Raw genomic sequence first — 144,179 nt, forward strand, 5'->3', positions numbered from 1 at the left:
TGCACAGCATAGTTCTGGCAGCTTCAACAAACGTTCTGTTGTCCCTTTCTACCTTGCCATTTTGCTCAGGTGTATATGGGACAGTTTTCTGGTGCTGAATACCATTCTCAAACAACAGTTTTTCTATCTGCTTATTGACAAACTATTTACCATATTCTGTCCGTAGAGTATTTACACTTTCACCTGTTTCTTTTTTAATTCTGATCAAGAAATTATTAAGACAGGTTGTTACGTCACTCTTCTGTTTCAAGAAGTAGACGTATCGGTAATTTGAAAAATCATCTTTGAATAATAGAAAATACTCAGACCCATTAAGTGATGGTGCTGGCATCTTACCACATACATCTGCATGTACCAGTTGACCAACTCGAGTTGTTGTTGAGCAACTTGGTGGATGTGGTATTCTAGTCATCTTTCCAAGGACACATGGTAGACATTCTTCCCTTTTTCCAACCACTTCAATTCCCTTATTGGCTAACAATTGCTTAACGTGGTCATAATTTTGATGAGCCAATCGCTCATGCCACTGTCTTAAGCTGCAATTATCATTTTCAGCAACTAAAGCATGCTTTCTGTGCTTGGATTGCACACTTTAAACTTCATGGTGTAGAAGTTTCTCTATCTCCCACTGCTGCTGTCCACCCATTTTTCGTGATGATACACTTGCTGTTTGTCATCGTTGCTGCATAACCTTTATCTGCAGCACTGCTCATGGAAAATAAATTATATTTTAATTCAGGAATAAATAGTACATTATTGAGACTCATTTTTACCCAAGATTCACCATTAAAAACACTTATATTTATGGTGCCATACAAATTTGTTTCAAGTACTTTACCATCTCCCACTCGAATGAGACTCTTCTCCTTCTTTACCATGTTCGTGAACCACTCCTTTCTGCCAGACATGTGATAACTGGCACCAGAATCAAACAGCCATTTGTCACTCAAGCCCTTTGGCAGTGACGAGGCCATGAGTAGTTCGTGGATGAAGGTCCCTTCTTCATGAGTACTGTCAGCTACTTCACCCTTGGGTTGTTTTGCTTTATCAGCCTCATCATTTTTTCTTTTATAGCAGCTTTTCCACAGATGACCTGTCTTCTTGCAATAAGTACAGGTTTTGTCTTTTTTTGTTCCACCTTTTTTGTTGAACTTTTTAGCTACTAAAGCCTCACTTGTTTCCTTCTCTTCTCTTATACATTTTCTCTCTTCTTCCATTAGTAATCTGGAGGTGAGATTTTCAATTGTACGTGAAGAGGGCTCTGTACTTTCCCATGAAGTGTGAAAATGATCTAGAGATGGAGGCAAAGTTAAAAGTATTTTTCTAATTATCATTACATCAGATACAGGCTCACCCAATTCTTTCATTTTATGAGCAAGCTCTTGGATATTTGATATATATGACGCCATGCTCTCACTGTCATCCTTCTTTATGGAGTACCACTTTTGGGCCAACATGTGAGCTGATGTCTCACTCTTGCTTTCATAAACTGAGTGAAGACGGTCCCACATTTCTTTAGCTGTTGAACAATTTCTGAGATGCTGCTGCACTTGGTGTGTTACACTACACACAATTACGCTCTGTGCTTTTCCTTCACTGAGCTCCCACTTAACAAGTGAGTTTCTATACTCCTGCATACCAGTTTCTTCTGCAGGTTGGACCGGCATTGGAATTGTCCCGGTGACTATGCTAATGGCCCCAATGGCCATCAGCTTCACTTTTGTCTCAAATTTCCAAGACATCCAATTCTCGACTCCCTTTAATTTACTCGTTTTAGATACCTCGAGTATATTGTCTTCCATGTTATTGTTTAATTTAATAAACTTAATTAACCTTTTGCTTAGTTATTAAATTTAATTTACTCTGTAGCACTTGCACTTTTGCACGTGGCTGGCGGGCCTTGACGAAATTAAACTTTTAACACCACGTAATTTTAACTCAAAATAACTCGCGTGATTTTAACTATTTTAATAAAATAACAATATTTAATCGCTTAGTGATTCACCTGGGCCCATAACCTGTTGAATATAGCAAGGTGAATATAAGGATTTATAATCAATAAATAGATAATACTTTTACGGAGGTTATGATACTTTATTAAACGTGGGCTGGTTAGAGAAGAACCAGACCTCAAGGTCGTTACAAGAGAGAATACAATTTTAGGGGAGAGGAATATCTAGGAGTTTAGGAGCAGAGAGAGACGCAGCTCTCTATTATTTGTCCTACAGGTCACAATTTAAAACCTTAATACATAGGTAATGGGGACATTAACCTTTTCAACAATATCGATGCTCTTTTATGCAACCACATAGGAGCATTGGAAAGGAGTTTATCATTTCCTATTTTTAACCGCATTTTACAAATCTTTCAGTATCTTTATCTGGGTATTTTTCCTACCAAACCAACCTACCATTCTTTTCCCTCCTCGACATTCCGGAACAGAACATTTTTAGCACTTCGTATTTGTTTTATTCATTATGAGCTATTAATTTTTTTAAACTTTTTATTAATTAATTATTCGCGTATTGATAAGGTATTGGGAGCTGTACACACGGTAAGCAGCTATCCAGAAAACCAGAAGAAAACTGAAAAATAATTTTTGAAACTTGAAAAATCTAAATTGCAACCTCGATTCAAGGTCCTTGAAGTGTTCTGGAATTTTTGCTATGAGGGGATGTGTTTGTGTGTATCTGTATGTACAAATACATTCCCTCAGAGCAGAAATTCATGGTTGCAATTTATATTTGTTAAACTTCAAAAATTATTTTCCAGGTTTCTTTGGTTTTCTTGGTAGTCGCTTGCTGTGTAACAAACTCGATGTATATATGTATATATATACATACAGAGACATCCTATAATGAAAAAATACAAGGATAAAGAAAAAGGTTGTTGGGGACTTGGGGTTTAAGCGCTGCTGCATGTTATTTTTTCTTTGTCTATTATTTCCTACTTTAAACATTTTCAATTTTAATTTCTTTTTTACTGAATTCAGTAAAGACTTGTATATAAGTGTAAATAAGTGCTTCAGTAAATTAAAAAATGGAATTAAATATGGCATAAAGTGATATGGATAAAAAAGTTAATATGGCAAAAATGCATATTAAAGAAGCCATCACAATATTGGACACATTAACAGCAAGTAAGTAATGTTTTTTACGATAACTCAAATTTTTTTATTTTTCCTTTTTTACTTTTGCAATTTTTTTAATCCATTGACAGGAAAAAAAGCTATATTTTTCACTATAAAGGGAATTTTTTTTATTCAGATTTATTATTCATTAGCTGGGGATGTAAATTAAAAATATGTCTATCAAATTTAAAATAATATGAAAACACTTTTCATACACAAAGCTTTGTCGATTTTTACCAGGCCATATGATCTGGTGAAGGAAAATATAGGACATCATGGGTGGTAGTATTTGGTTTATTAGAATACAGGGTTGTCTATGTATATTATATTCAATTTTAATAAATACACATGCATTTATATATATATACCCTGCACTCCATTTATAAAAAAAAGAGAGAATTTATTTATTTGAAAAAAAAAGTGAAATCATGGAAAGAAAATGTAGGTTCTCGGGCATCCGAAAAAGTCAGCGGGGATGTTTGTTTATTTTGGCATAGTTTCCAGGATTAACGTGAAATTTGTCGGCACTCATACCAATGCATGCTTATACTTGCCCATTGTTATCCAGAACAGTTATTTCTTAGAATGAAATTGTGCGCTAGGCAGTTGGAAATACAAAATTTTTCGTTTTTTTTTTTTTTTTTTGATTAAATAAATAATTACTTTGTTTAAAAAAATAAAAAATTTCATAATTTCGTTTCATATTATAGCTATAATTTTTTCTATTTTCTAAATTTTAATATATGAAATTAGATAATATAATCTATATTTTAGTTATTATTATTTGCTGCGGGGTGCCAAGTATGGCTTGCAGAGAATAAGAAGTAGTGAAATTACGAATGACTCTCAACGTTCCTATGACATAATAAATCCTTTTGTCATATAAAAGACATGAATTATATATGTATATGAAATTTTGATTTATATGATAAAAAACATTCAGAGTTAAAAATTTTTAGTTTATTTTATTTCATATTTTAGTTATTATTATTTATGTTGCAACCATATATATATTTTGATAATAATAATGGACACTGCTGAAAAGTGTAATAGTGAAAAATATAGTAATTGAAGAAAATTAATTCGATAAATAACGATTATTTTTATACTTCAATAATTGTAATTGCTAGTTTCAACTTATGAATAATAATATTAGTCAATATATGAACCCAATGAGTACGAATTAGATTTTGATTGACCGCTACAGACTTCCGCACACAAGTAAAGATTTCACACTTAAAGCTCAGCACCATCCATGGGCCCAAAAAAAAAAAAAAAGAAGGGATGCTTGGCTTGACGCCACAAAGAAATTGTAGGGCTGCTGAGGTCTGGCTCTTTTGTATGACCCATAGTTGCCTATCGTCAACTGCTGTGAACTGCTGTAGTTACTTGTCAGCCATAAAATTTGATTTTTGATTACTTCATTTACCACGTTTTTTTATTAAAATTTTCTTAACAAATTACTGATAAAATTACATAATAATTTTAATATCACATTTATATACTAAAAATTTTTCATATTATTTTCAACTGTGCTGTGAAAGTTTTTTTTTTTTGTTAAATTAACCAAGTTTTTTTATAAATGTTTGTTTTATTATAGAAGTTTTAACTTTCTATTTAAAAAAAAAAAAAATATTTATTACGTTTTGAAGTTGCAAAAAATATGTCATTGAGTAAGTATACTTTTTCCATACTTTTTTTTTTTTAAATAGTATAAATGCCTTTATTATTTTTACATTATAATATTATTTAAGAAACTATTATTACTGATTATACCGATTTATTTTTTATTTTGTTGAACTGCACGGAAAAAAATTTTTAGCTGCAGTCACGAGGCGTTGGATAGTTAAAAAAGGATAGTTGATTTAATAATCAAGCCCGATATATTAAAAAGACAATCGGTTAGTTATTCCAGCCGACTGGATAGCTAGCGTGGCTAACCAGCTCGTCAGGTTCGACATAATCTCAATGTCAACAGCTGTTGTGTTCATAACCTCTCTTTATTGACAGATGCACCAAATTATTATTAACAATGACTAAAATAATCCATATAGTTATTAAAAATTTAGCATAAGATTTTGTATTCAAGTTGGCGTTTATTTGGTGCATCAAATTTAGTTTAAAATTAATTAGATAATAATTTTAAAAATTAGTAAATGTACATTAATATATTGTTTGTACTTCGTATGTCTATATACTTATAGTTATGCATATACGCAATCCTAAATAACTACTACAGCGATACCAGCTTGTCAGGTTTTGGATAGCTACCACAGCTATCCAAAGTATAGCTAATGTAACGAGTAGGCACGCTGTTTTCACAAGAATAGTAACCTGTCAAATGTGGATTGCCAAAATAACAATCCTCTGCTAACTATCGAAAGGTTAGTTAGCTGTGGATAGGAAAGACAGCTATCCAGCTCGTTGCTGCAGCTAAAAATTTTTTACAGTGTGTTTTGTAAAAGTGATAGTAATTATGAATTTTTCTATTATAAATTTTATTTATTAGTTATTTTTCATTTATATATAAATCGTGATATTAAAAAAAAAATATATATTTATCGTATATTTGTCAATGAAAAATTTTTCTCACTTTTCAATTTTTTGATCTTACAAATAATGTTAATTTGTTGATTTCATGCAGATCAAGAAAATATTTCGCCGAGTGCGAACTGTAATAGATTGGGCAAAAGAATGGTTCCCCGCCCTCCAAGATATCTTCGCCACCTGAATTACCAAAAAAACTAAAAGTTTTATCAAATAAAATTGTAAGTAAATTTCATTTTTTTTCTTATATTTTAAAAAATGATATCGCGTTTAAATTAAAAAATATAATAACATATATCTAAAAAAAAAGTGTCATATAAGGATATCCATAGTATATATTATTATATCTTTATATTTTTTAAAATAATTTTAAGAAAAAAAAAAAGGTTGATACTTGTTTTTTTTTGCATTTAAAAAAAATTCAATATTCTTATAAATATAGCAAGTGTAGGGTATTCATCATGCCAATTCATCAGTTGTTTATATATAAGTTTTACAGTGTGTTTTCACTTGCATTAGTGTTATCTATCAATTAAAGATACATAATATTATAAAAATTCGCATTTTTGTGTTTTCCTTTTCTTTTTTTAATAAAAAGCTTATGAATTTTATTTTTTTAAAATTATTATTATTACTTGTTTTCGGAATTTTTTTTTTTTCTTGGCAAGATGTATTTTATGCTTGCATTAGCAAAATAATAATTGCGTTTTTTTTTTTTTTCTAAACTGACCTAACGGTTAAATCTTTCAAGTTCAGGAAAATAAAAAAAAATAAAATAAAACACAAAAACCTTTACACTATTTAACAAAAAAAAAAAAAAATATATGTATATATATTAGACCGTTTCAAAAAAAAAAAAAATTCTTTTTTTTTTTCTCCCACCCCCTAAAATCTTGGTATTTAACAAGACAAACCATCTACTATTTTCAATTTTTTTTTTTTTTTTTTTTTCAATGTCGCTCATCGACTTTGAATATTTTCCATTTAAAATACATGTAAGCAGAATGTTCATTTTATACTTTTGTCTATAACTTTATCAATTTTTGAGCTAGAGACTTGGTAATACGACCATTCGAAAGCTCAAAAAAAAAGCTTTGAAATACATATTGAAAAAAAAATTTTTAATCATCTGTTTCGCGGCTAGAAAACTACGTAAACGTTTATTTCTAAACAAACGATAATTTATTTATTCGAAGACCTCTGGGCATTCATATAAAATTAAAAATTCGTATAAGATTATAGTGTCTAAAGCTTTTTCATTAAGCTTTTCAAATAATCATCTTGAATTGAAATATATTGATTATTATAAAAGTTATGATTTTTTGAAACACTGAAAAAAAACAATGTTATTTGTGCAATTTTTTTATAAACGAATGAATGCTGTTTTCAGTTAGGTGTTTCAAAAAATCATAACTTTCGAAATAATCAATATATTTCAATTCAAGATGATTATTTAAAAAAATTGAAAAGTTTTTTGACGCTATATCTATATGCCAGGCCCTGAGCTATGAAATTTTGAAATCTTTTAGGCCTAAATTTTGTTAAGGCATACTAAAAATTATCAAATAATGCAAAACGGTCGGACAATATAGAATTTCCAAGATATAATAATTTTCAATATTTACAAATATACGTATTGTTACGTTTTTGGGTTAAAATAAAAGATATCTCTTTTCTATTTAAATTAATAGGTCTTTATTCATTTGCTATTCTATTGCAACAACAACTTAACTCTTTCTCTCATCTCTTTCCCGTTACTAAGGTCGTCATTTGTTATTAACTAATTCTATATTGTCTGTCTCTGTCTTTCATATAGGAGGAGGGAATGATTAACTTCATATTCGTAACACTACCCTCCGCTCAATGAAGATTGTCGTCCCGACAATCCGTAACCTACAGCTCAAGAATGTTCAACAATCCGATTATATTAATCAGATCCTTGACCACTGGGGATTCTCGAGTTATCCTAAGATGTTGTTCAGTATTTACTCAAGGTTTAGGGGAAAACCCAATGTAAAAACCCTGAACGAACAACATTTACAATTATATTTAATATCTACAGTCAATTTTGTTCAGTCAATAGAATATCTTCATTCAATCTATCTTTTTTTATTGACTTATTCTTCTCCTAAATATTTGTCTTCTCCTAGATGATTAATTGTATTTATGATTGCAATTTAATTATTCTTCCATGTAGTATAATATCAACCTAAATAAGTAAGTTAAGAAAACCTAAAAAAAAAAATATAATTTGCATAATTATGGTTATTATTTATTCGTTTTCAAAGCGTCCTTTGAAAACAAACAACATCAATTATCATTTTTACTAGTATTTTAATCTGTGGTGTACACCCATAAATAACTTTATGTTACAAGGGCAGTGGGAATAATGTGTGAATTTCCAAAGCGTAAGAGGGGTAGTGCGCTTTTTGGAAATTCACACATTATTACCACTGTCCCTAGTAACATAAAATATGGTTCGTTACATGTGCCCAATCAGAGAGCCCGCTCACAACTCATTTGGAGGGGAAACACTCGCCAAAGCTCGGGCTTGCCCCTCCAAATTCGTTGAGAGCACACTCTCTGAGTGGGCACTTGTAACGAAATATACTAAAGTCACATCCTTGCCCTTACTCGAGCCGATGATGAGTATTTCTCATCAAAGAGACAACACGTCCACTATGATTCCAAGGAATCATGCCCAGGCAGTGACCAAAATTTTTACCTAGGATTTATTTATTTATTTCTCAAACTTATTTCCTACCTGAAATAAGGAACCTCAGTCCCTCGAGGCCATTTTTTTTTTTTTTTTTTTTTACCTTAAACCTTGTTTCCTACCTGAAACAAGGAACCTCAGTCCATCGAGGGCCATTTTTTTTTTAACATTCTGATCTTACTTTTACTTCAAGTAAGAATATATTTTTTATTAAAATCATTCATTTATTTATTTATTATTAAATTTGATTACAAACATACTTTTATTCTACGTATGGATAAATTCTGTTTACGTGTACGACTTTAAGTCGTCCATTTGGTATTTTTTTTATTCGATAGACTACTTCGTTAATTTTATTTTTGATTAAATAAGGTCCATCCCAATTTGATTGTAGTTTTTCACATTTACCAATGGTTCTATGGGGGATATAGAACCAAACCTTCTCACCTGGATTAAATGACACCATTTGAGATTTTAAATCGAATTTTGATTTTAATTTATCATTTTTAAATTTTAATATTTTTCTGACATCTTCATGAATATTTAATATTTCTTCTTTTAACCCTTCTACAAATTCAGGGATTGGATTTATTTCAGTTTCAGGAAGTTGTCCTCGGATTAAATCCAAAGGTAATCTTAATTCTCGACCCAACATTAATTTTGCTGGCGTATATTGTGTGGTTTCATGTTTTGCTGATCTATAAGCCAAAAGAAATAAAGGGACCCATTTATCCCAATCTTTCTGGTGTTGAGCTACATATTTTGCCAGATATTCTTTTAGAGTTCGATTCAATCTTTCTACCATACCATTAGATTCTGGATGCAAAGGAGTTGTTCGAGTTTTATGAATATTTAATAACTTCATTGTTCCTTTGAAAACTTCAGATTCAAAGTTTCTTCCTTGATCTGAATGAAGTTCTAATGGAATTCCAAATCTTTAAATAACATTTACAATCAAAGCTTCTGCTACTGTTGTAGCTTTAAAATTCGGTAATGGTATTTCTTCTGGCCAACGAGAAAAATAGTCTGTTATTACTAATATATAACGATTTCCTGTTTTAGATTTAGGTAAAGGTCCTAGAATATCTATTGCTAATCGTTCAAATGGAAAGCTTGGATTAACAATTTGAAATTTTCCTTTGACTCTTTTATGAGGGCCTTTTTTAGCGAAACAAATTTTACATCTTTTACACCATTCTTGTTTACATTTTGCCCAGTAGAAATTTTTTCTAATTTTTGCTAGTGTTTTATTTATTCCAAAATGTCCACCTGCTGAATTATCATGTGCTTCTTCTAAAATTTGTTTTGTATTTTTCTCTGGTACTATTATTTGTAATATGACTTTTGTTTTATCTGGTGATTCCCAATTACGAAATAAACATTCATCTTTAAGGATTAATGAATCCCAAATTAATAAATAAATTTTCATAATTTCTCCTAACTGTGAAATCTCTTGCCAATCAGGTATTTTATTTACTTTTTTAAATTCAATAAGTGTTTTAATAATTGAATCTTCATTTTGTAATTTTTTCCAATTTAATGCATCATCTACATTACAGACAATTTGAAAAATTGAATTTTTATCTTCTTTCTGTTCGTTATCAAAATTTTTATTACATTTTTTACAAATGCATGGTCTTCTTGATAGTGCATCTGCATTTGAGTGTATTTTGTCTGGTCTATATTGTATTTCAAAATCAAAGTTACTTAAAAGTTCCATCCACCTTGCCATTTGACCTTCTAAATTTTTAAACGACATGAGCCATCTCAATGAAGCATGATCAGTACGAATTGTAAATTTTTTTCCAATCAAATAATGACGAAAATGCCCAACTGATTTAATTATAGCTAATAATTCTCTTCTGGTTACACAGTAATTTTTTTCTGTTTTATTAAGGCATTTGCTAAAATATGCTATTACTCTTTCCTCATTATCTTGAATTTGTGAAAGAGTGGATCCTAATGCAAAATTTGATGCATCAGTATCTAATATAAATTTACCATCCAACTTTGGGGTTGTTAGGATTGGGAATGAAGTTAGAATATCTTTCAATTTTTTGAAAGCTATTTCAGCATCTTTATTCCATAAAAATTGTTTATTTGTCAATTTATGTAATGGTTTTGCAATATTTGCAAAATTTTTCACAAATTTTCTATAATAAGAGCATAAGCCCAAGAAACTTTGTAGTTCAGTAATATTACTCGGAGTTGGCCATTCTAAAACTGTTTTAATTTTATCTTGTTGAAATTCTGTACCATTAATCACATAACCAAGAGTACTTCTTTTTGAAAAAAATAGCATTTTTTATGATTAACTTTAAGGTTTGCTTCTACTAATCTTGAAAAAACCAATTGTAAATTTGTCACATGTTCATCGAAATTTTTTCCTAGAATAATTATATCATCTAAATATACTAAACATGCTTTTTCTAATAATCCTTCTAGAACTTTGTACATAATCCTCATAAAATTTGCGGGAGCATTACACAAGCCAAAAGGTAGTACTTTATATTGCCATAGTTCATTACCAATTGCAAATGCTGTTTTTTCTTTATCCTCTGGTTCTGAAGGAATTTGCCAATATCCACTCTTAAGATCAATTGTAGAAAACCAACATGAACTTCTTGTAAGATTAAGTAAATCTTTAATATTAGGTACTGGAATTGAATCTTTAATTGTAACGTCATTTAGTTGACGATAGTCTTGACAAAATCTTATATCACCATCTTTTTTTTTAACTAGTACAACTGGTGAAGACCAAGCACTGTGACTTGGTTCGATTATATCATTTTTTATCATTTCTTGTAATTTATCATAAGCTAGTTCTCTATAATAAAAAGGGATACGACGTGGATTTTGTTTAATCGGTTTTGTATTTGTTACATTTATTTTATGGTTAATTTTTTGATTGCAACCTAGTCCATTCCATTTAAAACAATCTTGAAATTTACTAAAGAATTTTTTACATTTTATGATTTGATCATCTGTTAATAATTTTGAAGAATTTTTTACTTGATCTGATAAAATTTCTGGTATTTCAATTTCTTCTAATTCTATTTGATTGATTGATATTATTTTAATTTTGTTATTCATATTAAATTTTTTCGATATTAATTCCTGAAATTTTGTGAAAATTTCATTTTTTTTTAGAAAATCTATCCCTAAAATTGCATCATCTTTAATATCTGCTGTGATAATATCGAGGTTAGTGATGATATGTTGATTTTTATATCGAGATTTTTAATACTTTTAAATGGAAATTTTTCTTTTGATGCTGTATAAATTTTAAAATTTTTTTTGATAGTGATAAGAGGTTTTTTTATTTTATTAATTATTTTATTGTTAACTACAGTTATGTCAGAGCCAGTATCTATAATCATTATACATTTAATTTCTTCAATAGACCCAAATATTTTTAATTTTTTATCATTTTCGTTTCTATGTTCAATTTTATAAAGCTTTAAATTAGTTTGAACCAATCTGTCCCCCAACAAATTGGTTCCCTCTAGTTTAACGGATTATTTTTATTTTTATTTTGCTGATTTTTTTTATTTTTATCACAATCATTTGCATAGTGGCCCAATTTTTTGCATTTGAAACAAACAATTTCGGATTTATTTTTATTAATTTTTTTTCCATTTGTTTTGTTTTTATCATAATTATTATTATAATTATTATTATAATTGTAATTCCTTTTTCCGAAATTATTATCAATAGTTTTTTCATTTTTATTTTTATAATTGTATTCATAAGGTTTAAATCTTGAGTGGAATTTTGAATTTCTCATATCTTTTTCTTTTTTATTTTTATAAACCAAATTGGTAACAGATAACAACTCACTTGCTCTCTCAACTGCTTCGTATAAAGACTCTATTCTTTCTGAACGTAGAGTAAATTCGATTCTTGAGTTGTGAATTCCATTAATGAATTGGAGACATGCTATACGGTCACGTGCTTCACTTGGTAGGTTGTAATGAGCTAAATTAGTTAATTTTTTAATTTCTTCTGCGAAATTCGAAAAATCTTGGTCGTATCTTTGTTTTAAACCTAATAATTGATTATAATACATACGAGAAAATTGTCTTTCATTGAATTTTTTGTCCAGTAATTCTGTTATTTTATCAATTTGTTTTAATTCATTAGTTGACAGGTTTTCTAATACTATTTGAGCTTTACCCCTTAATGATGATACTAATTGAGCTGCTTTTTCACTTTCATTCCAATTATTATTTTCCGCGACAATATTAAAATGAATTTGATAGCGGTTCCACGAGGTTAATCCGTCATAATCATTGAGTTTAATTATTGAATTGTTACGTGTAATGTTTGTTGTAGAGTCATAGTTTTTATTACTGTTATACGTATTAGAATTAGAAGTTGAAGCCCCAATGTTTATTTCCGGTAAGGATTTAAATTGACTTATCTGGATATGAGGTGAATTTTTCGGGAAAATATGTCCCGATCTTATTGTTGGTTTATTTCTACGTTCTGAGTTACAATTTGTTTGAGGTCTTATTCGAGGTTCACTGGTATTTGTAGAGCTATTAATTTCTCAAAATAATTTAATTGTCTCTTCTCTTGCTATTTTCCGTGATTCTTCTAATTCTCTTCGTAAAGATTCTCTGAACACTGATATTTTTTCATCGAACTCTTTTTTTAAAGCTTCTAAATCTGATTTAGACATTTTTTTTATTTATTTTTTTTATTTTTTGTTTTTATTTTTAGATATTTTTATTCTGTAAGCGTTTCACTATTCCCAATAAAATAGAATTCGATTTGATTAATTTAATGAATTTATATTTATTTTTTATATTTTCATTCTATTATGTAATATTTTCCTTCCATTTTATTTTTACTTTTTTACTTCTGACACCAATGTTACGTTTCCCTAGCGAAAATGGCGACACCGATCCGACACCAATCCGACAGTCGGTTTGTGCACTGATCTCATACAAAAACGACACAAAACCGACACACGACTATAAGAATTTCTAAGTCACAATAATAAATAGTAAAAAGCATTTAAAAAATAAAATATCATGTCTAAAAATTTCTAAATAATATTCTTATAATTTAAGACACATTAGAATTTTTTTTAAATAATTTTTTTATTGAAAAAACTTAATTCTGTTTATGTATTATAAGCGAGGTTAGCTGTCAGAATCATCTGTACACGACTGTGAGATTTTACAATTCTCACACAATTCCGACACAATTCCGACACAAATCCGACAGACGTACAACAGTATATTTTTATTTTGTATTTGATATAAAAAAAGAGCATTTTATTATTAAAAATTTTTGTTCAATATTAAAGTTATAATATTTTAATAATTTTAGGCATATTAGATTTTTTTTTTTTGAATAAATTTTGACAAAATAAATCATTGGAATCGTCTGTGAGAATTTGCAATTCTCACACAATTCCGACACACGACTGTGAGAATTGTAAATCAGACACAATTCCGACAGACGTACGACAGTATATTTTTATATTTTGTATTTAATATGAAAAAAAGCATTTTATTAATAAAAATTATTGTTCAATATCAAAGTTATAATATTTTAATAATTTTAGGCATATTAGTTTTTTTTTTTTTTGAATAAATTTTGACAAAAAAAATAATTGGAAACATGGGAAACCAAATACATGGTTTCATTACAAATTACATTCGAGTTACAAAAATACCAAATACGTGGGAAACTGATTAAATGTATTAGTTTTGAAAAAAAAAACAAAAAATGATAATTTTCTAATAAAATAATTTTAAAAAAATCTAATTCCCTATAATTATTAAAAGATTATAATTTTATTATTGAACAAAAATTTTTGCAAATCGCAAATTACCACAGATGATTCCAATTATTTTTTTTATCAAAATTTATTCAAAAAAAAAAAATCTAATATGCCTAAAATTATTAAAATATTATAACTTTAATATTGAACAAAAATTTTTATTAATAAAATGCTCTTTTTCTATATTAAATACAAAATGAAAATGAACTCTCGTACGTCTGTCGGATTTGTGTCGGAATTGTGTCGGATTTACAATTCTCACAGTCGTGTGTCGAAATTGTAAAATCTCACAGTCGTGTACAGATGATTCTGACAGCTAACCTCACTTTTAATACATAAACAGAATTGAGTTTTTTCAATAAGAAATTATTTTAAAAAAATTCTAATGTGTCTCAAATTATAAAAATATTATTAAGAAATTTTTAGACATAATATTTTATTTTTTAAATGCTTCTTACTATTGATTTTTGTGACTTAGAAATTCTTATAGTCGTGTGTCGGTTTTGTGTCGTTTTTGTATGAGATCAGTGCACAATCCGACTATCGGCATTTTCGCTAGGGTTTTGGGTTAAAATAAAAGATATCTCTTTTCTATTTAAATTAATAGGTCTTTATTCATTTGCTATTCTATTGCAACAACAACTTAACTCTTTCTCTCATCTCTTTCCCGTTACTAAGGTCGTCATTTGTTATTAACTAATTCTATATTGTCTGTCTCTGTCTATCATATAGGAGGAGGGAATAATTAACTTCATATTCGTAACAGTGTATATATTTATTTGATTTTGTTTTTTTTTTATAGTATTTTAGAACAGTTTTAATAACTTAAGATTTATATTTTTTCTGAAAATATGGTTGTTATTTTTTTTTTTTTTTTATTATTGTATAACCACATGTGTGAGGATCATTTTACTCTAACATCTACACGGAAAAAAATTTATAGTTTTTATTACTATACGTATAATAAATTCGGACCGCGACAAAAGTATAGTTCAATTTACCATTCAGTATAGGAAATTAAACTATAAATATAATTTTGTAAATATTATAATTTTGTAATATAATACTGTATCGAAATATCATTATACTGGCCCTACAGTTCGTTATTTATATATTTCGAAATAAATATGAAATATCATTAATGAAATGATCATTAAATATACAAAGTAATATTTCCATACAATTGAGAAAAACATGTGCTCAAACAAATATTAGAAATAATAACGGACCCTTAACAATTGTCACAACAAAAAGAACTTTATGAATTATAATTTTAAAAGATATTGTTAACCATGGTAAGTAATTACAAAGGAGGAAAATGTAAAATTAAAAAAGATGAAACACCGCAAAAGCTGACAGCACTCGACACACGCATTGTTGATGCAATTAAGTGTGAGGAAAATATAATAATATTTTAATTGATAGAGAAAATATTCTATTATATATATATATACATTAGGGTGTTTTTTTTTTTTTTGATATTTTTTTTTCTCTTCACCCATCTTTATACAAGTTCATACAACTCTAAATCATGCCCAGAAAAAATTTGAACTCAATTAAAAAATATTTAGAGGTGGTTCAGGAGTCATTTGTTTTTTCCATTTGATTAACATGGGGTTAATACACTTCATTCACTATTTTGATCATGGAGGCTTTAATTTTCGACCGTTCAAGTTCACGTTGGTCTCATTTGATAGAGTATTAAATTCTATAGCATATAATATTCATAGTTTTGATCATTTACAATTAAAAAAAATAGTGAAATAATGCTTCAAAAAGGTAGTATTTACAATTTTTCTGAAAAACAAAATTGTAAATGATCAAAACTATGAATATTATATGCTATAAAATTCAATACTCTATAAAATAAGACCAACGCGAACTTGAACGGTCGAAAATTAAAGCCTCCATGATCAAAATGGTGAATGAAGTGTATTAAACCCATGTTAATCAAATGGAAAGAACAAATGACCCCTGAACCACCTTTAAATATTTTTCAATTGAGTTCAAATTTTTTCTGGGCATGATTTAGAGCTGTATAAACTTGTATGAAGATGGGTGAAGAGAAAAAAAAATATCAAAAAAAAAAAAACACCCTAATATACATGCATTAAGTTTTTAATAAGGCTAATTTTTTTTTTCAGATTCAGTTCAGCGGAAATTTAAAAATACATTCACTTTGGTGGGATTTGGTCATGCAATTAATAGCAAGCTCCATAAATTGCGTTCAACTCAAAATCAATCGAAAGAACCTTCCGACGAGGACGATATCTGAATGTATTTTTTATTTTAAAGTTTTTCATTTTCACAATGTTACTGAGCGAAATTCATTTTGTCTTGAAGGTTATAATTTTTATTCGTGTGTCCTCAGTTTTTAATAAATAAATCAAATAAAATATTAAATAATTATATATATGTATGTAGTTAATTGTTCATTTAATTATTTTATTTTTGATTTTTTTTTTAAAAACACAAAATCCATGTATATATATAATCTTCATACACAGATTGGAAATATTAAATATATACACATCAGAAATATTCAATATATACATTATATATATTTAAAATATATACTGGAAATATTTTTTTTATAGCAAATAAAGATATGAGCTCATACGTTAAATATATCCTAGGATATATTTAACGTATACACAGTTCGGCGAATTTCAAATATCTTTTATATATCTACAGATATTTTAGGGTATTTTTAAGATATTTAAAAATTATATTCAAGAAATATTCTGGCTTGTATTTTAGATACATATTTTTCCACGCGGGCAGTATGATAATATTATTCTCAAAAATATAAAAGTTGTTTGATTTCGCCTAAAAAAATTGGATATATGTATAATAATTTTTTATTTATCAAGGAAATATTTAAAAAATACATGATAGCTTAACCATTATTAATTTATCTATTTTTTAAAATTATTTTGAAAAGTATCTTATCCTATTATATTTTAATTATTTTTTTAAAGATTGAACAAAAAAATAAATATGGTTTTTGAATCAGTGTTAATCAATTGTTAATTTTACAATAACAAATTTTCCATTAATAAATTGATCAATTTTTTTATTAAAATTGTATACTTTCGGGCAGAAGATTACAAGAATTAAATTAATTCGTTCATCTAGCTATTTTTTAAAGAATCATTACAAGAATTTAATCCTCAATCCTAATTTAATCCTCCAATTTCTATCGGTTTATATCTATTCGCTTGTTGATGGTTAGTCAAAAAGATGACTATGCTATCATCACGTGAATATATTCTATAGTACTTTGAATCCTCATCTTCATTATCTAATAAATTAATCTGCACCATAAACTTGGATGGCGTAATTTTTTAATTTGTGATACAATGAGTCTTTGTCTTGTAATACAAAAAAGAAAAAAAGGTTTGATTTAACGTAATGAACACGTGACACCATACGTATCTATTGAGCCAAGAAGAAAAGATAAATTTCATAAATAAGAAAATTAATTAATCAATTTAAAAAAATGTTATTCGTCACCTTGAGTATCATGTATTACTAAAAGTAACAAACAATTATTTTACGGATAAATCAACCAATCACTAGGATTTGTAAATTTTTTTTGAAGTGAAACTTCTTTACGGAGGGTAGCAAAAAAATTCGAGGCCCTGCTAGCGTTACGCGCTCGCGTTTACTCTGGCGTTTACTCTGGCGTTTACTCTGGCGTTTACTCTCGCGTTTACTCTCTCGTATACTCTCTTGTAGACATTCTCCCGTATACTCCCTTGTAGACGTTCTCTCGTATACTTTCTGCTATACGCTCGGTCGCAAGCGGATAAAGAGAGGAGAATTACATAGAGAGAAGGGAAGCCGGCAAGCATTATACATGCACTATATATAGCGTATAAACTCGGAGCGTCAGCTGCTATGTGTGTATGCGTGTGCGACTTTTTGTTTGTTTATTTATTTAAATATTATTAAACAGTTCAACTGAGTTTAATACTTAAATAATTGATTTTTAAAAAAAATTCATTTGAACGTATCAAGCAATAGTTATCTCGCGGGTTTAAAGAATCATTATTATAATAACAATAAAATTATTATAAATATATATAAATGATAATTATAACAACAATAATTTTGATAATATTACCAATTATTCACAATAGTATTGATATTAATAATAATATCTATAATAATAATATTTTGAATATCAATACTAATAATTATCAATATTTATATATGAATGTTATTGTCAATATTATTATTCATATTATCAATATCACTGATATTAATATAAATCGATAATATTATTGTTATTATTACTAATATTATATTGATATTATTATTATCGATGATATTTTTGAAATTATTATTTTATTTATACTATGGTTATACAGACTGTCCCATTTTAATATAATATTAGTAATAATATCGATGGCATCAATTATATCGTCGCATTAAAGAATGAAGGGCGTAAGTGCCAAAAACGTCAAATTTAAAGGAAAAAGGGCGTAAGTGCAAATTTATAAATTTTCGGGTTTTTCATCTAATTTTAATACTTAAAAAAAAGGGAAAATGGGCGTAACAACCTTTGATAAAGGATAAAGAGCGTATGTCCAAGGATTTACGCCTTTTTTCCCGTTATCAAAATAATTTTTGATAAAAGATGAAGGGCATATTTTCAATTTTATTTGAAATTTATTTAATGGCAGGATTTTTTAAATTATTGATTGTTTACTGATAATTATACATAATTTATTATCAATAAGAAAAACATAAAAATAATTACAAATCTTCATCTTTTATTAAAAATGATTTTGAGAATGGAAAAAAGGCGTAAGTCTCTGAACATACGCACTTTTTTTTTTTCTTTAAGCCTTAAAATTGGATGCAAAGCCTGAAAATTTATAAATTCGTACTCACGCCTTTTTTCTTTTAGAAAAAAAAAAATTCCTAAAAATGGCACTTACGCCCTTCTTCCATTAATGTGACGATATAAATAATAAAATTTATAATAATAATATTCGAAATATAAATACTAATAATTATTATTAACTAATAATATTTGTATTTGAATATTATTGTCAGTATTAATATTATTATTATTATTATTATTATTATTAATATTCAGCGTGACATTACTCTGAAAGAAGTTTCACTTCCCCCGCGCGTACTCGCAACACGCTAATTTTTTTTTTTTTGACGATATCCTTAGTTTTATTTATCAATTATTCAAATTTGTTATTCAGATACGAAAAAAATTATGAAGCTAACTTAGAATTGTTTAATTTATATAATTAATGTCATAACAATTATTAATAATAAAAAACAAGTCATTTCATGTAGTCGTGCGTAGTCAATCATAGTCTGTTGTCATCAGTCGTAGCCATTTTTCATGCTCTGTGATTGTTGATTGCAACCTTTACGACACTTTATCTTCAATTATAACTTAACAATACATTTTTGTAATAAATGACAAACATTTAAAACACTTTGAAACATCGATGTCAGTGTAAAAGCATAAATTTACTATACTGTATGGTAAAAATTACTAGGAGTACAGGTAAATGTGAATGTATAGTAATCTGTATAAAATTTTTTTTTAGTTTTACTATACCGAGATAGCTTCAATTACCATACCAGTATCTTAACTATATTGTATTTTTATTATTACAAATAATTAAATAACTCTTAAACAATACTTTTTATTATTTTTTAATTTGTTTTTTATGTTTACAATTAACTGAAAATTCAAATATTCCGAAAAAAACTTTTTTTTGTTTTGTATTTTATATTAATTTTAAATATAAATTGTGAATTAATTAATACAGCAACAAATTGACTCTGAAACAAAATTAGATTATTTGATATTAATCGACTAATTTGTAACAAATAATAACACTTAATTTAACCATATCATTCCCTATAACGTTTTTTTTTTTTTCATAAAATTTTCTAAGACGTTATTTTTTTTTTGTACGGTAATTTTTTTTTTTTTAATTAATCTTTTATTGATTATTACAGAATAATAATTTTAGACGGAAAGATCAAAAAGCTAAAACAGATCTAGACACTTTTTGTAATAGTGGCAGAACTCAAAATCAAGACATTGAAATACTAAAAGTATTATCAATGCCACCACCTATCGTTCCAGTTGTTGACTGCCAGGTTGATGTAACTAATATGAAACTCATTGAAAGTCAAGCTGCTTGTAGAGGTGATATTGAATATCTCAAAGAAAACAGACAGTTGACAGATTCGAGTGGCTGCTCAACAATTGGTTATTATCATACTGCCATTACTAATTGTAGCCAGACTGTTGCTCCAAATCAACAAACAACAGAGAAAAAACAAGAAAACGAAATAACACAACAACGACCACCAATGTTGTTAACATCACCAGAACCAATATCAACATGAATAAAGAAACTGCAAGCACCAACGATGGCATCAGAGCTAATATCAACACTATCAATAGCACTGCCAACAAAAGCAGCGCCAAAACCACTGGCAGCACTAACATCACCACCAAAGCCACTGCAAGCACCAACACTACAACCAGAAAAACAAGCATGCGCATCCAGAACTTATAATACAACAAGAACCTGCACAACAGCTACAACATACAAAGCCAGAGCCACAACAAAAAATACCACAACAGCCTCTGGTACTTGGGATACAACAAGAACTACAAAAACAGCAAGAACAACTAACACCAACACCAACACATCAAGAAGAAATACCACAATATCCTCCGGCACTTGAGATTCAAGAAGTAATACCACAAGAGCAAGAACAACCAATACCAGCACCACAACAAGAAATACCACAATATCCTTTGACACTTGGGATACAAGAAGAACTACCACAAGAGCAAGAACAACCAATACCAGCGCCACAACAAGAAATACCACAAAATCTTTTGGCACTTGAGATACAAGAACAACTACCACAACAGCACGAACAACCAATACCAGAACCACAACGTGAAATACCACAGCATCCTTTGGCACTTGGGATACAAGAAGAACTACCACAACAGCATGAACAACCAATACCAGAACCACAACGTGAAATAAAACAACATAACGAGGTCGAGATAGTAGTTGAAAATGTACATTTTCCTGCAGAGCCTCAACATGAATCCCAATTGTATGGGCAAAATTATGACAGAGATACGGTAAATATACTTTTGCAATATAATCTGAAAAAATAAATGTATTTTTTTTTCAATTAATTCCATTGTTTTTCTATTTTTTTTTTAGATGGTCCATATTGGTAATCAGATTTATTGCCGACAAACTATCATTTTTGAAGTTCAAGGCAACAGACGATCCGCAACATCAATAGCACGTCGAATGATTGACGGCGTATTTCGACCTAAGAAAATAACTCGACTGAACTGCACATTAACTGGACAACGAATTGAAATAGAATTTATTTGGAATGATCTTTTTAATAAAAAATTATTTATTTAACATTAAAGTAATTCATTATCATAAAAAAAATACCAAAGGAAAACAGTAGCTAAGAAAAAGATGAAGCTGAAGAATTGATGTGACTATAAAGAAATTATATGATAAGCAACATTAATTCCTTAGCTTTATCTTTTTCTTAGACACTGCTTGTCCTTGGTGTTTATTTTATTAAAATAAATTGCTCTATTTTAATAAATATATTTGTTAAATAAATAATGTATTTGGTAGTTGTATTATTTTTTTACATAATGAAGGAATACTGTAACTAAGCTACACAAAAAAAAGAAATATATATAAACAAAAACAACATGTGACTTTGGGCACTCGTCCCAATCACCGGCAGAAAAACGTACTGACTTGCTCCATTCCGTGAGCTTCAACAGCTCCCTATGCCAATACACAGTGTGACGTCACAGATTACCCTCCTTGTTAAACTCCATGATAACCACATATAATTGTATACAAGATAAATAAAGTGAGCTACCAAGTTGTATAGTTGTATATGATTTTATAAATTCATATATTTAAACATAAATAAATATATACAGTTGTATATGTCCATATATGTTTGTATATAACCATATATGATTGTATACAAGATTAATAAACTAAGCTACCAAGTTGTATGGTTGTATATGATTGTATATAGTTGTATATAGTTGTATATAGTTGTATATGGTTGTATATGGTTGTATATAGTTGTATATGGTTGTATATGGTTGTATATAGTTGTATATGGTTGTATACAAACCGTTTTTCCCGGGATATGCATTGAAAAAATTTAGAATATATAAGTTCAATAAACAATTCAAAATAGTTACTGACCATCAAGCATTAACTTTTTCGAAAAACAGTACATTTCACACAAATCGTATTGCCAGGTGGGATTTATTAATTCAAGAATATCAATTCGACGTCATTCATTGTAAAGGCGTTGATAATAAAATAGCTGATTTCTTTAGTCGAAATCCAACATCTGAATTCAGTCAATCAATCCAACAAAATTTAAATATAGCAACTTTAACAAATAAAACAGATGATGATGTTAATCAAATTATGAATGATCAAACAAAACAAATCAACATGATTAAAATTAATAAACGGTTCTATCAATTATTAAAAAATATTTCAAATGCACAAAAAACAGATGTACAACTACAATCATACATTGATAATAAGATCAAACAATCAAGTATTTATTCAACATAAAGGTATTCGGTTTCATAAACAAAATCATGATAACAATTATGAAATATTTGTACCAACTTAACTCCAAAATGAATTAATTATACAAGAACATAAATGTATTTGTCATGCAGGTGTATATAAAACACTAAATTTCATAAAACCCTAGCGGATGCGTCGACACCTATTCGATCGGGAATTGACTCTCCAATGTAGCATTCAGTCGACAGCGATTTGACAGCCATTCGACAGCATATATAAAACGTAATTCACGAGCACCGGATACTCAAAACGAGTTCGAAAAATATGAAATAAATATAAGATTATAATGACAATAACTTAAACTGAATGAAACCTTGAGTAGTACATGTATTTAATATTAAATAAGAGTTTGAATTATACAAAGTAGAGAGGTTAGATTGACATGATTCGCATATCTACTGGAGTCGGAAAGCTGTCGAGCCTCAGACCATTCATCGGTAGATGACTCAGTCATTATTACCGAGATATTTTGTCACTAAATCGACACCGTTTTGATCGCGTTTCGACAGCATTTCGACCGCCTTTCGACAGGCTTTCGACACCGAATTGAGAGGTGTCTAATTTATTCATTTTTTATTGTTTTTAATTGTTTAAACATTATGAAGGACTGTATTGATAATAAATTCGCATCTTTTTTATAAAAAATTAATAGATTATATAAAAAAACTTGTAAAAATTTAAACAAAAAAATTTTTTTTTTGTTTATAATTTTTAAATCAATTGTTAATAACAATTGCATGTAAAAAACAAGAAAAAAACAGTATAATTAAGCGTTTAAACATTAAACAATCGCAAAAATAACATTTTTTCAATTTTATAACGCTATATACCTATTGACTCTGTCTCGACACCGTTTTGATCGCGTTTCGACAGCATTTCGACCGCTTTTCGACAGGCTTTCGACACCGAATTGAGAAGTGTCTAATTTATTCATTTTTTATTGTTTTTAATTGTTTAAACATTATGATGGACTTTATTAATGATAGATTTTGTATTTTTTTGTTTAAATTTTTACAAGTTTTTTTATATATTCTATTAATTTTTTTATAAAAAAAATGCAAATTTATTATTAATACAGTCCTTCATAATGTTTAAACAATTAAAAACAATAAAAAATGAATAAATTAGACACCTCTCAATTCGGTGTCGAAAGCCTGTCGATTTAGTGACAAAATATCTCGGCAATAATGACCGAGTCAATTACCGATGAATGGTCTGAGGCTCGACAGCTTTCCGACTCCAGGAGATATGCATATGCAAATCATGTCAATCTAACCTCTCTACCTTGTATAATTCAAACTCTTATTCAATATTAAATACATGTCAAGGTTTCATTCAGTTTAAGTTATTGTCATTATAATCTTATATTTATCTCATATTTTTCCAACTCGTTTTGAGTGTCCGGTGCTCGTGAATTACGTTTTATATATGCTGTCGAATGGCTGTCAAATCGTTGTCGACTGAATGCTACATTGGAGAGTCGAGCCATCCGCTAGGGAACGCAATTATTGGTTTAGGCATATGAATAAAAAGGTCAATCACATCATAAAATATTGTGATCTATGTCAACGAGTTAAACCACTGAATAAAATATTGAAGGTGATTATGAATTTATCACAGCTGATAAGTCAGGTCAATTGGTAACAGTTGACTATTACGGTCTACTTCCAGCATCAACCAGTAGAGTGAAATATATATTTGTTGTTATTGATGTATTCTCAAAATACGTCAAATTATATCCAATTGTGAATGCTAAAACAAAACCGACTCTAGACAAAATTATAAATAATTATGTCAATGATGTAGGTAAACCAGCTTGTGTATTCGCAGATAATGGTACTCAATTTACCTCACTAGAATGGCGATGCAATCTTGAGTCAGAGAATATAAAAGTAAAGTTCTGTTCAGTTAGACACCCACAATTTAATCCAACAGAACGCGTTATGAGAGAACTTGGTAAGATGTCTAAAATGTTATGTAGTCACTCACATATATCATGGGCAAAACATATACCATATACAGAGAACTTGTTTGAATACATCTATTTATTTCAGCATCGGTAAAATACCATATGAAATACAATTTAGTAAACCAATTAATGATGATGTTAAACAAATATTGCCATATCCAGATAACGGTGGGCATGATGTTACACATTTAATCGAACAGGTTAAAATTAATTTAAAAAATAATTTTGACAAACGTAAAAAACAACAAAAATAGTATATTTCGTTACAAGTGCCCACAGCCCCGGCAGAAAGTGTGCTCTCAACGAATTTGGAGGGGCAAGCACGAGCCTTGGCGAGGCGTTCCCGGGGCATGTTTTGTTTCTGAGACTTCAGACGACATGTGAGTACAGTTTAGACTATGTTCACTTCTAATATCGAAAATAACTTTCTTTCAAAAATACTTTTCAACATAAATTTATTTTTATATTATCGGATAGTCTTAAGGATTCAGCTTCTCCAATCATTATCGTTTACACTTGCAATGAAAAAGTTATACATACAATGATGACATTTTTTGAGTCATACTCAAAGATAGTGATGCCGCGATATGACGATACGATACGATATGGAGGTGATGATATCCGATACGATATGGGGTTTCATATCGTATCGTCAAACTTAGAGATGCACACGAGACGAGACGAGACGAGATTTGATCGAGTCTCGTCTCAGTCTCGAAAAATGACCAAAACAACAGTCTCGTCTCGGTATCGTCTCGCCTGAAAAAATCAGAGTCTCGTCTCGGTCTCGTCTCGAGTAAAAAAAATCAGAGTCTAGTCTAGTCTCGGCTGTATAAATATAAAGTGAACAAAAGTAAACTTTTTTTTTTTATTATCAATACAACATTTTTAAATATATACATTCTTGTAATAGGTATATGCATATAAAATATTTTTTTTTATTTTTTACTTTTTTATAACGTATGAGTACTTTATTAGTTTTTTTTTCAATTATTAATTAACAACGAATATTGCATTTATTTTAACTCAAAAAGTATGTATCGATTGTACTGAACAACAAACAAAAAAATATATAAAATGAATATAAATTAATAAAAAGACCTGGTAACGTTTGTTGGGGCGTGTGGCCCGCGTTACCCGTTGAAAATTAAAAATTTTCAATACTCCGGCTAGGGCCATGATTATTTCAAATTATTGCTGAAATATAATTTAATGGTTTATCAACAATAACATTACTCGAATCAAGGCTTTTTTTGGAGCCTTATAAACATTTTATTTCAACTCTATGATGACATTTTTTGGTCCGTTTTTTTGATTTTTTTTTCAGCGAGCCATAACTTTTGTTATAATCAAGATAGGAAGTTCGTATTAAGCTCAAATTATGCGCCTTAAAAAAAATCTAGTGACGGCATTAAGGGTTTTTTTCTCTCTCAATAACAGTTTTCGAGCAAAAAAATTAAATATCCGAATTTTTTGTCAAATTTTGAAGTTTTTTTTTTTTTTTCTCAAAAACTATTATAGATAGGGGAAAAACCCATTATGCGGGCGATAGAGTTTTTTGAGACGCATAATATAAGCCTTATACGAAGTCTCTCTTTTGATTTCGCGTTGAGTTATTCATTGCGCCGTTTTTCATTTTTTTTTCAGCGAGGCATAACTTTTGTTATAATCAAGATAGGGAGTTCGTATTAGGCTCAAATTATGCGCCTCAAAAAAATCTAGTGACGGCATTAGGGGTTTTTTTCTCTCTCATCAACGGTTTTCGAGAAAAAAAAATTAAATATCGGAATTTTTTTTTTCAATTTTATAGTTTTTTTTTTTTTTCTCAAAAAACTATTATAAATGGAAAGGGATTTTGCAAAGCGGGCGATAGAGTTTTCTGAGACACATAAATTGAGCCTAATACGAAGTCTCTACTATTTTTTATTTTTTATTTTTTTTTTATTTTATTTGAACTACGCCTCTCAGCCAGAGTATAGCTGTTTATGAGGCCAGAATTATGATTTTGCGTCGAGTTATTTATTGCGCCGTTTTTATAACTTGTAAAATTTTCACATAAAAACGTATGTACTATTTTAAGTTACATAAATAATAATTTAAGAATAATAAAATATAAAACAGAAAAGATTTACGAACAAAAAACCTCTGGTGATAAATACTCTCTGATGGATAGTTTAGACACCACAAATTTTTAAGTAAGAAAAAAAATTTTTTCAAAATTTACATGTTAATTTTTTGATTAAAAACTATTATCAATAGAGCAAAAAACCTATTACGCGGGCGATAGAGTTTTTTAATGCGTTTCTTTTGAGCCTAGTACAAAGTCTCTCGGTTACTTAGTTCGTAAGTTATGAGCGTTTTTTTTTTTTTCGCCGATGAATTCAAGACTGCGGCTGAGCCTATGGCTCCTAGCCTCCGTAATAAATAAATTAAGTTTAAATTAAAAAAAAATGCTTATTTATACTTTGATTTAACATCTATAATGAAGATGTTCTTTATTTATTTCGTACGTCTAAACCAGAATATAATTTACCATTATTTTTTTAAATCAAGCTGGATTTCAATTTAATTTTTATTCATTCTATATATTTTTTTGTTTGTTTATGGTTATTATAAAGATGTATAAGAACTTGAAACTAAAAAAGGCACAACAAAAAAAAAAAAAAAAATTAAGAAAACCAAATTTGATATTATTGACGACACGACGAGACTCTCGCGAGAGTCTCGCGAGAAGTCTCGGACTAATGCTAGTATCGTCTCGGTCTCGTCTCGCCTGAAAAATTGTCAGTCTCGTCTCGAGTTCGCGAGACGAGACGAGAAAGTGCCGAGACTGGTCTCGTCTCGTGTGCATCTCTAGTCAAACTCGATACGATACGATATGGTCAAGACGATATATCCGATATATCGTCCATATCGACGATATGACATTAGTTTTTTCATAATATTTAACAAATTTTATTAAAAATTGTAAATTTAAATTATAAAATAAATCAAACTCGAAAAACTAAATGGAGAGTTCTTTTTTCACTTTTTTTTCAAGAAAAAAGAACCATTTTATTGAAAAAAAACACTTCGCTTATTTAAAAAAATTATATAAATCTAGAATGGTTCAAAAATTATCACCAAGAGGTCTTGAATGTAAACAACCCAATAACTCATGTCGAAAAGTTGAAGAAAAAAAAAAAAAATGAGACATTGAATTAATTTAAAAATTTACCAAGGAAAAATCAAGTTTTATTTAATTTTTTTTTAATTGAATACTTATATTTTGGAAAATTATATTAATTTTGAGAAAAAAAATTAATTTTTTCTGGAAACAAAAACTTTTTTTGCTGAAAAAAAAAATTTGAAAAATCAAAAAAAATAATTGATATTTCTGAGCCCAAATTTTTGCTATGCTCAAAATGTGTGTATTGTGTACTATATTCTGTGAAAAAAAATTCAGAAAAAAAAGGGTCCCTTTTGAGAAATTCCAAAATTAGTGGTATTGAAAATGATGGAGTCTAGAAAAATGGATGAAAAAATCTAAAAAAATTAGAGGCTTAATTTCAGCTTAAAATCAACCGAACATCGCTCATTTTATTAAAATCGAAAGAGGTCAGGCAGATGACCCCGTGATTTGACTAAGAATGCCCCCTATACATATACATGAATTTCTGTACTGAGAAAAAAAATATATAAAATTTCGAAAAAATACCCCAGAAACTGAATTTTTTTTACAATATCGTCGATATGACAATACGATACGATATGGAGACAATACGATACGATACCATATGATGAGTTTTCGATACGATATGGAGGCAATATGACCACATGACGATACGATACGATACGATATAAGGCCTCATATCGTATCGTATCGTATCGCAGCATCACTACTCAAAGATTGTATGAATTTCAGTTAGGGCTTTATGTTCCTTAAAGCACTAACAGAAAAAGTTTATGGTTTAGTAGTTTTAACAAATTTTGAATACTACGTCGAAAAAGTAGAATTCAACGTTTTTATTGAGTAAATGGAGATAGTTGTAGAAATTACTCCGGTGGAAATAATTTCTCCGATTTTCTCCGATTTTTGAAAATCGAAATAATTCGGAAAGAATTAGAGAAAATCGGAGAAAATGCGGACAAAAATCGAAACAAGTCGAAGAAATTCGTAGGAAATTGGAGCAATACAGAGAAAGTCGAAGCAATGCAGAGGAAATGGGAGTAATATCGGAGAAGAACGGAAGAATAGCAGAGAGAAACGGAAAAATATCTGAGAAAATCATAGAAATTATTTTTACCAGGGTATGTGACGTTGCTTTCTATTTCTAGTATTTATTATACCATGGATTTTGCCATGATGTGGCTGTGATTCCATATGTTTCAAACTTTTCAAATAATATCAGATATAGTCATAAAAGTCGAGATATTCCTACTACCTTGTTCAAGAATATATATCAGGTTTTTTTTCTCGATTGGATATTACGTACCCCTGTTTAAGATTACTAAGATTAAGTATAAAATATCAAAGATAATTAATATTATATATTATTTGGCATTGAAATCAACGATAAGGAAACGTTTGTGAAACACATTGTTGGCCACATTGTCCAACACACATGAATTAACGCTCATCTAGATCATCAGCATCGATAAAATATATATTGTCGGTATTTTTGTATAAATCATTATTAAATTGTTTAAAATTAGATAAATTTTTGTAAAATAAATATATAATAAATATATACTATATACAAGCGTAACCTTCAAATTAATAATTTGAACAATTCAAAAAAACATATGGTTATATTCAAACTCGCTGAATAAATGCGCAGCTGCAAACTCACACACAGCACTTACACTAATTTTGGTTATGTTTATTTTTAATTTAAAATCACATTTAAATTTTTGGTAACCTTATGTGATTTATTTATTGATCATATTTTTAAGATTGATATTTAATTAACAAAAGTTTGATCAATAAATAAATCACATAATGTGACCGATAAAAATAATTAAATTAAATTGAATATGTAATCAATTTAAATGTGATCAATAAATAAATCACATAATATAATTAATATCACTTTTTTATTAATTACATATTTAATTTATTTTTAATTTTAAATCACGTACATTTAACTTTTTTTGGTCACATTATGTAAGATTACCGAAAATTCAAATGTGATTTCAAACTAAAATTAAATATGACCAAAAAATGTTATTAATAAAGTAATTTAAAATGAGAGCACGTGATTGGTTGTCGTGAATGATCAAAAATGGAAGCCTAAATGAATGCATGTTTCAATTATTGTTGTTGTATACCAGCGTTGTTTTATTATATTATGGTTATAATTATTGTATTTTTTTTCTCAGTGTTAAAACAATTAAAAAAAAAAAACTGTGAAAATTAAAAATAAAAAATATATTCGCTTTAATAATATTAAAGAAATATTTTTAGCGAAATTCCAGATAAACTCTTGGTGAAATCTACGATAAAATCGTAGTAAAATTCCCAATTATTTATGGAAAATTTACGATGGATTTCTGCGGCATTCACGCGAAACGTTATTATTTAACAACTTATTCATCATGAAAAATTTATAATTATTTTATTACATGAATATTCTTAGTATAATGGATTCACGGTGAACTTTACGATGGATTCCAGTGGTATTCTTCGAGAATGATATTTCTTCACATACCCCGCAAAAAAAAAAGATTATCGAATATCTTCCATGGAATATAGATGAAGATGTCGATCTTTTGTAATGTAATTGCATTTTTGCACGTAATTTGATATCAATTTTATTATACAGTGTACTACTTTTGGTACGGAAAAGATGTAATGTTAACAAAAATAACTTAAAAAATATAATCACAATATGTTTTTATCATTGAGTGGAACACTTTCTTCAAGGACATTGGCAACAGCGACATCTGATACTTCTTGTTGATCAAGTGGGTTATTCCATTTTTGTAATTCCCCAGTTCCAAATACTGCAAAAGTGAGAGCACCAACTGTGTAAGTACCAGCAAGTACCCAAAAAACAATACTCCATTGATGAAATATTTGGTTTTTATACGTAAGATTGCCGACCATGAAACTACTGACACCACCACCAAGTGATGAAAGTGTATTGGCTAGACCAAATATTGTCCCTGAAAAATTTGGCGCAATGTCAAGACCATTGCCAAGATAGCCAGCAGTTACAGCCCCATTTATTGTCAATGCCAAAGTGAATATTGTCACTGACAAATAACGATCACAGCCAAGATTTGCCAATAAAATCATCAGCATTCCAGGGAGCAAAACAGCTTCAATAAAAACGTCAATATATCATCAACTTAAAATAATATTATTAAATATAATCATAGAAGATAGATCTAATTCTTTAACTATCATTTGAGACCTTCAAGATATCAAATCAATATTGAGTCATTTTCTAAATATAATTTAAGATACACTCTTACCAAAAGTTGTAAATATCTTCCGGATTGCTGTGACAGACAAGTGGTTATTTTGGCGTAAATAATCGGCAAGAGTTGACGTTGCTACGGCAAAAAAATACTTGCCTATGTAAGGAAGAGATGAGAGAAGACCATTCTGTAATTAAATAAAATCTATAAATAAGTGATTAATTGATAGACTTCGTGAAATTCTATTATTTTACCTCTTTTATGTTAAAGTCTAATATATATTTCATATAAGTAGGTAGTTGATTGACCACTGTGAAGTAACCAAAGACACTGCAACCATGAGTTATTATTATTGCCCAGACTGGCAGTGATGTGAAAATTGATTTCCATGGTACAGCTAAGACCTTGAAATGCAATTCACTATCATTAATATTTATTACAACTAAAACTCATTTATTTATACCATTTTTGATGATGTTGTTCCAATCGCTGTTTCAATGTATTGTCGTTCATCGTCACTTATTCGTGGATGTTGAGCTGGTGAATCAAACACGAGTGCAAACCAAGTCAAACTCCAAAGAAGTCCAATACCACCAGTAATATAAAATACTGATTCCCATCCAATTGATGCAATGAGATACCCACAAAGTGGCATGGTTATTGCAGCACCAAGTGATGATGCTATTTATAAAACTAGATCAATGAATACACTGAGAAAATTTTTTGATGAAAAAAAGAAGAATTATTCTCGATAATAGAAATCAACTTCTTGGCAAAAACATTTTTAAAGAAAGAAATAATTTTTTTTTTATAAACTATAATTGTTTTATAAAGAGAAAGAAAAAAGTCTTGATCAATTCGAATTAAACGAAATTTGTTTATTTCATATAGATGGCGTTTTGTGTCGAACGATAGTAGAGTGGGTATAAGCAGAGTGAAGCCATAGATGATTTTTATCTCGGAAGTGACGGAACCCTCTTATACCCACTCAATACGGTGAACTCGGAATTGACGAAAACCTCTTATACTCGCTCCATACGGCGAGCACAAAATGTCGGACTAATGGGACCTCGGTGGCTTCACTCTGCTTATACCCACTCTAAACGATAGTAGAGTGGGTATAAGCAGAGTGAAGCCATAGATGATTTTTATCTCGGAAGTGACGGAACCCTCTTATACCCACTCCATACGGTGAGCTCGGAAGTGACGAAAACCTCTTATACTCGCTCCATACGGCGAGCACAAAATGTCGGACTAATGGGACCTCGGTGGGTTCACTCTGCTTATACCCACTCTAAACGATAGTAGAGTGGGTATAAAAAGAGTGAAGCCATGGCCCATGGATGATTTTTACCTCAGAAGTGACGGAACATTCTTATATACCCACTCCATACGGTGAGCACCGGAAGTGACTCTGGAAATTTACGATGTGCCATAGTAAAAATTGATAATTCTCTTAGAAATCCTATAGGTGTCACTGATAAATACAATGCAACATGGTTAAAATTACTGTCACGCCGTATGGGTATACAGAACGCCGGTAGGAACAAATCCGAATCGGTGTCTTATTTTTTTCAATAATATAAACAAGATTTATTATTGTAAAATCTTAAGCAATTATGATCCAGGCAAGTTCTGTTTTAAATGGGCATTTTAAAAAATTTTACCCGATTTTGACGAAAAAATTATTCTACGGGTATTTTGACCTCCCGATTTCAATAAAAATATCAAAAAAATTCTATCCCCCCGGGAAAGGGTTAAAAAAAATTAATTAAAATTAAAATAATCAATTTCGCGATTCCTGTTAGAATTAGAAAAAAAAGTTTCAAGTAAAAGTTGTAGAGAATAATTTTTTAGGGGGGGTAAGTCAAATAAGTTTTTTTTTTTTAACCATCCGTTTTCGAGTAATTAATTTTTAAAGTTTTATATTTTTTGATTAACGCGTTTCCCCTCACGAGCCCCCACTCAAAACTCTCCTGTGCGACCGCGATAGATATATAAAAAAGTGAGATAGTTTTATTTCGACCCGACGCTATCCGACGCTTCTCGACTGTACCCGACTTGACGCACACACACACTCACAGCTGTTGTATTTACACGCACCGTGAAAGTATTAGTGACATAAACTTTTCAATTCGAATTCTCTCAATTCTCGCGTCGCCGACTCGGAATAACAACAAAAGCAATTGTTAATAAAAAAAGAATCTTAACAAATAGCCCCACCATTCAAAAATGCATCGATTTTGAAAATTTTTTTTTCGTCATATTATAAATTAAATAAACTATCGTATGCGCGTAATAAAATTGCTATTTCTATTTTCTCGCGGACCGTAATTATTTTTGGCGGAAAAGGGGTGCTTTTTTCGTGAAAATGCCCTACAACGAAATTAAAGTACTACAATTAAAGGAAATTTTCCCGTTTTTATTTTATTTTTCGGTCAACTATTTAAAGAGTTATTCGATATTTCACGGACAAAAATATTTTTTTTTTTATTCTTTTCGCGACGCGTAATTATTTTTGGGGGAAAAGGGGTGGTTTTTTCGTGAAAATGCCCTACAACGAAATTAATGTACTACAAATAAAGAAAATTTTCCCGTTTTTATTTTTTTTTTCCGTCCATTATTAAAAAAGTTATTCGTGATTTCTCCGGCGAAAATATTTTTTTTTCTATTCTTTTCGCGACGCGTAATTACTTTTGGTGGAAAAAGGGGGGTTATTTCGCGAAAATGCTATATATCGAAATTGAAGTACTACAATTAAAGAAAATTTTCCCGTTTTTATTTTATTTTTCGGTCAATTATTTAAAGAGTTATTCGATATTTCTCCGACAAAAATATTTTATTTTCAATTCTTTTCGCGACGCGTAATTATTTTTTGGGGAAAAGGGGTGGTTTTTTCGTGAAAATGCCCTACAACGAAATCAATGTACTACAAATAAAGAAAATTTTCCCGTTTTTATTTTTTTTTTTCGGTCAATTATTTAAAGAGTTATTCGATATTTCTCCGATAAAAATATTTTATTTTCAATTCTTTTCGCGACGCGTAATTAATAATAGTAAGTAATAAATAATTAATATTTGCATAAATAAATAAAATTCTTTAAATGATTGAATTTTTTTCTTTTATTTGTTTTTGTAAATATATATTGTTAATAAGGAAAGACAAAAATTCATTTATTCTATAAGAATCTACACATTTTCTACTTTATATCACAATTTTTTTATTGTTAATATCCCAAGATTGAATTGTTTAAATAATTTAACAACAAAAAAAAAGTGTATAAATTTGATAATTTTTAGTTGTTGAATTGTTTAAACAACTGAATCTTGGAATATTAACAATAAAAAAAATTGTAATATATATAAGTAATAAAATTTATTTATTTAATAAAAAAAACTTATTTATTTATATAAAATAAAATAAAAACAGGAAAATTTTCTTCGGTTTATGTACATTAATTTCGATATATAGCATTTTCGCAAAATAACCACCCCTTTTCCCCAAAAAATAATTACGCGTCGCGAAAAGAATTGAAAATAAAATATTTTTGTCGGAGAAATATCGAATAACTCTTTAAATAATTGACCGAAAAATAAAATAAAAACGGGAAAATTTTCAATTAAGTACTTCAATTTCGATATTTTCGCGAAATTCCCCACAAAATAATTACGCGTCGCTGGAATCGCCGGAGAAATCACGAATAACAATAATGGACGGAAATTAACGGAAAACTTTACGTTGAAGACATTTTCACCACCCCTTTTCCCCAATAATACGCGTCGCGAAAAGAATAAAAAAATATTTTTGTCCGTGAAATATCGAATAACTCTTTAAATAGTTAGAAAGCAAAACGGCAATTTCTGTACCAATTTCGGTAGCATTTAGAAAGCACCCCCCGCCAATAATTACGGTCCGCAATAAAATAAAAGCGCGCGCATACGGATAATTGACATCGATGCATGGCTATTTGAATTCTTGCGTGGTTGATTCCGAGTAACATTGACGGTGAAAGTTCACTTACTTCGGTGCGTGTGCAACGGTATTGTGTGCGATCAAGCGTCGGTCGTAAACTATCTCAATATATCTTTAGAGCTCAATTAAAAATATAAAACTTTAAAATTAATTACTCGAAAACGGATGGTTAAAATTGACTTACACAACTACTTGACTCTAACAGGAATATTGATTATTTTAATTTTAATTTTTTAACGATAGTTTTTATATTATTGAAATCGAGGTCAAAATACCCGTAGAATGTCAAAACTTTAAAATGGATCATTACTAGAAAATAGAATTCGTTTGAATAATATCAAAAAGTTGTAAACATGATAAAATTGTACACGATAAAATGATCTGAATTCGTTTATATGCCAGGGTTAAGTAAACACTAACTCCGGCCATTACGAACGGACGGGGTTATAGATCGGTGTTAACTTATCCCTACTAACCCTAACCCTGCCGAATTGCCATTACGAACGGACCCAAGTTAGATTATAAAATAATATTTAATTAAGGTGGTGTTATTAAATGCACCTCTCTATATTTTCTTATCACTCACTGTTGATACTAAGAGAACAGAGTTTATAGACAAATATTATATTGTTGAAGTTAATTATTTAGATTAATAATTTTTAGGTTCGTTTCCACTGTACATTTGCTGACCTGAAGAAAGATCTTCTTCTCACTTCATAGGTGTGTTCGTTCACTATTCACACCGAGCGTATGCACGGAGCGTATGCAAGGAAGCGCTAGAATTTTGCGGTCATTTGAAGAAACTTTAGTAACTAAAATTTACTAAAACATTCGTTATTTTCAGTCATTGGGTTTATTTTGTTAATTTAATAATTTTTTCTCAGACGCAAGAACAAATTACCAATTAATAATAATGAAAGAGAGCGAAAGAACTGGGAAAAACGAATAGCAATAAATAAATAGTAAATTTTAGTTGCTAAAGTTTCTTCAAATGACCGCAAAACGCTAGCGCTTCCTTGCATAGGCTCCGTGCATACGCTCGGTGTGAAAAGTGAACGAACACACCTCATGACTGTCACTTCATTTTGTAAGCGCCTTCTGCGACAGAAGTTTACCATTTGGTATTCTTCCAATCAAAGTAACCAATTGAAACACTAGTTATTTTGATAGTGCCATGTTTTGTTAAACCTTAAAGATGTTTGTATTTTTTTACTATGTATTTTACCTTTTTATACTGGTAACCTTAGTATCTAGTTATTTTTATCTTATCATGTTTGTATCTCTTGTAACTATGTTGACGAACCATAGGGCTTTGTCCCTAGTGTTCATTAAATAAAAAAAATTGTTTGTGTTACTAGTACGTGCGAGGAAAGTGAAACTTCTGTCGCAGTTTGTCGAGTTATTTTATCATGTAGATAGACTCACAAGTGTATAAGTCAAAAAGAAAGGAATATAAATACAGAGTTTTTCTCCATGGTCCAGTAAAAAACAAAAATCAAGTATAATTTCGTTTGGTTTTTTTAATTTTATTTTTTTTTTTAATCAAGAATCGGAATCTTTTAGAACATCAATTTTCTTCATTGATTCTGCCATTTTTTTTCTCACGGATTTATTAATCTTTAAAATTGTAATAATTTCAATAATAATAATAATCTAATTAATAATGAAAACAATAATATTGATAATGATCATAATAATATGTTACTAATACACAGAATGATATCAATAATAATAATTAATTAATTAATAATAATAATTCCGATAACATTATCTATTAATAATAACAAGATCAATAGAGGCTCATTTTGTGTATTTTGTTTCATGTTTATTATTAATAATGTTCATTTATAGATTTATGCAATCATAAATGAATAAAAAAAAAAAATTTCTCATAATTTCTTTATCTTATGAATTTCATTTTTAAATTATATTTATCAATATCATTTAAATAATATCTACAAACAAACAATTATTATCGAAGGAATCAAATCTGCAGATGGTACTGAACAATATTCAAATTTGTTATTACAGGTGAACGTATGAGACATTTTTACTAATCACTGAATATTAATAAATATTTTAAACAATAGTTATTTATTAATGCACTCTTTTATATATTCATTGACTTTATTAATTTTTTTTTTTTTAATCCCCCAGAAAAGAAAAAATGTCAATTAGTAACAGGTAATTATTCTCGATTCTCGTTGCCTTAAAGGCTAAGCCACACAGACAATGGTTCGACTCTTCAACTAGCAACATCATCAGCATCAAGTCATATTAGAGTAGGGCAAATCCCCCCGCTTTTCCATATGTAAAATTAAGTAAAATAATTAGGAGTGTAAACTCTCTCTCTTGTCTTTGAGACGTCAGACTGACTGGACCTTTGTTTTAACCAGTCGTCTGGCGACGATGAGTTTGAGGTTATTTTTCTGTATGTTGGACATGGTGGATCAACCGCCATGTGCTACCTTTTGTTTAACTTTGATTTTGATGATCAACTCAAGGCGGATCCTCGAGTTGATTATGATACTTTTGATACATTCGCTTATTAGATTTAGTTTATTAATTATTAATTAATTAATATTTTGTTGGACGCGGTCCCCTTTAGATTGGGATTTTTGAGATATTATATTTGGATTAGTTATTTTGTATTTTGAGTTACGTTGATGATTGATAAATAAATATAAAGTAAATGAATTGATTGTGTCTTTTGTTATTATTTTGGGGTATTTATTAATTATTATTTTCAGGATTTAATTATTATAACAGCTTTATCCGCCCCTTCTACCAAAACCCACGCACTGAGCGACCCTGCAGCTTCCCTCTAGATTGCTTGTTTCGGTTGTTTTATTCATTGTTTAATTGTATTTTGTCCAGGTATGAATGTGTTCCCTAGCGAAAATGCCGATAGTCCGTTTGTGCACTGATCTCATACAAAAACGACACAAAACCGACACACGACTATAAGAATTTCTAAATCACAAAAATAAATAGTAAGAAGCATTTAAAAAATAAAATATTATGTCTAAAAATTTCTAAATAATATTCTCACAATTTAAGACATATTAGAATTTTTTTTAAATAATTTTTTTATTGAAAAAACTCAATTCTGTCTATGTATTAAAAGTGAGGTTAGCTGTCAGAATCATCTGTACACGACTGTGAGATTTTACAATTCTCACACAATTCCGACACACGACTGTGAGAATTGTAAATCCGACACAATTCCGACACAAATCCGACAGACGTACGACAGTATATTTTTATTTTATATTTAATATAAAAAAAAGCATTTTATTAATAAAAATTTCGTTCAATATTGAAGTTATAATATTTTAATAATTTCAGGCATATTAGATTTTTTTTTTTTGAATAAATTTTGACAAAAAAAATAATTGGAATCGTCTGTGAGAATTTGCGATCTGCAAAAATTTTTGTTTAATAATATTCCAATTATTTTTTTTGTCAAAATTTATATGTCAAAAAAGAAAGATTACGTCATATTCAAATTAAAGTTTATTTTGTTAACAAGTCAAAAGGAAAATATTTTGCTCATATTTTTTTTTTACATATATCATAAGAGAACTTGTCAGACATGTGTGAGGTGTGGTTCGCCTTACTTTACTATTTTACATTTAATTTAATTTCAAACAATAATTTAAAAGAGAGACACGAAATTTATATTTAAATATTAAAATGATGAAACATTAATAATAATGCCCCCAATAGAGCATTTTCGCGAAAAAACCACCTCTTTTATCTCAAAAATAATTACGTGTCATGAGAAAATAGAAATAATAGTATTTTTATTAGCATACGATAGTGCATGTAATCATTAACACGATGAAAAAAAAAATTTCAAAATTGATGCATTTTTGAATATTAGAGCCATTTGTTAAGTTTTTTTTTTTATTAACAATTCCTGTTTGTTGTTATTCCGGGCCGACAACGCGAGAAATAAGAAAATTGCCTGAAATCGAATTTTAAAGTGTATATCACTAATACTATCACAGTGCGCGTAAATGCAATAGTTGCGTGTGTGTATGTGCGTCGAGTCGGGTACAGTCGGGTAGCGTCGGGTCTAAATAACACTATCTCTTTTTTTTATATATCTATCGCTCTCGCGTATGGGAGTTTTGAGTGGGGACACGTGAGGGGTAACGATTTAATAGAAAATCACAAACTTTAAAAATTAATTACGCGTAAACGGTCGGTTAAAACAAAAAAACTTGACGCTCGCTACACATGATAAAATATTCTTTTTCGATGTTTGTATTACTGTATAATAATATGATAATAATATAAAAAATAAATACCGACTAAAGATAAGTTTTCTATTAAATTTTTTTTATATTAGATTTTTGTATATCAATTAGTTTTATATTTTTCGTAAGTATTTATTATCAAACTTGATTTTTTTTAATTGGAATATGATTTATTTTTTCTTCTTAAATGTCTTGCTTCATGAGAACAGAAATTTTCGTCCCGTCATGTACATGCGCTCGTGGCTCGGTGGGAAAGTCGTTACGTTTAAGATATCGTGGTTTGCGTCGGTCAAGGGTTCGGTTCCCCTCATAGGTAATGAGTTTAGGAAAAAAAGATATGGTTTACAATGTGAAGTTGCACTGTACTTCTGGTAATTAACGAAAGTAATGTTAAATAAATAATTTTTTTATTTATTTAAATCAGTAGTAATTTACTTCTTGAATTAAATCTAATTTTGACTTGATAGAAATCTTTTTGTTCTCAATTCAAGACACAACTTGATTATTTCCAAGAAGCCTTGTTCTAAAATTTAGAACTGTTGTTTTTAAAGTGAGAACAAAAAGATTTTTTTCAAGAAGAATGCGTCTTAATTCAAGGCCGTTTTGGATTATTTCCAAGAAGCCTTGTTCTAAAATGTAGAACTGTTGTTCATGAAACGAGAACAAAAAGATTTTTTTTAAGAAGATTTTTTTTATGCGTCTCAATTCAAGACCTTTTTAGCATTTATTTCAAGAAGTTTTATTATCATTACAAGGATAATTTTTCTTTTTTCAAATCTATTTTAGGTTTATTTCAAATCTAAATCTGTCATGTTTCAAGAATTATTTTGTCTTTCAACAAGAAGTTTTCTATTCATAACAAGAACTTTTTTTCTTTTTTCAAACCTCAAAATTTCCTAGAACAAAAGTTTTATCTGGTAGAACTTTTTTTTTTCAGTGTAGTTTTTTAATCCTCGTATTTTACATTCACTCACAAGAGGCAAAAAGAAAATAATAGATTCAGAGAAAAATTAATAATTGGAGAAAAAATGATTGTGCAATATAATAATTATTTCTAAATCTATATAATAAAAAGACGTGGCCATTCTATATATAAGAATGGGGTCATAAAAAATATTTTTGTGCGGGAATGGATGCATTAATGGTGGTTTAACGGAATGTTGGGGAAATCTCAGAAACAGCTACCTCGGTAACTTATGATAGAATTGTCGTAGTGTTTTCGTATGACTCAAAAAATGCGTCTTCCGAATACCATATATTTTTCTACAAAAAAATTTTTTTTTTAAACATAGTTTTCGAGAAAAAAAAAAAAAACTGTTTTTTTCGATTTTCGATTTTCAGTTTTTTTTTTTTTTTTTTTTTTTTACTAAAAAGTATAACTAATTAAGAAGTAAATTTTCGAAGGCCTAACATAACCTTGCTAGGATTATGTTAATGAGAGATATCGTGTAAAAGTCGAGAGACTTTATCTTTATAGACTTAAAGAAAGCGTTTTCAAAAACTCTAGAGCCGTGTTGAAAACTTATCACTCTTAGCAGAATAGTTTTTAGGAAAAAAGAAAGAAGAAAAATTTCTTTTCAAATGGCTTGAAAGATGCGTCCATTAAATACTCCTCACCTGTATATAAAGTTATTTTTCTATGAGTCTATTCATAGTTTTCGAGGGAAAAAAAAAGAAACTTTATTTTTTTTAACTTTTTGATTTCGATGAATTTTATTTAAAAAAAAAAAGTTAATAACGAGCTCGTTCCATCAAAGCGCGATAGAGTTTTTCATGACGGTGAAATTGAGCCTAATGCGAAGACTCCACGATCATTTTATCAGAAGTTATTGAAAGCGCCGTATTTAAAAAAAAAGACCGCCCATTTTCACGAGCCATTCTTAATCGCTTTCTTCAGAAACTTTATTACCAGAAAAATAAAAAACTTATAAACATAATTTTATTTACAAAATCGCGTAACACGGCCACCATGGCCCTAGTCGAAGTATTGAAAATTTTCAATGGGTAACGCGAGCTACCAGCCCCAACAAACGTTACCAGGTCTTTTTTTTTTTAATTCTAATTAATATTTTATAGTCAGTTATAGACCAAGCATAATTCTTAACTATATACAGTTATCCTTTTTATAGTTAAACAAAGTGGTCAAGTACCCTAACCACTGGCCAGGCTCGAATCTCAAATAAATACTCTATTGTAAAGGCAATCATCTCTTTATCAGAGTCACGCAGATAATATTTTAGAATTTGTCAGAGACTATTGTCTCTTATCGAGAGGCTTTCAGCAGCTTCTGAACTACCTCTAATTTGGTCATAATAGAGACAGTTTTTAGAGGCAATAGAGTTTTCTGTTTACAGATCTGTTTCCAAATCTAGAGATGCCGCGATACGATAAATGGCAGATTGTCGTATCGTATCGAGAAAACTAATTACCGTTATCGTATCGTATCATCTCAAAATTCGATAAAAAATCAGATTGTCGTATCCTTGTAGACATTATATCGTATCGTATCGTGTATTATCAATCAAGAGGCACGGTAGTGCCTCGCGTCAAGTATGAGAAGAAAAAAAAGAAAGTGGGGAAACGAGATAACTACCATGCCTATTATACACGGCAAAAATTTTATCATGGAAAAAAAATTAAAGAAGTTTGGAGCTTAGTTTTTTTATAATTAATAATTAAAGTATGAAAAAATTCATCTAATCGAGCAGTATATATGAGGTCTACTATAGGTGTGTTCGTTCACTATCCACACCGAGCGTATGCAGTGTATGCAAGGAAGCGCTAGAGTCGTGCGGTCATTTGAAGAAACTTTAGTAACTGAAATTCACCAAGGCATTCGTTTTTTTCAGTCATTGTGTTTATTTTGTTAATTTAATAATTTTTTCCAAGGCGCAAGAACAAATTACCAATTAATGATGATAAAAGAGATCGAAAGAACGGGAAAAAAACAAATAACAATAAATAGATGGTAAATTTTAGTTACTAAAGTTTCTTCAAATAACCACACGACTCTTGCGCTTCCTTGCATACGCTCCGTGTGTACGCTCGGTAAGAAATGTGAACGAACACACCTTATATTCTAATGTACGCTTGGCAACACCGAATAGTGATCCGCCATGTTGTGGCGTGTAGGTTTAAAAACGCCAGTTATAAATCCCACATTGATACACACATAAAATACGATTTACCAAAGTTAGTATTTAGCCAAGGAAATAAGCTTTCCCCCACTCTTCCTTAAAAACATTTGATGCCGTGTCCCCTTCTCTAAAACTAACTTTGGTAAATTTTACTCTACTGCCACAGCAGCTATATCATACACTAACACGACCGCACTCTCAGTACAACCAACTGTTTTTTTTTTGCGGTGTTTCACGATTTACACATTTTTTTCAACTATTGAATAAATGTTTAAAAAAATAAAAAGTTGATAAAATATATTTCAGGGATTAATAATATTAGGTTATTATACAATAATTATTTCAAAAAACTATTGTTTTATCAAAAAAAAAAAATAAAAACTTCATCTTTTTGAGGTTGATAATGGCTCTCGGACCAATGACTGAAACATAGGCTTTATCCCCTCTCCTATACCCCAAAATTTGGCCGAGGTAATCCCTTAATTAAAATATGATAGAGTTGAATGAGGATGCTGAAATTTGGTAATGATCCCATAAATCGATGTCGAGCCTTTTTTTTAAAAAAAAAATCAGATTTTTTCGTTGCGGTAATCCTTACATGAAAAGGAGAATGAAGCCTCTCTTCGAGCTATTTGATTGGCTGTTTATAATGATTCATTTGTTTTTGTTTAATTAATTTATCTTTTATTTTGTTTATCCGTTGCTATGTGTACCCGTTGTTATTTTATTTTTTGCTTATATGTGATGTTTTGCCAATGATGTAAGAAGGTGTAGTAAATAGTAAGAAGTATGCATGTAATAAATAAATTAAAAATTTTCATTCATTCTTCAGCAATATTTGCCATAATAAATTGATATAATTATGGAAAATATTGCTGAAAAAATAATTTAGATAACGAATTTGGCTATCAACGTTTGCCATATTTAATTAGTTAAATAGCTATTGGCAAATGTTGCTAAAGAAAGAAGGTAACTAAAAAAAATTAACTTATAGTCTAGATTAATTTCACAGCAATATTTTTATATTGAATTAGAATTATTGTGTCAAATAATTATGGCAAATGTTGCTGAGAAAAGAATGTGACTAAATAAATTAATCCGTAGTCTAAATAAATTCCTCAGCAATACTTTCTATATTAAATAAAAATTATTGTGTCAAATAGCTGAGGAATTGATCTAGACTAATAATTAGTTTATTTGGTATTCTTTTTTTTTCTACTATATACTCAAAAAGAAAGAGTAAATTATAAATTGGGAGATATCGTGAATTTTTACGTAATGATCGAGATCAAAAATTTCTTGCTACAACCTTCTCACATCATTAACGAAACATCACATTGATAGCGCGCGAAGCGCGCCAATTGGTCTAGTATATATTTAAAGCATAATCGATATTTACGGTCTTTTTTGTTTTTCTCAAATCGACTACATTTCGTTCGTTCAGTTGGTAAAACTTAACAATTATTTTTCTTCTCTCTCCGAGACGTCTCTTTTTTTTAGTGTTTATATATTGGCTGTACTGCAGTATGTTATTATTTGTTTGTATGCATGACATGGATAACCTCCAAACTACTTTGACAGCATAAATAAATGTTTGTTTACTTTACTAAAAGATGTGATATCTCAACAAAAAAAAAAAACAATTGTTTTTTTTACAAAAAAAGTGTCAAGTATTCGAAATTGTCACTAATTGTGAGTATATTAATTAAAATGTGATACCAGAAAGACAAGAAGGAAATATATTTTTGACGTATGTAATTAAGTCTGAACTATTGAAAAAAAAAAATTTTAAACTTGACCCCACCTGGTTTTTCCCAAATAAAATTTCAGTATCGAAGACATATATTTTACATCAGGTGGGGTCAAGTATAAAATTTTTTTTTTCAATAGTTCAATAGTTTCAGTTTGTAAAAAAAACTTGTTTTTTTTTTTATTGAGATATTATCTACGATAGTTTTTTTTAAAAAAGATTTTATTATGTTCATGTGATTTAAAAGTTTCTTGATAATATATAAATGATATTAAAGAAGAACTTGAAAAAATTTTTTTGAAGAGATATCATTTTTTGTGCAAAAATTTTATATAAATTATTTTTAAATGAGATAAAATTTATAATTTAAAATAACAACTGACTATTCCGTTGATTTACAATTTATTTAGTTTTTATGAACTTAAAGCCCATAGAATTAGATCTACTTTTAAATACTCCTCGAAATCCACAAACCTTTACCTGGCTTACCTAGCTTAAATTCATCAGGTATTTTTAGATCTATATGTTATTTACAATTTTCAGGTATTTTTCCAAGGCCTCAGTCGGTTTTTTCTCTTTTACCCAATATCAGGTCATTTCGTAATTATAACCAGTCTCGTGATTACTAGATCTTATTTTTTCGAATTCAAATCACAAATATTTTAAGCAAAATTTGCTATTGTATACAACTTCTGTTCTCAGTGTATACTTGATAAAAATGTTAATAACTAACAAAAACATATTTTACCCATCATGTTTGAGACAAATTTGCTTCGTTCCATTGGTGGGATCCAGTGTGATGTCATTGGTTGTATGGCTGGCCAAGTTGCACCCTTGTATCAAATAAAAAAAAAACAACTAAAAAATAAGTGTATTTATTATGATGAAAAAAGTTCATTGTTTATAAAATACCAGCATGAACCCGAGAACAACTCGCAAAGCAGCAACAACACGATACCCAAATGTTGCGGATATTGGTGTCAACAATGTCACTGCACTTGATATCATCATACTGTAGCCGAAAATTTTTCTTGCTCCGAACACCTCAGCCATCCTTCCACCAGGTAATTCTGTGCAAATGTAACCCCAAAAAAATGCCCCAAGTATAAAATTGACTTGATACTCGTCCCAGCTATATCTAGTTCGCTGTCGCTCATAATTTTCCTTCTAAAAATATAAATTATTATTAATTATTTATATATCTTTTTGTAAGGAAAATGTATTTACCGGATATACTCAATTAAGAAACCTTGAATTTTGTATAAAACTCGATTTATAATTTTTCACCTTGAATATTAAACTTACTTTATCATTTTCAATCATAAGTGTTGTTTCATTGTTGCTTATCATTGAGTCACTTGCACATTCATATCTTGTTTTTTGTATAACTGACATTGTTGTACTATTAGAATGTGTAGTTAAATTATTGTTGCTTGGTGCGACCATTGCAACGATTGCAATAGTCAAGTTGACTCGTAGCATGTAATTTAACATAAATCCAAGAATCACCATAATATTTAATACTTGACGACATGTCAAACGATCTAGAAAACATTTATTATTCAACATTTTGCTCTAAACTGATTCAGCTCGATCATCACTATTTGTGGGAGTATGGAATTAACAGTTAGTGATTAGGGCTTCATGCGGTACCGAGACTAGTCTCGGTCTCGCATGCGTCGTCTCGCGAGACCGAGACCGAGACCGAGACCGAGACCGCCTTGAATCAATAAAACGATACCGAGACCGAGACCGAGAGTATCGTTTGAAAGTCTCGCTAGTCTCGCGAGACTCTGAAAATTTTAAATAATATTTTTTTTTTTTTTTTTTTCCCTCTTACCGTATCGAATCATATTGAAAAAAAAGAACTGTTATATTCCTGCACAGTAAGACACTGCACAGTAGGGCACTGACGCCAAAGTCACAAGATATTCACAAGCCTTATTATGTATCAATGAAAATTGTAAAGACTTAAGTTACGCCAATTATATTTTCCTCAACTGATATTTTTTGTATTTGATGTTTCAAAAGCAATGATTTACTTCTTGGAAAAAAAATACATATCGATGTAAAAAAAAAAAAAAGAAAATAAACTATTTGTTTATGGCATTTCTAAAGACTTTTCTCAGACTAATTTAACGATTTTTAAATTTTCAAGATTCACTTTGAACATTCGTTTGTCTTTCATTTTTATTTTTTTTCTGGAAACAGAAAGATTATGTCTACTGTATTTGTTTACACAATTAGGACGTTCTGATGCTTTATCCTTGAAGTTGTTCAGTTCCTCTGTGGTCACGTTGAAGAAAACATCAAATTTTTTTTTAAAATGTCCAATAGCAAAAAAAGAAATTTCAGTGATAGAAATATAAACATAATTTTTTATTTCAAAAAATATGTAAAAAGTTTTAAATAAATCAATGTAAATATATATGTATATATATTTTTGATATAAATATAATTTTTTTTTATGAATTTAATAAATGAAAATAAAAAACAAACGTCTTATATAAAAATAATTCTCGTCATAATTTTGTATGATTAATCAATTTTATTAATATTAAAATTAATAATCAATTTATTAATTAATATAATTCAATATTTATTGCATTATTTTATATTTTATAATTTTAAAAAAATTAGGTAATACAATATTAATTGTTTTTATTTTACACGAATTTGATATACATGGTATTATTCAATCACTTTTTTTACTTTACTTGGACGAATAAATATTAGTATAAAAGCGAGACCCGGCGAGACTTGCGAGACGAGACCGAGACCGAGACCGAGACCGAGACCTAAAATCTTAAAATTGCGAGACCGAGACCGAGACCGAGACCTGGTGCGAACGAGCGAGACCGATACCGAGACTCGTCGAATCTCGTCTCGTCTCGTACCGCATGAAGCCCTATTAGTGATGCCGCGATACGATACGATACGATATGAGGCCTCATATCGTATCGTAATTTTCAAGGGCCATATCGTCTCGTATCGTATCGTCAGGTAGTCATATCGCCTCCATATCGTATCAAAAATTCATCAAATCGTATCGTATCGTATCGTATTGCCTTCATATCGTATCGTCATATCGACGATATTGTAAAAAAAAAAATTCAGTTTCTGGGGTATTTTTTCGAAATTTTATGAATTTTTCTTTTTAGTGCAGAAATTCATGTATATGTATTTTATTTTTATTATTTCTACCATGTGTACTTCAGCATCTGGATTTTCTAAAATTTTTTCAATGATCACCAATATATTTTCGAGCAAATACAAAGTTCTCAAAGAGATAGAATTGAGAAACTTTAATAGAATCTCAGGGTCAAGCGTTGCAAATTGGTTTTCCGGTAGGAAGGCCCATTAAAATATTTCCAAACAATGCTGTCTTATCTTATTTTCATATATTTTTGTGTACTGTGGTTGTGAATACCCTGCTGGTTTCTGTTTTTTTTTTTTTTTTTCCTTGAAAAATTATTTTGTCAACAAATAAAACTCTGAAATGTTGCAGATACAGATGACTTTTATTTTTTTTCTAACGGTTTTTTAGAGGTCATTTTCTTGAATAAACTCTTCTGTCAATGTCTCATTTTTTTTTTTTTTCTTCAACTTTTCGACATGAGTTATTGGGTTGTTTTACATTCAAGACCTCTTGGTAATAATTTTTAAACGATTCTAGATTTATATATTTTTTTTAAATAGGCGAAGTGTTTTTTTTTTCAATAAAATGCTTCTTTTTTCTTGAAAAAAAAGTGAAAAAAGAATTCTCCATTTAGTTCTTTGAATTTATTTTATTTTATAATTTAAATTTATAATTTTTAATAAAATTTGTTAAATATTATGAAAAAATGTCATATCGTCGATATGGACGATATATCGGATATATCGTCTTGACCATATCGTATCGGATATCGTCACCTCCATATCGTATCGTATCGTCATATCGCGGCATCACTATTAACAGTAAATTTTGCGTTCACCAATCGTTGCCAACAATGACTTGGATAGTCACTTACTTTATTTACTTTTTTATTTCAAATTAATGGTGAGTTGAAAAAGCAGTATCTTCTGCAATTTTCGAAATAAGATCACGTTATTTTTTCATGTTGCAAATGATTATTCAATTTTATTAATAGCCGACTTGGCGAGTCAAGTGGTTTCTAAGGCCAAGGCTAATCCCATTTTGTTATTTATTATTAATAAATTACAATGTGATCTGTATTGTAAATAAATACAAAAAAAAGTCTTAATTATCTAAAATAAATGACTGTACACTTGAGTTTTAATTTACTAAACTGAATAAGCACAAAAAGCTAGTTAAAAAAAAAGTCACAAACCAAAATAGCTCGAAAAAACCGCATTTGGTAATTGACATTATAATATTGCACAATTGTTAAAAAAGATACAAAATTAGTGATTGCAGATGGACCCACAAGGTTAATGTAGTCAATTTGCTTTTATGAATTGTTCCGGAAATGATCTCGTATTTCGTTTATTAAGGTCAGTCGATCATAATAATACTTATAAAGTTTAAAAGTGAATAAAAGAATGTCATCTTTCTCTCCGATCTTATTTTTGATCGTGCTCTTTAACAATTCAACAAATATATCTCACGACAATTATGATGTTAATTAAGAAAGAAAAAAAGCTTTTCACCAGTTAACGTTTCTAAATTACTCGTTACCTGCAATATTGCGATAAAGTGCCATTTTTATTTAGTCTTAATTCGAAGACACTTGATAAAAAAATTAAGCCAATAAATCACACCGTTCAGCAGTGTTTGAAATCCAATAATGAATATATATGATTGACGGTCAAATCATTTACAATCAACACCCCTACCAGTAAGAATAGATTAATAAACTAATAAGTAAGGAAAGAAAAGAAATAAAATGCTCGTCGTTTTCGTTGACTGGTGGATGATGTGTTACTGAGCGCATTCAATATCACACAGAGCAAAATATGAAAATGAGTGGTAGAGTAGTGGTAGGTCGTTATGGTGGGGCAACAATAACAGCAAGGAAAAATAAAAAGACGTGAATGTATAAATCCATTGACTGTATAATTTTTTTAAATAATTGAGATTTATTTACAATATATAAAATCGTTTTTAACATATAATTTATTCCAAGATGTTTAGTTTACTGTTGGTTTTTCGCAATTGTGCACGCCAAGGTATAATCAGTGCATCATTATTATTATCATTATTATCACCGTCTGAATGATGTTTTTTATTAGCATCTCTATTTTTTTTATTTTCAGACTCAGTTGGGTTTCCTTCGTGCTTTTCTTTTTGGATTGTCAAAATTTTCTCAATTTTAACAGACGGCACGTCAATCAAAGGTGCCCTGTAATTTTAATAAATTGAAAAAATACTCATTTGTTTTTAATACTATTATAGTTATTTCAAAATACTTATTATAAATAAACTCACTTTTTATCAAGATCTGCACTGTCTTTTTTAGCCAGCAGTTGACGTTTCCATGGTGGTATTGCTTTTTGTCGCTTTTCTTCATTATCACGGGCAATTTGCTCTTCAAGTTCTTTTTTAGCACGACCCGCTGCTTTTCGCGCCAACATCTGGCGTTTCCATATTGGTATAACATTACCAGAACTGTCTTTTTCTGGTATCTAGAAAATTTAAAAAAACATTACACATTTATGCTGATTGTTTTTTGAAATTTTTTTTCGACTTACTTGATCAACGAAGTTTGATACACTGAATGCCTTGTTCAATTCACTTTTAATACTTTTTACTTGATATTTTTCAACTTCAGCCTTTTCAACTTTTAATTTTTTAATACCAGGTATGTCCTTGGTCATTTTGAGTTCAGCAATCAGATCAGTTTTTTCCACGAAAAATGGTTCAGACACTGCAATTAGAAGAAAAAATTAAGGTTCAATAAAATATATGAAAATATACGACTGGTCACTAAAGTCGCTGGTTAATAATAATATTAATAACCGTTAGTCATAGAAACACTGCGTGGTGGTGGAGTTGAAAACGTCTTAGCTGCATACATTTTAATATTTGTACGTCGCAGTTGAACACTTGTCAAATCTTGTATACTTATTGTTGCCAATGGTTGTGGTGTTTTTTTCTTTTGTGTTTTACTTGTTGCGACATTTGCTGTTATTTCTTGACGTGGTGCTGACGAGTTTTGCGGTGGCAATGGTGGTGGTGGTGGGCCTGATGACGTCATAGTTTGCACTTCACATTCATTAACTTCTTCACTGACTTCAGATATACCTCGGAAATCCAAATTGTCCACTGATCTATTCATTAAGTTTATTGTAATTAATGAAAATTTGTTTTAAAAAATATTAAACTGACCTTGCTTTTGAAAGAGTATTCTTGTTAGTTGCTTTACAGATACTCCTCAAGTATTCAGAAGGTTTAAGCAACGTATTCGAATCAGCAACATTTTTGAATTTCGGTGGAATAAATGGCAGGACCATGTGCTTATTTATCAGGTGGCCCACCTGACTTGATTTATTATCAGATTCAATTTTTACACCTTTGTCAACTTCTATTTGAAAATTTTGCTGCTGCTGTTGATGTTGATTCAGCTGGTGATCAAAAGAGGATGATACGTCCTCGTGCTTGTTAGTCACTGTTCCGCAACATGTGAAAAAAAAAAAAATGATCATGGTTTTAAATATAAAAAAAGAGGTGGTAAAATAACAAAGACAAAGCAACAAACTCATCAGTTTATTATTATAATCATTTAATGGGTAGTTTATGATAGGAGGAGTGAAATCTAGGTAAGTGTACTATATGCCTAGATGATCAACGTGGTCTAGTTGCGTGCTACACACATTCATTAGTATTGGCTAACTCATTGAAAATTCTAATTTTGAAATTCTGTGATAAATGTAAGAGAATAAGAAAAATATACTTGAAGCGTCACATTTTTTTATTTTTTTTTTTTGAATGGAGATAGATAAAGAACATATATATTTATACGTATATATATTCGTTTTTCATACACTGGAAAAAAAATTCTATCTGGTAATTTTTCCTATAGGAAATTTTTATCATTGAATGATGAAAAAATATCTTGATAAAAAAAATTCGTAATGAAAAACGTAAAAATTCTTGAAACATTAAATATTTTATTAAAATCAAAACTTAAGTATTTCCTATTATAAAAAGGCACTTGACCGCTTTTTATTCGTGATGTGATTGGTCGAAATTTTTTAGCATTTGTTTACAACTAATATTTTATTATTTTCTCTCTCATACTAATACGTTGCTACGGGTTGTTATATGATTGCTGTGTTTGTTCATTTTCGGCAATTAATTTATTTGAGTTATCAAAAGTCATACTACAGCTCTTTATTAAGCTCTATATATTCGAACTGAATAAAAAAAGTAGTGTTATATTTATTTATATTTATGAATACATCTAATATATATTACTAAATTAATATTTGAATAAAAAAAAGTTAGGGTAGTTACTATACGTTATGGTTACTACGCTTATCAAAAACCTCATCATATTTATTAATTTTACTTAGTTAAAATAATATATAGATTTAAATATTGTATAAAGTATAAATATTTATATAAATAAGTAAACAAGTAGAAAAAGTTAGTGTGTGGTACGTACACTGAGAGAAATTTTAACTAAAAATTAAAATCATGGTTGAATAGAAATTACTATAGTACTTTGTAATTTTTGTTTCATTTCTGGGACTGGCCGCGAGAGTCGGAATTCTACAATAAAATTATGTAAAATGTGTAAAATGTCAAAAAATTGCTAGGTTACTTCAAGCCTCTATACATCGTTATCCATTGCAGATAGACATGGGGTTGAGTGAAGTTTATTATTGAAAATTCAATTCTAAACAATTTATGAAGAATTACTTTTTTTGATTAATCTCTTAGATTATGAGTTATGAGTTAATTAAATAAGGAACATACATGTTTAAGGAAAACAATAAAAATTATTATATGTTTGAATGAAAAATACTGCACAATTTAATAAATATTCTTATACATATAATAAAAATTATCATGTACACATATAAAAGTTAGCATAGACTTAAATATTTTTTACTATATAGCTTTGTAAAAATTCTGTTTGTGGGAAATTTTTACCAAATAAATCATTTGAATAAGTTGCGTAAAGAAAACAAAAAATAAATTAAAGGCAAGATATTCAAAAATATTTAATAAAATTTAAATTTATTTATAATGAAACATAAAAAAAAGCTATAACGAATAATTACTCGAATTTGTAGTTTTTTTTTTTTTTTCTTCAATTTTCTTAGTTTTATTTATAATTTATCTCAAATTATTATTTGATTACGTAAAAAATTACAAGTAAATTTAGAATTCCGTGTCTCAAAAATTCAACAATATTATTTCATATAAAAACACTTTGTAAATAGGAGAAATTGTTCAAGTGGGCTGAATTAAATTGCAATAAAATATATTGGTCACATCGTAGTTTTGAAAGACATCGACTGAGTGATCATGACACTGATCAACAAATTGAAAATATAAATAGCCATATATAAAATCTGTTTCAATAAAAAATTCATCAATATAGATTCTGATAAATTAGAAGAGGATAGCTCTGATGAAAGATGTGCTGGATCATTAAAAAATTTTCTATTTAGATTTAGATAAACAAGCAACCTTATTCGTTTCTAAATTATATAATCTTTATGAATTACCACGAGTCAAAATTACTGACATTATTATTGAAGTGAAAAAATTATTAAAACTGGAAGCTACTAATATTTGAAATCAGTTAACTAATGAAATATCAAAAACTAATTCTCTATGGAAAAAAAAATTTAAAATATATTTTTTGACGTATATCTGACTTACTCAATTACAAAAAAAATGAAAAAATCATTTCCGTGCTGGGGGCAATAACTTCTTAATTTATTAACAATATTCATGACAATTGGTTTATTCACCACTGGACAAATTTGAAACTAAACAACGTGCATTTGAATTTCGTAAACAAAATAATATATATTTTCCTCGTAATGATTCCGTTTAAATTATTCTATCAGAAAAAGGACCATGTTTTTATTTGGTATACATATCATATCATATTAGAAATTGAAAATAAAATTTGTATTGTAGTAAAAAAAATCAATTGATATTGAATGAGATGAAATTAAATGAGATTTTGTCAGGTAATGCAGTTATTACGCACGTAATAACTTTAAACAATCAGAAAAATTTTATACCTAAGCTGTAGTTATACATGTATAAAATGTATAGTTTTTTAATGAATATTTTTTATTTTAAAAAGTAAATAAAAAATATATATTTTTTATATTTGATTTGAAAATTTATCGAATCCCATATATTATTAACATTGTTTTTTCTGAATATTAACATTTATTGAATTTTATCTTCATTATTATTTAACTAATAGAAAACATTTCAAATATATTGAATATAAATTATTTTTTTTCAATAAACTATAATGTTTTACTTTGTTAAAATATTTTTTTATTTTTTAATTAATTTTTTTTTAAAAAAAGCAAAAATTTACTATACTGTATGGTAAAAGATACTATAAGTACAGTTAAATTTACTATACCAGTATAGTAAATCTGTATAAAATTTTTTTTTTGTTTTACTATACCGGTATAGTTTTAATTACCATACCAGTATAGTAACCTTAACTGTACTTTCTAGTAAATCTAATTATACTTTTGCCGCTGTCCAACTTTACTATAAATATAGTGAATTTAATCATAAAACATAGTAATAAAGACTATAAATTTTTTTCCGTGTACTTCACGTGGTTAATAAAAATTATGATTATGATGAAGAAAATATAGTATTAATAAACACAACTTCAGATAAATAATACGAAAAAATATTATTTATACAAAAAAAAAAAAAACATGTGCAAACACGCGCCGAAGGTGCGTAATCGGTCTCGTATTTAATAAAAGTATAGTTTATTGAGTACGTATTTCTTTACATAAAAAAGCAATTTCATATAAGAAACTGGAAAGAAAATGAGTAGTGACCCTGGTGCGAGTCATACGCTTGGATCATTCCTGGGAAACTATCTTGATCACTAAATTGCAGGGGCTCCTTACTTTTTTCTAGCTCTATCGACTTCTAGCACTGACGTCAACAGAGCCATTTTATGTACAAAACTTAGAGGTATACACTGATAAAATTTTAGAGGAATTTCCACAGGGTCGCTTCGACTCACTGAAACATAGAGTGGGTATAAGCAGAGTGGTGCCAATAGCAAAAAGGTGCCCAGAAGTGACGTCACTGTGCCTATACCAACTCTATACAAAAAGCACGATATGGCGGACCTGAACCCGCTGTTGGCACCACTCTGCTTATACCCACTCTACTGAAACATGTTGGCTACAGCCCCCACGGAAATAATAAATGTATGTCTTATATTATATGAAAATAGTGATGCCGCGATACGATACTATACGATATGAGGCCTCAGTAGGTCTTGGATTATAACAAAATGAACCCGATTTTAGAAGTAAGCTTCTTGGTTTATGAAGTATTTGTTATAATCCAAGAAAAATATTGAACAAATCAAGAAAAAAAATTCTTTTACATAAATAAATATAAGAGAAAAAACAAATTATGTTAACAATCATTTTTTTAATTGTTTTTTTTTACTATTCAAACTTTGTTGGTCGAATTTTTTTTTTTTTTTTTGCATCATAAAATTTTGTCTGAGGAGTGACTTGAACTCCTGACAATAACAACGCTAAATCTACCTATTCTTATTCCGACGCATTACCAACTTAACCACGACGTGATTATATACCCAGGTAGAATTTAGTGTCGATTTTCGACACGCAGTGTCCATTCGACGTCGAAATTCGAGCTCGAAACGACATCGAAAGGTGACGTTTTTCAACGTCGAACCGATGTCGATCCGACTGTGGCGCGTCATACGGTGATAATATTAACATATTTATGATAGGGCTCAGTAGATGGCAGAGTGAGTGATTTCCATCAGATTTATTTACGTATCATTAATTTGAGCAGGGATGGGTGGGATGGATAAAATACATGTAAATTTATTTTTTAAAAATACAAATGTCCAAGGAAAAGCAGTAGCTAAGGAAAAGATGTAGCTAAGGAATTGAGGTTGCCAAAGAATTATGTTTCAAGGAAATAATTCCTTAGTCACATTAAAATACATGTAAATTTATTTTTTAAAAATACAAATGTCCAAGGAAAAGCAGTAGCTAAGGAAAAGATGTAGCTAACGAATTAATGTGACTAAGGAATTATTTCCTTGAAACATAATTTTTTGGCAACATTAATTCTTTAGCCACATTACTTCCTTAGGTACTGCTTTTCCTTGGACATTTTTTATTTATTTTATAAATAAAATACATGTAAATTTATTTTTTAAAAATACAAATGTCCAAGGAAAAGCAGTAGCTAAAGAAAAGATGTAGCTAAGGAATTGAGGTTGCCAAAGAATTATGTTTCAAGGAAATAATTCCTTAGTCACATTAATTCCTTAGCTACATCTTTTCCTTAGCTACTGCTTTTTCTTGGACATTCGTATTTTTAAAAAATAAATTTACATGTATTTTATCTATAAAATAAATAAAAAATGTCCAAGGAAAAGCAGTAGCTAAGGAAAAGATGTTGACTGCATGTTAATTTCTTTGGCAAAATTAATTTCGCAGAAATTAACATGTAACTACATCCTTTCTTTAGCTACCATTTTTCCTACAGCTTTTTATTTATTTAAATTAATAAAAAGCTATTAAAAAATTTTAGCTAAGGAAAGGAAGTTGTCTACATTTTAATTTCCATGGCTAAATTAATTCTGTATAAATTAACATGTGGCAACCTCCTTTCCTTAGCTATCCCTTTTCCTATAGCTTTTTATTTATTTAAATTAATAAAAAGCTATGGAAAGGAGGTTGTCTACATGTTAATTTCCATGGCTAAATTAATTCTGTATAAATTAACATGTGACAACTTCCTTTCCATAGCCACCATTTTTCCTATAGCTTTTTATTTATTTAAATCAATAAAAAGCTATGGAAAGGAGGTTGTCTACATGTTAATTTCCATGGCTGAAATAATTCTGTATAAATTAACATGTGACAACTGAAAAATTTGAGCTACTGAGAGATCACGTGGGTTTTATCCGTTTTATCCTGTTTCAAACGTTTCATTCGTGGATAATTGTAAGCAACTCAAAAACTCACAGATGCCCATCCCTGCGTATGAGGCATTTTTTTTTTAATTTATTGCTTTTAATGATATTGCTAATAAAAAAAATTGCCTTCTTTACCTATATATAGAACTTGACTCTACTGCCATCTATCAAAATTCAATGCAAGCGATTATTTTATGAACAAGTCCGAAACGACGTCGATCCGACATCGAATAGCGTCACCCTCCGACATTGTTTCGAGCTCAAATTTCGACGTCAAATGGAGCGTGGGCCTCGGAAATCGAGCGCTATTCGACGTCGAATAGACATTAGATTTCTACCTGGGTATACGACTACGATTTTATTCTCCTTATAATACCAAATTTTTTTATTTAAAAATTAATGACTTGATCTAATAAAATTTATGTACTGAAATATAAATAAACACGAATGTGTTTAAATTATTACAAACGAATATAATGAAAATAAAAAGATTAGTTTATTCATTTATTAAAATATTTATATCAAAGAAAATTAAGAGACATTTACTTTAATCTTTTATTGTATGAATAATATTAATGCATATGATACACAATATTTTTTTTTTTCAAATTTTATATACTCTTATTTTAAATACTGAAATACGAATCAATTGTTAATTGAGGGTCTGGATGCAATAACACGTTGAGCGGTCGAAGACATGGAAACGCGACGTTGTTTCGGTGAAAAATTGAAATTGAAAAATTAAAAAAAAAAAAATTACAGTGATCTATAAAATTAAAAAATATATATTTTCATCCAAATAAATTTTTTTTTATAATAATTAGTTAATGCAATAAAGAATAAAAACAAATTTTTTTCTTTGAAAAAAATACTTTTTTTTTAACATATAACTCGTGATAACTCCTTTAAAAATTTATAAATTGACTTGAAAATTTGACTGTCAGCTTGGCAGCTTTATCATAGGCTAGCGATGGCAATAGTAATATTAAAAAATTCTATTTATTTATATTGTTTAACTTTTTTTATTTATTGTATTGTGCTGATGGAAAATTCAATTTGTCTAACTTCGAATGAAAAAAGAGTCGGAGAAATTTCAAATTCAAGTAACTTGTCAGTGGCAATATTGTTGAGCAGTATATCAAGAAGTTTCATGCAAATTTTCGGATATTTTTATTAATTATTTATTGAGTTATTAATTTAACAACAAATAGCGCGTATATCGTTGGTATTTATATGGAAAATGCGAACGCGCGAACATAGGCGTTCACGAGAGAGAGGGCTGATAATCACGCATATATACACGGAGAAAAATTTTCAGCAAATTTTGCTATGGCGCCATATCATTGAGGGTCTATCTTCTGACTATTGAAATATTTACTATCATGTTAACAAAAGAAAACAATTTTTGCTTTGAAAAATTGAAATGTACCATAGCAATTTATATAATGTTTTTTTTTTTGCTATGTTCAGAAAAAAAATTACAACGCATTAAGAAATTTTTACCGAGGCCAAATTTATAAGTTAAAATAATCTAGCCTAAAAATTACATTGTACCATAGCAAAATATATTAATTTTTTTTTTTGCTTTGTTATTCATAAAATGTTACGTTGTTGCTGTGGACAAAATTAAAATGATCCTCTGAAAATTTACAATGTGCCATAGTAAAAATTTAATTCTCTCAGAAATCCTATAGGTGTCACTGATAAATACAAAGCAACATGGTTAAAATTACAATGGGCCATAGCAAAAGCAATGACAGACTCAGAAATGTCAACCACCCCCACTTTTTAGCTGACTGCGCAGGCGTGTCTTTGCTAATGTTTAAGTTATTTATGAAAAACAAACAAATGTTAGCTTTTGTAAATGTTGTTGTGGCGCAGCGGATAACGCGTAGGAATTCTGTTCGGAAGGTTTGGGGTTTAAACCCTGGTTTAGGTTAATAAATTAAAAAAATAAAATAAAAAAAAAACAAATAAATAAATTATAGATATTGACAATAAAAAAAAAAATTTTTATAATATTTTCAATAAATGGAATAAATTTTGCGTTTGACCATAACAAAAATTACTATGGTACACAAAAAAAAAAATAGCCACGCCCACACGATATTTTGCTATGGCCCATATGAAAATATCATGAAACCGATAGATGGCGCAGCTCAGCTATGGGCCATTGTAAAATTTGCTGTTTTTTTCGTGAAAAAAAATAAAAAATTCTCTCCGTGTAGCCTCAACGTCGGCTCCCAATTTGAGATTACTATAGGGATCTGACCTATGGGCGGAGTTTAGTTGCTCACGCACACATTTATTGTGTAAAAGCTTATCTGTGAGGCAACATGGCGCATTCCGGACCATTTTACTATAGTATGCTATCGTCAACAAACTATACCATATAAAATTTTTCAATGCAGTTTCAATGGTCTGGAAATAGTTCACTGTGCGCCACCAGATGCCATGGCGAATAGGTCAGATCCCTATTGCCATCGCTAGACTATGATAAAGCTACAGTCAAATTTTCAAGTCAATTTATAAATTTTTAAAAGAGTTATCACGAGTTATATGTTAAAAAAAAAGTATTTTTTTCAAAAAAAAAAATTTTGTTTTTATTTTTTATTGCATTAACTAATTATTATTAAAAAAAAGTTATTTAAATGAAAATGTTGTATGATGACTAAATTTATCTTTTGGATATTAATAAATTTTGTCTTTTACGTTTAAATTATTTGAAACATTTATACACAATTTTATTTTTTAATATTATTTAATAACAATTTATTTATAAAAAACGAAATATATCAATATGATGCAAATTATTTAAATACGAGACAACAAACTATATATTATTATTTGTGAGTGTGTGAGGTGGCAAATACACATCACCAATACAGTCTTACAAGTATAGTTCAGACGCACCGTTTAGCTTGGCGACCGGGCTCGAAGAGAAGAGAGCGGAGTCGCAATCGACAAGAAGAGGAAAGATTTCCCTCTGACATACATATATATACACAGGTAACACCTCATTGACGATGTCACATAACAGGTCAATATGGTAGGAGACATCAAATATGCGCAGAATAATTTTATTTCGCTACAATGTATATTTTTTAAATTTATAGATCACTGTATTTTTTTTTTTTTTAATTTTTCAATTTTAATTTTCCACCGAAACAACGTCGCGTTTCCATGTCTTCGAGCGCTCAACGTGTTATTGCATCCAGACCCTCAATTGACAATTCATTCGTAATTGAGACGGCGTTCAGTAACTTTGAACTCCTGAATCTGAGAAAATGAATATACTATAGTTCCGTCGTCAGCCAACAGGTGGCGTAAGTTTTTTTCAAACGCTTTGTACGCTTGAGACAATAACTAGCTGGCAAAACGAAAAGTACGATCTGGCTCGCCTAGCCCGCCTAGCTTTGACTACGACAAGACCATTTTTAGACTTTTAAGTTGCATGGATACACCAAGTAAACTAAGACCTGGTTGCGTAAATACACCAACCAACCCAAGATCCAAGATCCAGACCTAGTTGCGTGGTTACACCAACATATCCAAGATCCAGATCCAGTCAACGAGTGATTCCGTCGCGAGAGTGTACCAGAGGGTTCCAATCGTGGTTTTCACTAACTGTCTACATGTACTTGATAAATTGATAATTCGTGTATACCGATAATTATAATTGCTAATAAACATCAACTCTTTCATTTAAAAACTTGTACTCATCATTGATTTAACCAGTAAAGACCTTGGACCACCTACTTATAGTAAGCCAGGCTATAATATAATAACTTTTTGTACGAACCTATCCATGATCCACGACTTCGCGAGAATATATTATTAAATAATTTATAGGTTCGTTACATAATTCAGTATTTAAAATAAGAGTATATAAAATTTGAAAAAAAAAAATATTGTGTATCATATGCATTAATATTATTCATTCAATAAAAGATTAAAATAAATGTCTCCTAAATTTTCTTTGATATAAATATTTTAATAAATGAATAAACTAATCTTTTTATTTTGATTATATTTGTTTGTAATAATTTAAACACATTCGTGTTTATTAATATTTCAGTACATAAATTTTATTAGATCAAGTCATTAATTTTTAAATGAAAAAATTTGGTATTATAAGGAGAATAAAATTGTAGTCGTATATATAATCGCGTCGTGGTTAAGTCGGTGAAGCGTCGGAATAAGAATAGGTAGATTTAGCGTTGCTAGTGTCAGGAGTTCAAGTCACTCCTCAGGCAAAATTTTCTGATACAAAAAAAAAAAAAAAATTCGACCAACAAAGGTCGAATAGTAAAAAAAAACAATTAAAAAAATGATTGTTAACATAATTTGTTTTTTCTCTTATATTTATTTATGTGAAAGAATTTTTTTTCTTGATTTGTTCAACATTTTTTTTGGATTATAACAAATACTTCATAAACCAAGAAGCTTACTTCTAAAATCGGGTACATTTTGTTATAATCCAAGACCTACTTGGTTATAATCCGAGAACCTTACTTTTAAAAATTAGAACATTTTGCCATGATTCAAGAAAGTTTTGTTATTATTTGAGAATTTTTTTTTATAATTCAAGAAGTATTTGTTATAATCCAAGACCTACTTGGTTATAATCTAAGAACCTTACTTCTGTAAATTAGAACATTTTGCCATGATTCAAGAAATTTTTGTTATTATTTGAGAATTTTTTTTTATAGTTCGAGAAGTATTTGTTATAATCCAAGACCTTTTTGGCCATAAACCAAGAACCTTACTTCTATAAATTAGAACATTTTGCCATGATTCAAGAAATTTTTGTTATTATTAAGAATTTTTTTTTATAATTCAAGACGTATTTGTTATAATTCAAGACAATTTTTCCATAATCCAAGAACTTTTTTTGCAAGAACAAAAGTTCTATTATTAAGAAGTTTTTGTATTAGTTTTAGAATTTTTTTTTCTCAGTGTGTTAAAACACGGTTTCTGTTATTTTTTTTATTTCCTTGAAAAATAATTTGACAACAAATAAAATTCTAAAATGTTGCAGATACAGATGATTTTTATTTTTTTTTCTAACAGTTTTTTGGAGGTCATTTTCATGCATAAACTCTTCTGTCAATGACTATATTTTTTTTTCTTCAATTTTTCAACATAAGTCATTGGGTTGTTGTACAGTTAAAACATCTTGGTATTAATTTTCAAATTATTCTAGATTTATATATTTATATATAAATTTAGAATAGTTTGAAAATATATATTTATATATATTTATATACTAGAGTTGTGGGCGGCCGCAAGTGGCCGCTTCCGTTGATCAAGAAAAAATTAAAGAAATTTTTTATACAGAAAAAAAAAAAAAGGATTCAAAACAATTTGTATTACCAGTATTAGACTATGTAACTCGAGCATAACAAAAATTTTGTGAGCCATCTAGACTCGCGGGTTTATTATGTGTAAACATCTTCGGCGTGTTTCTACGAAAAATTCCTACGAATATCTCGAATAGTTTTCAAGTTATAATATTTTTTTAAAATTTCGATATATCGATTTTTTTTTATTTATTCATTTAATAATGGAAGTCGATTAAACTCATCAAGGAGAAAAAAAAATCAAATACAATTTTTTGATCGCGCGAATAGTTTTCGAATTATCGATATCTTTCTAATGTTAATGATAATTTTTTTCATAATTGATAATATAATAGAGCTAAGTAAAAAAATAAGGCTAAGTAAAAAATATAGCTAAGTAAAAAATATAGCTAGGTAAAAAATATATAGCTAAGTAAAAAATATAGCTAAGGAAAAATATAGCTAAGTAAAGTTATGTAGATATTGTGTGTTTGGCTATAAATATAGCTAAGTAAAAAAAATAGCTAAGTAAAAAATATAGTTAAGTAAAAAACCTAGCGACCATGTAAAAAAAACTTGGATATATTCATTATTTTCGAAAAAAAAATATATATTCGTGCTTAACTATACGCGACAATCAATAATTAGCAGTTTTTTTGAAAAAAAAAACAAAAATTTCGACTTTTTTTTTTGAGAAAAAAAAATTGTACACATTTTAAAAAAAATATCGATAATTTGATAACTATTCGAGATATAAAAATTTTTATTGGGCTTTTTTTTTAGCTTGGCGAGTTCTATCGATTGCCTTTATTAATATTAAAAAAAAAAACTTAATATATCGAAATATATAAGTTATTATAACTCGAAAACTATTCGCGATATCGAATTTTTTTATGTTGACTTTTTTTTTTACTTGACGAGATTCATTGATGGCCATTATTAAATTCGAGAATTAATCGTTATTTCAATAACTACACGATTTATAACCGATAAATAGCCGTTTTTTCCATATTTCAACTCCATTTTTAACCACTGCGCATTCGTAGGAATTTTTTCCGTATTTTTCCCGTAATCGTGAGAAAATTTTCTATAAAAACCGAATAAAATAACATGTTGTCTCGGTTATGATAATATCTTCTGAAATTCTTCTGTACAATTACAATAATAATTTTCTCTTTCAAACTAACACATCAGTCATCAATGTCTATTTCTCTTTTTTTAAAACATAAAATTAGTCAATATTATAAATAAATTATTATTGTATAATAATTCAATATTATGTTTTGTATTTAGGAAATATTATTTTATATAAACAATAATAATAGGTATATTAATCTTGTAAATGAAAAATACTTGCATATGCATGTATATATATGTACAATATGAACTTTTCTTCGCCTAACAAATGCAAGTATAACTAATAAATACAAATAAAATACTTGTATATTAATATATACAACAGCGCATATATATATATAATAATGAATAAATTAAATATATAAATACGCGCATTTAAATTCATCTATACTACAGAACGGCTGATGGTAACGGTTACCGACCGATTACCATGGCGCTGCAAGGCGCAATGTAGGCTGAGGGTGCGAACTCACGACACGCAAAAGTTTGCGTTTTTACATGGCTGCCATAATTCTAAACATGGCGCCTCCGTGATTTAATCCACCCGCTCGACAATGTTTAATTCACACGCGCGTTTAAATCACTCGAAATTACTATATATTGCCAAAATATCACTGAAAAATGTAGTTGTGTGTAATGTATCTAGTGTTCAAAGCTTGGATCATGGAGGCGCCATGTTTAAAATTACGGCAGCCATGTTTAGAATTATGGCAGCCATGTAAAAACGCAAACAGAAAATGGATTCCTGCCCAGATCCGTTACCGGATCTGACGTCTAAACTCTATGTTTTTTCCTTTTACTCTTACCCAACCCGCGCCTAAAGATGTTTACACATCAAAAAAATTTACTCCAAAATGATTATATACAGATGCATGGTGCCTTTGATAATGAAAATTTTTTTGATTGTTTTCCTATTTATTTGAAAAAAGGGCAAAGGCTAATTTGTACCACTTAAATCGGAATTTGTACCTGAATGACAATAACAAAGTATTGTCAATTTAAATACTGTAGTCAACTATTTTTTTTTTTGAATATTCTTAAAGTACGAATCTATTGCTTTCATAGATTCAAATAAGCTCAATTCTTTTCGAGAATAAAAATAAAAAATATCCATCTTTATTCATTATCTGAGGTGCCATGCAATTGTTAATGAACAATTTTCGTGATCAAACAATTTTTTTGTTCATATCTAATTAGCCTGGAGTTGATGGAATTTAATTAATATTAATTAACTAAGTTTTACTGGCTCAGGCAGCCTGAACTTTTTGAGTTTTCAACTTTTTTTAAGTTTTTGTTTTAAAAATTGTTAGATATTTCTTTGAAGAATGAAATCTGCAAAAAAATCCCATTGGGAGTTCTTCAACTCATTATTCAAAAATATTATATTTTTTCAATTGTTGGTTGCGATGAATGATCATTTTGGTCTATTGCGCATCCCTACTCCCGAATCCTCCTCCCGTATTTTATGTTCTCTATGATATTCCTAGTTCTTAAAGATTAAATTATAAAGTAATAAATTGATGTTCAAGAATTTTTTTTATTTTAAATAAACATTTTGGAACAATTTGGAGTAATTATAAAAATAATCCTGTCACTTTATCAATGTACACTACACCACACATTTATGTTGGGATTTTGAGAGTGGGAATACGCAATGGACCGAAATGATTAATCAGCGCCTAGCAACAATTAAAAAGTTATAATATTTTTTAATAATAAATTGAAGAACTTTCAATGCGATTTTTTCGCAAATTATAATTCTGCAAAGAAATATCTTCCATGTAAAAAAAAAAAAAGTCAAACATTCAAAAAATTCAGGCTGCCTGCCCTCCTAAATCTTAATTAATTGATATTAATTAAACTATTAACATCCAAAGAAAATTACTTTTACTCCAATATTCTCCAAAAAAAACTCCAAAAGAATCCATATGATAGTTTATTCTGATTCCATCAACCCCAGGCTAATTAGAAGTGAACAATTTTTTGTTATTTTATTCCATTGAAAGACAAATTCTGTTATCAATGGAAATTAACCCATTACTTTTCCTTTAAAAATAAAGAAAAAGTAATTAAATAATATTTATTTTTCGAGGTGTCTTGCAATTGTTTATTAACAATTCCAAAAAAAAATCCTTTTAAATAATTCTTTTTTCATCTTTGAAGAGGAAAACGTGGGCTGATGATAGCAGAATCTGTATTTTAGTGAAAAAAAATATAAAAAATGGTTTATTAACGATTGCATGTCACCTCGAACAATTTTTAACATTTATTAATAAATATTGTTGAACAATTTTCTTTTTTATTCTTAAAGAGAGAGCTTATTTAAACTAATAAATGCAAGATTCGTACTTCAATAATGGTTAAAAAAAAAATTGTTTACTCTAAAATTTCAATTAACAATACTTTGTTATTGTTAATTATGTACAAATCTTGATTATATCATATTGACAAGTTCACGTGCCCTATTTAAAAATGAATCTATACAATTTTTTTTTTTGTGATTGAATTTTTGTTTATTTATAACACATTAACTTTTATTTATAACAATCCAATTAAATTATAGTGACCCATTTGAACGTTATGGGCATTAATATAATTTTATATATGGGCATTAATATAATTACTTTTTTGACAGATAAAATGTTGTATAATCACATATGTCAACACACACATACATATGTATATGCAATTAGCGCCACTTATATCAATTTATACGACATGCACGTGATCAATCTAAACTCCAATAAAAATGTGCACAAATTATTGCGGCAATCAAATTTCAAATGAGAGCCAATCAAATTAAAATTTCAGGCGGCAAGTTTGAAATTCATCAAGCGCCGCCATGACACCAATGCTTTTTTTTATATAGGATATTTATATATATTTATATATATATATATAAATCTAGAATGACGCGCGTTGGCTTCGGGGTAATGCACTCGCTTTCAGAAACTAAGTTCAGGTAGGTAGGCTAGGTAGATAGGTTCGATCCCGGTCAGTTGTACAAAAAAAAAAAAATAAGAAAATACAGCGTTATCATAATAATTATTTTTTTTTTTCAGTAACTAGCGAACTATCCATAGACTAGCCAATTAAGGGTCCGGATGCAATAACCAGTCGAGCGCTCGAAGACAAGAAAACGCTATGTTTCGGTGGGTGGAAAATAAGAAAAATTAAAATTGATAAACCAGAAAAATAAAAAATACAGTCGTTAATAGAATTGAAAAATACATATTTTTCGTCGAATAAATTTTTTTAAATAATAATTAGTTAACGTGATAAAAAATAAAAACAAAAATTTTTTTTTGAAAAAAATACTTTTTTTTAATCATATAACTCGTGACAACTTCTTTAAAAATTAATAAATCGACTCGAATTTTTGACTGTAGCTTCATTATAAGCTGCCGATTACAACAGTATGAGCAAAAAACTCATTTATTTATATTGTTTAATTTTTATTATATGATTGTTTAACGTCGAGGAAAAATTCAATCTGTCTAACTTTGAATGAAAAAAGAGTCGAAGAAATTTAAAAACTGAGTAACTTGTCAGTGGCAGTATTGTTGAGCAGTATATTAAGAAGTTTTATACGAATTTTTAGATATTTTTATTAATTATTTACCGAGTTATTAATTTAACAACAACAAGGAGAATATTAGAGTGAAGTTAATTTTCTTTGGGAGTTAATGGTTTAATTAATATTAATTAATTAAGATTTAGGAGTTGTGAGGTGTAGTTTCCCTCACTTCACTATTTTACATTTAATTTAATTTCAAATAATAATTTATAAACAAAGACACGAAATTTATATTTAATATTAAAAAGAATAAGACAATTTATTTAATAATGAGACTATTTAATATAATAATTTAACAAGACACAATATATATATATATATATATATATTACTGGTTGTGAGGTGGCATAGCCACATCACCAATACAAATTTACAAGTATAGTTCAGACGCACCGTTTGGCTTGGTGGCCGGACTAGAAGCAAAGAGAGCGGAGTCTCAAGCAACAAAAAGAAGTAGTGAGTTCTCTCGTACCCACACATATATACATGGCTAAAACACCTCACTGACTACGTCACATGACATGTCAGTGTGGTGGGAGACATCAAATATTTCTATCTCGCTACAGGGTGCAGGCAGCCTGAACTTTTTTATTTTTCATTTTATTTAGGTTTTTTTTCTTGCAATCGATAGATAATTTTTTGGAGAATCATCATATGCAAAAAAATCCCATTGAAAGTTCTTCAATTTATTATTAAAAAATATTATACCTTTTAAATTATTGCTATGGGCTGATTAATCATTTTAGTCCATTGCGCATCTCTACCCACAAATCCCATACATTGGGGACGTTCCAAAAATCACTCGGAAACCCGGACCGGCGCAGTAGATGAAAAAATATAGTGATAAAATGAACTTAAACGTGACTAGAGGTTACTGTAGATATTGTAAACAACAAAAACAGCCATATTGCATATGCCATTTGCTTTTGTTACTTATTACGGTTGTAAAAAGTATTTCTATAATTATTATTAATAATTAAACAATAATAATTTATTAATTTGTGCCTAACTGCCTATAAAAATACATGAACAAAAAATCATGTCTACCACAACAAAATATCAAAAATTTTCTATGATCACAATCTTGAACTTCCGGGTTTCCGAGTGATTTTTGGAACGTCCCCAAAATACCACGGAAAAGCAGTAGCTAAGGAAAAAATGAAGCTAAGGAATTAATGTTGCTAACAAAATTATGTTTTAAGCAACATTAATTCTTTAGCTACATCTTTTCCTTAACTACTGCTTTTTCTTGGTATTTTATTTATTTAACAAATAAAATTAATGCAATTTATTTTAATAAATTAAAATACCAAGGTAAATAATTAATATAAATGAATTAATAAATAATAAAATTAATAATAAAAAATTAGTTTATTAAATAATAAATTTAATAATAAATTAATAAATAAATTAATTATCAATTTATTAATATATCCACATTAAAGATGAAGTAAACTACATATTTGGCTCTGGTAAGCTCCGCCTTTTTGAGTTAAAAATGATTCTTTACCGGTAAAAAAATCCTTATGCTCGTTAATTTTTTTTTTACTTTCTACTGCTTACTACAATAAATTTATTAATTTATTTTGCGATTAATTGATAAAAATTATTTCAGTTTATTGCTAAGGAAAAAAAAGGAAGATAAAGATTACTAATTACTTGATTTGGCTATACATCTTTTTCTTAGCAACATTTGCCATAATTAATTAAAAAGATATTGTGTCTAGTCTTCTTGAAAATGACTTTTTACTGGTAAAAAATCGGGTTAAAAATGCTAAAAAAATAAAACACCTATTAGGTGCTTTCTTTTGGGTGTTTATTTCTTTTCCTGTTAATTTTCACGCATGCGCATTTAAATGCGCAGTCGGCAAAAAGTCAGATTGCAACAGCGTAGGACATAAGGAGCTGGATCAGCCATGTTTTAATCTTATTTTTTAAGAATTATTTGTTTCGACGCCACTGCTCTCTCCTCAATTTTGCATGACATACGCATGTGCATGATCATGCACATGCGCCTGTCATGCAAACTTGATGAAAGAACAGTGGCGTCAAACAAATAATTCTTGAAAAATAGAAAATTGAAACATGGCTGATCCAGCCCTCACGCTGTTGTTTGACTTTACATTCGATTGCGCATGCGTGAAAATAAACAGGAAAAAAAATAAATACACAAAAGAAAGCACCTATTGTCTGCACCGTTTGAGGTGACAACGTTCCACTTATGGGAAAGCATAGGCGATGCGCAATATAGAAGTATTAAATATATGGCTGAACGGAACCCTCTAGGAAACTTTCTAGGGTCCGTTCAGAAACTCTCATTTTTTCGGATCTTCAAGATGGCGGTGATTCAGACCAGCAATTTAGATGGGCACTGATGTCCGCCATCTTGAAGATCCGAAAAAAATGAGAGTTTCTGAACGGACCCCTAGGAAAGCATCTAAAGGCTGCGTTCTTTGGCCAGTTTTTTTTCACGCATTCTGACCGCGCAGTTGCGCAGAAGTAAAGGAATCAAGGGTACGTTCCAAAAATCATTCGGAAGCCCGGAAGTTCAAGATTGTGATCATAGAAAATTTTTGATATTTTGTTGCGGTAGACATGATTTTTTTTCCATGAATTTTAATAGGTGCAAATCAGAAAAATATTATGGTTTAATTATTATTAATTATTATAAAAATACTTTTCACAACTGTTACACACACTTACAAACATTTGAAAACTCACGTGCTTTTTCACCTTTGCGCAAATGCGTGGTCATGATGCGCTAAAAAAAAATTGACGAAAGAACGCTGCCAAAGCGCCTGCCGCGCCTGTGCTCCGTCTACAATAGGTGCTTACTTTTGTGTATTTATTTTTTTTCCTATTTATTGTCGCGCAGGCGCAGTTGAATGCGCAATCAGCAAAAAGTCACTTTGCAACAGCGTAGGACATGAAGGGCTGGATTAGCCATATTTTAATTCTTATTTTTTAAGAATTAGTTGTTCGACGCCACTGTTCTCTCCTCAAATTTGCATAATATGAGCATGTGCATGATCATGCGCATTGAAGTGAAAAAAAATAAATACACAAAAAAAGCACCTAGGGTACGTTCCAAAAATCACTCGGAAGCTCGGAAGTTCAAGATTGTGATCATAGAAAATTTTTGATATTTTGTTGTGGTAGACATGATTTTTTTTCCATGAATTTTAATAGGTGCAAATCAGAAAAATATTATTGTTTAATTATTATTAATTATTATAAAAATACTTTTCACAACTGTAATAAATAACGAAAGCAAGTGGCATGTATGCAATATGGCTAATTTTGTTGTTTACAATCAACAGTAAACTCCAGTAACTTTAAAGTTTATTTTATTCCTAAATTTTTCTGTCTACTGCGCGGTTTCCGGGCTTCCGAGTTATTTTTGGAACGTACCCCTGCTAGGTGCTTTCTTTTGGGTGTTTATTTTTTTTCTCCTGTTTATTTTTACGCATGCGTAGTTGAATGCGCAGTCAGCAAAAAGTCAGTTTGCAACAGCGTAGGACATGAGGGGCTGGATCAGCCATGTTTCAATTTTTATTTTTTAAGAATTATTTGTTCGACGCCACTGTTCTTTTCTCATGTTTGTATAATATACGCATGTGCATGATCATGCGCATTGAAGTGAAAAAATATGAATACACAAAAGAAAGCACCTAGGGGACGTTCCAAAAATCACTCGGAAACCCAGAAGCGGTGCAGTAGACGAAAAATATAGTGATAAAATAAACTTAAAAGTAACTAGAGGTTACTGTAGATATTGTAAATAACAAAAACAGCCATATTGCATATGCCATTTGCTTTTGTTACTTAATACGGTTGTGAAAAGTATTTTTATAATTATTATTAATAATTAAACAATAATAATTTATTGATTTGTGCCTATAAAAATACATGAACAAACAATCATGTCTACCACAACAAAGTATCAAAAATTTTCTATGATCACAATCTTGAACTTCCGGGTTTCCGAATGCTTTTTGGAACGTCCCCATTGACAAAGTGACAGCATTATTTTTATGATTACTTCAAGTTACTCCGAAATGTTTATTTATGATAAAAAAGTTCTTAAACTTAAATTTATTGTTTTCTAATTTAACCTTTAAAAACCAGGAGTATGATAAAGATTAGAGTGCATGGAGGGAAAATTTGGAGTAGGGATGCGCAATGGACTAAAATGATTAATCAGCACATAGCAATAATTTAAAAGTTATAATATTTTTTAATAATAAATTAAAGAACTTTCAATGGGATTTTTTCGCATATTATGATTCTCCAAAGAATTATTTATCGATTGCAAAAAAAAACCTAAATAAATTGATAAATAAAAAAGTTCAGGCTGCTTGCCTGCCTAAATCTTAATTAATTAATATTAATTAAACTATTAACTCCCAAAGAAAATTAACTTCACTCCGATATTCTCCAAAAAAACTCCAATAGAATGAGTATAACAGATTATTCTAATTCCATCAAACTTAGGCTAATTAGATGGGATCATATTTACACACATACATTGAGTAAAATCGAGCCAAAATAATGGTCACATTACATTGACTAATTTGATAATCGCATTGAATAACACCATCAGCACTGATAATACAATTTGGAACAAAAAAAGCTTGGCATTCACATAATAGTTTTTTTTAAAAAACGATTAATAGAAAGTCAAGGGTTGAGTGCCTGAAGGGTGCGATCTACACGTCATTTTCTGATTTTCCTTTAACATCACATGTCAATCAACATTACAATTATTAAGATCATCTATTGAAATAGAACTTTATAATTATTAATGATTTAAGTGAAAGATAAAAAACTGTCACTCATTAAGAATTAATATTAATGAAATTGATATAAAATATTTGCACTGAATATCGGAATATCCATTATATTTCTTTTTGTTTATTTATTTTTATATATATGTACAGATAAATGAAAAAGGCCATCGATACAATAACGGACTTAAAGTATATAAATACATATCTAATTATTATATTAAAAAACATACGAGAAAACGTAACTATGCATTCCCAAACATATGACATCGACATTCAGGTTAAATAAAAGTCTCGTAATTATAATTGCATAAGTAATTATAATTAACTAATTAATCAATCAACGATTGAATAATTTAGTTGTTCTTCGAAAAAAAAAATTATTATTTTCGGCAAATCCAAAGTTCTTTATTTGTCATAATTAAATTTTGGTTTCTACAATCTATCTCACGGTTAACTAAGTCATTTAGCTTGGGACAAAAAAAAAAAAAAATTTAGTCTTGTAATTTGATTGAATTTATAATCAAATAATGAAATAACTACATGAAAAATAATAATTTTATAATTTTTTTTTTCATTCACATTTTTAACATATCATTAGTTTGATTATAGACAAAAAACTAGTTTGTATCAAACAAAAAATTGATTCCTCAAAAATATTTTTTGTTTATACTAAAATCCAATTTATTTAATTCATTACTTTTATTGTTTTTATTGAGTCATCTGTTATCTGAAACAAACATTTTATCGTTTTAAATTAATGACAATTTACTTTTTAAGGTATAACTTATCAAAATTTTTGGGGGCGTGTCCTAAATATACTGCTTATTTTTTTACATGAATAGTTTTTGCGTTGCCAACCCCAAATAACTAAAAAAATGGATCTTTCTCGGTCGTTTGTGGCTTATTAATAATACTTTTCACTAGAGAATCCTATCATTTCGTCTGTTATTGCATAATAAATCATATTCTTGTAATTTAAACAATTTTAATTAGTTTTTATTTTCTCGTAATGACCCCAGCGATAGTGCTTTTTTTGTAAGTTTGCAACACTGATCTAGACGCCATATTAATATCTATGCTAAGAATGTATGTGTGTGTATACTGTATGTCAGCTGTGTAAAAGCTAAACATGGATGGTTAATTTGCTTTTTAAATTTTCCCGCTCCAATGCGCTGTTTCCAGAGCCTCAATACTCGTTCTCATAAAATTGCTAAAAATCGTGTTTTTAGCTTATCATAACAAAAAAAAAACCTAGGTTTTTTTACAAAAAAAAGCGTCAAGTATTCGAAATCTTTTAGCTGTTTATTTTTTTAATACAAAAAGATATGGTACCAAAAAAGTCAAGAATTTAATATATTTTAAATGCATATAATTCAGTCTTGACTGTTGACAAAATTTTAAACTTGACCCCACCTGCAGGTTCAACATATACCTATATAAATATGATATTTAAATTGTGAAAGAAAGGTGGGGTCAAGTTTGAAATTTTGTCAACAGTCAAGACTGAATTATATGCATTTGAAATATATTAAATTCTTAACTTTTTTGGTAACATATCTTATTGTATTAAAAAAATTAACAGCTAAAAGATTTCGAATACTTGACGCTTCTTTTTGTGAAAAAAACTAGGTTTTTTTTTTGTTTTGTGATATCACATCTTTTTGTAAGGTTATAATTATAATAGATTTTTTTTTTATCCGTTGACGAATTAATTTATTATTTATTTTATATAATAATAAAACATAAATTGAATTTTTGTATTTAAATATCTCAGATTTTTCTTTTGAAACAAATATGAAAATACTTGCAAGTAGAAACATAGGTTGAAGCATCATTATTAACCCAACAACATATGGCGTGCGCACCATCGGTGCGATTGTAAATACAGGTTTCTTCACACCATCTACTACCTTGCTGAATTCCCTGGTGAAAATAATTTGGCGGATTAGGTCATAATATGGCATAATATGACATAATCTGACGTAATATGACAAAATATGCCATATTCTGACATATTCCGAAAAAATTTGTTTGCCAGAAAATGGCATATTATGGCATCCAAAAAGTAGGTCGGAATATGTCAGAATATGACAAAATTCATTTGCCAGAAAATCGCATATAATTCCGGGCAAACGCCATAATATGCCATAATTTTCCTGTCATTTTATGGCATATTATGACATAATCCGCCATATTATTTTCACTGGGGTTTTATTTTATAATGTTGTCAATACTGATCTGGACTTTGAAAACCTAAATTTTAATTTTTGTAAAGTTTGCTCTGGAGTTTTGAAGAAATTTCAACAACAACGCAATCTTCTTAATTTGATGTTATTGTTTAAAGAAAAAGTATACATCTTAAAATTTCAAATTTTGTTTTATTAAAAATAGCTTGATATCGATTCATGGGATCAATCCAGAACATAATTTTTTTATCTTACCGAATTTTTTTATCTTATAATTACTAAAAGCGTGAAAATTTTGGAGGGTGAGGGGTTTGCTCTATGTCACTTATATATAGGTACGGAAGTTATTCGCGTTTCCCCACTTTTTTTATCTCATACTTGACATAAGGCACTACCGTGCCTCTTGATATTTTTATTAAGGAGGTTATGCACAAATTCATTGCGGGTGTTGCGGGGCGCTTCTGACGCCACAGACAAAAATGAAATCGGCTACACTGTAAAAAAATAAAGTGAAAAGCGCCTGCGCCCCGTATACAATATATGGGATTGTGGGTATGTGTGTATTTGAACATGCCATACGTTGCCACATCTAATTTTTGTAAAGTTTATAATTAATTTCTCATTAATTGACCGATCAACATATGAAAATTTTTTGCGCAATTAATAAAATTCGGTTTCTAGTATATGTGTGATTTTTTTCAAGACTTTTTCATCATTTTTTCTATGTTAAAAAAAATGGTTGAAATCTCCAGAAGAGCCAATGTTGAATATTATTTTCAATAATTAATTACAAAAAATTCAACCGATCAACATAAGAAAATAATTATACCGTTGTATTCAGAATGAAAAGATCTCCTTGTGTACAAAATTTCAGAACATTCTCATTATATTTAAAAAAAAAAGAGTGATAGCTGCATAACCTCCTTAATTACGTGAGATTTAGTCTTATAAGCCCATTTCATCCTGATATCAAAAAATTCCTTATTTTTTCTTTCATTATCTATCAGTTTTTGGGAAAGGTGTCGTTAATACAAGTATTATTTTGTTAAGTAGATATTTTACGTGCTTGTGTCAAGAAGTAGTGGGGTTCACGTTTACAAATTTTGTTTTTGACGCCAACCATCTATCGTTTTTAACACGACTCATATTTCAAATACAAAACAAGAATTTTTTTTTCTTTAAACAAACCATGAATAGTTTTTTTTTTATCATAAACCACTTTTTGCCAAGAAGTTTTCTTCTAAAGTTAAAAAGAAATTTTTCACAGTGTAAAGATATATCTAACAACTAACTATAGTTGGCATGATTTATATTTAATTTCCCCATTTACTCGTGATACAATATTTCTTTTAATATAAGGAGTATTTTCATTCTGAATTTTTTTTGGTACCTACCTGAGAAAACTTGACTCTCGATTTTATTTTTATTTTTTTCGGCTTCGACCATTTTTACGATTGTTGACGAATCGGCATCTCGTAGTGGAAGTGGCAGTGGCGGCGGCGGGGGTGGTAGAGCAGGTTTCACCTCACTTTTTGTCAACAAACAAATATAAAATTCCACACTTTTATCTCAAAATAATATTGTATATTCGACTTCATTTTTTGATGTGCAAACATCTTTAGGTGCGGGTAGCAGTTGGAGTTAAATGTAAAAAGCGAAAAAAGAGCGTCATATCCTTTGACGGATGTTAGCCTGACACTATTACTATAATATGCGCAATGGTAGTATTATTTATAGTATGATAGGTTAGCTAGCGGTCGGTAACTGTTACCCCATGAGCCAATGAATTAGAAGATGTCATTTACATGGTATTTTAATTTATTTAACAATAAAATCTAATATAATTTATTTTTTATAAAATAAAAATACCAAGGAAAGTCTCGAGCTAAGGAATTGATGTTGCCAAAAAAATTAAACGGTAAGCAACATCAATTCCTTAGTTTCATCTTTTTCTTAGCTACTGCTTTCCCTTGGTATTTTAATTTATCAAAATAAATTATATTAAGGTTGATTCCCAGTCGCATCACCGAACCAATATTTATGCCACGAAGGGCCCGTATATCAATAACGCTATTTTTTATTCCCGTGTCCTAAAATTTTTTGTGGCGCCACTGATGAAAAAAACAAATTCTTTAGTAGTATGTGTGTCGTGGCTACACACTAGCGAGCAAAGATTACATCGTACACTGAAGCCATGCTTGTGTTCATGTCTGTGTGCTGCGCTTCTCGCAAAATTTTTGAATTTCAAAGTTATTTATTTTTTAAACGCAGAAGACGAAATACTAAAAATTTATATCAAAAAATTTGTCTTTTCTAGCACTACAAACTGATAGAAATTTAACTTTTTCTGTTGCGTTTTGAAAAAGTTATTAATAAAAATATGAGATACCGCCTATACCTTGCGTGTTAAAGTTGTCAACTTTGACAGTAAATATCTCAAAAAAACCGAACAAAAAAAAATTGAAAAAAATTGACAATGTAGATAATTATTTCATTTAAACATAAGATAAAAAAAAAAAAAATCTGTTGCGATTTCAGATTTCCAGAATCAACCTTAATATCATTTGTCAAATAAATAAATTAAAATACCAAGGAAAAGCAGCAGCTAAGAAGAAAATGGAGCTAGCGAATTGATGCAGCTTGCCATTTAATTTTTTTGGCTGCATTTATTCCTCAGCTCCATTCCCCCACGAAAAAATATATATCCTGGATATATCCAAATGGCGTATATCCAGGATATATCCTAAAAATTTCTGGAGAAAAAAATAGTAACGCACTCTTGTAGCAACACCTGTGACTATTGTGTGCACAAAATTCAAAGGCGGACCATATTAAGCTTTCAGTAAATTATACACCAAGCAAACTGTCACAGATATAGGTTAATCATAAATTATAAATTTACGTTTTATAATGTAACATTAAATAAAGAAAAAATCAATAAATAAATTCAAGTATATAATAATAAAGTATTATGTTTTAATATTTGAGTTGTTGATGATATTACTACTGTAGACATTACTTGGTGTGAAGAAGCATTAATATTGTCGTCCATTTAATATTTGACATATAATATTTAGAAAACTGCTACAAGAGCGCGTTACTCTTTTATTCTTTTCGGCATTTTTAGGATATATCCTGGATATACGCCATTTGGATATATCCAGGATATATATTTTTTCGTGGGGGTTTCTTCTTGGCCACTGGTTGTCTTTGGTTATTTTATTTTTTCAAATAAGAAACATGTATTTCATTTGTTAAATCAATTAATAAAAACCAAGCAAAAGATGAAGCTAAGGAATTGATGTTGCTTACCACTCAATTTTTTGGCTGCATCAACTTTTTAGCTTCATCTTTTTCATAGCTACTGCTTTTCCTTGGTTTTCATTCATTTATTTAACAAATAAAATACATGTAATTTATGTTGGAAAATGAAATGAGTATAAATTTATTATTTTATAATTAATAATTGTATTCTATACAAAATATATATCAGAAGGAAAAGCAGTAGCTAAGGAAAAAATGAAGCTAGTAAATTGATATTGCTGACCATTTAATTTCTTTTTCAATCCAATTTATTTAACAAATAAAATTAATGCAATTTATTTAAATAATTTAAAATACCAAGTCGCCAAAGAAATTAAATGGCAAGCATTATCAATTCCAATTATTATTATTTTCTTAAATTACAGCAACACGCCGAAGGTGTTTACACATATCAAACCCGCGAGTCTAGATGGCTCACATAATTTTTTTTCGGTAGGTTTTTTTTGCATAATGTCGTTAATTATGCTCTCAATAGTTATTCATTTTTATTTTTCGGAGTTTCTGATTTACTTGGCCTACTTACCATGAAATTTTCGCGTTTTTATCGAGCTCTACTGATGTTTTAATGTTTCTTTCTGTAACAGTGTCAATAAAGTAATTCAAATAAGAAATAGTAAAAACACGATACATTTATTAAGATAATGAATAAATGATAAACACCTGATAAGTCTGGTGGTTTTGGAATTTCGTTGGTAATAACCTCGTTACTACCGAATTGAGCTGAAGCTGGTATTGATGTCGACAAATATTGTAGCTCGTTGTTTATCTGAGACGATGTCGACTCGCTTCCGCTGCTTGACCTGCTAAATCTTCTACTTGTCCTCGATCGGCTTTATCATACATCAATAAACCGTGTATGTAGCAATTTTTATTATTTGTAGCAATGATAAATATATTAAAAGACTCACCAACACTTTGATGAGTCATCACAAGCTTTTTTATTATTGCTGCTAATTGATTTCAGGCTTAATGTTTCACTTGGTCTCATGTGAATTTGCTCATAAACATGTTGAGTTGTGTCTTTCATTGATTCATTTCCAACTAAACTTTCATTACTAAGTGATCTGTAGTTATTACTTGTATCATTGGAATGCACGTCAACTTTTACTACAATAAAAAATAAAGTGTTATCCTTATTATAAATTTGATAAATTTGCGCCGATTCTTTTTTTTTTTTTTATATATATAAAAAATAAAGCAAAGACATGTAAGGAACAATTCTTCACGACAGGGGACCAGTATTGACAGAAATAAATGAAAATTATATCATTCATCCAATAGACTTTTTTGAGGATTCCGCGGTAGCTAAGGGGTAGTTAGGATAGAAGTTGTAGGGAAAAAAATTATCTTTGCTCGTTAGTCGAGATTTTTTTACATATTTGGAAGGGTTAACCGGGAAATAGCGTTTAGACATATAGATAAAAATGCCTCTGGTCGATTGGGAAATATCCAAATTCAGTCCCGTGGCACCCTACGGTGTCCCTATATCGACTTGTTGTGGATTATGGCCTTTCTACTATTCGTAGTTCTCATTGCGTTTTATCTAGTTTTGGCTAGTTTTGCCAAGTTCAAAATAAAGGACTTAGTTTTTTTTCGAATTTTGTTTTTTCAAGTTTGATTCTTATTTTTTTTTTTTTTTTTTTTTTACAAATGTTGCCCTTCACATTTAACTCACTCAAGAGAACTGTTTTCTCGGGAAAAGGTGAATTCAGTTCCAGGCACTCCGGGGGTGCTGGACGTGACTTATCGTTCATTCTGGCTTCCATGACCGTCCGTAGTCATTTTTATTTTTCGACTAGTTTCGTTTAGTTTTGCCAAGTTCAAAATAATGGACTCAGAAAAAAAAATTAAATTTTGCAAAAAAAAACTAAGTACTTTAAAAAAAAACAAAAAACTAAGATATCTACATCATTTTACTTAGCTGTGATTGTAACCACACAATCAATATCTACATTATTTTACCAGCAAAATATTTTATTTATCTAGATTTTGACTCAGCTGTAATTGTAGCCAAACAATCGATATCTACATTATTTAACTTAGCTAGATTGTTTCCTCAGCTTTAATTATAGCCAAACAATCAATATCTACATTATTTTACTTAGCTAGATTTTTTACTTAGCTGTAATTGTAGCCTCACAATCAATATCTGCATTATTTTACTTTCTTGAAAAAAAAAAAATTACAAAGAAAAAACTTGGAGAAAAAAAAAAATTTACGAAAAAAACTAAGTCCTTTATTTTGAACTTGGCAAAACTAGACGAAACGAGTCAAAAAAAAAATGACTACGGAAGGTCATGATGGCCATAATCCGCAATAAGCCGTCACGGGGGGCACCATGGGGTACCACGGAACTGAATTCACCTACGTCCGTTTTTTCAAATAGTAAAAACTGCGTCACTAACAGTTCCTCCTGAACTTATTCGTATATTGATAAATAGTTTTTACAATGAAGTTGAGTAAAAAATTTGGCCATTGACTATATACTGTACTAAGCCGTAAAATTTACATAATTTTATTGTAATTTTTCTTTTAAAAACATGACTAAATTTCCTATATACACTAGTAAATTCTAGTAGACTGAGAATATACCAACTACCGGTACTAGAATTTACTATATTTTATTGTAAACCTATTTAAAAGTTTGAAATTTTTTGTACTAAGTTCGGCAGTTTGTGCTAGATTTTTCACTTTAAGTTTTTCGCAAGCACCTATAGTTTTTCCATATCCAAGAATTGATACACTTGAATTTCGTAAAAAAATTTTTTTTTTCATTCCGTTTTGATGTGTGCTACTTTGATTCAGTAAATATTTTCTTGATCTACTAAGACTTTTTTCTCAGTATACGGTTTATACCATCCATAGTGATTTATACCGCATACGGTTTAATGTCGATATTGTCTGTCTCGCCGAAAATCCACTGAACACTGCGGCTTTGCCTATATCTATCTTCAATAGGATGAGCTATAGAGAGGTTTGAAATTTCATTACAATATAATCATTAGTTCCGTCAGTCGTCCATCTTGTCTGTCATACCATAAGCGAATGATATTTTTTAATTTTTACCAATGCACTTTGGTGAAAATTCTACACACGCGGACAGTCATGAAACTGCTGCGTTAATTTACTGGAAGAATTCGGTACTTCTTAACTAACTCGGATTATAAATTTTACTTGTAGCGTGTAAGAATATCAGACGGCAAATAATTAAAATATATGTATATACAAACAAAACATAAATTTACAATTGATGTCCCTGGAAGCCTCAATTTTAGATGAGCTGTTTATTTTTTTATCAGAGCTTTAATAATCGTTAGTGAATAATTTAAAGTTTTAATAATTTGCTGGAAAAAATTAGGCGCTTTTTATTATAATATTATTAACATGTATCGCATGCGTTATCGTGAAAAAGCGCCTAATTTTTTTTTTTTTTTTTTTTTTTTATCCAGCAAATTATTCAACTTTATACTTTAAAATTTTGCTATTCTTTTTTATATTTCACTTCTTTTGATTATTAAAGCTATGATAAAAAAATAAACAGCTGATCTAAAATTGAGGCTTCCAGGGACATCAATTGTAAATTTATGTTTTGTTTGTATTTCACTCATTTTGTTTAACTAATAATAATTTATGAAAATTCGTGAGAGAGAATATAAAGAATTATAGTCGTACAATTCAGGTGCGTGAACCTGGCCTGCATAAGTCCTAGAAAAATTATCTAGAATACTCATCAGAAGCGTCTTGATTTGTACCACTTTGTAATAATTTGTACTAATTTGTACCACTAAGCAAGGAATTAGTATCTTAAAAATAACAAAAAAAAATTATTTACTCAAAAATGTTAATTAACAATTGAATATCTGCTTTAATTATTGAAGTACAAACTCTGCTCTCCCTGGTGGAAATATTACTCCGGCATTTCTCTGTTTTTGGCCTATTTCCGGAGAAATTACTCCAGCATGAGGTTGATGGCGGAGAAATTATTCCGGCAAAAAAATCGTGGCAGATTAATTTTTCCGACATTAATCTCATGCCGGAGTAATTTCTCCGGAAATGGGCCAAAAACGGAGTAATGCCGAAGAAAGCCGGAGTAATGGTGGAGAAATATTTCTTTCAGGGCTTGACGGTACAAGTTAGCTCACGTTTGCTCTTTAAAATAAAAAATAAATTTTTTTAAAATATTGAATTTTGGAGGCACCATGCAATTGTTAATAAAAATGTTTGATTAACAATTGCATGGCGCCTTTAAAAATCAATATTTTTGAATAATTTTTACTTTATTTTAAAGAGCAGAACGTGGGCTAAATTTTGTACCCTCAATAATAATAACCAAGTATTGTAAAATGAAATTTTGGAGTAACATGTATTTTTATTATTATTATTGAGGTACAAATTAGCTTAACGTCTGCTCTTTAAAACAAAAAAAAAATTATTTGAAAATATTGATTTTTAAAGGCACCATGCAATTGAGGGTCCGGATGCAATAACGACCTGCACGCTCGAAAAACGGTAGAAGTATTGTCCAATGGCTTGGACAATTCTTAATTTTCAAAATCATCAAAAAAAAAATTAAAAAATATAGGCATGTAGAAAACGTTAAAAGAAAAATATATTGTTTATATAGTTTTTTTTTTTTTTTTAATTATTTTAATTGAAAAAAATTAATTAAAAATATTATTCCATCTCCGATTTTTTTCATTTTTTAATAATAATACGAGTATATCTCTTTTGTTTATCAATAAAAACTCTTGAAATTTCACCTATATATACATTTATTAACAAAAAATAAGGTTGAAGAAAACTTTTTAGAAAATAATGATATCATTTATTTATATTATTTATTTAATTTGTGTCAATAGAAAATTAAATCTTCTTATCTTTGACTCAACCGAGCTTTGTATTTGAAAAATTTTTCCAGCGTAAAAAATGTTTATTTATATATGTAGAATATATGTATGAAATTTCAGAAATATATTCTACATATATAAATAAACATTTTTTACGCTGGAAGTTATCAAAATTTTCAAATTTCTTCGCTAAACGGTTGAGTCAAAGATAAGAAGATTTAATTTTAGTGATGCCGCGATACGATACGATACGATATGAGGCCTCATATCGTATCGTATCGTAATTTTCAAGGGCCATATCGTCTCGTATCGTATCGTCAGGTGGTCATATCGCCTCCATATCGTATCGAAAATTCATCATATCGTATCGTATCGTATTGCCTTCATATCGTATCGTATCGTCATATCGACGATATTGTAAAAAAAAAAATTCAGTTTCTGGGGTATTTTTTCGAAATTTTATGAATTTTTCTTTTTAGTGCAGAAATTCATGTATATGTATTTTATTTTTATTATTTCTACCATGTGTATTTCAGCATCTGGATTTTCTAAAATTTTTTCAATGATCACCAATATATTTTCGAGCAAATACAAAGTTCTCAAAGAGATAGAATTGAGAAACTTTAACAGAATCTCAGGGTCAAGCGTTGCAAATTGGTTTTCCGGCAGGAAGGCCCATTAAAATATTTCCAAACAATGCTGTCTTATCTTTTTTTCATATATTTTTGTATACTGTGGTTGTGAATACCCTGCTGGTTTCTGTTTTTTTTTTTTTTTTTTTCCTTGAAAAATTATTTTGTCAACAAATAAAACTCTGAAATGTTGCAGATACAGATGATTTTTATTTTTTTTCTAACGGTTTTTTGGAGGTCATTTTCTTGAATAAACTCTTCTGTCAATGTCTCATTTTTTTTTTTTTTCTTTAACTTTTCGACATGAGTTATTGGGTTGTTTTACATTCAAGACCTCTTGGTAATAATTTTTAAACCATTCTAGATTTATATATTTTTTTTAAATAGGCGAAGTGTTTTTTTTTTTCAATAAAATGGTTCTTTTTTCTTGAAAAAAAGTGAAAAAAGAACTCTCCATTTAGTTCTTCGAATTTATTTTATTTTATAATTTAAAGTTATAATTTTTAATAAAATTTGTTAAATATTATGAAAAAATTAATGTCATATCGTCGATATGGACGATATATCGGATATATCGTCTTGACCATATCGTATCGTATCGAGTTTGACGATACGATATGAAACCCCATATCGTATCGGATATCGTCACCTCCATATCGTATCGTATCGTCATATCGTCATATCGCGGCATCACTATTTAATTTTCTATTGACACAAATTAAATAAATAATATAAATAAATGATATCATTATTTTCTAAAAAGTTTTTTTCAACCTTATTCTTTGTTAATAAATGTATATATAGGTGAAATTTCAAGAGTTTTTATTGATAAACAAAAGAGATATACTCGTATTATTATTAAAAAATGAAAAAAATCGGAGATGGAATAATATTTTTAATTAATTTTTTTCAATTAAAATAATAAAAAAAAAAAAAAACTATATAAACAATATATTTTTCTTTTAACGTTTTCTACATGCCTATATTTTTTAATTTTTTTTTTGATGATTTTGAAAATTAAGAATATTCCAAGCCATTGGACAATACTTCTACCGTTTTTCGAGCGTGCAGGTCGTTATTGCATCCGGACCCTCAATTGTTGATTAAAAATTTTTATTAACGATTGCATGGTGCCTCAAAAATATTTTTAAATAATTTATTTTTTATTTTAAAGAGTAGAACGTGAGCTAGAATGGAATGTGTACCTCAATAATTAAAGCAGATATTCAATTGTTAATTAACGTTTTGGAGTAAATAATTTTTTTTTTTGTTGTTATTTTTGAGGTACAAATTCAGGGCTTTAGTACAAATTATTCTGCGTCTGTAGCAATTTTTTTTCCCCCTGAGTCATCTAGAAAAAAAATCGGTTTTAACCCTTTCTCCACTCTTTAATTTTAAGGTACAAATCAAAACAATTGCGGTGCAAAATGGTACAAATTAAGACGCTTCTAATGAGTATATTCTAGATAATTTTTCTAGGACTTATGCAGGCCAGGTTCACGCACCTGTATAATTCTTCTACATATTTTCAGATAACCGTGAATGATGAAATAATAACGATATTAATTATATATAAGAAATAACAAATCTTCTTGCATATAAATAAATCGAAAATTGAAACATGCATATATATATATATACTTATATTTAGCTAAGGGAGAATTAAAAAAAAAAAGAACAAGCACACACACGGACAAGAAAAAAATCGATAACTATGCATACATGCACATATCCGTATGTACGACATGAAACGTCTCGAGAGTGGGGGCAACGAGGACATTTAGCTGAGAAATTTATTTTTTAATAAGTTTTTGTTTTCGGCTTTTACTGATGTTGATATCTTTTTTTGAAGTGAAACTTCTTTACGGAGGGTAGCAAAAAAATTCGAGGCCCTGCTAGCGTTACGCGCTCGCGTATACTCTGGCGTTTATTCTGGCGTTTACTCTGGCGTTTATTCTCGCGTTTACTCTCCCGTATACTTTCTACTATACTCTCTGCTATACCGGCAAGCATTATACATGCACTATATATAGCGTATAAACTTAGAGCGTCAGTGAGCGTCAGCTTCTATGTGTGTATGCATGTGCGACTTTTTGTTTGTTTATTTATTTAAATATTATTAAACAGTTCAACTGAGTTTAATACTTAAATAATTGATTTTAAAAAAAAATTCATTTAAACGTATTAAGCAATAGTTATCTCGCGGGTTTAAAGAATCATTATTATAATAACAATAAAATTATTATAAATATATATAAATGATGATAATTATAACAACAATAATTTTGATAATATTACCAATTATTCACAATAGTATTGATATTAATAATAATATCTATAATAATAATATTTTGAATATCAATACTAATAATTATCAATATTTATATATGAATGTTATTGTCAATATTATTATTCATATTATTAATATCACCGATATTATTATAAATCGATAATATTATTGTTATTATTACTAATATTATATTGATATTATTATCATCGATGATATTTTTGAAATTATTATTTTATTTATACTATGGTTATATATGAATAATATTATTATAAATAATAATAACTCCAATAATATTATGATTAACAATAATATCAATATAATATTAGTAATAATATCGATGGTATCAATTATATTGTCGCATTAAAGAATGAAGTGCCAAAAACGTCAATTTTAAAGGAAAAAGGGCGTAAGTGCAAATTTATAAATTTTCGGGTTTTTCATCTAATTTTAATACTTAAAAAAAAGGGAAAATGGGCGTAACAACCTTTGATAAAGGATAAAGGGCGTATGTCCAAGGATTTACGCCTTTTTTCCCGTTATCAAAATAATTTTTGATAAAAGATGAAAGGCATATTTTCAATTTTATTTGAAATTTATTTAATGGCAGGATTTTTTAAATTATTGATTGTTTACTGATAATTATACATAATTTATTATCAATACGAAAAACATAAAAATAATTACAAATCTTCATCTTTTATTAAAAATGATTTTGAGAATGGAAAAAAGGCGTAAGTCCCTGAACATACGCACTTTTTTTTTTCTTTAAGCCTTAAAATTAGATGCAAAGCCCGAACTCACGCCCTTTTCTTTTTAGAAAAAAAAAATTCCTAAAAATGGCACTTACGCCCTTCTTCCATTAATGTGTCGATATAAATAATAAAATTTATAATAATAATATTCGAAATATAAATACTAATAATTATTATTAACTAATAATATTTATATTCGAATATTATTGTCAGGATTAATATTATTATTATTATTATTATTATTATTATTATTATTATTATTATTAATATTCAGCGTGACATGAAACTACTCTGAAAGAAGTTTCACTTCCCCCGCGCGTACTCGCAACACGCTAATTTTTTATTAGTTATTGGAAAAAATCGAAAGTAGGCTTATTAGAAAGAGGGTCATCGATATATATAATAAAACTATTTTTTTTTTTTTTTTTCAGCCAATAGTTAGACTGCAAATTGATAAATTAGAAATTATGACGTCACAGAGCACAAACTTAAAATACTTATACCCGGTAGAGAGTTCGCGTTCGTTCTATATATTTTTTTCGTTCTAAAATTGAGGCGAGACCCTACCGGGTCTCCTGATAATATGTATATATATGTATGTCTGAGTGTCCGTGACAGTAGAACGAAGAGATTTTGGGTGTAAGAATGCGTATATGTGTGTTGTAGAGACGACGGAGAAATGACTTCACTTCTAGTCCGGCCACCAAGCTAAACGGTGCGACCGAAACTACTTATTAAAATTGAATTGGTGATGTGGCTTTGCCATCTCCCAACTATTAATATATATGGGGCATTCCAAGTCAAATCACCGAGTCATCGGCCTGACCCCTACCGATTCACTTGGAAATTTTTTTCTAGGTGTATTTTGGACCAAAAAACGACCTTATTTTTTTTCAATTTTTTTCCACCATTTTTACACCATAAAATAATTTTTTTTTTTCCTACTATCGAGTATTTCTCAAATTAGACCAGGTTTAAAATTCTGAAATTTTTCCCATATCATCTCGAGGTAAAAACAAGTCACCCATAATAATTTGGGAATGGGCCGAGAATAATTACTAATTTTTTTATAACTGATTAAAAAAAATTTTTTTTACCAATTTTAAAATAATCTAATTTTAGAATAATCTAATAAAGGTTTCTTGTAGAGAAATCAAAAATAAAAATAAATGATATCTGGGCAAATTTTGGTTCTTTCCATATTTCGAGGGTAAAAGCTTCAAAAATTGAATTTTAAGCATCGCAGTTTTTCTATCTTTCCATCCTTAAATATAGGGAAAAACAAAATTCATCAAGATATCATTTATTTTTATTTTTGATTTCTCTACAAGAAACCATTATTATATTTTTCTATTTTTAAAATTCGTAAAAAAAATTTTTTTTAATCAGTTATAAAAAAATTAGTAATTATTCTCGGCCCATTCCCAAATTTTTATGGGTGACTTGTTTTTACCTCGAGATGATATGTGAAAAATTTCAGACTTTTAAACCTGGTCTAATTTGAGAAATATTCGATAGTAGGAAAAAAAAAATTATTTTATGGTGTAAAAATGGTGGAAAAAAATTGAAAAAAAATAAGGTCGTTTCTTGGTCCAAAATACACGTAGAAAAAAATTTCCAAGTGAATCGGTAGGGGTCATGTTAGAAAAACATATTTAGTTTTTACTTGTCGGTAGACTTTAAACAAGAGGGTAATGGTAAAAACGAAGTAAAAGGTAAAACGCATGTTTGGGAACTCAGGTATAAGGGTGAACATATTTATTTTTATTACGCTTAAGTGTTTACTTATGTTGCAATGTCCTTGTAAATATATTTTAGAAGATTTCACTTTTTCAAGGATATTAAAAGGGCAAAAAGGAAATTTAGAGGAAATATAATATTTGTAAAAGCGTCAGTCTAACTTTGACCGTCATATAGCTCTGACCAGATCATCTTATACTTAGCTTTGCATTAAAGATAAAACCAAACATTCTATCACTGCGTTTATTATTTATTTGATCACCTTATAATGAATCCTAAATAATTGTTCTTGATATTTATAAAATATAAAATCAATATTCACAGAAATAATATAAAAGTAAAGTATAAATTCTAATAGGTTATGGGCCCAGGCTTCATAGCTTGGTTTATATTCTTGCGTGTGTTTAAAATAAAATAAAATAAAATTTCTTGAAGTGATTAATAGTAAAAAGTTTATGATAAAATTTGTCAAGTGATCTCTAGTAAATAATTGAGTGCTTTGATCTTCTTCGAATGATCAAATTTTGAAAAAGCAATTTTTGAAATGAAATTCAAAACAATAAAGTTGAAAAATAATTTCTTGATAAAAAGAAAAGTAAAGATTAAAAATAATATCTAAACAAATTAAAAGTTAAAAACAAAATCATAATAATAAAATTCTAAATATTTTTTTTTGTTCTTGAAAATTAAGTCCCTCAAAAATATTTAAGTGAAATTGTTTTAAAAGAAATAAGTTCTAAAACAAAAATTCTGATAATAGAAATAAAAGAAAGTTAGAAGTAAGTGGTAATCTAGATTTTTTCTTTGTGTAAAGATGTAGTGTAAAAAGTTCGTGTAACAAAGAAGAATAAATATTTGACTATTTGGTAACGTTATAGATACTAGAAAAATTACATAAATTAGTAGATGCATAGTGCTGAAATACATAAATAAAAATGTCAGTATACAGCTTATATTATTTTTTTTCGGATATTCAGCTCGTTTAATAATTCTTTAAAAATGGTAAAGTCCAATAAAAATTATAAATGATAAAAATCCCAATTTAGTTGATTAATGAATTAAATAAAAATCACAGTAAAATTAATAGTTTCCTTTTGAATGAAAAATATAATTAATTGTCAAGTTTGAAAAATTTAAAAGTTTAAAAATTTAAATAGTTTATGAATGTCATTCTTTTGATTTGATAAATAAAACTTGAAAATAGATAAAAGTATTTGATAAAGGAAAGTTGCATTAGATTTTTTATTAGATTTAAAAATGTTGCTGAAAAGTTGTCTATGTCTATGCTAAAAATCCTAAAAGCAAATCGGTAAATAAAAATAATAAATAAATGTTTAAATTGAAATTGAAGCTAAAAGAAAAATTATCTAAAAGAGATTAAAAATAAAATATTTTAAATTTCATAAATTGATATAAAATATTAGAAGTTATTTAATGATATAAGATCTAGTTAATTCACATTGTCGATAAATAAAAAGTAATAAAAGTAATTCTTATTAATATTTAAAAATCTAATAAATAAATTCATTTTAAAAATGATAATAAAATTTAAAAATAATATTGAATGATAAAGTGTTTAGATAATGTATAATAATCTGTTAATTTAAAAAGTATAATTTATTGATTGAAAGTTTATTTTCATCTAGTCAGAAAATTTAAAAATTTTATTGATTGTCTATTAATTTTTTTTAAGCAAAACTATTTAAATGTAAAATGAGATTTTATTAGACAAAGCTCGTGATAGATCTGAACAATTGAAAAATAAATTTACAGTAGATATAAAAATTAAGTTTTGATATAATAATAGCAATTTAATAGTAGAAGTAATAAAGTCATATTTAAAGAGATTAATATTAATTAAAATAAACATAGTTAAATTTGAAAATGAAGTAAAAATTAATAATATTGATGAAATTACATACGTGGTATAAAAAGATAAATTGGTTAATTTATATGAAGAAAATAATTAATAGAAAGAAATTTGAATACACTTATTGGTGCTGGGAATCGAGTTCTTATTTGTTTAAATTTTTATAGTTGCAAAATATTGAATTAAAATTGAGAAAATATATTAGTCGTAAAGTATTAAATAATAAATATGTTTAAATGATATTAGCATTCTTTCAAGTAAACTGTTCTTTAGAATAATTTAATGTTGATTGATTTTTCGATAAAAATGATTGACACATATAAGCGCATGGTTATAAGTCGCGAGTCACATGAGAATTAATTAATGATTATTAAGATTTAAATAAATGCAAAAATTGAGATTAAAGTCGAGATTGATATTAAAGTAAAATAATTCAATATATAATTTTTTAAAAGATATAAAAATAATAATGATAATTAGTGATAAAAGTAATTGGGTCAAATAGGTAAATCGAATCTTTAAATTAATAGATAAATAATAAAAACATGATTGATAATTTGATAAAGGACCTAATGTGAGACTAGATGGTAATTTTAAAAGAGCCATTTTTTTGTAAACGAGGTAGATTATTATTTAATAAATATTGGTCATTCTGACAGATATATCGGATAATAATTCATGACTAAGATCTTTGAAATTCTTAAAAACAAATACATTCATTGCTACATGAAAAAAAAAAAAATTTTAATAATATTCTAAAATTAAAAATAACACGATTTTGAAAATAAATTTAATTGAGTCAAGTATCTTAAAAGGGGTATAATTTATTAATTATAAAGAACACAATTGGAAAAACATTAGTCTGAGATGATAAATGATTGAATTGAATATTTTTCTTAAAACGTTTTTATTTTTTTTTGGTAAAAAGAATCGTTTATGAAAATAAAAATTAATAATATTCTAGTACTCGGGATAAAAGCGTTTATTGGAATTAGACATAGATTTTTTTTTGGTGAAAAGAAATACATATAGAAAAATTTTTTTTTGTTTGACACAATATGTGTATAATAAAGGAAGGCAAACAAATCTGATGAAATTTATTTGAGAAATTATTGTTGATTGTTGACTGGTAAACAGTTGAATAAAAATTTGAAATGAGTATTGTTGAAAGTGGTAAGTTTATAAATTGGAAAGTATATAAAATATTAAATTGCTGAAACGAATGAGTTAATCAATTAAAAATCATGGTATGAAAATATGTTGAAATTTTTGGTGTAAAAATTGGAAGTCGATTATGACTTGAATTAATTAATTATAAATACTGGAAGTCGGTGAAGACTTGAATTTATTATATAAAAATCTAAAGTCGGTAAAGACTGAATTTGTTGTAAATATTGTAAGTCAGTAAAGACTTGACGTTGGTATATAAATTTAAAGTCGATATAGAGACTTGGAATTATTTGTTGAAAAATTATTATTTATATGGAAAACCAACGGGGTGTAATTGCATTGAGACAAGGTTTAAAAAGAACTAAGCCGTTGACTGATAAAATATCAGTGGAAATAAATTTTGTTTGTGTTATTGTTCTTGGGTCTCGTGAAATGAGTCTGGCAAACTCATGGATGCACTGACGAGTGGTCCGCAATTACACAAAACCGTCACTGACGAGTGAGGTTGATAAATTTAAAAATTAAAATGTTGATAAAAATTTAAAAATTGAGATATTGATAAAGTTGAATATCATAATGTGAATTATATAAAAATTAAAATGTTGATAAAAATTTAAAAAATTGAGATATTGATAAAGTTGAATATCATAATGTGAATTATATAAAAATTAAAATGTTGATAAAAATTTAAAAATTGAGATATTGATAAAGTTGAATATCATAATGTGAATTATATAAAAATTAAAATGTTGATAAAAAAATTTAAAAATTGAAATATTGATAAAGTTGAATATTATAATGTTAATTATATAAAAATTAAAATGTTGATATAATTTAAAAATTGAAAGGTAAATAAATTCGAACATTGAAAAGAGTTGAAGAATTTAAAAATTGGATGTGTTGATTAATTAAAATATATCGATATGATGTGATTATTTGAACTAAAAATTCAAAGGATAATTATGTAAAAATGATATGATATGATGAAGTATAATATGGTTATTTATAAATTTGAAATTAAAAATGTTGGTCGTTTAAAATGTAAGTAAAAAGAGTTTTAATACATAAAAATAACAAGGAATGTTTTTGAATAAAATAATTATGGCCTTGATCAGAATAAAAAGATTGAATGATGGAAATGTGAATATGAAAACAAGGTAATAATTATTATTTAAAAAAAAAAATTAAAAGGGTCAAACAAAACTCTAAGTAATGGTAAGAACTATAATATATATATAAATGATACATTTTCTTGATAAACCTGGTAACGATGAAAATATGAAAAAAAATAATTATAACATTGAAAATAATATTTAATAGTGAGATATGATAAAAGTCATGGTACTGATAAATATGATATTAAAATATGAAAAATAAAAATAATAATAATATAAAGATCATTTGGAATTATTGGAAATAACAACAACAATGATAAAAATTGGTAATATAAAATATACTGATGGTTTACGATAATGATATTAAAAGTCTTGAATAAATAAGGTACTTTAAGAAAGAATAATTTTTTTTTATAAAATGAATAATTGATAAATAAAGAAATGAGCGAATAAATAAATAATTAAATCCGTAAATAGATAAGCAAATAAATAAATAAATGACAAATTACAAATAACTAAAAAAAAAATATATATAAATAAATAAACAAGTAATCGATTACAAAATTGTTTAATTTATAATTAGGGCTTGCAAGCAATGATTTTGAATAACTACAAATTTGACGACATTTTTGGGGACTGACTATTTCTAATTTATTAACTTAATTCTATTTGGTCTCCTTGTGATATTTTAAATTATTTTTTTTTGGATTTTTCTCATGAAAATAATATAAATAAATAAATAAATAAAAGGGCAATTATTGCACATTTAAACAGACTGGACTGACTACTGTGGGTGGTTTTAGGACTTCAGATTATTGTATAGTTAGAACAAAAAGCTAGCTGGTAGTATAGTCATTTTATATTAATTATTTAATTATTAAAAATAGCGTATTCAAGACAGGGGGAATATAAATAGAAATACCAATATAATTTTATAAAAATGATTTGCAAATAGAGTCTACATTTAGTGATGCGATAAATAATATTGATACTCGTTTTTATTTGATAAACAAAACAAAAGGAAAATATAATATGTATAAAATATAAAAGTACGTTAACTATTGAATTAAAATTCATTAGAAGGATATGATGATATAATAAAATATTTGAAAGGTATTGTTATATAGAAATATATAATATAAAGGTAATATAAAGGTAATGAAATGAAAGGGTTAAAAATCTTTAGAAAAAGGTAAAAAATTACAATTGGTAAGATAAGAATTTGATAAAAGGAATTATAAATAATGAATAATAAAATTAAGTAATTGATAACATGAATTGATAACAGATAAGATTACTTATATATTAGTAAAGATATATTAGTAAATTAAAATGAAAACTAATAATTTGTGTTGTTTAAATAAATATTACACACAGGTAAACAGGTGGCTGATGAAATGGTTGCTGAGCTGTGCTTGGAGAATTTGGTTGCAGAAATAATAATGATATTTCTTTGATTAATAATAAATTTTTGTATTAATATAATTAACATAGTTTAAATATATTTGTTGTTGGTCTGATTTGGGTTTTTCTGGGTTTCCCCATTTCCGTAGCAGCGAATGCTGGACCATTGTAATGTTAGCCCCAGAGAGTATAAGAACATGATCTTGTCATTGCTATTTTTTTTAAAACTATGAGTAAAAGAATTAAGTAATTATACAAAGAATGAAAGAAACAATTTTTGAAAGGATGTATGGTTGTACATAAAGTGAAATTTGATTTTATGAACTGTCTGGTTTTTGTATTATTTTATTTTATTTTATTTTTATGGAGTTTTTACAATTACCTCTTGAGGGGGAATGTTAGAAAAACATATTTAGTTTTTACTTGTCGGTAGACTTTAAACAAGAGGGTAATGGTAAAAACGAAGTAAAAGGTAAAACGCATGTTTGGGAACTCAGGTATAAGGGTGAACATATTTATTTTTATTACGCTTAAGTGTTTACTTATGTTGCAATGTCCTTGTAAATATATTTTAGAAGATTTCACTTTTTCAAGGATATTAAAAGGGCAAAAAGGAAATTTAGAGGAAATATAATATTTGTAAAAGCGTCAGTCTAACTTTGACCGTCATATAGCTCTGACCAGATCATCTTATACTTAGCTTTGCATTAAAGATAAAACCAAACATTCTATCACTGCGTTTATTATTTATTTGATCACCTTATAATGAATCCTAAATAATTGTTCTTGATATTTATAAAATATGAAATCAATATTCACAGAAATAATATAAAAGTAAAGTATAAATTCTAATAGGTCAGGCCGATGACTCGGTGATTTGACTTGGAATGCCCCATATATATATATATATATTGTATCTTGTTAAAATATCTTATCAAATAGTCTAATTGTTAAATAAATTGTTTTGTTTTTTTTAATATTAATAATAAAATTTCGTGTCTTTATTTTAAAATAATATTCAAAATAAATTGTTTAAGTTATAAATGAAAAAGTAAAGTGAGGAAAACCACACTTTACATACTTAAAATTTTTCTCCGTGCACGTGAAGACATTTGCTCTAGGGAGAAGAAATATGTGACACGTGACACTTACCCGTTAGAGTATTGTCTCTTTCTTCGGTTAAATTTTTTCTTGGCTTTTTATCACAAAATAACCTTGTTATTTTCGTGTAGACCAATTCATGAGGACTATGGAGATAAAATGACGTGTCTTTTAACTCTTTTGACGGTTTCGATATAAATGAACTCATAGGATTTATGTAGATGCCATCGCAAAGACGTGATGCTGGTGGATGTAGATAAAATGGCTCATGAAACATGTGACCGTTTCGCGAGGAGCAGCACTGGAAAGTAATAATAAGTGGAATCAATCAGTTTGAAAACCATGAATATAAAAAGTGAATGTCAGCTCACCTTGTCGAGAGAAATTGTGTTGCAGCTGCAAGTTGTCTCTCTTATATTTTCTGGGAAATGAGCTGCTGCTAAATGATACTCTTTATCCATATTCTGATACTATTTTATTTCTGTAAAAATGAAAATAAATACATTCGTAAATATAAAATAATAACTGGTGGCTGTATTCGGGGTAATGCCCTTATATCCCACCCTATATGCCATAATTTTTTACGTAGGCGTAATAAGCCTAGTAGCATTGTTTTTTGTACGACCAAATAAAAAAAAGATCATATCTCCTAAAGTAAAGTAGATAGAAAGTTTGTACTAGGACCAAATTAAACCTTAGAAAAAATACTATAACCAAGATATGATAGAAGCTTGCACAATTTTTTATTAATTTATTATTAACAAAAGAAGATTGTTGAGAAATTTTTAAGACGAATCATTAAGAAGAAAACTAAAAACAAATCATGCACACGGAGAAAAAAAAACGACAAATATTGTTAAGAAAACAGGACAAAAATTGTCGTGCCGCACAACAAAGTAGAGGCGAAGTTGAAACTCTATAATATTTGTTCTGCCGATAGTACAGTTTTTGTTCATCTGGCAGAGTAATAATTGCCGTGCTGTTTAACAAAATTTGTCATGCTCCAAACAAAAATTAATAGACATACAACAAAATTTGTTATGCTCCAAACAAAAACTGTTGAACATACAACAATTTTTGTATTCAGTTTAATAATTTTTATTATTCCACATAACAAAAATTCTAAAACCATGTTAAATTTTTTTTTTTTCAAAATTACGGAATAAATTTTCATTATGATAATTAAATATAAGAAGGAAAGTAATTGAGGAACAAATTAATTCAAATTACGATGCTTTGATTTATTTTCCATATTTATAATTATTGAAGATTAAAATAAAAAATCTCTGCATTAAAATGACAGATGCAGGTTATGTTTGTCATTTTCATATAATTTCATTTATTGTTGATGTGATTTGTTAAATATCAAGTTTTGTTATTTATCTAGTTGCTCACAAATATTTTAGTCTTTAATTCAATTATTAAAATGTTATTGCAACCTGACATCTTGGGATTAATTAATTTGTCAGTCACACAAAAGCTGATCTCAACATAGACTGACTTAGACAATTCCACACAATGCCATGTAGATATACCGAGGCACACGAACAAGACCGAGTCTTACCGATAACACCCGAAAATCAAATTGTTGTGCAGCACGGCAATATTTGCCTTGAAACTGGACAATATTTATTGAGTAGCCGAACAAATATTATTGAGCAACACAACAAATATTATTGAATGGTAAAAATTGTTGTGCAGCTAAATAAAATTTGTTCAACGATATAATAAAATTTGTTGTAACACAACAAATTTTGTTTAACGATAGAACAATTTTTGTTGCAGCACAACAAAAAGCGACAGGATAGGATTCCGCCTCTAGTTTGTTGTGCTCTCACAACAATTTTTGTGGTTTTTTTTTTTCAGTGTGGATGCGATTTTTTGCCAGAATACTTGAAATTAAAAAATCTATTTAATTAAGAAATAACAACTTTTTTACGATTGTTAGAACTTTGTTAATTAACGAAAAAACTAATTAATAATTTTTTTAGATTTCTATAACTTTTGAAAAACTGAACTTAAAAACTTCAATTTAGTCTCAAATTGTTAGTTTTTTGAATATCGGGAGCCACACTCTCTTGATAAAAATCGCTCCGAGCTCAAATTAATGAGTTATCAACAGTCATTTATAACAATAAGTACTATGCACTATCTTATAATGAAAAAATAACCATGAAGGATTGATTTTAACGGTTTGTTTGAAAACAGTGTGGCTCACAGAAATTTAATTAAGAATTTTTTGAACTTTATAAAATTTTTCTACGTTGGTTTGTTCAAAAGTTATTCAATGCCTAAACAATTATTGTCAGTTCGGTTTTTCATATTTTTCTAAAACGACTCGCGTTCATGCTGCAAACCTTCTTTACCTTGCTCGCTCGATCGGTAAAATCGATATTTAAGTTGTTACATAATTTAAAAAAAAAAATATTGAGGTTTGACACTTTAAATTTTGTTGTTTAAAAATAAAAAAAAAACTATAAACTATTTTTTTTCTTTCACTATATTTTGATACTTATTTTCTCCTTTTTATTAAAACTTTTGGGCGTTTTTAAATTAAAAAAAAAAAAAACAAAAAAAAGTATAAACTGAATATTTTTACATAAATAAAGTGTTATTAATATATAATTTAATAAATTTAATAAATATTTAATCTCAGAGATATAGGGACCACAAAGGCTTTTGCCGAAGTTTCGAAAATTTTCAATTTTCAACCGGGAACGAATTCGTTACCAAAATTTTTTTTTCAACTACCTTACGGAAAGAAGTTCTACTTGAAAAATTTATCAATGTGATAGATTTATTCATATAATACGACCAAAATAATGAATGAAGAAATTTTTAAAAAAACCTAGAAGTCAATTTTTTGATAATGCCTGACGACCAGCGAAGTTACATGAATATCTGAAAGGGTGAGGCCCAAATCAACGTTCGTAATTGGTATACTCACTGTTTAAAATAAACCCAAATTCCATGTAAGCATGTTTCGTGTACATCATGCAGCAAACTTCAAATTTTTGATGTAAAATTTTATTTTTTGTGCTGTAAAAGTATCCTTATATACATTTTTACAAAAGATTTCCAAAAGATTTGTAGCATTGTGGTAAAGCATGCATAAGAGCATCATATTAAATATTGAGATAGACCATAGTAATTTTCATTGAAAAACGCCACCTACTGCCCGTGCGACATTCCGCGGTGTGCCATAGTAATTGATCGCAATTGAAAAGTTTTCTATTAGACAACGAACTAGCTAAAAAAAAAATGTAAAGTATAGCCCTATCTTTGTCTATGAAAGTTGTCAACTTTGACACCTATTAGCGCGAAAAAACCACGTCAAAAAAAATTGAAAAAAATTACAATTTCATTTAGAAAAAAAAACCTTGAAAAAATAAAAATCTATTAGAAATTCTATTATTCAGAATCACTGAACTAACCGTACTAACCGTAAATACGAAAAAAAAAAAATTCATTCAATTCCTTCAATGGTTCTAATTAAAGTATATGAGTGATTCAACTCATTTGAATGAACTTTTTTATTTTTCAACTTATTTAGATTTTTTTTTTTTGCAATCTATAGATAATTCTTTGGAGAATATTATAATATGCAAAAAAATCCCATTGGGAGTTCTTCAATTTATTATTAAAAATATTATAACTTTTAAATTGTTGCTATGCGCTGATTAATCATTTTTGTCCATTGCGCATCCCTACTCACAAATCGCATACATTGACCAAGTGACAGCATTATTTTTATAATTATTCCAAAATACTCCGAAATTTTTATTTATGATAAATAAAGATAGATAATTTAATCTTTAAAAACCAGGAGTATGATAGAGATTAGAGTGCATGAAGGGAAAATTTGGAGTAGGGATGCGCAATGGACAAAAATGATTAATCAGCGCATAGCAACAACTTAAAAGTTATAATATTTTTAATAATAAATTGAAGAACTCCCAATAAGATTTTTTTGCATATTATAATTCTTCAAAGAATTATCTATAGATTGCAAAAAAAAAAAAATTTAAATAAGTTGAAAAATAAAAAAGTTCAGGCTGCCTGCAACCCTAAATCTTAATTAATTAATATTAATTAAACTATCAACTCCCAAAGAAAATTAACTTCACTTCAATATTCTCCAAAAAAACTCCAATAGAATAAGTATAACAGCTTATTCTAATTCCATCAAACGTAGGCTAATTAGATGGGAACCGATGAATATACAAAAAGCACTTTGAGATTATAATTCAATGGCCACGTGGGTATAAGCATGTGTTTAGTAATTAGAAGGCAGGTTCGGGTCACGGTGGAGACAACAACTGAAGAATTATGTTTCTCAGAAGAATTAGCAGTTAATTAGACAATAAAATAGTAAAAATGTAGAATGATTAATATAATTATTTTTCGAGGGGGAAGTCACTTGTGTGATCTGGTGTACATCGGGAGAAGAATCTTCAATAATCTCTTGTAATCTTACAGAAATGATTACGAAAAAATCGTGTAATCGATGTAATCTAAGGTACTCTTGTAATCTTTTATAATCATCAATAATCTTCAAAAATTTTATGTAATCACCAGTAATCTTACGTCGTATATCTTTAATCTGCGAAAATTTCTTGTAATCTTGAAATGATTGCAGAAAATCTCAGTAATCTTCCTTTCTCTGTCTGAAAATCGCGCATGCACGTGTATACATGCACATGTATAGTATGCTAATTTTTTTTTTTTTTATTAGTTTTTCATTATTTTTTTTTCTTCTTTGAATTTTAAGTGTAATCATAAAAGATTACAGGGAATCTTTGTGATTACCAAAAAAAAAAGTAATCTTGTGTAATCATTAAGAATATTGCATGATTACAGGTAATCTGTAATCTGGTGTAATCTTCAATAATCTCGTGTAATCTTTTTGAAATCATGAATTTTAAGTGTAATCATAAAAAATTACTGGGATTCTTCGTGATTACAAAAAAAGTAATCTTGTGTAATCATTGGAAAGATTACATGATTACTGGTAATCTGTAATCTGGTGTACACTAAATTTTGGAGTGACTTCATCCTCGTTATTTTTATTGATTAAAAAAATTTTAAAGTATCTTTATACGTCTTAAATCAAATTGAAATCAGATTTATTTTAGAAAATAAATTATTGAAAAAAAAAACAATTTTATAGAATATATTTACAAAACAAAAAATAATCAATTTAATTAAACTTTATTTGTTCATAATCCAAGAAAAATATAATTTTATAATAATCGAAATTGAACTGATTCCAAACGAATCTTAGCTTTACTTAATAAAATCAAGTCTCATTCACTGAGAAAATTTTTCGACGAAAAAAAGAAGAATTATTCTCGATAATAGAAATAAACTGCTTGGCAAGAACATTTTTGAAAAAAGAAATAATTTTTTTTTTATAAATTATAATTGTTTTGTAAAGAGAAAGAAAACAATCTTGATTTAAACAAAATTTGTTTATTACATCCAGATGGCGTTTTGAGTCGAACGATAGATCGTTTTCATCAAGAAAAAACCTTCTAAAAAGTACCCCCACCACGCCTTGACACGAACACTACTACGTTTCCTACAATAGACTACATTCTTGTTTCGAACGGCAGGGGGTATTTTTTGTAACGTTTGTTTCAAATGACAGATGACTCAATATTAACAATAGAAGTAATGAATTAAATAAATTATAATTTATTACAATCAAAAAAGCGTTTTCTAGGAATTGATTTTTTGTTTGATACAAACCATTTTGTTTTTAAATCATACTAATGATATGTTGAAAATGTAAAAAAAAAAAAATTAAAAATTAATTTTTTTTTCGTAGTTAATTATTTATTCTGTTTTTAACTCAATCGATTCTGTGATTGAATTTTTTTTTTTTTTTTCCTAAACTAAATGACTAAGACGAGGATCGAACCGAGAACCTTTGGGGCGGGAGGCAAGCGCGTTATCCGATTGACCGCGAGATCGAATATAGAAATTGAAAATTGATTCGGTTACATACAGAACTTTGGAATTGACGGAAATATTAATTTTTTTTAACCTCGCTTTTTATCTTGATTTGTATTTATAAATATTTGATTATAGTTCTTATTTTCAATTCGTTCATACCCAGTATATTTATTTTTTTATATGCTATATTATTTTGTCAGATTTTAGATTTTTCTTTATTTTAATTTGAATCAATTTTTGTCATATAAGAGTTCTAAGCAACAAAAAGTAAAAAGTAAATGTATTTTAAAATGTTTGATTTTTGATAATTTATTTTTAAAAAATTTTAAATTTAATCTGTGTTTAACGACTGGGGGTAGTGAATTAATTCATAAATATCTAATGTAATTTTGAAATAACTCCCTTGTGTTTTTTCTCTAGTCACTAACTCTAACACTCAATTTTCTGATGGTCAGAACTACTTAATTTATGCATAGATATAAATAATTTTTTTCCAATATTAAATAAATAAAATAAGCTATTAATTAAATTTTATCTCGTTTATTATGATCTAAACTACCTATATCAATCACTATTTAATTTTTTCGACTATGGGAATCAACTACGCATGTTTCAGTCAGATTTTTTTCTTACATAGATCAGTGACCCAAGTTATTATAGAGAAGATGAGTAATCTTAGTCTTCTTAGTAAAATAGTCTTTTCTATGAAACGCAATTAACTCGATTAGAAAAATTTATTCACTTTTTTTCGATTCAAGAATAAAATCATCTTACATGTTTTTTTTTAGTTTTAATGGATTATAGATGCCAAAATCTACAACCAAGGCTATACTCGGAATTTTTTCAACAATTAGTTCACTTATAATCAGCAATTGTTTATAAAAAAAAACCGAGTAAGTGCTTTATACAATGAAATAAACCACAAAAGAGTTATTTCTTGATCATTTTTATCTATGTAACTTGTAGAAAATGTTTCAATGAATTTTTTGACGGTAGTACGAGCTCTTTTCATTGATTAGTTTATAAATTAATAAAGATTTAAACAATTGCGATAGTGGTTATTTGATAATTTTTTTGATAGTTGTCGAAATTCAGCGGCAGATAGCGGTACGGAATTTTAGTGATTTTCCTATAATTCCCTAGTGTTCCCCCTACAAATTACAAAGGCATATCAGTGTAAAAACTGAATGACAGATGGCGGCACTTTTATTGACAATAAAGGCATTATCGTTTTTATCATAAACAATTGTAAGGTTAAGAATTTAATTATTTAATTGTATACATTGTTATACATATTACATATATAATAATTGTGAATAATATTGGACCAAAAATGATGTAACCAAACGCGCTTTCCCACCGGAATTTTGGAAATTTTCAATTTCTAATTGATAAAAGACCAAAGGTCGTCCGTTAATGCATTTTTTTTTTTTTTTTTCAAGCAATACTTTTTATGGGGCTGTACAAAAATTATCAATAATCAATCATCATATAATTAAAGTCAAGTTTTTTTTTTTGAACTTCAGAAATTTTTTATATACAACAAATCTATCTCAGTCTCAGTTGAAATATAATAATTATTCCATAAACAACAGATCCTCAAAACTCTTTTTATTTTCCTTAAACGAAGTATTTTTTTTATTAATCAAGGAAAAAATTTCTGCCAGTGCAGAGACGTTTTGACGGTTTATCAAATTTTCGCAAACAGTTTCGCTTAAAATATATGTATAGAATGTTTAAAGACGTACGCGTTTTAACACAAAATGATTCGAAGATCGGCAATTGTTATAAATGTTAAAAAAAGACGTTTCAAAGACTGTTGAATACCAAAAAAAAAGTTTAGAGACAAAAAAACTTTATCTTGAGAAGATAAATAAAAATAACTTAGAATAATATATGAAGCAGAAGGCAAAATGATATAATATAGATGTCATCATTAATATAAAATAAAGTCGATGATTATTTTGTTCGCTTCGGAAAATATTGGTTCCATAGTTAATTACATGCTCAAAAATTGAATAATGTTGGTCAGAGAATTAAAAAATAAATTGTATAAATAATAATTCAACATTACTTTTTTCATTTTAGTATCTTTGCTTTCAGTCTTTTCAGTTGACTTAGTGTTTCAGTTCAAAGAAAAAATTACGTCGATAGACGTACTAATTTTAATCTTAGATGGATCTTGAAAAGTTTGATTAGAATAAAAAAATAGTTCGTGAAAGGTTCCTAGGATTCGAAGGGGGACATAGAAAAAAAAAAAAAAAAATTCTCTGACTCGAGAAATAATGAACACGTGGTTAGAAGACAGAATAGTTGTTATCTATAAAATATTATAATGATCGACTAATTTATTATTTTTGAAATATTCATCGTTGAAAAATGCCCCAATATCGATCACAAAAAAGAACTTTCTTTTCATACCAAATTTAAATACAACTTTCCATTACTAATTCATGAAATGTTAGTCAAGATTTTTACAGAGAGTACTAATCACTTTCTCGCTGAGTGGTAGTTACAGATCACTTTTTTTTTATGTGACTAAACGTATTATAATATAGTATAATTTCAAAAACGTCAAATATCTTGAATGATTGGATTTAATAACAATTTTGCATTTGCAAAATCATTAATTATTCTTGCAAAGAAGAAAAGTCCGTTTTTATTGAAATTTTAATTTGTAATAGTTTAATCAATCGAGAAATCACTACGAGAGATACATCCACTCAAATTTTCCATGCATAATTCAATAAATTCTCATAAGTTATTGCCCGAAGTGAATAATTTTTATAGTAAAAATAATATATGAAAGAATATAAGAGTAGAAAATCGTTAATTTCACCAATTCTCAGAGAATTTGTTATTGCGTGTATATTTATAACGGTTGCAGTTGGAAAGTAACGGTCCTTTTTTTTTAATTTTCTTATGCTTAACTAGCAGGGTAGACATTGCTGTTTGATACGTTACAATACTAGAATGTGCATTGTTTATTGTAAACACGAGACTTTTAAGTTCTCATCTGCATCTACCTTTATTGTATAGAAAGATTTCTAAATTTTTCAATTACTGCTCACCTGTTTCATATAATATAAAAATAATATTACTTACCTGACTGATGTATTGGATCTAGGTGTCTTCATGTGTCGAATTGAAACAAGATATTTTTATAAATAATAATTAACACATTGACCGAGTTTGACTACCGGAATCACTTTATATTTTGTTTTTATACTTTGTAGACACTAGAAATTAATTATTATTCCAAATAAAAAGCTATCCAATTTATATCGGACAACGAACTCGAGGTGGTAGACCGGGACTTGTTGATGAGTTTAATTCTGAATAGCCGTTCACCTGCTTGACTCAGTGTTTGTTAAGACTGGTGAGCAGCTTGAAAGGAAACCTTGCCACTATCCTATTTCTTTCCTGCCTTGCTTGCTTTTTTCTTGCTTTCCCCACTTCATTTTTGACACACTACAATAAATGGTAATTGGGGACTCAGAAAAATTTTATTTACGAAGAATTTAATTGAACAGTAATAAATATCAACTTATAAAAAGTTGAAAATTGGTATAATCAGACAAATAAGTTTAATTTGTCTTTTTTTTTTGTAAACTAAATATTTGTGTTGTCTAGTATCACCCCGTGTTGAAATTTTTCAGCCCTACTCAATAAACACAAAATATAAAACAGCTATATCTCTGAAATATATTATGAGATATATATTGAAAATATATTAAGTGGATATAGTTTACAGTTATAACTTTGGGCCAAAACACTATAACTTTTATATACATATATTCTGTTATAATTTCACTATATTTTTGGATATATTTAGTAGATATATATTTTTCCTTGTGAGTGTGCGTCATGCTCCGTCCTAAATGCAAGCTAATCGTGTTGTATCGGCTTTAATTGTCTTTCTTTCAAAGACGATCGTCCTGCATCGTCTTTTGAAAATGATCAACGAATCGAAACAGTACTGTTTCCTCTTTGACAAATGGCTAAGGAATAGACGTAGCTTACCTGTTAATATTTTAAAAATTAAATTAGAAAAAAAATTAACAGTTAAGTTACATCCATTCCTTAGCCATTTCTCAATAGCTTTCAAATTATTAAAAAAATTTAATTACCGATGGCAAATAGATGTAACTTACCTGTTGATTTATAAATATTAGATATATTGACTTCAGGAAATAATTAATTAATTAAATAGCTATTGGCAAATATTTCTAAGGAAAGGATGTAGCCAGATAAATTAATTCGTCGTCGAGATTAATTCCTCAGCCATTTGACACAATAATTTCAATTTAATATAGAAAATACTGCTGAGAAATTAATCCAGACTACGAAATAATTTGTTTGGCTACATCCTTTCCTTAGAAACGTTTGCCATAATTAATTAAATAGCTATTGGCGTTGTTTCTAAGAGAAGGATGTAGCCGAATAAATTAATTCGTAGTCTAGATTAATTCCACAGCGATATTTTCTATATAACATTAAAATAATTCTGTCAAATGGCTGTAGAATTAATCTAATTAATTGATTTTACTACATCCTTTCCTCAGATACATTTGCCAATAGCTTTTTCATGAATTAATTATGGGAAATGTATCTTAGGAAAAGATGTAGCCAAATAAATTAATTCGTAGTCTAGATTCATTTCACAGTATTGTTTTCTATTTTAAAACAAAATTATTGTATCAAATGTCTGAAAAATTAATCTAGACTACGAATTAATTTATTTGGTTACATTCTTTCCTTAGCAACATTTGCCATAATTAATTATTTAAAAAGCTATTCAATTAGATTAGAAATAACGATAATGGACTTTTTTTTCATTTTCTTAATCAATTATATTTGTATGGGTCATCATATAGCTTATGTGAACAAAATTTCGAATGCATCCAACTTGTAAAAATAGTCTCACGCGTTAGGGTATAGGTTTAGTGATTAGGAGGTCGTGGGATCGAACCTGGTTAGAAAATAAATTCAAATGAAATAGTAGGGTATCAAAAAAAACAAAAAAAAAAAACACAAAAAAAATATAAAATCGCTTAAATATATTTCAAGAAATAAATTGACGAATAGAAGGGCGTCGGAGTCAACTTGATGAAACTTAGAAAAAATAAGAAGCTCTGTAGTCTAGTGGTGAAGGCGTTTGCCCGGTAAACAAAAGATCCGGGTTCAATTCCCGGCGTGGGAACTTCGTTATTTTTTCTAAGTTTCTGGTTTTTTTCACGAAAATAACAGGACTGAAAAATTTCAGCACCAGGTTATATCGTCTTTAATTGTCTTTCTCTTGAAGGTTCCACGACGAATAAAAAAAATAAAAAAATTTTATTGGAAAAATTTTGAATCTTTTGAAGAACAAGATGTTAGATGTCTAAATATAAATTTATAAATTTGTTTAATGAAATATTATTTCAAGAGTAAACTTTTTTTGGTATTCAAAATTTAACCATAAATTATTTATCATTGTTGGGTTAAATTATTTGTTAAAGTAAAATTTGTTTAATTGAAAAAATTATTTATTTATTTATTTTAAGGAGACAAATTTACTGTTAGAACAACATTATTTGTCTCTGCAATAAATATAAAAATTATAAATATTCACAAATAAATAATTTTTTCAACTAAACAAATTTTACTTGAACAAATAATTTAACTCAACAATGATAAGCAATTTATGGTTAAATTTTAAATACAAAAAAAATTTATTCCTAAAATAATATTTAATTAAACAAATTTAAAAATTCAAATTTAGATATCTAACATCTGGGCCAACTTGTACTTTAAATTTACAAAAAACACGTGGGTAAAGATATGCACTTAGTAATTGGAGATAGTAGGTTCGATTCCTAGTTAAGACAACAAAAATAAATAAAGGTTTTCTCAGAAGAGGTATTCGAATAGACAATAATACAACAAAACGTAATCAAGGATAAATAATATAATTTTTTTTTTTTTAAATTAGTTTAGACACTTTTGTTTTTTTTTCAAGACAAATAAATTTATTTAATAAAAAAAAAAAATATAAATTCAATTCTTTCAATTGTTTTATATGAAGGATATGAGTGGTTCAAAATCAATCTGTTTTTACTGTATTTGATGTTTTTAATACTCGAATTGAACCTAAAAAATATATAATCAAGATTTTTTTTTTCTTTCAAGAAGACATATTTTTTTCTTTGATCAAACTGTTTTTTACTCTTTGAAATGTTTTTTTTTCCTAGAAAAAAAGTTCTATTTTGCAGAACTTTTTGTCTTAATTTCAACGGTAACGTGTGGTTTTAATACTGTTTGAACTATTATAAGTATCCAAACCTTTGCCATCAAATTACTTTAATTTTTTTTAGGATTTTATTTAAATACTTTCAAACTTCATTGAATGAAATATGTTATTATTTATTACACTAGATATATTTTAACTGATGTGTGATGTGGCAAAGCCACGTCACCAAGATGGATCTAAGCAAGGTTTATTTTTCGGACGCACTCAATGGTGGCTGGACTTGAAGTAAATTTTTATGACTTCCGAACTAATTTGTGAAGCATCACCACATTAACTACGCCACACGATAGGTCAATGTGGTGGGAGCATCGAAATATGCGCCGTTGAAACTGACTCATGTATCGTTTTACATTGCCTAGCCCGCACTATAATTTATATTTGTCCTTTTAGCTCCTCTTTAAACTGATTTTGAGCTATTCCTTTGACTGCTTAAGCAACTGCTTCTTGACAACAGGGACAAGATACCTTATCTATTGCTTCACATAATCGGTCTTCTGAATTTGCAGCATACCGCTCAGCCCGTACGGCAGACTCTAACTATTTCTTACATTTCATGTCACAAAAACTTTTACGAAAAATAGTAAACGGGGACTTAGAGAATTTGACTTTCGAAAAAAAACAAAGTGCCCTAAAAAACTTAAAATAAATTTACGGTAATTCGAGCTAATTAATTATTAAACTATTATTGTTAAAATTATGATTAAGCATTAATAGTTATGACGAATTAAATGCAAAATGAATCAAAAAGCTATTGGCGAATGTATCTGAGAGAAAGATGGACCCAAATTGATTTTTTAGTAATCTCAATTAATTCCTCACTTATTTGCCACAATCATTTTAGGTTTTTATACCAAATATTACTAAGAAATTAATAAAGATGACTAATTAATTTATTTGGCTACATCCTTCCTTTAGATACATTCGCCATAATAAATCAAACAGCTATTGGCTGTAAATGTACCTAAGTAAAGGATGTAGCTAAATAGATTAATTTGTAATTTGATCAGAGTTCTCAGCTATTTTCTACAATAATTTTGAATTATTTTGACAAATAGAGATAAGGAATTGATAAAAATAACTAATTAATTTACTTGCCTACATTCTTTTCTCAAATACATTCGCCATAACAAATCGAAAAGCTATTAATAAATGGCTAAGGATAGGATGTAGCTAAATAAATTGATTTGTAGTCTAAAATATTTCCTCAGCCATTCGCCACAATTATTTTAATTTATTATGGCAAATATTGCTAAGAAATCAATAAAAATTACTAATTGATTCATTTGGCTACATTCTTTTCTTAGATACATTTGCCATAATAAATTTAAAAACTATTAGCAAATGGCTAAGGATAGGATGAAGCTAAATAAATTGATTTGTAGCCTAAATTATTGTCTCAGCCATTTGCCACAATAATTTTAGAGTATTATTCCACACGAAGAAAAAATATTTAATTTATATATAAAATTATATATAAAAATGATATATAACAATTATATATATTTTATATATAAAATTGGTCGAAATCGTGTATATAAATTATATATAAAATTTATATATAACGATTATATATAATAGTTTATATGAAATCATATAAATTTTATAAAAATTTTTGACATAATCCTCCCCCCCCCCCTCCCCCCCTTCCCTCACTCACTCTTCCAAGAATTGATTTTTTTTTCAAATTTCTTCAAACTTTGATTTAAACAAATCAGAAATAAATCGTTCATCGGGACTCAAACTCAGGCCCTTCTGGTTGGGAGGCAGGTACTTAACCTGGAAGCCACAAATCTTATAATAGATTCTTATAAAAATATACATCAGAATATAACTTTTCTCAATTCTTTCACTTTGCGGTTTTAATACCAATTTTATCTTTCTTTTTCATAAAAATATAAACGATGAGATGTTAAAATTAAAATTTTATATATTTGAATAAAAGTCAATAATAGTATTGTGATTTAACTCGCAAAGTAAAAGAATTGAGAAAAGTCATATTCTTATGTATATTTTTATAAATATCCATCGTAGGGTTTGTAGCTACGAGGTCAAGTACTTGCTTGGGCGGGGATTCGAGACCCGATGAAAGATTTTTTGGATTTTTTTAAATCAAAATTTAAAAAGATTTGAAAAAAAATTAATTCTTGGGAGAGTGGGTGAATTTATAAAATAAATTTTATAAAATTTATATAAAATATATATATGATTTCATATATATAAACTGTTATACATCCCGAGTGGAAATTTCAGTCCGATTCGGAGCCAGGTCGGATTCGGTTTACCTGATTACATATCCGAATCGGATCAGACTGGCCGGATCCGATATAAAAACCGATAAAAAAAATCCGAGTTCGTTCCCGGGGGCGGTACTATTGCAGCCGAGTTCGTTCCCATCGCGATTTCCCCTATTTTAGTTTTAGATACCCCCTCCCTTAACATTTCCCTCCACATTTTTTCCAGGCTTAGGATTGGCGGCAAATTGCAGGCATGTTTAAAAATGTGTTTTATATACATATAATGTATATTGTATATATATATATATAATAGGGTGGTCCTTAAAAAGGCTATGGTGGAATTTGATCACTCTCACCCCCTCATTTAGTTAGAAATATATAAAAAAAAATTCTCTCAAATTTTCAGAATTTTTACTCAACATTAACCCGTGCCGCAAAAGCTTTTTCTATTTTCGATTTCGGGATTTTTAGCGAGATTACGATATTCATAGTGACAAGATTTTATAAGTAATATTAGAACGTCATTGCAAGCAAAAAATATTGGTCACAACAGAAGTTCGATATCTCGAATTTTTTTCGAGGTATCGAAGAAACATGATATTGAATTTTTCTTTTCGTTATTTTTTTAGTAGATAAATAGTTTAGTAAAAAAAAAAAAATTTTGGAATCTTTTTTATTAGTATTTTTTACGAGGAATATTGTAGTTCAAATAGAAATATCGTACCTTCAACAGTTTTCGAGATGCTGAGCTTTGAAGGTAAAATATATCGAAATATATTACTAACTTTTCATTGATTTGATATTTTTAAATAATTATAAATTTAAAAAAAATCAATTTTAATAATGATTCTAGTAAGATTTTTTACGGAGAAAAACAATAGTGATGATAAAAATTTAATATCTCTATCCATTTTCGAGACATCGATTATTGAAAATTAAAAATATCGATATATTTATAAGATGACGAGTAGTAACTAGAAAAAACTAGATTCCATAGTTATATTCCAACTTGAATAAAAGGATATAACTTCCGTTTTTTATGAAATAATGTAAAAGCCAACTGGCAAGAGTTTATGATGGTGAAGCTGCCCCTTCCACATTTCTTTTCATAAGAGCCCACCAGAGTGAGTGAGTGAGAGCTATGCTTCTCCACTATAAATTCTTGCCAGTCGGCCTTTATCTGATGAAAAGATGCAGCTAAGGAAGCAATTATGCTGGTAAAATAACGTAGATATTGTCCCTGGTAGAAAGAATCTCTCCAGATTTTCTCCGGATTTCTCATGATTTCTCCGGACTTACTCCCGATTTTCTACGTAATTGAGACTTTCGGAGATATTTATGGAGTAATCTCCAGACTATTTCTATAATATCTTCGCATTTTTTCCGGAATTTTCGCTTTAAAAACAAACACAAAAAATCGGAAAAATCAATAAAGAAACTAGAAGTAAGAGTTTACCTACGAAAAATGGAAAAGAAATTTTGTCTGAAAAAATCCGGAGAAAATCTGGAAAAACTCTGGAATAATATCTCCGGAAGTCTCAATTGCGTAAAAAATCCGGAGAGATTATTTCTACCAGGGGTGTGTTTGGCTATAATTAAGACTAAGTAAAAAATCTAGCGGCTAGGTGAAAAACCCAGGTGAGGAAAAAATGTAGCTAAAGAAAAGAACGTAGCGGGTAAAATAATGTAGATATTGTATGTTTAGCTATAATTAAGGCTAAATAAGAGATATAGCGAAGGTCAAGATATAGCTGAGAAAAGATCTAGCGGCTATAAGCAAAACATTTTTCTTTATCCAAGTTGGAATATGACTTTGGAATCTAGTTTTTTCTAGTTACAACTCGTCATCTTATAAATATATCGATATTTTTAATTTTAAATAATCGATGTCTCGAAAATGGATAGAGATATTAAATTTTTATCATCACTATTGTTTTTTCTCCGTAAAAAATCTTACTAGAATCATTATTAATACTGATTTTTTTTAAATTTATAATTATTTATAAATATCAAATCAATGAAAAGTTAGTAATATATTTCGATATATTTTACCTTCAAAGCTCAGTATCTCGAAAACTGTTGAAGGTACGATATTTCTGTTTGAACCACAATATTCCTCGTAAAAAATACTAATAAAAGCGATTCTAAATTTTTTTTTTGTTACTAAACTATTTATCTACTAAAAAAATGACGAAAAAAAAATTCAATATCATGTTTCTTCGATACCTCGAAAAGTATTCGAGATATTGAAGTTCGTTTGCGACCAATATTTTTTGCTTGCAATGACGTTCTAATATTACTTATAAAATCTTGTCTCTATGAATATCGTAATCTTGCTAAAAATCCCGAAATCGAAAATAGAAAAAGCTTTTGCGGCACGGGTTAATGTTGAGTAAAAATTCTGAAAATTTAAGAGAATTTTTTTTTATATATTTCTAACCAAATGAGGGGGTGAGAGTGATCAAATTCCACCATAGCCTTTTTAAGGACCACCCTAATATATAATATATTTTTTCAAATATAAGTCAAAGTAAAATATAAATGTCAATATAAAATAATTTATTTTGAGTGCTTAAAAATAAATAATAATAGATGAAATAATATAAAAAATAATAATCTAATATTATAAATATTATATATTTTGATATGATATACATAAATATAATATTTTTTATTATTTAATATGTACATTTATATTCTTTAAAATATGTAGTAGAGTAAAATAGAGTAAATATAAAGGTCAATATATAATATAGTATAAGAAATTCAATAATAAATGATGAGATAACAAAAATAAATAATAATATAATAAAATAAATACTATATTTTGATACAAAATACATCTATGCATATTGTATGTTATAAATATAATATTTTTTTTTATCAATTATTCATTATTTTTATTTATTTTCTTCAAATATAAGTCATAATTAGTAACTTTTTGCTTATAAAATAAATAACCGTATAGAAAATAAATTCGATATATATGTCAATATATAAAAGTCAAACTTTATATTAAATAGTAATCTCAATTAAAATTAATTAATTAATTAATAAACTAATTATTAAATTGGTATTTTAATTAATAAGTCAATTAATGAAGTATAAATATTTGATATTAATCAATAATATCTTAATAATACTAAAAAGTCGTGCTACACCGGGTAGACTCGGTTAGATTCGGGCATGCTTGATCGATGGTTGGTGGAATTACGAATCGTGCTGCACCGGATAGACTCGGTTGAATTCGGTCTCCGGAAAAAAGCGAACTGGCAAAGTGGAGGGGACACGGTAGGGGAAACGATTGGAACGAACTCGGATTTTTTTTTGGGAACGAACTCGGATGAACGTGCCCCGCCCCCCAAAATTAATCCGGGCATTTCGGGGAAGCGGGAACGAACTCGGCAATTGCCATCGGAATGTATACTTAAACTGGATCCGAATTTATATTTAAACCGGATCCGAATTTTGTTTTAAAAAAATGTTGATTCAAAAAAAAAAATATATGCTTTTTTTAATTATTTTTTTTAACAATCATTATTAAATTTAATTCTAATTAATTTTTTTTTTTTTCTTCAAAAACTTCTAAGTTGGATCCGTTTCAAATCAGGGAAAGCCGGATCCAGTTAGCCTTAGCCAAACCTGACTGAACTCGGAGATAACTTTAAAAAAAAATAAAGTCCGATTAAAGTCCGGCAATCTGGATCCGATTTGGATCAAGAAAGAGTAAGGAAAGCCGGATCCGGTTAGCCTTAGCCAAACCTCACTGAACCCGGAGATAACTTTGAAAAAAAAAATAAAGTCCGATTAAAGTCGGGCAACACGGATCTGATTTGGATCGGGAAAGAGTAAGGAAAGCCGGATCCGGTTAGCTTCAGCCATAACGGATCCGAAAAGGGTCAGGAAACCCAGATCCGGATTACCTTAGCCATACTGGATCCGATTCGGATCAGGATCCGGCCAAGCCGGATTCAATTTCCACTCGGGATAATCGCTATATATAAATTTTATATAATTCAATACACGGATTTGCCCAATTTTTTATGTAATATACAGTGTCCCATTTTAATTTATCAATGGATTTTTTTCGAAAAATATGGCTTGAATTGTAAAATGTTTCAAGTAAAAGTTGTAGGGTTTAGAGGGGGACATAGAAAAAAAAAAAAAAAAAAATTCGAAGAATCCAAAATGGCGAAGTTTCCGGTATAAACATAGTTTATTTGAATTGATACTGCATTTTTTTTTTTGCACCAAAACGTTTTCTACATCAAAACTAACGCTTTTTATTTGAAAAATTTTTCGATAAAATCACTTTTTTTTGGGTCGATTTTATCTGTTTATGGATTTTCCTGAAAAAATATGGCTTTAATTAGAAAATGATATTGAGAAAAGTTGTAGCGCTCAAAAAAACAAAACAAAACAAAAAAAAAAAATTTCAAAAAAAATTCAAAATGGCGGAGTTAGAAGCATTAACAAATTTTTGAAAAAAAAATCGATTTTTCCCGAAAATTTTATTTGGAAAAAGTGTTAATCTTGATGTGAACAATTTTTTGATAAAAAAAAATTACACCTAGCCTTGAAGAAAAAAATGTTCATACCGGAAACTCCGTCATTTTGGAATTAAAAAGAATCCATTGATAAATTAAAATGGGACACTCTGTATATATCGTTGTTATATACCGGGTGTCCCATTTTAATTTATCAACGGATTTTTCTCGAAAAATAAAGCTTAAATTGTAAAATGTTTCAAGTAAAAGTTGTAGGGTTTAAAAGGGGACATAGAAAAAAAAAAAAAAAAAAAATTCGAAAAAACCAAAATGGCGGAGTTTCCGGTATAAACATAGATTTTTTAAATAGATACTGCATTTTTTTTTTGCACCAAAACGTTTTCTACATCAAAACTAACACTTTTTATTTGAAAAATTTTTCGATAAAATCACTTTTTTTTCGGCCCGATTTTCTCTGTTTATGGATTTTTCTGAAAAAATATGGCTTTAATTAAAAAATGATATTTAGAAAAGTTGTAGCGCACAGAAAGACGAAAACAAAAAAAAAAAAAAACTTCCGAAAAAAAATCAAAATGGCGGAGTTAGAAGCATAAACAAAGTTTTGAAAAAAAATCGATTTTTCCGGAAAATTTTATTCAGAAAAAGTGTTAGCCTTGATGTGGATAATTTTTTAATAAAAAAAAATTACACCTAACCTCGAAAAAAAAAATGTTCATACCGGAAACTCTGCCATTTTTAAATTAAATTTTTTTTTTTTTTTTTTCTTGTTTTTGTTTTTTTGAGCACTACAACTTTTCTGAACAACATTTTTCAATTGAAGCCATATTTTTTCAGAAAAATCCATAAACAGAGAAAATCGGGCCGAAAAAAAAAGTGATTTTATCGAAAAATTTTTCGAATAAAAAGTGTTAGTTTTGATGTAGAAAACGTTTTGGTGCAAAAAAAAAATGCAGTATCCATTTAAAAAAACTATGTTTATACCGGAAACTCCGCCATTTCGGATTTTTCGAATTTTTTTTTTTTTTTTTTTTTCGTCCCCCTCCAAACCCTACAACTTTTACTTAAAACATTTTACAATTTAAGCTTTATTTTTCGAAAAAAATCCATTGATAAATTAAAATGGGACACTCGGTATAATTATTATATATTTTTTTTCCGTGTGGAATAATGTCAAATAATAAAATGAAGATAGTGGACCTCTTCTCCAATTTCCAATCAGTTAATCAGTTATACGAGTACAGACCACTTTGTAGCGTATGTGAACGAAATTTCAACCTTTTCCAGCTTGTGAAAATAGTGTCGCGACTTGAGGTGTAGGTTTAGCAATAATTAGATAGTTTTCATATCGATCCCGGTTAGGAAATAAATTCATAGAAAATCATAGGGCTATCGCAAATATATAAAATTGTCAATATAAAATACAGAATCGTTTTTTTTTTTTGCAAGTTTTAAAGCCGTTTTTTTGAAGACAATGCAGGAAGATCATTTTTCTATGAAGCCAATTGTTCTTTAGTTTTAGAAAGACTTCGAAAGACGATCGTGCGAGAGACAAAGGACTACCCCAGTCAAAAATTTTCGTCCTGCTTAGTTTTTTGCGTTCCGTTGAGGCCTAACATTGTTTTTGTTCATTCATTCAAATGTTTTTAATATTTTAGTCTAATATTTATATTTTATTTATTTCATTTTATTTAATATTAATCACTAACCAAATAGCCAAGCTTCTTGTTGTTGATAATTAAAGAATTCGTAAAGTTAAAAATAGACGTAGTGTCAATCGCCAGGCGATTATTATTATTATTATTATTATTATTTTTCACAGTGATCCACCGTGAACTGAAACCACACATACATCATTATGTAGTAGTAGTATAACACCAATTATTATTATGACATAGCCATATAGAGATCCAGCGTGATCGTATGTCATTGGAAATCCAGACAGAATTTTACCAGGACTTTACTTCTGATACATAGAGAACCTACAAGATATCCAGCCCAGGTAGGAGTTCTCGGGCTTGAACAACTGTGCCAGGCTTGTGCGAGGGTCGTGTATCGAGCCTGGGGAGCACAGGCTTGACACAAGTTTGTGCCCATTGTTTTCTCCGGCCTTACACGAGCCTCGTTAACACAGGCTTGACACAAGACTGTCCCCGTTGTCTTTAACCGGCCTCACACGAGCCTCGTTAACACAGGCTTGACACAAGACTGTCCCCGTTGTCTTTAACCGGCCTCACACAAGCCTCAATAATTCAAGCCGGTGTCAAGCCTGTGTTTTTTGTTTTCCCCGGCCTCACACGAGCCTCGTTAACACAGGCTTGACACAAGACTGTCCCCGTTGTCTTTAACCGGCCTCACACAGGCCTCAATAATTCAAGCCGGTGTCAAGCCTGTGTTTTTTGTTTTCCCCGGCCTCACACGAGCCTCGTTAACACAGGCTTGACACAAGACTGTCCCCGTTGTCTTTACCCGGCCTCACACAGGCCTCAATAACTCAAGCCGGTGTCAAGCCTGTGTTTTTTGTTTTCCCCGGCCTCACACGAGCCTTGTTAACACAGACTTGACACAAGACTGTCCCCGTTGTTTTCAACCGGCCTCACACAGGCCTCAATAGTCCAAGCCGGTGTCAAGCGTGTTTTTTTTGTTTTCCCCGGCCTCACACTAGCCTTGTGTCAAGCCCGTTTTACCAAGCCTCACACGGGACTTGACTTGTGCATATATTCAATTAAAAAAAAAAAAATTAATTAATTAGATCTATAAATTGTAAATAGACATTTTAAATAAAAATTATTAGGTTTTGACTATCGTGCCAGGCTTTTACAAGGACTGTGTATTGACTCTCGAATAAATTTATTCATATAAAAAATTTTGACTGACTCTTTCATGAATTCCCCGTGGTCGACTTGATAGAGCATTGGAGTTCCACGTGAGAGACCTAGGATCGATCCCCCGTTACGCCGTTTATTTTCGTTCATATAATCATCGTTAATTCAAATTGTATCGCGTAAAAAATAATAATGTCAAATTAATAAATTAATAATAATTGTTTATTTATATTTTTTTATAATTTTTTTTGCAAGCCGGTGTCAAGCCTGGGAACACAAGACTGTGTCAAGCCTGAGAACACAAGACTGTGTCAAGCCTGGGAACACAAGCCTGTGCCAAGCCTGATACACTAGTCCGACACCAGTAAATACATCGTGAACATTCCAGACTTGACACAGGCTTGTGTCACAGGCCTGACACAGGCCCGAGAGCCGGGTAATCAGGCTTGTCCCCGTCGTCACTTCCTACCTGGGAGACAATATATCCGAATCATTAGGGAACCATAGATAGCCAGTCAAGAGGAGGTAGGGGTCATGATGTTGTTTACATGTTAATTTATTAAGAATTAATTTTGCCAAAGAAATGGACATCTAGACAACATCCTTTCCTTAGCTAATATTTTTTCCATAGCTCTTTATTAATTTAAATGCCTACATGTTAATTTCTTTGGCTAAATTAATTCTGTATAAATTAACATGTGGCAACTTCCTTTCCTTAGCTAATATTTTTCCCATAGCTCTTTATTTATTCAAATTAATAAAAAGCTATAAGAAAAATAGTAACTAATAGGAAAGGATGTTGTTTACATGTTATTTTATTACGAAATAATTTAGCCATATAGAAATTAACATATAGGCAACATCTTTTCCTTAGCTAAAATTTTTCCCATAACTTTTCAATTATCTAAACAAGCAAAAAGCTATTCCTTTATTTATTTAGGTAAATAAATTTATTAACAATAATACGCTTATTTACGAATATACGAATTCGTCCATACACTCAGAGAAGGATAAGTTAACAGTTAACATACCAATATGTTTACATCAAACATACAAAAGTTTAATGTTAAGATATATATATTAACAATAAATATAGATATCTTAACTGTTAACATACGTATGTTTATAGTTAACATACGTATCTTTACGCGGCCAAATATTTTGATGCGCCAGTCTGCTTCTTGTCATCTTTTTTTTTTGACATTATATTGTGATACTATTCTAATTGTAATATAATATAATATGTACTCGTGTTGTCATAAATTTATTTAAATTTAGTTTTTTTGTAAATTCATTCTTAATTTTACATTCAATTTTCATATTTACATACGTAAATGTCTTCAACTATCAGCCTAACCTTCAAATTGTGTCAATTACAGATATCTTAATAGTTAACATACGCATATTAACTATTAAGATACGTATGTTTAATGTTAATATATATATCTTTGATGTAAACTTATCAGCCACCACCCATTTTAACATGCACTGAAAAAACGTTCCCGCTGCAGGCACGGTCTATTGTACCGGTAATGGTAGACAGCTACAGTAGCAGGATGTCCATGTAAATCCACAGTAAGCACTCGTATATTCTCGGTAAACTGTACTGCTGTGAGAGCAGTACAAAGCACTGCTGTGGCAACTGAATGCGCACATCTGTATGCGCGGTCATATACGGTTTATGACTTTGACATCACTTATAGGTTAGGATTAAAATTTAGAATTTTTTAAATGTTCAATTAAACATTTCTTTTAATGTTAAATTCGAAAATTTTTTTTCACGTTAAAAATTAAATTTTTTACATTTTTAATTTACCGTGTAATATTATTTTTATGCTATCATTATAGTTAATGCAATTTTTTCGTTTATTCAATAAGTTAATTTATTATTATTACACGGTAAATTAAAAATGTAATTTTTTTAATTCTATATTCAAATAAAATATATTTTTTTCATATTCTTTATTCATATTTTTTTATAATATACAAGATTTTAAAATCAGTTCATATTCAATAATAATAGTAATATATAATTATATTTATTAATAATTAATATTAATAATATACATATATACATCATTTAATTTATCGAATGAGTCTTTACGTGTCATACAGCTATTCTTTGTACTGCTAATATGCCTGAACTCATCGACAGTAAAATATTCGGCTGCAGCAGCAGTACTGTACTGCTGTGAGAGCAGTACAGAAAGTCCAAGTTGGGTGTACTGCTCTCACAGCAGTACAGCGCTTCGCAGTCTACTTTGCTGCTACGGCAGCAGGAACGTACCGTGCCAGCAGCGGGAACGTTTTTTCAGTGTGGCATATGTTAACATTAAACAGGATATGTTAACTGTTAACATATCCTTCTCCGTGTGTAAGTATCGGTAGCGTAGCTAGAGTCGGCATACTAGATATATTCTTAAAAAATATTACCCCGAGCCAAAATACGAGAATTGGTTTCTGCGTATGTTTTCACTGAGTTGCTACATCTATGTTTATTGTTAATATATATATATATCTTAACATTAAACTTTTGTATGTTTAATGTAAACATATTGGTATGTTAACTGTTAACATATCCTTCTCTGAGTGTAGTAAAAAATATGAGCTGAGAAAAAAATACATGTAGTGCTAGCCCCCCGGTAGTGGTCGTTTAAGAACTAGACAAGTTGTGTCGTTTTACGACAGTGTAATATCATAACAAAAAAAAAAATCTAATTAGATAATGTTAACTTCTAAAGAAAATTAACTTTGCTCCAATATTCTCCAAATAAACTCCAAAAGAATCCATATAATAGTTTATTCTGATTTCATCAACCTGCGCTACATTTATATATCAAAAGTTGATGATCCAATAGAAATTTATTCTGGCTACAGTTAGCCAGGGAAACAATCGATAGGAAAACAATCGAAAATATTTTCATTATCAAAGGCACCATGCATCTGTATATAATCATTTTGGAGTAAATTTTTTTGTTATGCTCGAGTTACATAGTCTAATACTGGTAATACAAATTGTTTTGAATCTTTTTTTTTTTTTTGTATAAAAAATTTCATTTATTTTTCCTTGATCAACAGAAGCGGCCGCTTGCGGCCGCCCACAACTCTAGTATCCCGTGTAGGAGAACACAACACGGCCAAGCATCGGCCGATGCTCGGCGAACATCGGCCAATAATCGGCAAACATTAATGGGCCTTTAATGCGCCAAGCCTGGAGCGTTACGGTAATTTAATATCAGCTGCCATTAATGGCCCAATAATGTTCGCCAAGATTGGCCCGATAAATGGCCCATTAATGGCCCGTTAATGGCCCATTGATATACCAAGGGTAAGCCAAGAGTAGACCAACCATCAGCCATTATTGGCTTGCCATTAATGGGCCATTAATGCGCCAAGCCTGGAGCGTTACGGTAATTTAATATCGGCTGCCATGAATGGCCCAATGATGTTCCCCAAGAGTAAACCAAGTATGGCCCATTTATTAATTCCATTGAAAAAAAAAAAAAAATATTTTTTTATATATTTTATTATTTATTATTTATTATTTAACAATCGGGCTTTTATTATACAAGCTATTAATAATCAATTGAAGAAATTATCATTAAACACTATTGAGATTTGATTCTACCTGGACTTGAACTCGGGTCTTCCTGTGCGATATCCTGAAGCATTACCACTCGGCCACGGCGGCTATAACGAAAGTCATAAATAAATTTTTGATTTGAATCAAATCAACAAAAGACCAACTCTTGGCCGCCCAAGAGTCAGCCGAAGCTTGGCCAGTGATGGCAACCATGCGTTGGCCATTTAAGGATTAAAAAGATTGGCCGATGAATGGCAGACAAGCAACGGCCATTAATGTATGAGCCAAAGATTGGCCGATGAATGGCAAACAAGCAACGGCCATTAAAAGTCTACCAAGACTTGGCCAATGAATGGCAACCAAGCAATGGCCATTAAAAGTCTACCAAGACTTGGCCGATGATCGGTTACCAAGCAATGGCCATTAATGTATCAGCCAGAGGTTGGCCAATGATTGGCAAACAAGCAACGGCCATTAAAAGTCTACCAAGACTAGGCCGATGATCGGCAACCAAGCAATGGCCATTAATGTATCAGCCAGAGATTGGCCAATGATTGGCAAACAAGCAATGGCCATTAAAAGTCTACCAAGACTTGGCCGATGATCGGCAACCAAGCAATGGCCATTGATGTATCAGCCAGAGATCGGCCAATGATTGGCAACCAAGCAACGGCCATTGAACGTCCATCAAGGCTTGGCCGATGATCGGCAACCAACGAATGGCCGTTAATGTATCAGCCAGGCTTGGCCCATGTATTGTTGCCAATTATCGGCCATTTAAGAATCAGCCAAGGCTCGGCCGATGCATGGTTGGCAATCATTGGCCATCTAAGAGTCAGCCAAGGCTCGGCCATGAATCGGAACCATGAATTGGCAGTACAAGAATGGGCCAGTTGTTTGCCAATGATGAACCATGAATGGCCCATGCCTGGCTACCAATCATTGGGTGCCATTGATGGGCCAATGCATGGCCGTGTTGTGAGTCTTGGCGATTCCTACACGGGATATATAATAATAAATTAATTAAATATATAAATACTCGCATTTAAATTCATCTATACTACAGAACGCCTGATGGCAACGGTTATCGACCGATTACCATGGCGCTGCAAGGTGCAATGTAGACTGACAGAAAATGGATTCCTGCCGAGATCCGTTACCGGATCTGACGTCTAAACTCTATGTTTTCTCCATACTTAATCCGCGTCTAAAGATGTTTACACATCAAAAAAAAAAATTTTAACTTGACCACACCTGATGTAAAATCTATGTCTTAAATACTAAAATCTTATTTAGGAAAAACCAGATGGGGTCAAGTTAAAATTTTTTTTTTTTTTCAATAGTTTAGACTTAATTACATGCGTCAAAAATATATATTTCTTTCTTGAATTTTTAGTGTCATATCTAAATTAATGTACTTACAATTATAGTGACAATTTCGAACACTTGACTCTTTTTTGTCGAAAAAAACTTTGTTTTTTTTTTTTTTTTGTTGAGATATCACATCTTTTTGTGAAGTCATTTGGTCATATCAAATTTAATAGATCCAGCCTCACAATTATTGTTTTGTAACTTTGACATTCAACTTTGACACATTTGTTTTGAGTTCGACACATACTTCACAAAAAGCCACAGCTTCTGATAAAAATAAAATTGTTGAGATGAATAATGAAACTATAAATTACAAAAGGAAATTTTAAAAAACTATTTAAAGGGAAATATTAAGAAAACTAAGCAAAAATCATGGATGCGAAAATTTGACAGAATAAAGTACGAAACGAAATTGATATTTTTAAGGGTCGTTTTCATTTTTTATTTGTTGAATTCATTTATTTATTCAACAAAAACCAATATCTGTTTTTTTTAGAAATTACAGAACTTTTTTAAAAATCATCTTACATGTTTTTTTTTAGGTTTAATAGATTATAGATGCCAAAATCTACGACCAAGGCTATACTCGGAATTTTTTCAACAATTAGTTCACTCATAATCAGCAATTGTTTATAAAAAAAAACCGAGTAAGTGCTTTATACAATGAAATAAACCACAAAAGAGTTATTTCTTGATCATTTTTATCTATGTAACTTGTAGAAAATGTTTCAATGAACTTTTTGACGGTAGTACGAGCTCTTTTCATTGATTTTCAATTTCCAATTGAGGGTCCGGATACAGTAACACGCTCCGCGCTCGAAGACAAGAAAAAGCGACGTTGTTTAAGTTGAAAATTAAAATTGAAAAATAAAAAAAATAAAAAATACAGTCATCTATAAAATTGAAAAATACACATTTTTGTTTAAATAATTTTTTTTTTATAATAATTAGTTAATGAGATAAAAAATAAAAACAAAATTTTTTTTTTTTAAAAAAATACTTTTTTTTAAACATATAACTCGTGACAACTTCTTTAAAAATTAATAAATTGACTTGAAAATTTGACTGTAGCTTTATTATAGACTAGCGATGGCAACAGTAACATTAAAAAATTTATTTATTTATATTTTTTAATTTTTTTTATTTATTGTGTTTTACCAATGAAAAATTCAATTTGTCAAACTTTGAATGAAAAAAGAGTCGGAGAAATTTAAAAATTGAGTAACTTGTCAAAGGTTGTTGAGCAGTATATCAAGAAGTTTTATACAAATTTTTAGATATTTTTATTAATTATTTACTGAGTTATTAATTTAATAACAAATTCAGAAGCACCGTTAAGGCTTTACATGCGTGATTGTCCGCTCCTTCTCCCGCGAACGCCTATATGCTCGCGCGTTCGTATATCCATTAAATACAAACGATATACGCGCTATTTGTTGTTAAATTAATAACTCAGTAAATAATTAATAAAAATATCTAAAAGTTTGTATAAAACTTCTTGATATACTGCTTAACAATATTGCCGCTGACAAGTTACTCAATTTTTAAATTTCTCCGACTCTTTTTTCATTCAAAGTTTGACAAATATTGAATTTTTCATTGGTAAAACACAATAAATAAAAAAAATTAAAAAATATAAATAAATAAATTTTTTAATGTTACTGTTACCATCGCTAGTCTATGATAAAGCTACAGTCAAATTTTCAAGTCAATTTTTAAAGAAGTTGTCACGAGTTATATGTTTAAAAAAAAGTATTTTTAAAAAAAAAAAAAATTCTGTTTTTATTTTTTATTTCATTAACTAATTATTATAAAAAAAAAATTATTTAAACAAAAATGTGTATTTTTCAATTTTATAGATGACTGTATTTTTTATTTTTTTTATTTTTCAATTTTAATTTTCAACTTAAACAACGTCGCTTTTTCTTGTCTTCGAGCGCGGAGCGTGTTACTGTATCCGGACCCTCAATTGATAAAAAACCAAAGGTCATCCGTTAATGCATTTTTTTTTTTTTTTTTCAAGCAATACTTTTTATGGGGCAGTACAAAAATTATCAATAATCAATCATCATATAATTAAAGTCAAGTTTTTTTAACTATTAACTTATATTTTGAATTATTATGGAAAATACTGCTGAAGAATTAATAAAGATGACTAAAAATTAATAAAGATTTACTTGGCGACATTCTTAATTCCTTAGATACATTTGTCAATAGCTTTTTAATAAACTATTCATGCTAAATGTATCTGAAAGAAAAATGCAGCCAAATAAATTAGTTTGTAATCTAAATTAATTCCTCAGCCATTTGCCAAAATAAATTGATTTCATTATGACAAATATTGCTGAGGTATTAATATGAAGGTTACTCATTAGTTGATTTAACTACATTTTTTCCTTATTAAAATTTTATAATTAATAAATGAAAAAGTTATTGGCAAATAATTCAATGTTAATTAATAAAAAATAATGGACCTCTCTTTCAATTTTATAGTTTAAAATATTCGTATAGATCATCTCGTAGCTTATGTGAAAGAAATTTCAACAATTCGTAGCTTGTAAAAATAGTCTTCCGTCTTAAGGTATTTGTTCAGTAATAAGTAATTAAATATATAAAATTGTCAATATAAAATACGGAATCGTTTTTTTTTTTTTTGCCATTTTTAAAGCCATTCTTATAAAGACAATGCAGAACAATCGTCTCTTTATGAAAACAGCCGTTCTTTAATTTTAGAAAGACTATGAAAGACGATAGTCGTTCAAATGAATACAATTATGCAAGTTTCTTCAGTCCTGCATCGTTCTGGATTTTAGACAAATAAGGACGATTTCAGGACAAAGAGATTTCGATGTCATAAAAAATTTCACCTCGGGTAGTCCTCAAGAGAATTTTTTTGAAGACGATTATTCTTTGCGTCTTTAATGAAAAACAAGTGTCTTTATGAACACTCGTATTTCTAGTCTTTCATTCGATTATATTTTAGATATAAAAAAAAAAAAAAAAATCAAGAATAAAATCTGTTCGGTATATTGCCTGTTAAGGGAAATAATTCTAAACCTATAGTCGTTAAGTTTTTATACGAATATGCTTTTCTCGATTTTTAGTTTTTCTTTTTTTTTAAAAAAAAAGTATATCTACCCAGGTAGGAGTTCTCGGGCTTGAACAACTGTGCCAGGCTTGTGCGAGGGTCGTGTATCGAGCCTGGGAAGCACAGGCTTGACACAAGCTTGTGCCCATTGTTTTCTCTGGCCTTACACGAGCCTCGTTAACACAGGCTTGACACAAGACTGTCCCCGTTGTCTTTAACCGACCTCACACAGGCCTTAATAATTCAAACCGGTGTCAAGCCTGTGTTTTTTGTTTTCCCCAGCCTCACACGAGCCTCGTTAACACAGGCTTGACACAAGACTGCCCCCGTTGTCTTTAACCGGCCTCACACAGGCCTCAATAATTCAAGCCGGTGTCAAGCCTGTGTTTTTTGTTTTCCCCGGCCTCACACGAGCCTCGTTAACACAGGCTTGACACAAGGCTGTCCTCGTTGTCTTCAACCGGCCTCACACAGGCCTCAATAATTCAAGCCGGTGTCAAGCCTGTTTTTTTTGTTTTCCCCGGCCTCACACAAGCCTTGTGTCAAGCCCGTTTTACCAAGCCTCACACGGGACTTGACTTGTGCATATATTCAATTAAAAAAAAAAAAATAAATTAATTAGATCTATAAATTGTAAATAGACATTTTAAATAAAAATTATTAGGTTTTGACTATCGTGCCAGGCTTTTACAAGAATAGTGTATTGACTCTCGAATAAATTCATTCATATAAAAAATTTTGACTGACTCTTTCATGAATCCCCTGTGGTCGACTTGATAGAGCATTGGAGTTCCACGTGAGAGACCTAGGATCGATCCCCCGTTACGCCGTTTATTTTCGTTCATATGATCATCGTTAATTCAACTTGTATCGCGCAAAAAATAATAATGTCAAATAAATAAATTAATAATAATTGTTTATTTATGTTTTTTTATAATTTTTTTTGCAAGCTGGTGTCAAGCCTGGGAACACAAGACTGTGTCGAGCCTGGGAACACAAGACTGTGTCGAGCCTGGGAACACAAGACTGTGTCGAGCCTGGGAACACAAGCCTGTGTCAAGCCCGATACACTAGTCCGACACCAGCAAATACATCGTGAACATTCCAGACTTGACACAGGCTTGTGCCCGTCGTCACTTCCTACCTGGGTAATTAAGAAAAAATTTTGCAATTGGGTAAAAGGTATTGGAAAGACGATTGCTGGTAAGCTAACATAATCTCTATTTTGCCTAGAGGGATAGCTTTCTAATGCGGCTCTAGAGTTGTTGGAAACGCTTTTTTTGAGTTTAAGATGAAGTCCTTACGATGATCCCACCGAGAGTTATCGAATTTATAATTTTTGCAGTATGTGGTTTTTAAACGATATCGTCTTAAGAACATAATCCTAGGGAGGTTATGTTAGGCCTATAATAAGCGTCTTTTCAATACCTTTTACCTACTTACAAAATTACTTTTCAATTAGTTATACTTTTTAGTGAAAATAAAAAAAATTAAAAATAAAAAAAAACAATTTTTTTTTTTTTTCTTGAAAACTATGATTCTTAGAAAAACAATTTTATAGAAAAATAAATAGTATTCGAAAGACGCATTTTTTGAGCTATATACCAAAACTCTACGACAATTTTATCAACAGTTACCGAGGTGGCCATTTTTGAGAACTCCTTAAAATTGCCTTAAAACCGTCATTATTGCATCCATTCCTGCTTAAAAATATTTGGGAATATCCGAATTCAGTGCCGTGGCCCCCGTGGTGAGGGACGTGACTCATCCTCTATACTGGCCTCCATGGCCTTATGGCTCCTAGCCTCCGTAAAATGTCAAGAGTTAATATAATTTTTGATAAACTAATTTATTCTGGGTTGACAATATTAGATCTATCAAAAATTTGAATTTATGATTTTTACTACAATTATATTTAAAAAAAAATTGAAAGATGATGAGTCCAAAGCACTGATGGTATATGGATACTGATTCATGAATTTTATGGTTTAAAGTGTCTTACATCTATGAGAAAATGAAGGAAAATTTGGAGAGGTTTGACGCATCAGATTATCGACCAAATGATATTTATGATAGGCCAAGACTTAACAAAAAAGTTATTGGTCTCATGAAAGATTAGGGCTTCATGCGGGATACCGAGACCAGACAGTCTTTAGTCGATTAAACGATACCGATACTGAGACCGAGAGTATCGACTGAAAGTCTCGCTGGTATCGCGAGACTTTGACAATTTTAGATCGAATTTATTATTTTTTTTTTTTCTCGTAACGAATCGTATTGAAAAAAAGAACTGTTATGCAGTAAAATACTGCACAGTAAGACACTGACGCTACAGTCACAACGAGATATCTACAAGCCTTATGCACCTATGAAAATTGTAAAGTTACGCCAATTATATTTTCCTAAACTGATATTTTTTGTATCTGACATTTTAAAAGCAGTATTTTACTTCTTGGAAAGGGAAAAATACATATCAATGAAGAGAAAGAAAAAGATATCTATTCATTGTTATGGAATTCCTGAACACTTTTGTCTATATCATTGATTTTTGAAATTTAAAGTTTTAACTTTGAACATTTTTGTCTTTTCTTTTCATGTTATATATATCTGTATGATTTAATTTATTTAATATATATTATATATAATTTTATTCATTCCGCTCTTTTCACACTCTCTCTATGAATATAAATATCTGACAGCTCTTCTAGTATTGAAATAAATCCATATTCTCCATCACATGATACTTTGGATATGCAATTACTTGCTAGATATTGGTATCTTAACGATATTGGTGGTTTTCTCGCTTCTGCCAAAATGATGTTGGTTGATGTACTATTTGTATATCCTAAAGCCAGTCTAAATGCTTCATATTGTAATCTGTCAAGCGTACTTTTTCTGTTTTGGTTATCTTTTGGTACAAAAAATCTACATAATCTATTCTAGACTTTATCAAAGATCGGTACAGTCTACTTAGAACTGTTGGATCAGCCAAGTTACCAAGTGTATCTTGAGCAACTGGTAATTTTCATTGGATAAGTACACTTTGCTATTTGTAAATATCCTTGCTCCATTCAAGATCTACTTCTAATATTAGTGCGAAAAATTTAACTGTAAGTCTTTCTTCAACTAGATTATCACCAATTGTCATTGTCTTTCTTAAATTTGTTATTTTTGGTTTTTTATGTTCAAAAATTTCAGTTTGACGCTTTCTTGGTGCCAGTGCCGAACTACTTTCATGCAGTTACCTTCTACTCGGCTCACTGAACTCTCTACTCTTGTAATACTCTCTTCAGTATTTTCTTGTTCAGTCACCTTGTATACTACGACATCATCAGCAAATTTAAGCATCTTACGATCATCATGTATAGCTTTGTTCAACTCCTTGGTATACATAGTGCATACAAAATAGTGCATACAAAATTCGACTCAAAACACTTCCTTGAGAAAGTCCTTTGAACCTCTATTCAACTTCTTCAAATTCACCATATCTAGCATGTAGTTGTCTTTCTGATACCAAATCAAATATGAATGCCAATAACCTTGTTTCCCATATATATCCAGGATCTGTGAATTTATTTGAGCCTTCACAGAACTCGTGAATTTTTTTTTTTCTTTCTTCTAAACATATTTTTGGCTTTACTAGCTGCTATTTTATAATTAATAAAATTGTCTTGTGAACTTGTCATGTTGAATTTTTTTCATGCTGTTTTTCTTAGTCTAACTATTTTATCACATTTTTCATTCCACCACCCAGGTAGGAATCGACGATTGGGACAAGCTTGTGTCAAGCTTGGATTCCAAGCTTCGAAGCGTGTGTCAAGCTTGGTAAGAGCCTGGAATGATAACCATGTATTTGCTTGTGTCAAGCTTCGAATCCAAGCTTCACACAAGCTTCGAATCCAAGCTTGACACAGTCTTGCAAAAAAAATTATAAATAAATATAAATAACTATTATTATTAATTTATTATTTTTGACTTTATTATTATTTACACGATCCAAGTTGAATTAACGATAATAATTTGAGCGAAAATAAACGGCGTACTGGGGGATCGATCCTAGGTCTCTCACGTGGAATCCCGATGCTCTATCACGTCAACCACCGGGGTATTCATAACAGACTCACAAAAAATTTTGATATGAATCAAAGATATATTCGAGACTTAATACACAGTCCTCGTAACAGATTGGCACGATACTCAAAACCTAATAATTGCTATTTGAAATTTCTATTTACACTCTATATGTAGATTTAAATATTATAATTTTTTTTTTTTTTTAATTGCATATATGCACAAGTCAAGTCTCGTGTCAAGCTTGATAAAACGAGCTTGACACAAGGCTCGTGTGAGGCCGGGTAAAACAAAACAGTACAGGCTTGACACAATTATAATGCCTGATGAATCGAAATAAATGTCATGTTTACGCTTGGTATACCAAGCTTGTGTCAAACTTAAAATCCAATGTTGACACAAACTTGTAATCCAAGCTTGTGTCAAACTTAAAATCCAATCTTGACACAAGACTGATTTCCAAGGCTTTGTGTGAGCCTAGAGTCAGACCATCGTAACAGGCTCGACACACACTTGGGACACAAGGTTTGGAAATCAAGCTTGTGCCAAGCCTGTTACAATCGTTACGGCTGGGCGATTCCTACCTGGGCAGGGACATAGTTTTTCTTTGTCTTTATTTTTGTTCTGGTATACGCTATTATCAACAGACTCGGTAGAGTCTCGCCTCAATTTTTAAAAAGCGAGACTCTTTACCGGGTATAAGTATTTTAAGTCAGTGGTCCGTGACGTCGTCGTTTTTAATTTATCAAATGTCGTTCTAATTATTTGTTAAAAAAAAAAAATAAAAACAGTTTCATTATATATATCGATGCCTCTCTTTCCAATGAGCCTACTCTCGATTTTTTCCAACAAATAATAAAAAAGATATAAGAGTCAGTAAAAGCCAGGTATTAAATCTTACTAAAAAATAAATTTTCAAGCTGAAATGTCTAATTTCTTCGGATACGTTGCGCATACCCCGCGCCTATCCCTACTCCTGAATTTTTTTTTACATGCATATATGTGTGTGTATGCAGCCGCATGTATTAGTTATTTATCATTGATGGTATAGCAGAATTTGTTTCTTTTTCCTTTTATTTAAAGCGTACATATATAGTATACATACACGTTTAAATTTTTATATTCCAGAAAATTAGTATTCGATTATTATTTATTATTTATTATGGTATTCACGGTCAATTGAAAGTAGACGAATTACAAATATAATTTATTATTAATTTAAACAAAATAAGTGAAATAAAAACAAAACATAAATTTACAATTAATGTCGCCAAAAAGCCTCAATTTTTAAATACCTGTCTATTTATCATACCTTTAATAATCAAAAGACGTGAAATATCCAAAAAAATGACAAAATTTTGAAGTATAAAGTTGAATAATTTGCTGGATAAAAAAAAACTAAAAAAAAAATTAGGCGCTTTTTCGATACATGGTATAATAATAATATAATAATAAAAACTGCAGCGCCTAATTTTTTTTTTAGTTTTTTTTTATCCAGAAAATTATTCAACTTTATACTTCAAAATTTTGTCATTTTTTTGGATATTTCACGTCTTTTGATTATTAAAGGTATGATAAATAGACAGGTATTTAAAAATTGAGGCTTTTTGGCGACATTAATTGTAAATTTATGTTTTGTTTTTATTTTTATTATTTTGCATATTATTATTATTTTTTTTATATATTTATTCGGTGTAGTCTTGAGTAATAAACCTGACAGTCATGTTCTATTGACTTGACTATAATCTTTGTCAATATTTCTTTGCATATTGTTTCATCAAATTCAGACCATTTAGTTTTTTTATGGTATAACTAGTAGGCCGGACCCGGCGTTGCCGGGGTAATGCTTATGTCAATATGTTTTATTCCTTTTTTTTTTATTATCGTTATTTTTCTTCTTAGCAACAGATACACAAATAATTAAACGAAAAAAACATTTCATATGTATACATGTATAAAGTATACAAATATATACACAAATATAATATATAGAATACATACAAATATTATATTTATTAAAATATTACATATACAAATAAACAAATATTATATTGAATAATAAAATATATACAGGTAAGTTTCAAATATTAATACCGTTGGGGCTGGTTACGGTCATGGTTAGTAATATACTAATCCTATCTCAATAAGGTTATTGAAAATGGAAAAGTTAAAAATTCCTAGACAAATACAATTGCACACTTTTTTTGAATTTTCAATGTATTTTTACCACTTAGTATTATATAAAAATATATTCAAAGACTCGTTATCACTTGGTGGATCCACCAAGTACCTCTTAACGTGCTGATGTAACATAAAAAGACTTCGAATGTATTTTTAACACTTGTTGAATCCACCAAGTACTTTCTAAGATTCTTGTATAACATATACAAAATTCATTCATTATTTTAACATGAAAATATAATAGAAAAATAAATCCAAAGTCTTGTTATCATTTGGTTGATAGATGCAAAGGGGTGTTCAAATCGTGAAAATTCTCTGAGACGAAATTAAAGTACATCGAATAAGGAAAATTTACACGTATTTATTTTTTTTTTTTTTCAATTATTAAAAAACTTATAAATTTATTTATCCGGAAAAATTTTTTTTTTTACTTTTTTGAGATTCGCGGCGGTTCCAGGGGGAAAAGGGGTGGTCAAATCGCGAAAATGCCCCAGGACGAAATTAAAGTACATAAAATGAGGAAAATTTACATGTATTTATTTATTTATTTTTTTTAATTAAAAAAGTTATAAATTTATTTATCCGGAAAAATTTTTTTTTTTACTTTTTTGAGATTCGCGAATCGCGGCGGTTCCAGGGGGAAAAGGGGTGGTCAAATCGCGAAAATTTCCTAAGACGAAATTAAAGCACATAGAATCTGGAAAATTTACACGTATTTATTTTTTTTTCTTTTCAATTATTTAAAAAGTTATAAATTTATTTACCCGGAGAAATTTTCTATGTATTAGTTTATGTTTATTTTTGATTTATTAGTTGTCGGTATTATAGCAGTGTTGCCGCAGACAAATTTGTGAATGTACCTCAAAAAATAGAAAAACGTACCTCCTGGCAAAAAAATGTACTTTTTTAAAAAAATGGCCGACAAGAGCTAGTTTATAGGAAATTTTATTGAAGCAAAAACAATAAAAACATCATTCATTTTTTTTTTAACGTTATTAGAAAAATTTTTAATATTTTTTTCAAAGTCTACAATAACAATGGTAATACTTGAGTATCGAATTATTTTTGAAAGAATAAGTCATTATATTTCTTGTGCTAAAAATAAACAAAAAAAATGCATTAACGGACGACCTTTAGTCTTTTACCAATTGGAAATTGAAAATTTCCTAAACTCCGGTGGGATGGCACGTTTAGGTACATCATTTTTGGTCCGATACACACAATATGTATAAAATTAAATAATTAAATTCCTTACAATTATTTATGATAAAAAAGATAATGCTTTTATTGTCAATAAACAGTGTCTCCATCTGTCATTCAGTTTTTACACTCATATGCTTTTGTATATAGGGAACATTAGGGAATTATAGGAAAATCACTAAAATTTCGTGCCGCTATCTGCCGCTGAATTTCGACAACTTTTAAAAGAATTACTAAATAACGACTATCGTAATTGTTTAAATCTTTATTAATTAATTAACTAATCAATTAAAAAAGCTCGTACTATCGTCAAAAAATTCATTGAAACATTTTCTACAAGTTACATGGTTAAAAATGCTCAAGAAATGACTCTTTTGTGGTTTATTTCATTGTGTAAAGCACTTACTCAGCTTTTTTTTATAAACAATTGCTGATTATAAGTAAACTAATTGTTGAAAAAATTCCAAGTATAGCCTTGGTTGTAGATTTTGGCATGTGTAATCCATTAAAACCAAAAAAAAACATGTAAAATGATTTTTAAAGAAGTTGTGTAATTTCTAAAAAAAACAGATATTGGTTTTTGTTGAATAAATAAATGAATTTAACAAATAAAAATAAAAACGACCTATAAAAATATCAATTTCGTTCCGTACTTTATTCTGTCAAATTTTCGCATCCATGAATTTTGCTTAGTTTTCTTAATATTTCGCTTTGAATATTTTTGGCAAATTTTCTTTTGTAATTTATAGTTTCATTATTCATCTCAACAATTTTATTTTTATCAGAGGCTGTGGCTTTTGCTAAAATCTTTCATTTGAGCCTAATATGAACAGTCTATCTTAATTATTATGGAAACTATGAGTGGTCTTCTTAAAAAGTGTACAGAAAGCAATACTAGGTGGGGGCGCTTCGCGCTTATCCCACCTCCGTAATAACAAAAAACATATACGGTAGCATTAATTAAGACTCTTATACACTGTTTATATACATTTTACAAGGTTTACCTCCGTTTACATTGAGCGCGCGCGTGCGCATACTATACAATTTGATTAGCTCAAGAAATTTTTAAGAAAAAACGAAAACGTACTTCCAAAAAAAAAGGCGTACTTTTGTACTGGCGTTTCAAAAACGTACCTCGAAAAGTACAACTGTACCTCCTGCGGCAACACTGTATTATAGTTTGAAACATTTAATTCATTCAATTTGAATAATCCGTAACCTTTTTTTTTTTTTTTTTTCAAGTGTATGGAAATATGGACCTATCTATAATTATGGATTTATTCATTCGTGCCATATTCCTGTTGATGATGTTGGCATTTTTATTTTATATATATCAGTTTGCTTGTTATAACGAAAAAAATCATGAAGAACGCCATCGTAGGTTTTTTTTTTTTTTTTTTTTTTTTTGCACTATTTTTATTTATTTTTTTGTCCTAGCATCGTGGTATTTACAATCCTGCAACCGAATAATCCATCAAAAAACCTCTTGGAGAAGATTTTTTAGGGCGAAATCAAGTTTTCGGTGTTCCATTAATAAGTTGTGTCCAAAATGTTCTAGTATTCGCGCTGCTAGATGCAAAGCATATCATCTCACAACGGTAGATTACTGCGGAAATTTAGTTTTCACAGATACTGGTAATATCTATTATCAGTATGTGAGATCGTATTTGGCCACTTTGAGTTATTTTCCTCAATGGGAATGGCTTTGTGATTCGTCTTTAAATTTTAAAGCTCGACAATACTTACATTCTAAATTCATTTGACCTATAGAAAGACGACAATCGTCATCATCGTATATATCACTATGACTATAATTGAAAGCTTTCATTTCGAATTTTTTTTTCATTTTAGAATGTCTTCGTTGTGTACGTTCACTTTTTTGTTAATGAATTTGATCTAACGTTAATGTTTGTACATCTTCTCGTGGTTCATCATCATCTTCTTGAATTTCATTATGTGGATCTTTGAATCTTTTTAATCTTTTTTCTAATAATGTTTTTCTTCCAATATTTTGTTTTTTTTTCGGCATATTAATCACTTATTTGTAACATGACATGTCAGTTATAAGAGATAATTTTATGCAATTCAAATGATTGTCTTTTTTTTTAAAACATACAGCTTACTTCAGATAAGAATAAAATTATTGAATCAATGAAAATTTTCTAAAAAAAATATTTTCCAATAGATCTAATTATTCTAATATCCAATTCACCTTTTTTTGAACTTGGAACATCGGGAAATATTTTTAAGTTTTTATTATTATAAATTCTGAACATCAAGGAAAAATCATTTATTATGTTCTTATTTCCAAATAAACCTAAATGTACGTAACTCGAAATATAGTTGTAACTCTCACATTATAAAAAGAACGATTGTCATCGGTAATTATAAGAGAGATCATATTTTCCAATAAACCAAAGTAATCAGGTTTTTTTAAACAACCTTAGTACATCAGGAAATATTTTCAATTTTTTATGATCGTAAATTCTGAACATCAACGAAAAAAGATTTATTATGTTCATATTGCCAAATAGACCTGAATGTACGTTATTAAAAAAAAAGAATAACTCTTATTGAGCCAAATAGAATAAATATAATAAATAGATTATGAATCAAATACCATCAATACCTGTTACGTTTTTTTTGAATTTACTCATTTTGAAAAAAAATCATTATGTTCATATTTCCAAACCCGTGTAGGAGACTACAACATGGCCATGCAACGGCCGATGCATGGCGAAATTCTGCCATTAATGGGCTGCCATTAATGGGCCACTCATACGCCGGGCCTGGCGCGTTACACCATTCTAATATTGGCTGCCATTATTGGTCCATTAACATTTGCCAAGATTGACCCATTAAAATTTGCCAAGATTGGCCCATTAAAATTTGCCAAGATTGGCCCATTAACATTTGCCAAGATTGGTCCATTACTTGCGAAATCAATTATTTTTATAAATAAAAATAAAAAAAATATTTTTTTTTTTAATTGCATATATAGATTATCGAGTCCAACTCTGTTTTTTTTTATAATAAATGTTTTTTTTTTCCTGCCTCTCGCCGGGTGCGAACTCTCGACCGAAAACCTAAACCTACACTAAACCTATGCTTTAACTAACTGAGCCACGAGCGCGATATATATATTTCGGAAGTTTTTTGTTCTCTTGTAGTAATTGAGTTCACTCGTAGACTTGGTAGACTTTTTTAAAGATGATTATTCAAAAACAAATATATTTATTTATTCATTTAATTTTAATGCTCCATGGTTGATTTTTTTTTTTCTATTGTCTTGTTTTTTTTTTGTCAAAAATTAGCTGATGGTTGGTAGCCATTAATGGCCAGCCATGAATTTGCCATGAATTGGCCGATGAACGGTAGCCATTAAATGGCCAGCCATGAATTTGCCATGAATTGGCCGATGAATGGTACCCATTAAATGGCCAGCCATGAATTTGCCAAGGATTGGCCAATGAACGGCAGCCATTAAATGGCCAGCAATGCATTTACCATGAATTGGCCGATGAATGGCAGCCAATTAATGGCCAGACGTTGGCCAAGACAAGACTGCCAATCTTGGCAACACAATAATGGACCGATCGTTTGCCAAGTATATCCCATTAATGGCCCTTGCTTGGCTACCAATCATGGGCTGCCGTTTATCGGCCAGTGTATGGCCGTGTTTCCATGCTTGGCGATTCCTACACGGGAAAAGACCTGAATGTAAGTAATTCGAAACATACTTTCAACTTTTAATTCTTTGTTTTTTTTTCTAATGTTGTTGATTTTCTGTTGCCAAGCAATTTGTGATTCAAGAAAGGTTAAGATACATAATTGGTATACACAATTGAAAATAAATAAATAAATAAAATAAATAAATGGTAAATTATGTTCAAAGAATTTATAGTTTAATTTTATTCTTGAAAAGTATTACAATAATTATTTACCGCAAAGGTCTTTTGGGACACAGCCAATACTTATCATGAATCGCCAAATTTTTAAAGTTTGTTTTTTGTAATTCTTCTATTATTATATTTAATGTTTATTAATAATTTCTTTACTTTAAATTAGAGGTGTTGTGAAATTACTTTTGATAATAGATATATTTTCTTTAAATTTGATGATATAACTTCAAGAGTCATTGATAAACATTCCAAAAAAAAACTCGAATATAAATTGCTTCTCGACGTCCTAAAGAAAAAATTTTTTTCAATTGCTAATAATTATTTTGATTAATCAAAGTATCCAATTTGATCAAATAGAGATTTCAGAATACGATCAGGAATTCTCATTCAATAAAGCTGGTATGTTTTTATCATTTTATAAAAAAAAATTATTTCTAGATTCAACATTATTTTATTTCTTTCAGAGGTAATCAAATTACTGGAGATGATTAATGAAAGTTAACCTAATGATTTTCTTTGTTTCATATGTGAAAAAGGGAAATTAACCATTCTTATTATTGAATTCTCATTCAATAAAGCTGGTATGTTTTTATCATTTTATAAAAAAAAATTATTTCTAGATTCAACATTATTTTATTTCTTTCAGAGGTAATCAAATTACTGGAGATGATTAATGAAAGTTAACCTAATGATTTTCTTTGTTTCATATGTGAAAAAGGGAAATTAACCATGTCATTATCCGAACATGTAATTGTATGTTCTTTCTGTCAATCTATGATCCCTAATATTGACATTAACCAACTTCGAAATAGGATTTTGAATTTACAAAGAGATCATTCGAATAATTATAATTCAAAACCTTTTTTCACTCATTCTGCATATCACGGCATTATTAGATCTTTGGATTATATTTGCCAAACTTGTCTTACATCTGTATCAATTATCAATGCATAATAAATAAAATTTTATACTTGTTGATTTATTACACAATCAATTTAATTTAAGTTTTAATTATACGTCCGATCTGATAAAAAAAAACCCCAGGAGTTGATTCTACATCCTGGTGAACCAAAAACCAACATTATAACATAATACAATATTTCTAAATTTAGTTCTCGATAAAATATACTGTTTAATCAAAAAAAACCCAGGAGATGATAAAAGAATTCAATCTCTACATCCTGGTGAACCGAAAACCAACATTATAAAATAATACAATATTTCTAATTTTAGTTCTTGATAAAATATACTGTTTAATCAAAAAAAACCCAGGAGATGATGAAAAAATTCAATTTCCACATCCTGGGGAACCGGAAGCCAGCAATACAACCTAATGTAATATTTTTAATATCCCCTTTTTGAAAAAATATAATTTTTAGTTAAAATAATATTAACATAATAAAAAAAATCTTGGGGCAAATTAGAAATTTTTTATTATCATAAATTATGAACATCGAAGAAAAAACATTTATTATCTTCATATTTACAAATAAACCTGAATCTAAATAACTCACAAAAAAGTAAGAACTGTCTTGATATAAAAGAAAAAGATTGTGATCCGTAATGATAAGATAAATAAAGTATGACAATTCAATAACTTCCAGTAAAGTGTTAAAATTGCAATAATTTTTCAATAAAATTCGATAATTTCTACGCATCTTATCAATAGCAATTATATTTTCCAATAAACCAAAGTATTCAGCTTTTTTTAAACACCCTTAGTACATTCAAAAATATTTTCAATCTTTTATTATCATAAATTCTGAACATCGAAGAAAAAACATTTATTATCTTCATATTTACAAATAGACCTGAATCTAAGTAAATTGAAAAAAATGATCTCATCATTACGATTGTCATCCGTAATGATGAAAGTAATAAAATATGTCAATTCGATAACTTCCAGTGAACTGTCAAAAATTGCGGTAATTTTTCAATAAAGTTCGAGAAATTCTTCATATTTACAAATAGACCTGAATCTAAGTAACTCAAAAAAAAGTCAGAACTATCTTGAAATAAAAAAAACGATTGTCATCCGTAATGATAAGATAAATAAAATATGACAATTCGATAACCTCCGGTAAAGTGTTCTACTCATTTTATCAATATTTTCCAAATTTTAAGTGAATTGAAAAAATTTTAATTTCAACGTTCAATTGTTTTTTGTTTTGTTTTTTTTTTTTTTCTTTCAAATAATGAGCTGTTTTTTCTTTTTTAATGTTGTTGATTTTCAGTTGCCAAGGAAGATTTGTAAATCAAGGAAGGTTAAGATACATAATTGAGATACATATATTGAAAATTAAATAAATAGTAAATTATATTTAAATAATTTATGGTTTAATTTTTTTCTTAAAAATTATTATAAAAATTATTTACTACAAAGGTTTCCTGTTACAAAGCTAATTGATGTTTTTTATTCATCATGAATCATCAAATTTTCAAAGTTTGTTTTGTATTCATTTTTATTATATTTAATATTTATTAATATTTTATTTATATTCCAATAATTAGACATGTTGCGAAATGACTTTTAATAGTAGATATATTTTATTTAAATTCGATGATATATCTTTGAAAGTCATTGATAAACATTCAAAAAAAAAAATTTCATATAAATTGCTTCTCAACATTTTGAAGAAAAATTTTTTTTCAAACTAAAGAATCTAAGTAAAGGGATGATCTTGTCAATGCGACGTTTCAAGTAAGACAGTCAGACTTAGACTAACGCTTTTACAAATATTATAATTCATCTAAATTTCCTTTTTGCCTTTTTTCAATATCCTTGAAAAAGTGAAATCTTCTAAAATATGTTAACAAGGACAACGCAACATAACTTAACACTTAAACGTAATAAAAATAAATATGTTCACCCTTATACCTGAGTTCCCAACATGCGTTTTACCTTTTACTTCGTTTTTACCATTACCCTCTTGTTCAAAGTTTACCGACAAGTAAAAAATTAAATATGTTTTTCTAACACTGGTGATCGTAAAAGGTAACCTGGATGATATTTTCGTGGAGATAAACCCTCCTGAGCACAAACTAAATATCTATGTTAAATTTCATGTAAATCAGACCAATAGTTTGCGTAAAACTGCGTTTCCAATCATCCGGCCATGTCTTTTTATTGTATAGATTTTTTTTCTACCATCTCATATAAATAATCAACTGGTCACGTAACAAAATGGCATCATGATATTACATCAACCGTTTCAAATCAAAATTCCACGTTTCATTGCTGATACCTCACTCAGAGCTTTTCTGAAATGCACAAGAGGTCATGCTGGGAAATCAGCATGCTAACGTTGTACAGCTTTTGGCATCACAACAAAACTACCAGAAAAAGATGAAAAAAAAGAAGACAGAAAAAAAAGAACCAGTATTATTCCGAAATGTTAGTTTTAAACCTAAAACAGATGAATCATTTAGATACTTCAGAGATGTCGATCATCATAATGGACCTACACTATCGGCAGAATTCATCTAAAAATTGACTTGATTATTACATTCATTTTAGACTTTATGCATTCGGGTTTTTAGGTATAGTGCAAAAATTGCTTGAAATTTGGTTTTTGTTTTCATCTTGATTCAGGGTCAGCCATCGAAGTAAAATAGAAATGAGATGAAGATTAGAACAAATTAAAAATCAAACTTTCTATGAATTCCAAAGAAAAATACGTGATATTTTCGAATTTATCAAATACAAAGCTGTGGAATTAAAATTCTTCTTATGTTATGCTGGACCTGTCGTGTTAAAACATTGATTACCATCTAACCAGAATGAACTTTTGTTTGTATATCACTATGCTTCTACATTATTGTGGATCCGAAAGACGGCTCTAACACATGTAGAAAATGATAAGGATTCGTACGATTTGTTCTCTTATTTATTTTTATTTTAATTTATAGTATTTGGGTGCGTCCGCCACTGGGCCTACATAGGCAATTCTTCGTTCCATTTTTCCATCCCCTAATTTTTCCTTTAAGCCACCATTACACCCGATTTTGCAGCAAACGCCGCGATCACGCTCATTGGTAGCTTTATGATTTCTTCTGGTTCACAAAAGTGCATTCCGAAGCATTAAAATCTAAGCTTGACCAGTCCTATACAATAGCATAGCACATGGCTCGCTGTTTCTTCCACCCCTTCGTCGCACTTGCGACAAGTGTCATCCCGTACTAGTCCTATCCTTTTCAGATGTGCCCTGAGTCTACAGTGTCCCGTTACCAGTCCTACTACTAGCCTCAGCTGGCACCTAGTTATATTAAGTAGCTGCTTTGCCACCTTTCAATCCGATAGCCCTACGACTGGTCCCGGCCCGTAGAGTCTCATTGCTGAACCCCCACGTGCCAGTTTATCGGCTATCTCATCACCCTGGATCCCCGAATGCCCCGGTAGACATAGTAGTTTGAGCTTGTTTCACGATGATAGTCAATTCAATTTCTCCCGGCATTCCCTCACCAAGGCTGATTTGTCTGCTGCTGCTCTTGTTCCTATAGCCACGTTCTAAGTTTATATCTGCACATACTAACATCGCGAACACCTCTGCCTGAAAGACCGTGCAGATTTCACCAAGAGCAAAATTAGTGCCCTTGCACGATCCTTGAAGCCAGATTCCTGCCCCAGTGCCCTCCTTGGTCTTAGATCCATCTGTAAACCAGATGAGATCACATCTCGAGGTCGATCCCGGTTCATTCGTCCACTCATCCTGTTCCGGATAACTGATCCGGTATTTCTTTCCAAAGCAGTATCTTTCTTCTAGAAAGTTCTGCCTAGCTCATACCACAGAATTTAACTTTTTCTACTTGACTGTAATAGTGTCCAGTATCGCCTACGCGTCTCTCCCAATCGCCTATTTCTTATAAGTCTGCTCGCGACCCTCAGTGCTGCTATCCTCACTATGAGATGTAACGGAGGCACAAATCTCCCAGAGCACAAAAGGGATCGACTTACTAGCCCCTGTAATTCCTCTCAGCGCTCAGCCTCTGACCTATTCTTGAAGACCCCGGCGCCTACTTGCCCGGTTCTCTTCCCCATGCACCACCGCAGATATGACCACCGCTTGATACATCCAGGCCATGATGCTTGGGTTAATACCCCAGTTTCTACTGCAGATCCTTCTGAACGTATATAGCATCATAACGGCCCTGTTTCGAACTCTTTTTACTTGCAATGTCCAATTCAGTCTTTCATCTAGTATAACACCCTGATGTTTTGCCAAGCACCTGAAAAGATGCACGGCCTAGCCCGTAAAAAGGTCTCATCCCAAGCTTGCTCAGCTGTTCCACTTCAGCTTCTGGTATGCCGAAAACAAGACGCCAGCCTTTGGCTTCCTCCTTGTTCTCTTTATATTTTACCTATCTGTTAGTGTGTAGTCTCGGATTTTGTCTGTCGATTCTCGTCAGTATTACATTGACTTCCTTGGCCAGTTTATCTGGAATATAATAACTCCGACCAGTTTTGGGAGGTCTTTTTGATCAATGACCAGAAGTTTACCCCTCCCTTCTCTAGTTTCTCCACGTTTGCTCTGAGCCATTTTTCGGACTCGGTATCCGCGCAAGCCACCCTAATTCCTCTCCAGTAAAGGCCTTGAAATCTCGGGACAAAATCGGCAAGCGCTATTTCGTCCATCTTTTCTAGGAGTTCCCCCTGTACCAGGCTGCCTTCTTCCCCCAATATGTCTGACTGGTCTTCGTGAATAATCACGAGTTTGGGCACATCGACAACTGCGAATGAAAACTTCCCCTTCTCATTCCGTCTCTTTTTGAGCTCTTGCTGAGCAGGCTGTGGGGTACTTCCCGATCGTCTCGGCCATTTTTGAGCTTTAACAGGTTTAACAGTTCCCCTTTATAATCACAATCATGTTGCTAATGATATAATTTTACTAGACGTAGTTTGAATAAAATGAATGTTTTTTCATTTGAAAATCATCGAGAGATCATTGAACGACTTTTGACATCACCAATTCATATACAAGCTCAATTTTGTCCGGAAGACCATGTAAAATCATGCTCAAATAATGAAGGATTGTTAATTGCAAAATTTAAAATAGAAAAAAGTGCAAGTGGCAACATTACATTATAAAAGTAAATAAATATCAATAAAGAAACCAAATAATGTTATTTTACTGAAAAAATAAGAAGATTGTTAAAGTTAAACGTATTTACTTGCAAGACAATGAACTTTTGATTGATGGAATCTATTGAGCAATAAAAAATTCGATTCATGAATATGATGTATTTAAAAAAAGATCAGTTATCTTGATAACTTATTCCTTACTGAAAGAACATGCATCATCTGGAATAAAAACTTTCAAATTGAAACAAGCGAAAAAAAAATAGTACGGTTTGAATTAAACTTTTCTCAAGTAATAGAATATCCTATTTTTTCGTTAGTGAAAATAAATCAACTAATTAACTATGCTACTGTATTACCGGTGGATGTTTTCGGATTTTTGATAAGATATAATATTTTTTTTTATATTTTTTATTATTTATATTATATATTTTAATAAAAGCACATAGTAAATTAAATCATTTGTAATCAAACTATGGAACAAGATTTTTTTTACTGAAGACATAGTCGAAAGTACTAACGAAATCTTTTTTTTTAATAAACGTTAGATACAAAGTGTTATGTGTAAATTAATGTTTATTCTGTTAGCATAGTAGAATTGACAATTGACGCTCGTTAAAATAATCATTCAGTACCTAAATTCGAACAATGTTATTTATACTACTCATCAATTTTAAAAAATACGATTTCCGATTTAATTTTTATTGTGTGTTTTATATTAATTACGATATTTGAAGCGAATTTTACTATGTTTACATGGTGAAAAATGCAGAAAGACGAAATACCAAATAAAAGAGTCAATTTTATGTTAATTCCAGTTAAGTCCCGTAGCTGAGCGGTCTGAAGCGTACCCGATACCGCATCAATACATACTTCGTTGGTTAGTAGAGGAGTTATAAGAGTTCTGGCACAATTAATATTCATGGGTGGGTGGGTGGAGTGGGTGGCCAGGTGGATGGTGTGTGAAGGTGGTTGAGGGAGAAGGTAGTGAAAGGCAGAAGACGCGCTGCCATTTTTTTTTTTTGAAAAATAAAAAAAGTGTTTAGAGGGAGATTTGAAGGGTGAATGTTCAAAGTGAAAGCCCAGCACGCTATCCCCAGGACCACGGCAGCAACTTGTGATGGAAATGGGTGAGGTGAGTGATACTCTTTTTTAAAAAATGGTTTGTTGGAGAATGGAATTTATTTTTTTTTTAATTTATGGGCTATAACAATGTAAAAATCCTATTATAAAAAGTACACTTGACCGCTATTTTGTGTGTATGTGGATTGGTCATTTTATATTTGTTTATTAATATTTTATTATTTTGTTTTATAATAACACGTTACACGTGTTGTTGTTTACTGTTACGTTTGTTTATTTTTGGCAATTAGTTTATTTGGATGATGTCGTTCCTAGATCAAAAGTTATATTTAAGCTTTTTATTAAGATTTATATATTCATATTTAATAGAAAAGTATTATTATATTGATTGATACAAATGTTAATTATACAAAAGTATAATTATATTAATGAATTCAAATAACACATATATAAATTTTATTGAAAAGAGCTAAAAAGGTCATTCTATTTCAAGTGTTTCAAGTGTGAACATCGAGTTAGAAATGAAAAATGTCAAGAATATTCAGTCTTGGAGAAAGACCTTGTGCTTTCGGAACCCTTATACTTACGAAACAAATTGTGTTGCGGAAGGTTTGTATCTATATATATACATACAGTGGTGGTTTCGGGGACTACTTCATATATACAATGGTGGTTTTGAGGACGGTTCTCAAAACAACATCTCAGTTAATGGTGGTTTTGAGGACGGTCCTCAAAACCCCATTTGAAAAATATGCTTTGGTGGTTTTGAGGACTTTTTATTTTACCAGGTATAATTTTCATAAACTAAAATGTGAAGTAGGTATTACGACCGATTTATCTTCAATTGATTCCATCTTAAACTATAAATAGTAATGATTCGATGAAAAAATTCAATTATTGACCAAAATAAGAATTTTTTCGTGTGTCCCTGAAACCTCCATTCCAAGAACATCATTTTTCGATCTAATGGAGGTTTCAAGGACTTTTGATAAAAAAGCAACATTACTGCACTAAATGAATTTTTACGATTTAATTCAAACTACAAACATGTTCTCAGTGAATTTTCAGTATAAAAAAAATATCACTATGCTTTATAATAACATTTAACATAATTATATCTGTTTTAATATTGCATGTCCCCGAAACCACCAATAACTACCTTTTTTTTCACACAGAGGCAGTTTTGAGGACTTAATTTTTTGAACCTCAATTCGATGGAACAGTCGAATTTATGAATTTCGATATGAATTTTCTGGCAGTTCTCAATAAGATTCTTCCCTTTTCATGAAATTCATCGTTGAAATTGCAGTCGACTGGATAATAACTGTCGATTCTACTTTAATCTGAATGTCCCCAAAACCACTATTTTATGGATTTCGTATCTCCAGCTATTGGCAGTTTTGAAGACATTCTGTAAAAATAGAAAATGCACAGGAATATGCAGAAATACTCTTTTTTAAGAATCTTTACGGATATCTGTAATCTATAACACATAACAACAAGTTTTTTCGGAAAACACAAAAAAAAAATTGTTCATCAAATAATTGTTGAAAGTCCTCGAAAGCACCGTGACATACAATTTTTATAATTGTGAAATGGTCGTTTTGAGGACATATGCTAAAATTTGAATAATAAAAATTTGTTACGAGTTCTGCTGAAGCTTTTTTTGTGTCCACAGAACGTAAAGGTTTAGAAATTTCATAGAACCTTTCTGATAATCTCAAACGATACTCAAATATAAACGGAATTAACGACGTAATTTCAAAACGTCCTCAAAACCACCATACTACGAAATTTTTTTAGTCGTAGAACGGTGGTTTTGAGAACTTGCAGCCTATACCGGAAATTATAAAATTAATCTTACAAACTTAAAATGGAGCCATTCTTCTGCACTGTAACTTGTTATAGTTTTAATAATTTATTGGACAAATCAAATCCTGAAGACTATCACACGAGACCAGAATATAAGGAAATTCTCCGACGAAAAACGCGTTGACTGGAAAGACGGTCG

At 29.1% G+C, this 144,179-nt stretch overlaps 4 protein-coding genes across 6 annotated transcripts; 1 reads left to right on the forward strand and 3 right to left on the reverse strand.

Moving 5' to 3' along the window:
• Positions 1 to 599: 599 nt before the first annotated feature.
• On the reverse strand, positions 600 to 1,802 carry LOC122853856. Its single transcript, XM_044154269.1, has one exon. The coding sequence runs from the start codon at positions 1,800 to 1,802 to the stop codon at positions 600 to 602; it is 1,203 nt and encodes a 400-aa protein (XP_044010204.1).
• Positions 1,803 to 20,695: 18,893 nt separating this feature from the next.
• On the forward strand, positions 20,696 to 21,620 carry LOC122853857 (putative uncharacterized protein DDB_G0294196; the record flags this gene model as incomplete). Its single annotated transcript, XM_044154270.1, has 2 exons — positions 20,696 to 21,349; positions 21,435 to 21,620. Coding segments are annotated over 2 exons (840 nt in total), but the record flags the coding sequence as incomplete, so codon positions are not given.
• An 8,245-nt stretch (positions 21,621 to 29,865) lies between these two features.
• Positions 29,866 to 49,317, reverse strand: LOC122855070 (sialin). 3 transcript variants are annotated; one of them, XM_044156225.1, is made up of 8 exons: positions 49,055 to 49,317; positions 45,679 to 45,917; positions 45,286 to 45,540; positions 45,122 to 45,206; positions 31,712 to 31,929; positions 31,503 to 31,652; positions 31,303 to 31,435; positions 29,866 to 31,146 (listed from the first exon to the last, which is right to left on the reverse strand). In XM_044156225.1, exons 1-8 carry the CDS (start codon positions 49,077 to 49,079, stop codon positions 30,707 to 30,709), a joined length of 1,545 nt encoding a protein of 514 aa, XP_044012160.1. In that variant the 5' UTR covers positions 49,080 to 49,317; the 3' UTR covers positions 29,866 to 30,706. The 3 variants fall into 3 exon arrangements, with proteins under 3 accessions (XP_044012160.1, XP_044012159.1, XP_044012162.1); XM_044156224.1 differs by having other exon boundaries at positions 30,087 to 31,146; positions 45,679 to 46,008; positions 47,293 to 49,317; XM_044156227.1 differs by having other exon boundaries at positions 30,087 to 31,146; positions 48,387 to 49,257.
• A 60-nt stretch (positions 49,318 to 49,377) lies between these two features.
• Positions 49,378 to 103,432, reverse strand: LOC122855066. Its single transcript, XM_044156193.1, has 12 exons — positions 102,863 to 103,432; positions 94,171 to 94,280; positions 93,851 to 94,100; positions 77,787 to 77,985; positions 77,539 to 77,708; positions 77,402 to 77,453; positions 74,949 to 75,082; positions 50,705 to 50,984; positions 50,336 to 50,646; positions 50,068 to 50,243; positions 49,805 to 50,001; positions 49,378 to 49,718 (listed from the first exon to the last, which is right to left on the reverse strand). The coding sequence occupies exons 2-12, from the start codon at positions 94,258 to 94,260 to the stop codon at positions 49,493 to 49,495; spliced, it is 2,085 nt and encodes a 694-aa protein (XP_044012128.1). The 5' UTR covers positions 94,261 to 94,280; positions 102,863 to 103,432; the 3' UTR covers positions 49,378 to 49,492.
• Positions 103,433 to 144,179: the final 40,747 nt, after the last annotated feature.

The sequence above is a fragment of the Aphidius gifuensis genome, linkage group LG4 (assembly GCF_014905175.1).
Source record: "Aphidius gifuensis isolate YNYX2018 linkage group LG4, ASM1490517v1, whole genome shotgun sequence".
Lineage (NCBI taxonomy): Eukaryota > Metazoa > Arthropoda > Insecta > Hymenoptera > Braconidae > Aphidius > Aphidius gifuensis.

Bases quoted from the DNA above. Each gene is read 5' to 3' on its own strand.
- LOC122855070 (XM_044156225.1), bottom strand. From the start codon at position 49,079: ATGGCACTTTATCGCAATATTGCAG. The intron at 45,918-49,054 runs GTAACGAGTAAT...AATGTTTTCTAG, and splicing joins ACTTTATCGCAATATTGCAG to ATCGTTTGACATGTCGTCAA. The intron at 45,207-45,285 runs GTATTTTATAAA...ATTTGATACAAG, and splicing joins TTGTTCTCGGGTTCATGCTG to GGTGCAACTTGGCCAGCCAT.
- LOC122853856 (XM_044154269.1), bottom strand. From the start codon at position 1,802: ATGGAAGACAATATACTCGAGGTATCTAAAACGAGTAAATTAAAGGGA.
- LOC122855066 (XM_044156193.1), bottom strand. From the start codon at position 94,260: ATGGATAAAGAGTATCATTTAGCAGCAGCTCATTTCCCAGAAAATATA. The intron at 77,709-77,786 runs GTGAGTCTTTTA...TGTATGATAAAG, and splicing joins GATGACTCATCAAAGTGTTG to CCGATCGAGGACAAGTAGAA. The intron at 75,083-77,401 runs GTAAGTAGGCCA...GTTGACAAAAAG, and splicing joins AAAAACGCGAAAATTTCATG to TGAGGTGAAACCTGCTCTAC.